This window comes from Asterias amurensis, chromosome 3 (assembly GCF_032118995.1).
Source record: "Asterias amurensis chromosome 3, ASM3211899v1".
Lineage (NCBI taxonomy): Eukaryota > Metazoa > Echinodermata > Asteroidea > Forcipulatida > Asteriidae > Asterias > Asterias amurensis.
In genome coordinates, this window is record NC_092650.1 from 19,370,541 (window position 1) to 19,510,344 (window position 139,804).

Genomic DNA, 139,804 nt, shown 5'->3' on the forward strand with positions numbered 1-139,804 from the left:
GTTAAAACAAAACATTTAATTTGTAATCCAGAACTTTCAAGACTAATATAGTGGGCGTATCAAATTTTGGAGCTGGGTAAATTTGGTTCACTATCTAGTGGTTAATTAACCACAGTTATTCTGACGCATTGTCAATGTACATTCCGCCCAATTACATAGACGGTGGACTTAAACACAATTTGAAAAGAATTTGAACCCTTCGTTGAGACAAAAAGTTGCTTTCTTGTTCCAGAATCTTGAAGGAAGATAGACTGGACGTATCAAATTTTGAGCTGGCTAAATTGGTCAACTATTATTGATTCTGCAATAAAAAGAAAATGTTTAAAGAAAATGTTTAAAGAAAATGTTTGTCTTATCGAAGGGTGTCACCACCTTTTGCTCGCGGCTGACATAACTATAAATGTGGTGACTAATATTCCAAAAATTTGAAAAATGATTTTGCAAACAAGACACAGTTGAATTTTTATAGCACAAGAACTTTTAAATTTTATTGACAACAATTAAAAATAATCAATCATGAGTGTTTCAGATATAGCTCGGTAATTTACTAACTTTAACTGTTCTACAATTTAAAGTCACCTGGAAATAGAAGTGTTTTTCTTTCAAACATAAGAGTATATGCTTACGAACAATAAAACAATTTATTTAGTAATTGATAAGACAAACATTTTCTTTTTATTGCAGAATCAATAATAGTTGACCAATTTAGCCAGCTCAAAATTTGATACGCCCACTATATTAGTCTTGAAAGTTCTGGATTACAAATTAAATGTTTTGTTTTAACGAAGGGTATAAATTCTTTTCAAGTTATGGTTTTGTATTTCACAGTGATGATTTTTTGACATATTAAAAAATGCAAAAAATACAAAATAAAAATTTTTACCTTTTTGTTTGCGGGTAATTTTTTGACGTTTTGTTAATGTTTTTCACTTTTTATAAATTATTTTTTAATCATGTGAAGCTATGAAATTGACATATTATCAATTAAAAATTCTAAATTATGCTAATATTGCAGAATTCGTTCGAGTAAAACAGATCTTCACCTTCAGATTTGAGCAAAATGCAACATTTTGTCACCTCCCTGTACTGTATGTGTTCTATTATCCGAATACGCGGCTGGCTGGCTATTTCGGAAATACGCTGCTCGAGTCTCGTACCCTGACCATCACTATAAACCCTACGCCAATCTCATTGAACCATAGGAACCATACTATACCGTCCAGAGTATAGTCTGGCCCGATCTAAAACATTACGGATACGGGGATCAAGTGGACAGGAAGCCATACTATATCCCACAATTCCGTTTTCGCACATGATTATAAGAACGAACATCGCACATGTATATTAAATTATCGCATATGTATACCGTCACAAAACATCGCATACAAATGATCGCATATAATATACTACAAAATTATCAAACATATATTAAAAATTATCGCATATATATTGCAATTTATCGCACATATATTACAATTTATCGCACATATATTACAATTTATCGCACATATATTACAATTTATCGCACATATATTACAATTTATCGCACATATATTACAATTTATCGCACATATATTACAATTTATCGCACATATATTATAATTTATCGCACATATATTACAATTTATTGCATATATATTACATTTATTGCATATATATTACATTTATTGCATATATATTACATTTATTGCATATATATTACATTTATTGCATACATCAAATGTATAACGCACATATGTGACAATTATCGCATATATATGAGAAACATCGCACATATATTGTACATTATCGAATAATGCAACGTTTGACACGCCATAACCCGCAGAAGGATTTCTAGGAAGTCTGATAACAACGTCGACCAGTGGTTGACACATGGTCACCTGCGAAACATCAATCTACGGTACTTAATCCATTCAATGCAAATTCGGTCAAATTCGTGAGATTGGTTTCGGATTTGTCCTGGCACCCAGCCTCTTCGACCCTTTCGACCCTGCGCGGCAATGAATGAACCAATCCGGAGAACCATGCTTAGTACAACACGAAAGTAACCTGACCAAAAAGGGCGGATCGAATGGCGGGTGGGCGTTCAAGGGGCAATGAATGAACCAATCCGGAGCACCATCTGCGAAACACTGTCCGATGAGTCGCCTGTCAGAAAGATTTCTAGGAAGTCTGGTAACAACATCGACCAGTGGTTGACGTACGGTCGCCGCCCAAACTTCCTCCAATCACATGACTTGTAAGTGCGAGTTTGGATCCGGGTTTTGCAGACTTGCAACCCGACGTCTGAAACCACACAAACGTATTGAATTCCACACAAACAACCGTGTTGGATTCCACAAGGATGCCATACCACTGGACCTTCTAATTTTCAATCCAAGATGGCGCAGGTTACGCTTTTAATAGTATAGATATGCAGATTTGGTCGTGGAAACCAATCAGCAACCGGGCGCTGTGTACAGATTAGAAATCAGTGATAAAATGGCCGGGGTCCTTCAAGATTGAACGACAACACTGCCCTGCGATGACCGTCTCCATTTGACTGCCACTTTTTAAGGGTTTGGCTTTAGATTTTTTAAATACCCATGTCAGGGAATTAGTAGCTGAAAACACTTTTTACTGAATGTTGTAAAATAGATCGAGAAACTTCAAGAGGACATTTCAAGGCAAGTCCGGAACTCTCGCACGAGAGCTCCGGACTTGCCGTGCAAGTTGCATGCAGAACCACGGCGTGTAGCTAAACAATGGAGTCAGCCCGGACAAAAATGCTTACTTTTCGCGACTTCGACACTTTTAAGAGTTCAAAGAGTCTTTTTCATGTATTCTTTTGATCTTTCTGAACATTCATCAAGGATGTCATTTTACTTCTTAAGGGGTGGCAGTCAGAAATGGTTAGGACCTGGGCCCGTTGACAGTCTGATTGACAGTGACACACATTATGATTAATGACAGTTGCCATGGTTGCCGTTGCCGTTTTATCAAGACTGCAGTTTACAGCAGAATGAGGATATGATGACACCATTCTCCATTGTCTCACATCATAATGTATCCTTTATGAAAATTAATTTTAACATACCTGCTTACTATTGATGAAGTTTTTGAAGAAGTATAATTAAACTGTTCTTTTGGTAATCTGAAACAATTATGTAGGGAAGGTTTTGGATTGGATTCCAACCCAAGCAATATTGTGTGGGTTTTATCACCGTGATGTTGATTATTATGATATTCTTTTAGGCGAGGAATGTAACGGTTTCATTTGTTTGTTGATGTATTATTTGTTATGGTCTCTATAATATAAATTATTTAAAACATGTTTTCTCAACACACTTACAACCAAAAAACATGAACTAGTACAGTGTTGATGCTTTAAAGGCCCTCTACTTGAACCTATTTTCATTACAATGAATACATGTTGCCATCTAGAGTAGAAAAGACACCACCAAGTTACTCTTCTCCTTCCCAAAAAATGATTTAAATTCAGTATATCATCAACAAATCAGTTATAACAAAATGTCCCAACTAAGCTACAACCAAAATTATAAATAGCTACAGTTGTTTGGAGAATTGGAACAATGGAATAAACTTCCTTATGAAACAGGAGTGCACAATACAAGTAATTAGAATACTGTTCACAAAAACTACTAGAAGAAAAATAAGCCATGAACAAAACAGGAACTTGGAGGAATTCATTTTTTTATGAAAATTTGTCAACTTCAACATACAAACTTAGAGCACAAGGACGATATTGGTAATTTGTAATTTCCATGACCAGTAAAACTTGTTGTTTTATAAGGCAAATAACTTGATTAAAGTTATTAATTTAAATGTAAATGTTGATCAAGCAACTCACAAGATCAAAACTAGTTGTTATACTAATTTTTCAAAGCTCTTGTAGTTGTACAATGAGGCAAATAACTTGATTAAAGTTATTATCAAACAACTCATAAGATCAAACTATTTGTTTTCACTCATTTTGCAAAATCTAAAAAGCAATCCAAGCAATACTAGTCAAAGGAAAGCTGTTGACCATTACCATATTTACACCATATAAGTCATGTGCAAATCTATAAATATTTGTGGAAGTACACTGTAACATGAAGAAACAAAATTGTTGGGTTGGTTATCATAATGCTGAAAATAACCACACCATGGTAAATCATTTTGGAGGTGTCTGGCTTTTTCATGGGATCTGGTTTTCAATTTGGAAACCCTGCCTAGTGGCTAACTGGTGTCTTTTAAAAATTGTGAAACTACAACAGTTTGCTCACCCTGGTTTGAATTTGTAAGCAGAATTAGACACCAGAATCATGCCTAATGCAAAGCTTAGAGAAGATATACATGTACATAGTTTGCTGTGCACCCTGGATTTAAGCAGAATTGAACTTCAGAAATCCTCTAGTGGAAGTACGTAGCTTGCTGGTTTAAATTTTTAAGCAGAGCCATGAAACTTTGAAGAGTACGTGTATAAACAGTGGTATCGTCATCTTAGAGTGTTTCACTCCACTGCAGGAGGAAAGCCTCTTCAGCAAATCTCCATCTCACTCTATTCTGCGCTGTTGTTGCCAAGCAATGCCCCTGTGTGAACTTAGTTCATCTCTCCATCTTCTGTTTGTCGACCTCTTTTTCTTGTCCACATTCTTGGAGTCCAGTTGGTTGTTTTACATACCCACCTCTTGTCATGCCTCCTTGCTAGGTGGCCTGCCCATCTCCACTTCTTTGATTTGATCGTCTTGATAATATCCTGCACTCTTGATTTCTTTCTTACCTCCTGGTTCGTCACTGTCAAGATATTTCTCAGTTTTACTGATTATAGCGTTGCCTAATACCAAGACATGTGTGTCTTATTAGTATTACACTGTTCTTCTCACAACAACAAAAGAAAATAAACTAGACAATTCAATTCAGTTTCACTGTATTCTTATTTACAATTCTGTGCACATCATTATTTACAATCATTTATATTTACAAACATTCTTGGTATCAAATTCAGTGCAGTCTTCACACAAGTATATACACAATTTCAAGACTACTTTCCAGTGAAGACTTTCATTCGATTCAGTTGATTAATACTTTCAAGTCATCACAAATTTATATACAATCACAATATAATTATTAGTTGAGTACTTCCAACCAGTTCAGTGGCTACAGTAACCATACATACATGTAAGCCATCAAAGTTAATAACGGCAATCTTGATTCACCAAGTTGGGTGCTGGCTCCTAACACTGCCTTTAAGTGTGGGTGAGGGTAGTCAAGGCCGCTCACTTGCCACGCCCTTGGCTTCTTCAATCGGTTTGGCCTTCTCGTCTCTCTCTCTCTTTCAAGCCTTTCTCATGATGAATTTCCAGAACAACACTCAGTAATACTCTTGGCTCAGAACTCTTAGCTCAGAACTCGGAACTTGGAAACTCTTAGCTCAGACCTCAGAACAATGATTTCTACATCATGGTGTATCTTATCTGTACAGCGGCAACACTGGCCCTGACGATTCTCACAAATAGACAATTGCACTCGGCAATGCCTTCAATAAATAGCCCACTACAAAAGTAATGTCTTCAAAAAGTCGCTGCCCAAAAATATGTCTGCTGTAGCTGTAGCTACGCCCGATGACTATATTCTAGAGGCACGATCAAACTCACGTCTTCTCAATCTTGATTCAAAAAATCATCTGCCCACTTTCCAGCTCTAACTCTGACTATACTCCAACTTGATCCACTAGTTCACGACTGTTGTCAATGCCAGACCCTGGCAACTATTGCGAATTGTAAACTTCCCTTTATTATACAAAGTGATTTCTTTCTCAAGCATGACAACTCCCAAAAGCAAATTTGCTGACTAACCATACATTGAAATCTAAAAGTAAAAGCAGCGCAAATCTAAAAGTAACAAAAAGCTGCATGCTGCATACATTGTGATGAACACAATTCTTTAGCTTGAAATAAACAAAATTCTTTAATAATATAAGGGGATTTAATATTTACAGAAATTTACAGAAAATGTAGTACAGTTCGTTATTTTGTAACCTCAAGGGGTATTTTCCTATGCCCTGGTTTGGCTAAATAAACCAATAAATCAATTAAACCAATTTAAATATACAACTTTCTTCTAAGATAACTTAAATGTACTTCTTTCAAGCCTTGGTTGAAACAATATACAAATCACAACTTTTTCTTGTTAATGTTTAACTCAAAGGTTCTGCTTTCGACCTCAAGTACAAGTTATTTACATCGTCCTTAGATTGAACTCAAGGGTTCGTCCACTACTAAGTCAATAATTCAGAGCACATCTTTGGCTAGTTCACATTAAAACGTATAACAAATTAATCTCAAATAAAACCCGTGTTTTCGGTTGCTCTGGACGCCCTGAATCTTGTCTCTTGGCTGCTTGGCGACTTCGACAATCCGTCCTTCAAGTATGGCCTTAGGCCTAGCCCCATGAAGTCGGTCAGTGGTTGACTCAAACTCTTCGTCACTATCAAGGGTTGGGCATCATGCGTCTAATTAAAGCTGGGGTTGGGTGGTCATGATATTGTCGATGTAGGAGGGCACGATTCCAGGCTGTGGGCGCTCGGAGGAAATCAGTCACTGAAGAATTTCCAAAATCACAACATTTCGCCCTGGACTTTCTGTCTCACGGAAACTCTTAATACGGTGGAGTCTGCCCTATAACCTGCGAGGGCTGAACCCACTCGCCGGGTGGTTACAGTCGATCCACTCTCTCACTCTCTTTATCTCTCCTATGAGACCCTGCTCGGTAGGAGTCATCGTCAATACTACTCTATATTCACTATATCCCTACCCAAGGAACCTTTCCACGACTGCCACACCTACATTCCACATACCATGTTCATAATGTGCCCATTCACAATACCCGAACTAAATATCATGACCAAATAAGGAATTCTCTGAACCTCGACCCCCGAACAATAAACAACTACGTGTGACACCTTAAAAAAGACTGGGCTGCTTGACCAACTCTCCAAGAACTGAAAATGGAAACACTTTGACAACGCTTAAAGTTCTTGTCTTTTCTTGCGTATTGTCTTGCTTAGTTCTGTATATTCTACTTGGTGCAGAGCTGAGTCTTGTCTGTGTGGTTTGGATGCTTTCCTCCTTATGGTCATCTACTGGATTTCATCCATACCTGTATCTTTGCTTCTTTTGGTCTGTGCTGAGTCACACTTTCCCAGTTTCTCTGCAGTATTCAGTATGGCCTGAACAACTTGGTTGTAGGTGTCACTAACCACCTGATCATTCACTTGATCAATTTATGGTGAGAACCTATTCTTCAGTTCAATGCTGTACTCTGTCTGATGTTCTGACAGCTTTTTTAAATTCAGTTCAAATCAATTTAAAAAAATTGAATCATCCTTTACAGGCAATTACAACAGTAGATCAGCTCCGTATACAAATATTATAGAGAAACACACAATATACAATAATTTAAAAATATAAAGATTATTTGACACAATGACAAAGCAGATATATACAAATGGTTGAAACCACAGCAATTATTTACAAGTGAATACATGTCAATTTTTAAATGTCAATTCTTCTTTTCTTAGATCTTTTCAACATCTTCAGTCGTTTAAATTTCTTGTCTACCCTTATATTTGCCTTCAATGAGGTTGTGTGTTCTTGCATTTGGGCTCTCCAATGTCCAGTATTTTTTTGTGATTTCTTGAAAAGGGTGTTACCAATAAAGAGGTTCCTGCTTGAAACAAAGTCCAGTAGTCTTTCTCCTCTCTCATTCCGCTCTCCGGTTCCAAATGGGCCGAGCCCTTTCTCTTCCAAATCTTCAGTCCTACTTTTGCATTGAAGTCACCCAAACTGATAATATTTTTTTATTTTTTTTAATAATATTTATTCGGGCAAACACATTTACAAGCACATGCACACATTAAAAATATTTAAGAAAGCAAAGTAAAACAACGGTGGGGTGCCCAGGAGAGAATACAAGTTTAAAAAATAACTATCGCCAAAAGGCGCATGTCTCCTAAATCCCCAAAAATACATTAAGGCAAGAGAGGGCATATAAAAAAGCACAGAAGATAATGCAAATCACTGAACAACTGTAAAAGGCAAACAAGTAAAGACATACACATACACATAAAGGATATGTTTAAAGGCAGTGGACACTAATGGTAATTAAGCAAAATAATTATTAGCATAAAACCTTTCTTGGTGACGAGTAATGGGGAGAGGTTGAAGGTATAAAACATTGTGAGAAACGGTTCCCTCTGAAGTGTTCAAATTAACTTTGGCTCTTTTGTTTTCATTTTCAATAAACTCACAGGATCTAAACCTATTGTTTTGCTCATTTTCCAAAACATAGGATTTCAATCAATACTACTATTTCATGGGAAGTTGTTGACCAATACCATCTTTGTACCGTCATGTGAAAATGTATAATATTTGTGGAAGTTTTAAGAACTAGTTGTTTTAATTGCAAATCTTGATTAAAGTTCTTGAATTTAATCACATGCTACTGTTGATCAAGCAACTCACAGGATCAAAACTAATTTGTTTTGCTCATTTTCAAAAACATACACGATTTCAAGCAATATTATTTCATGGGAAGTTGTTGACTGTTACCTTCTTTGTACCATGTAAGCTAAGTGCATCCCCTTTAACAGGAATAACTTAAGTTTGCATACAGCTATTTCATAATGCATTAGTTAAGGCACATCATCACATCACTACCCGTCAGGTCAGGTGCATCCTGCTAACGTTAACCTGTAGCACGTTACAACCTGTCACAGAGTAGGGGGAAGGGGTTAGTGGGGGGCTTCATCAAAAAATAAGATAGGTAGTGCACGTAAAAGAACCCAGAACACTTCTTATGCTTCCACCTTGCTTGGTGGTCTAGGCAGGAATACAGCCCTGGAAAAATAGTTGCGATAACCTAACCCTCCTCCCTTCGGCCGTCGGGAGGAGGGTTACGTTATCGCAACTATAGAACATAAAGGGAAATGTTGTGGATGTAATTTCTCACCCAAACAATACCAAGTGGATTCTGTCACTGCACATAAAAGAACTGGGAACACCAATCATGGAGGAATAGGTATGAACTCAAAGGGTTTCCATTGCCCCACGTTAGTCAGTTGGACCCAGCACATGTGATGACCGTGGGGTTTCCATTGATCCACTACCCTCTTTATTTTGGCATTGCCTCCTTCCCTTCCAATCGGCTATGGTTGGATCCTGGGATCCTCCTCTAGCAAAATACTCTTCTTTTCAGCATTGGTCCGACCAACCCGGCACATGTGATAGGGTTTCCATTGATCCACTACCCTCTTTATTTTGGCGTTGCCTCCTTCCCTTCCAATCGGCTATGGTTGGATCCGGGGATCCTCCTCTAGCGAAATACTCTTCTTTTCGGCATTGGTCCAACCCACCCGGCACAGGTAATAGTGGGATTTCCATTGATCCACTACCCTCTTTATTTTGGCGTTGCCTCCTTCCCTTCCATTCGGCTAACATGGATCCTGGGATCCTCCTCTAGCGAAATACTCTCTTGTCAGGCGTTGGTCTGACTGACCCGGCACATGTAATAGTGGGGTTTCCATTGATCCGCTACCCTCTTTTTTTGGCATAGCCTCCTTCCCTACCATTCGGCTATGGTTGGATACTGGGATCTTACTCTAGCGAAATACTCTTCTGTCAGGCGTTGGTCTGACTGACCCGGCACAAGTGATAGTAGGGTGTCCATTGATCCACTACCCTCTTTATTTTGGCGTGCCTCCTTCCCTTCCACACGGCTATGGTTGGATCCTGGGATCCTCCTCTAGCAAAATACTCTCTTGTCAGCCATTGGTTCGACCGCCCCGGCACATGTGATCGTGGGTTTCTTTTCTGTTATATTTTAGCTGGTTGTGCAACTCTCGCAGAAAGCGTTCAATCGTTGTTTTATTAAATTATTCTAAATTATAATAAATTCAAATCCCACTTCTGTACACCAATGTTACACTTTTTCTTAGGACCTCATATCATCACATCACAACCTGTCAGGTCAGGTGCATCCTGCTAACGTTAACCTGTAGCACGTTACAACCTGTCACAGAGTAGGGGGAAGGGGTTTGTGGGGGGCTTCATAAAAAAATAAGATAGGTAGCGCACGTAAAAGAACCGAGAACACTTCTCATGCTTCCACCTTGCTTGGTGGTCTTGGCAGGAATACAGCCCTGGTACATTTAGTTGCGATAACCTAACCCACCTCCCTTCGGCCGTCGAGAGGAGGGTTACTATAGAACTATAGAACATAATGGCAGTGAGGGTTTGATTTTCCACCCAAACAATACCATGTTTTGGTATAATGCACGAACAAATTCTTGAAAACTTGGCACTCAGTTCACATTGAAGGAATTGTTTCTTGACACCAATGCATACCAATAATAAGGTTGGTTGTGTTTTTGTGTCTTCAACTTTGATGTATAGCCTACATGTGAATACAGAACATTGGGCAAATAATAACAATTCTGAAACTTTTATTATATTGAAATAATAACTTGGGAGGGGGGCAATACAGCTCCATACATGTACTGGCTATCACCACACCATAGGGATTGAAATTTGTAAAGTTTTACCACGTATAGAAACACAGCATTCTGATTGAGTACATACTGCAGGATGTGTTCAATTAGAATTGTCATTAGTTTAGTTTTATAAAAGCGAAAACATAACAGTGTGAAAAATTATCTTTGGCCGAACAAAAACAAATGTATACAAAATTGTGACACCACCCTTGGTACTTTACAACTCATGGTTACAATTTAATGTTCATGTCACACCCTTTTTCATTGGGGGCATGAAGTCACTAAAGTTGGCCCAAACATTAAGGTCTCAATTTCACCTGCTGACTGGACCAGTGAGATTTATTAGATTCCAATTAGCCTCATATCTGTCAAACTTCTTATAAACAGAGGCAGTTTCCTATATTAGTGCTTGGTGGAGGCAAGGGGTGGTTTTCTAGAGGCCATCCTCTGCAGATACTTAAAATTAAACCATGCATGAATGTAGGCGCTACCATTGTTTGAACGAAATTTACATCAAAGTTAAATTCTAACTTTACATTTGTTACCTACCTTTGATAATGAAAAGGAGCATTGTGTTTAAAAGATAGCATTAAAAAACAAACACTGGAACACTTTTTAACTGGAACAATTTCTAACTATGAACCTGATGAGAGGGTGTGTGTAAACACTACTACCACAATCATGATCATTGGTGGGTAATTGAAAGAACCTAATGTCAGAAACAGAGTGTGGTATTACATGATGAGACACTGACGTGTGATGAGATGTGTGTGTGTGCATTAAAACAAAACCTGTGGCCTTTTTTTGTCTCACAAAAAGTACTGTAGCTTGGAAGGTAGGCTTGGGTGCAATTACAAATAAATGTTGGTAATTCATGGGTTACCATTGCCAATAGAAATTGCCCAAGCCTACCATAAAACATGAGATGGTGCAGGTGAAGGTGGAAGACTTTTGAAGAAACCAGGGGTCCTTGTTGTGCACCATCAGTAGGGTACCCCAGTTGTATATGAGGACAAAGACACCTAGTTATTTCAGGGAGTTTCCGAGAGAGAATATAGTGGTTTTGGCAAGGAGGAGCTTTCTGGTTGGTGGTTTCTTGATGTTTGGACTTTTGACCAAGATCTGAGACCCTGGGCAGGCACTTGCACTTCCTGATGTCCTCCTCAAGCTGTGACCTGTGGTTGTTGGGCATTTCGGCGGTTCCTGTGGGTAATGGCAGGGTGGGAGTTCGCTGGGATGTTTGCTGGGGTATCAGGTCCTGGCTGTATGGTATGCGAATGTTGCACCATTAAGGATAGCAGCTGATGGAATAGGGGTTATTGTGGTTGCCTGTGTTGTCAGACGGGTCTTCGTAAGTGCTTCTTGAATCTGTGTTAATCTGGGTGGGTGGTTGTCGATAGTTCTATGGGGAGGATGTATGTGGCTAATCGTGAATGTAAGGCGCTTCATTACAGGGTGTAGACTTGTAAGGTGCACATGTAGTCCAGACTTGAGGCTGGCATTGAACGGGGTCCATGGCGCCAGCACAAGTTAGTCCGGTGATGACAACTACTGATTTAATCCATCAATGGTACCTAGATGGGTTAAATTAGTACGAGGGAGCTGGGCGAAACTTGTGTGGATCTCGGGAGATGCCAAGCTCAACTCTGTAGGCTCACATCTTGCTCGTTGGAGCCCCGGTAATGAAGTTCATTGCAGTCTTACAGGCATTATTAGTTACATACATTCTTCCCACTGAACCATCGATAAGCACACATTGAGAGGAACACATTTTCTGGAGGCCAGAGAGCCGGCTGCTGCACAGACGATCACCGAAGCTCTTATCCATCAGTTGCCTAACTTGATGCTGCAAGGTTGGCATGGCATGCAGATGGGGCTTGGAATTTCGGCCATTCCAGTGGCTTTTGCTTTGTTCATTATTCACAGGTGCCAAAGGAATGCCTAATGATCACATCTCACAGCTTGCACAGGTAGGCACCAAGAAGGTCAAGACTCTGACTAGGGCCTTGGTGTCTTGATCAGGAGCCCGGGCATTGAGATTTCATCAATTGGGGAGTAAGTCCTTGACATTACCACTTCTCTCTCCCCCCTTAGTGAAATAACTAGTGATGTCAAACCACCTGTCCTCATATATAATGCATTCACCACCAATCCTTATAACACAGTAGTGCATAATCATCTTGCATGCGTGCTGCACACTTAAAACCCTTCGCATTGATACACTTGCAGCTGACCACTTAAAATCACTTATTAGCTAATGAGTGATTAAATAAACACTAAAACATTTCCATTTTGTGTACATTCTCTTCTTGCATCAACAAATACAAATAGGAAAAATGTCATGTGTTTAGGAAACTTAATTCAGCCTGTTCAGCTGTTTGAATACTTGACCCCATTGCTTTTGTTGCAAATCCCCGGGGTCTGCTGTAAAATCATAAGAGAAAAACAAACTCAAGTTGGCTTTGGGAAGAATTTGTTTTTTTAAATAAACAAATTATTCACATATGTTCTTATTGTGTGTGCTAAAAAGAGTGTTTTTAAAAAGAACAATCCTCCATGCTGCAATTCTCCTTGAAAACATTTTTGTTTCTTCTTATTTTGATAAAATTGCATTACCAGTTGCAGACACCAATGTAAATTAGCTGCTTAAAAAAGCCATCAAAACTTGTACACTGAATTGTTTATAAACCAAAGTTTTAATGACAACCTAGCAATATGGGTTTGTCATTAAAAAGTAAAAAGGAGACATTTACAGCAAGTGGTGCAGCATCAGCGTGTAGTGCAGCCATTTATGCTGCTGGACTGTGTTAAGGATTGCTGGTGATGTGGGTACTCTAAAAGGAAGTAGCTATGATGGTGGCTGCCCAGTGACTAGAGTGTGAGCTAGGGTCCCTGCAATGAGGAACGAGCAGGATTTAGAAGCACACTCCAGTCAGTTTTGTCAATTTGTATGATTATTGGTAAACAATCTCAACCACCCCTCCATTTGCAATCAATGCTTTACTCATTATGGAATGGAATAGAACAAGAATGCACATTTCATTGAATACTCATCAGAGTCTAATTGTTTGGAAATATTATTTCATCTGCTCAGGACTATACCATCATTAGTGCAACTTATGGGTTTCATAAAATTACCGTTGCATATTTTGGAGCTCTTGGAGATAACTGCTTAAAAGTGGTCTTCAAGGCTTTTGTTTGGTAAAAAAAAAACATTTATTTTTGATAGATTTTCTGTAAATTGATCATTATGTCATATTTTGGTATATATTTTTTAAGAACCTGGGTTTGTCTACTCGGAAACAATAAATTAACAGAAATGAAGGACAATATGTACAACGTAATGAGTACGAGTTTATGGAGGGAGTGGTGGGATTGTGATGGCATTAAGGTGTCGAATGGTGAGCCAGAAATACTAAGGCAAAATTTATAGGGCATATAGCTACTTCCTATTGCATAAGGCACACCGTTACATCACATTGGTCAGGTCAGGTGCTTATATTAGCTTGCATCTGCTAACGGTAAACCTGTAGCCCGTTACAACCTGCCACAGAGAGGGCCCTCCTCGCCCTGCTACAAAAACATCACCCCATTGTAGCAAAGATGCCACCATCCAAACATCATGGTGGTGAGGACTGGTTTCTTCAAAAGTTAACAGCTGGGTCCAATTTCATGAAGCTGTGAAGCAGATTGGTTTTAATTTCTTTCAAAATAATTTGACGAGCAAGAAAATACTGTGGAACTATTTATAAACAGTCCATCCACTTGACTAAATGGTTCCTGCTTGTGCTTTGCAAATTAGAACTAATTAAAAATCCACTCTGGAAGCAAAAATGTGTATATCAAAACAGTTAACAGAACCCATGAATGCATTTCATTGGTTGTGGCAGTGCTTTATTTGTAGATAAAAGACCCAAGTGTCAGATGCATATGACACTTGGGTCTACTTTTACATGTCTTGTACATACTGGGTACTTACAAAGCAATCATTTCTACAGTTAATTTCAATGGATGATCAGTCTAGAGCTTCAGCTTGAAATTGGGCCCAACAGGCCCGTAGCGACACTACTCCTTAAATTACATCCCAAGAAAATCTACGTTATATCTTATTATTATTGACTCATTTACTTAAGTACTTTCCTGGGGATGAGGCACATACTATCTTTAGCAGTGGATCCAGGTGGTGGCCCTTGGGCCCGGGGGCCACCCCGTCCCCTATATACTCTCTTCAGGAAACTTCTTAATAAATAATGTAAAAAGGGAAGAACAAATTTTTTGCAGAACATTTGTTCTTCTCAATTCTCATCATCAAAAACAAATCGGTCTCTTACAGCAAATTTTCTCATCACACATTGTCAGGTCAGGTGCTTATTTCAGCTTGCATCGCTAACGGTATTCTGTAGCCCGTTACAACCTGTCACAGAGAAGGGGGCGGGGCTTGCTTAGCTTGCTCAAGTTAGACACCAATCACTTTGCAGCACAGTTAATTGAGCAGGCCGTCACCAGTGGCACCATTTTTAGGCCCAGCAGGGAATTTGAACCTTAGTAGCCATTAGTCAGCTCTAACAATAATAGTGTCCCCCAAGCTACGGGCCTGTAGTAACAACCCCTCCCATCTTCCACTTCACCTGCATGTTCCATCTACCAGCTACATTTTTGTCATATTCAAGTAGTATACAGTACTAAAGTGAGACAAAAAGAACGCTCTAATTCAGAAAAATCTAAAGTTTGCACATTTGGCATTGTTTGCCCAAAAAGTATTCTCAAAAAAATTATTTGGATGTCAAGACGCAAGTTTAGTGTTTCACTGAAAAGAGGTTCACAGACAGACAATTTTATTTTACGGGATAAAACAAACTTCTTTTGTGCTCAGAAGAAAGTGTTTTAACAAATTTCATTCTGAAGTATATGGCTACAGGTTTTGAGTTTACAATTTGTAAAAACGTGTGAGAGAGTGTGGACATTTTAAGGAAAATAAATCCCAAATATTTGTAAACATGTTGAATGTCAAACAATATATTGATGAACGTTTGGACTATAGTTGAATGGAATCAGAATTATGCTAGTGCCTTTCTGTTTCTGACAAGTTTCTGTGGGTATTTTACAGAAGTCTTTTTACATCGCATCTTAAAGCGGCAGGGTATACTTTTGGTAATACTGTCCAAGACCAGTATCCTCACTTGTGTATCACAACATAAGCATAAAATAACAAATCTGTACAAATTTGGGCTCAATCATCAGCCAACAAAGTTGCAAGAAAATAATGAAAGAAATAATTGCATAGAACTAAATGCTTTCACATGCCTCAAAGAGGCTTCATGTGTAAAGCCTTTCACAGATTCAAAACTGTTTGTGCAAAAATTACCTCTTTCTCTAAAACTACATTCTTCAAAGTGGGTAATTTCTAGCAGTGTTTATAACTTACAGCTCTTCAGTGCTATTTACCTGATTTCATAAATTTTTATAGTCATTACCTCGGAGTAACGACCAAAAGTACACCCTGCCCTAACACAATGCTCCTCTACCAACTTTTCTATTCATAGGCTCACTGTTCAGTCCAGCAGGATGACTGCAGGATGCAGATATTCATCTATGCATCTTGTATAACCTTATCTGTTTGGGTCGAGATCCCTCTGTGATTTTGTACCTTTTTATCCACATTAGTTCAATTATTTATGGTGTGGTGAAACTCATGGTCTACAATACGTGTAGCTAATGGTTCACTCTAATCTGATTTATTTAAAATAAAGTTAGTCTTCTGGGGAAAAGAACAGAGAATTGTACAGTAAACTCCAGCAAGTCTTGAATGAATTTGGCAAAATGTATGGTATTTCATTTGAATGAAGGCGAAGAATTTGCAAAGCAAAAGACAAGTTCATCTATTAATGCTGTCCAATTTATCCAGGGCTTCCAGCTGGATTTGCTTGTTTTTAAAGCTTTCGTTTGTTTGATTTTTAAAAGGTTTCAGTGCAATCTCCTTTTTATATTGTATATATATCGTTGAAATATTTTAGTGCAATCTCCTTTTTATGTTTGTATATAAATATATTTTTTACATTGTATAATTATATGTATTTTTTTTATATTGTATATATATATATAGATTATATTGTTGGCAGGGGTCTGGTTTTACACATCTTTTTTACATTTTTGATACTTTTGTTTTAAATATTTGAATGCCACACCAAGTATTTTCACAACAGCTCTATTTGTAAACCAGCCTTGTACATGTGCTTCCATTCTGGGTTCAACTTATGAGACGGTTCTGGGTTCAATTTCTGACTTAGTTTCCCATGTTTCCCAGCAACAACTCAGTATATATTTCAATATCATAATGGTTTTGATGTTTCAGCAAAGTAGATGCATATACTTTTGAGCATTTATATGCAATCTTGGTGGTGTAAGGTATGACATCTGCACTACCATGCAGATTGTTGTGGGTTCGAGTCCCACCCAATTTGCCTATATGTGCTTGAAATCATTAAATATGCATAGAGCTAGATTGCTGAAGATCAAAATGTTACAACATCAACAAATATAATTGAAATGCCGTGCCAAACATTTTCACAAAAGCCTTTTTTTACACCAGCAACTTATACACACTATGTACTTCCATTGAATGCACTCTAGATGATTCTGGGTTCAACTTATGCTCCCCATAGAACCAATCAGAGCAGTAACTGATTCTACACTGAACTCCTACCTCTGAACTCCTATACTCCCACTTCTCTCATATCTCTTCAGTCTCCTGACGATGAGCTTTAGTCGAAAGGTTGAGACCAATTAAGAACTCACTTCGTGGTAGTGAAATTAATAACTATCCTATTAGCTTAAGTAGTATTCCCGGCCGATTCTCTACCGTCACCCAGGTAGTAGTTATAAAGCAGGGCAGTTCTTTTCAGAACAGAGGACTTGAGAGAAGTCTCCTGAAAATCTACTCTGTGGTAGTTGAATATACTAACAGCAAGAACAAAACCAAATATATATCCATACCTCACCATGCAATCCCTCAAATCTCATAGAAACAATTTCTTAAACACATTAAAATGATTGAAATTTCATGTCAAAGTATTTTCACAAAAGCCTTATTTGTAAACCAGCAACTTGTATGCAAGTACTTCCATTGATCTCACTTGGATGTTTCTGGGTTGCGACTTATGCTGAAGTTTCCTACTTTTACTTGGTTAAAAAACTTTATATATTTGTAAACCAGCTTTGTACATATGTGCTTCCATTCCTGGTTCAACTTATGAGACGGTTCTGGGTTCAATTTCTGTCTTAGTTTCCCATGTTTACTTGATGGAAAAACTCTGCATATCTACTTGAATATCAGAATGGTCGCTTGGAGTTTTTTTTTGCTTCAGCAAAGTAGATGCATATACCTTTGAGCATTTATATGCAATCTTGTTGGTGTAAGGTATGACATCTGCACTACCATGCAGATTGTTGTGGGTTCGAGTCCCACCCAACTTGCTAATAGGTGATTGAAGGCATTAAATGTACATATAGCTAGATTGCTGAAGTTCAAACATTTTTATATACAGCATCAAGAAATAGTTGAAATTCCATGCCAAGTTCGTCACCAAAGCCTTGTTTGTACACCAGCTACTTATACACATTATGTACTTCCATTGAATGCACTCTAGATGATTCTGGCTTCAACTTATGCTCCTCATAGAACCAATCAGAGCAGTGAATGACTGTACACTGAAACCATTGAACTCCTTTACTCCCACTTCTCTCATATCTCTTCAGTCTCCTGACGAGTGCAAGCTATAGTCGAAAGGTTGAGACTGATTAAGCATTCATTTTGTTTTAGTGAAGTTAATAGCGATCTATTAGCGAAGGTAGTATTCCCGGACGATTTTCTACCTTCCGCCCAGGTAGTAGTTTAAAGGCAGGACAGTTCTTTTCAGAACAGAGAAGTCTCCTGAAAATCTACTCTGTGAAAGTAGATAGCAAGAACAAAATCTACCTTGCAAGTAGACAAAACACATGGTGTAACCACAAACCGAAAAATATAGATACCTCACCATGCCATGCCTCAAATCCCATAGAAAGAATTTCTCTAACACATTAAAAGGATTGAAATGTCATGCCAAAGTATTTTCACAAAAGTCTTTTTTGTACACCATCAACTTGTATGCTATTATGTACTTCCATTGATTTCAATTGGATGGTTCTGGGTTCAACTTATGCTGAAGATTTCTAATTTTACTTGGTATCAAAACTTAATATGTTTTAAAGTTTTTATATTTTGTGCTTCAGCGACTTCCTTATGTGAAGCTACTGCAATACCTTTCAGCATTGATAGGCAATCTTTTTGGTCTAAGGTATGACATCTGCACAACCATGCAGATTGTTGTGGGTTCGAGTCCCACCCAATTCGTCTATTAATGCTCTAATGTAGCATAGCTAGGTTCCTGAAGTACAAAACCTTCCACAAAATTGAATTGATTGAATCCAAGTAAAATAAAAATTCAAAAGCATAATTTGTACCCTAAAGACAAATAAAGTGAACTTCCTTTTCAGACTTTGTTTTCATTATTTAGTTGGTGAGGAACAAGTATCTACTTTGTGTTTGCATATGCAAATGAATGTGCTAAAAATAAATGTTAACGTTGATTGACAATGTTAACAATTGCATGCTAACAAGCCTTTGGGCTGCACCTTTTGAGCAGTGCCGGTTACCATCCAAGCAAATAACTTTTATGTCATTCAAAATATAAGTGACATTTGAGGTAACTATTAGAATTTTTTTAAAGCATTGCAAAGTTGATAATTAAAATCCTTTTGGAAGTTAATTTTCATAAGCATAAAATTCCTCCAGTGTTTCTTAATTTTTTAGAAACCTTTAGTGGCCCAACAACTTTAATTATTTTCTTTGCCCGCAGTAATTAACTGTATCAGCTTTAAAAAAACATTGGGCAAGTGCATAATTCTTTTGACAAAAAGTAAATTTTCATAATTAGTAATTACACCCAAGCAAATTTTACTAGTACAAGTCCAAAGGCTCACTCTCTGTTATAGAACTCATAACCAGTTCCAATTCTCCAAAGAAATACTTCCATCTGATAAACCTATAGTAAAAAAAAAACAGCAAACAAAACAAAGAACAAAAACAAACATAAATGCAAATTATTGTTTGTAAACGGCATGACAAAGGCTTAATGACAACACAACACAACACAACACACATAAACAGTCACTATACCAATCCTTTTTGCTGTGACAAAGTTTCCAACAGCTAAATCTGTTTCACATCATTTACAATCCTAGTCAAAACATTGAACTCAGTTTTTAACAATCACTTTTCAAAATTTCAGTTTTATTCCACCTTATTACAACTGAACTAAGAAAACCTGTTTACTGGTAATGATTCTGGAGTACCAGACACCAACTGTGCTATCATTGGCTTCATGGTGCCTGCTTTTGCTATTAAACCTGTTCTGAAAACAATTCACTATTGTGTATCTGATTTTTATTTCTGTAGAGTTGCTATTGAATTGCCATGCAGTACGCATAATGAACCACACATGGACACGGGGTTGGAAGACCAAAACTCAGCTGGATCTTGGAACTAACTGTAGCGACACAACCACACAACCCAGGAGAAGTAGACGGTTGTTACTACGTCACTGGGCAGTAGCCTTCAGTGACTGATGTTGATGATGAAAGAGGAAAATCACAAGGAGTTTCAAAAGTGTCACTTTGGATGGGTGTTGGATGCAGGTGGGGACTTAGTGGCCACGGTTCCCCTGGACCTGGATCCTGCCACTGGCGGACATTTTCAAGAACAAGACTGAGCAGGACACCTCAAGTGATTGCTGAAGAGTAAAGCACAGTTTCTTCTGTGAAGGTACAGAACAATTTGTTTATAAACATTTTTGTAAACATCTGAGTTATGACCCATTTTTCCCCCATTGCAAGTGTGTAGTTTGTATAATCCAATATGACTTGTTGTGACAGCTGTACTATCATATCAATCTCAATTATTGAGTAATTTCTCATTTAGGCACCGAGGCATTACTCGCATAACTCATTGAGACTTTACTCAATGAGGCATTACTCTAGGGAAACTAAGCTTCATTCCTGAGTATTTAACTTTTGACGTTGCTAAACCAAAAGTTGAAAGTGTATCTTGATTTGGCTGTATTCCCTATACCCACAAATCTTTGTTGTCTTTAAACCACTATTGCATCGGGCAGGAGCAGCTTTGTGTAATGAATGCGCTCGTGCATCGAAACGTGCTACGTTAGTTACATATTGCGCAGCCGGAAAAGTTTCCCATGTTACCATTTGCGTATAGCTCTTCATCAATTTGAGTATGTAATGACTCCTGAGGTCAGGATATCATATAACTATAAGGGCCCTCTTTCACTGCCATTGGTCAAACCATGTCTCCGACCAAAACCACATTTGTTCGAGATTTGCCCTCAATATGGACATCGCGTGCTGGACCAACGGGTCTGGCAAATAGCAGCATTTTACAATGTGTGTAGCAGGCATCATTTTAACAATCGCAAGGCTTTTTTTACATTGTGATTACTTTCAATATTTATTGAACCAAACTAAAGAACGAGGGAAACAATGTGACTGTGTGAATGGCATGTAGCAATAATATACTGGGTACTGGGTGCTGTATCAATACTCTAAAAAAATCATAAATTACTTTAAAATTTGACTCCTTAAAGTCAATGGACACTATGATATGGTTAGTACTTAAATTAATTGTTATATTAAACTTATTTGGTAACGAGCGATGGATAACTTTTAACAGTATTCAACATCAGAAGATTTGTTATTTTGTACAAAATGTTGGGATCACCAAGTGAGAATCTTTGATAATATTACCAAAGGTAATGTGAAACTAATATCAGGGAGCGATTTCATCTAAAAACTATTACTGAAATGGTTCAGCGATTACAGCACATTTATATTTAATAATTAAGTTTGTTATGTTGCAAAGTAATGGAGGGATTGTGAGACATTGGTTTAAGGAAGTGTGTTTTTTGTAACCATAACTTTGCAAACAAAGATGTCATTTGACAGAACTTCAGTTGTCAAACATTGAAATGAACAAAACAGATTTCACAGCGTGTTTCTGCGACAACCAATGATTTAATGAAATGCTTTTAAACAAAGAGCAGCTTAAACAAAAAGCAGCTTAGCAAAAACATTTGTATACCAGAGTAACCAGCCAAAACACTATTCCTCATGTACTGTTTTTGACTGGTTTCCTGCTAATTTGTGCCAAAAGCACACTTTTCTGCTTAAGAATTTTTATGAAATTGAAATCCTGCAGCTCTTTCAAAAAGTTAGCCGGCTGTATAGTGCCTAGACTATAGTGCATGTGGGTCAAGATTCACACCATTTACAATTAACGCTTCTATGAGATTTAAGTTTACCACAGGCTTAACTATGACTATCCATCTTGACACGCATTCTACGATTCAGCCATCATAATTTGAGCTAAGAAAACTTGACCACTACACGATCAATGCTTCTTAGCATCAAAGTACACCACGTGCTTAACTATTACTATGGATTTTCACCCACATTTTCTGGCTCAAGTTCTGATGGCTGAGTCGTAGAATGTGGCTTAAAATCCAATGTTATATAGAAGCAAGTGGTGAACTTGAATTCTTAGAAGCGTTGATAGTAAATTTTCAAATTATCTTCCAGCATGCTTTCGAGCTGGAAGTATAGCTAAATCGTTGGGTGTGCCTCAGATGCGCATGTGTGATGCAGAATCTTACGGGATTACTTTTAACTGATAAAGGTTTACAAAGTACCTCACACTATTGCAAACAAGTTTAAACTATTTCCATTCCAACTGCAGGGAAGTGTACCCTCTTTTAAAACAAATTGAAAGCAGTGAAAACAAGCAAACAAAATTAGCCTGGACACAATGTTGGAATTTCCAACTTTGTAAGTATCTGTACTTTCTAGATATTTTGTTCTTGCATCAAAACTTTTGCTTAACCGGCATCCCACTTGAGAAAAGAAAAATAGTAGTAAATTTTTAATTTTCTAAACATGTTTAAATTTTTAAATGTTTAATTTTTAAACATTTTTAACTTTTTAAATTTTTTAATTTTTAAACGGAAGTTAATTTTTTAACTAAACGTTCAAATTTCATTGATCTGCTTTCACCACGCAAAAGGAATTAAGCACAATGAAGTTATGCTTACCAGTCTGAGGGTACCAGCTAAAACAATCATGTCACATGGACAATGTGACTAAAACACTATCATTTTTGTCTTTCCTTAAAATATGTTAAGCAGTATTTTACTGCTTCGGCAGCTATATGAAATTGGGCAATTAGTGTTTTTGTAGTTTTTATCTGAAATTTTAAAGATTTTTTGATGAGTAATGAAACGTACTTCCTGCTTAAAAGTTTTAATTGTAGATAAGTTGCATTGTAAATGGCTCATCATTCGCTTGGCCCAATTTCTGATGGCAGAGTCATAGAATATGGGTCCAGATCCATGGTGTTAGTTAAGCATGGCAGTTTTTGTGCTTAGCAAACTTAACCCCAGAATGTTCATGTCTTTTAAGCTAAGTGAGGAGATGAGTTAACATCAGAAGTTGAATAGGTTAATATCAATATACAAACAACCTCAATTCTCTTGGGTATTGAATATTTGTTATTTTGATGACAGAATATCAAAAGGCTGGATTCAAATCTTAATCATGTTTATTTCTTTGAGAAATGCATATTACCGTTAGGGAATCTAATACTCTATCTGCTTTTTGTTAAGTCCTTCAGACTTGCCTTTTTCCATGTTAATTTCTTTCTACTGTGCTATGATCTTGATGGAATGGCGCCTGATAAATTTTAATTGTTATGTTATGTTATGTTAACCCCTACTGATCCATCAATGAAGAAACCTGCATATCTTGATACTGCAATATCTTCTGCTGCATTTAACCATCAATAAGACCTTTTTTGTCAGACGAGGCATCTGGACATCTTCTTCAGGATGTTCAGGTAAATGGAAGATATCTCTGCAAGACACGGACTGCTGAAAGTGTGTATAACCTGTGAGAAACATTCAAGGAATTATAACAAAATGGCATGCCAGCTTTTGTCCTCATTGTATGTTACATTAAGAATCTCAGCCAGATGAAGGCAATCAGATTTCAAGCACAGTCCATCATACCCTGGAAACTGTCTCATCTTCGTTGTAATCAAACCTGCTTGAACTACTGAGGCATCAGTATCTACACCTTAACCATAGATAGTCAGAAGATGCTGCCATCAGAGAGGGCATTTGTTTGAAGTTACTTCATATCATGTGAAGACATTCCAGAAGTTTCCTGTTCTCAAAAGTTGTATCTTTGGTATGACAGGATGCTAATCACATTGCATCTAATAAGTGGAGACTCCAGATGGAAGAAGTAGATGCAAGAACTGCACAAAAATTGCCACCAAAATTGGTTGTTTATTTCATGAAGTCCAGTCACAGAGTGGATTGTATGTCATGTTTGATACTGATGGAGGACTGTCATATCATGGAGGAATAAATTACGTAGTTTCAGAACAACGAGGATACCAATTATTGTTGATGGTGACATAGTCAAGGAAAATTATAGATGCAAGAACTGCATATTTGCCACCATTGTCCGTTGTTTATTTCATGAAGTCCAGTCACGGAGTGGTCTGTATGTCATGTTTGATACCGATGGAGGACTGTCATATCTAATGTAGCTCAAGAGCAATACTGAGCAACCAGGATACCAATAAGAGCTAATGGTGAAATAGTCAAGGGAAACATAGTGGAGACTCCAGACTGAAGTATAGATGCAAGGACTGCATAGTTGACACCTACATGGGTTGTTTATTTCATGAAGTCCAGTCACAGAGTGGTCTGTATGTCATGTTTGATACTGATGGAGGACTGTCATAATATCTAATGTTGTTTCTAGAGCAATACTGAGCAACCAGGATACCAATAAGAGCTAATGGTGAAATAGTCAAGGGAAACATAGTGGAGACTCCAGACTGAAGTATAGATGCAAGAACTGCATAGTTGACACCTACATGGGTTGTTTATTTCATGAAGTCCAGTCACAGAGTGGTCTGTATGTCATGTTTGATACTGATGGAGGACTGTCATATCTAATGTTGTTTCTAGAGCATTAATGAGCAACCAGGATACCAATAAGAGCTAATGGTGAAATAGTCAAGGGATAGTGGAGACTCCAGACTGAAGTATAGATGCAAGAACTGCATATAGTTGACACCTACATGGGTTGTTTATTTCATGAAGTCCAGTCACAGAGTGGATTGTATGTCATGTTTGATACTGATGGAGGACTGTCATAATATCTAATGTTGTTTCTAGAGCATTAGTGAGCAACCAGGATACCAATAAGAGCTAATGGTGAAATAGTCAAGGGATAGTGGAGACTCCAGACTGAAGAATAGATGCAAGAACTGCATATAGTTGACACCTACATGGGTTGTTTATTACATGAAGTCCAGTCACAGAGTGGTCTGTATGTCATGTTTGATACTGATGGAGGAGTGTCATATCATGGAGGAATAAATTATGTAGTTTCAGAGCAACAAGGATACCAATTATTGTTGATGGTGACATAGTCAAGGAAAAATAAAGATGCAATAACTGCATATAGCCACCATTGTCAGTTGTTTATTTCATGAAGTCCAGTCACAGAGTGGATTGTATGTCATGTTTAATACTGACGGAAGACTGTCAACCCCATATCTTACTGCATAGTTGACACCTACATGGGTCGTTTATTTCATGTGAAATCCATGCGTCACAGAGTGGTTTCTATGTCATGTTTGATACCGATGGAGGACTGTCAGTTCTAATGTAGTTCAAGAGCAATCATGAGCGACCAATAAGTGTTTAATTTTTTATTTCTAACTTAAAAAAAAACCCATTTTAACTTTTTAAACTGTTTTTAACTGTTTAACTTTTGAAAATGTTCAATCTGGACCTAATGATACAGATCTGCTTTAAGCATATCACAATTTTTTTAAGTGATTAACTTTTAAAAATTGTCCATGAAGCATAACTTGTATATGGTGGTACAACTTGTGCAACACCTAGAGAGAAGGTGGGTCAAGATCCATCGTAAAAATTAAACCTGTGGTAAACTTTAATGCTTAGAAGGATTGATTGTTAACAGTGAAATTTTCTTACCTTAAATTCTGATGGTGGAATTGTAGAATGTTGGTCAAGATCCATAGTCATAGTTAAGCCTGTGGTAAACTTTAATGTTAGTAGAAGCGTTGATTGTAAATGGTCATCTTGGCTCAAGTTCTGATGGCCGAATCTTAGGATGTGGGTCAAGATCCACACCATTTACAATGAACGCTTCTATAACTCAAAGTTCATCACAGGCATGACTATGGCTATGGATCTTGACCTGCATTCTACGATTCAGCCATCAGAATTTGAGGCAAGAAAACTTGACCATTTACAATCATTGCTTCTTGGCATTAACAATCGCCAAAGGCTTAACTATGACTATGGATCTTGACCCTCGTTCTCGGGCTCAATTTCTAATGGCAGAGTCATAGAATGTGGGTCAAAATCCAATGTCATAATCAATAGATGCAACTTGAATGCTTAGAAACGTTGATTGTAAGATGTCAAGTTATCTTCCAGCTTTGGAGCTGGAAGTAGCTAAATCATTTGGTGTCCCTCAGATGCACGTGTGTGACGCAATGTCTTTAATAAGTGAGTACTTTCAAAAAGTTAAAAATAAACAACTGTTCCCATTTCAACTGCAGAGAAGGGTACCACCTTTTAACAAAAATTGAATTTGAAAAAAGTAAAACAAGCAAACAAAATTTTCCCTGAACACACTAGACTAAACACACACTGTGTATTTTGTTCTACGATCAGATTTGCTTAATCAGCATCCTACTGGAGTAGAGAAAAATAATAGTAGATTTTAATTTTTTTTAAATGTTTTTAACATTTTTTACTTTTTAAAATGTTAAAATTTCGTTGATCTGCTTTCAGCAGCAAAAGTACTTAATTGAAATCATGCTCACCAGACTAAGGGTACCAGCAAAAAATTCACATCACATTGACCATCTGTGACGGGTGTATTGCTCAGAGAAAAATATAATAAATGATGTTTAGCAGCATTTTGTTCTCAAGTAGCTAAGCACAATGAATTTGTGCTTACCAGACTATAAGGTTAGTTGCCGTATTATTAGGCATGTCACTTGGACCATGTGACTGGTGTGCTGTCATTTTGCCCTTTCTAAAAATGGGTTAATCAGCATTTTAATGCTTAAGCAGCGTTATGAAATTTGAAAACTGGTGTTCCTGGGGGTTTTTTGTCAGTAATTTGTAAGATTTTGGGATTGGTCATGAGGAGGTTGAAGTGAAACTTCCTGTCTTAAAAGTTTTCATTGTAAATAATCTTCATTGTAAATGGCAAAGTTATCTTGGCTCAAATTCTGATGTTGGGCAGATTCAGATAAAGCCTGTGGTGAACTTTATTGTTATGAAGCGTTGATTGTGAATAGACAAGTTATCTTAGCACACATGTTCTAACGGCAGATTCATAGAATGTGGGTCAAGATCCATAGTCATACATGTAGTTTAGACTGTGCTGAACTTTAATGCTTAGAAGGGTTGATTGTATGGTCAAGTTATCTTGGCTCAAGTTCTGATGGTTGAATGGTAGAACGTTGGTCAATCCATAGTCATAGTTAAGCCTGTGGTAAACTTTTATGTTAAAAGAAGTGTTGATTTAGCTAGGGGGATGGGGGCAAGGGATGAGGACATGTGCCACATAATTTGTTGTGTTTATTTTATGTTCTGAGGTTTATTGGGGGTGGGGAGGGGGGGGGCAGTGGTTAAAGTTTGTGACATGGCATCATCCTCTCATCTTGCCCCCAGGCGCCACGAACCCTATCTGCTTCACTGGATGCATCTATATACACAACTTGGACAAATGTACACAATGACAACATGTTTAAAGTTTACTTGTACACATTTAGTGACAATGCTTTGTTCTTTCAATGTATCGATGGTTGTACATCTGCCTAGTGTACATTTATGGAACTTCTATACTATATTGTCAAAGACAAATGGTATTCTCAGTCATAGTTCAAAACAAAACTTCAGAGAGGACAACATAGATGTACATGTATGAGCTTCTTCATCTAAGGAGACTTGAATGAGGCAATGGTGCTTGTGAATCAATACTCACTGTGTGGGGAAACAGCACTGTCTCTACCAAGCTTCTCCCAGTAGTGGACTGGATTGCTGCTCATAAGATGCTACCTCTTTCTTCAGATGACGCTATCTCTGATGATAAGATGTTGACTCTCTCTCTTCATCATCATGATAATGTTGCTTGTGCAGTGGTGCTTTAGAATCTGTTAAAAGCACTGTTTTGGGATGACAGCCTTTTTGCTGATAAGTTAGTTAAAATAGAACATGGACAAAACATTATTTTATAAGTTTACACAGTTTTCACTTAAAAGCAGGTTGTTTTTAAAGCCCGGAATCCTTCAATATCCTCTAAATAGTTAACTGGGGAGTACTCAAATTAGAAGGGCATCATGGTTTATAATTACTGGTACATACAGTAATTTTAGGCAAGAAATGCTTGTTCATGTCATTGGAAATTTGTATACAGAAACATCAAACTAAGTGCGTTGTTTGGCATGTACTTTCATTTTTTTAATAAATTGTACACTACACATTGCACACAGTGCATGATGCATTATCTGCCTTAAAGTATTTAGACAACTCTTGTGCTCATATTGTTTTAATTGCCTTAATTTTTGGAATGCCCTCAATTGATACAGCAACTCTAAAGGTCTCCTATGTTGTAATGTGATATGCCATTCATAATGTTCAATGTATTTTTTGGGACTTTTATTTTTTTAAAGAAAATTTTGTTTATACCTTTTTTAAATTATCTGTTTGTGAAGATGCCTTTCTACGGTTGTGAAATGCTTAGTTCTCTAGTCCGTGTCCATATTGAGTGGCGTTAATATAGATCGTCGTCGTCGTCGTTATGCTCGGTTTTGCACTAATTCGTAATAGCCAGGGCTGCGTTTAACTTTGTTATCTGTTCACTGTTGTGCTTCAATGCATTTTTTTGCACTTGGTTTATAAAAGTTAAGTTGTTTCTGCTTTGCATCATCTACCAAACAAGGTTTTGCATAATGATATTTATAGCTGTTCAAAATTAGGCAAAGGAATTAGTTTTTAAATCAGTTTAATACAGAAAACCAATTGATCTTCATTGTCATTGTGCATGTTTTCTCAAACTGAGACTATAAAGAACACTGCTCACTGCTTACTGCTCGTAATATTGCTGCTTGAACTTCGTGTGGGTATAGGAACACAAGCCACATTTATATGTTTTCTTCATCAACTGTGATTTTCAGAACTTGATAGATCTGTTGTCACAAGAAGTCATGTTTCAGCTTCGCTTCATAAGCCCCCCCCCCCCCCCTGCCCCCCTTGGTGTTCGATAATGTGCATATTGTAACAACTGTAGTTTTCATTTAGTTTAACATGTATAAGGCCCATCTATGCATACAATTATTATGCATTTATTCATTCATTCATTCATTCATTCATTCATTCATTCATTCATTCATTCATTCATTCATTCATTCATTCATTCATTCATTCATTCTTATTTAAAACCAACTGGCAGCACAAAGCTGAATTATGTGGCATTACACAAGGTACAAATATTTTTAAAAATTAAACATAAAATAGCACCATCACATTATGGTGGTACATACGAGTATAAATTTGACAAACCATTGAAAGGGCATTATAAAAAAGCACAGGGTGTATACTTAATAATCTATACCACTGATCCTCAAACTGTTTGACCATGGTTTGACATGACCCAAAAGTAGGTTGCAAAATAACATTTTGGGGTGTTGCCAAACAGAATCGCTAAAAATCGCTAAAAAAGATTGCCACTCACAATTAATCTGACATTAAAAGGATGTTGTATTTCTTCTTAAATTTATTTGTGAGTTTATTTATTCTCAAATATAAAAAAAACAAACTTTCCTTTATAAACAGTTCACTGTTAAGATTAACCTGTGTACTTGAAGTGAACTCTGCAGCATGGTTAAGCACATTTGGGTTTTGGCTTAGTGCGTGTCATTTCATGGCCTAAAATGTTGAGGATAGCTGGTTTATACATCTTTGATTTTGTTTGCTTTCACGCATTATTGTCATTAATCTGTCAAATGAATGAAACATCAGCAACCAACCATTTTATGATTAGTCTAAGAGAGTGAAGAAATTTTAGACATATTTCTTTCTTAGTGGAATTAGCTTCTCCAATCTGCTTACCAACCAAAAGGTCCCTCGGTATAAATGCAAACAATTCTAATAGCCTGACCTTTCGACCCTGGGGTCGAAACATTGGGAAATTAAATATTTTGTCATTATACTTTTTCTTAAAAGTTGTCTTTGATCTTGAACCCTTTACCAAGAAAGGTCCTAAGAAAGAGATTGTTCTTACAAAGCAAGTGGAATGGTTTCACATATTTAGCTTGCTTTTATCTTTATGTGTACTCTGACTGAAAGGTTTTCTCGTTTGGTGTCTAAATCGCTTAATGTTTTCTACTTTGTAGTTTTCAGCAAGTCTTTTTTTCCAGATGTTAGTAATAAACCTACTTTAAATGAATTAAATTTAAAAAAAAAAGATAAAAAAGACTTGGCAAAAGATAAGATTTAGATAACTTTTTGGCTATCTGTACATTGCACTTAATTGAAAACAAACGGGGGAAACCTGCTAGCATGTAGCATGCTGCTCAACTCGCAACTCTCCGTCCACCAATGGAAGCTTGTCAGGCACATTTCATTTAGCAATGGTGGTCAGTTAACCCCAATATGCAAACTATTCAAAGATCCTTAAACTCTGGTCAATCGAATGCAATGTGTTATTGCAGCTTTTCGAAATAAAAATCAATTAAATTCACTAAAAGACCACAACCTGTGACAGAATTGCAGAGCTGTTCTCTCAAAAGTTATGATTTCTCTCACCTGGCAAGACTGAAGATCTAAAAAATGTTCTTGAAGATGAATGACGTTTCAGATTATTTTATTTCTCAACAAAGTAAAAATAGTTAAGTGTAGGCCTACAAGACGTCGATTTCACAAAACTCTTCCTTTCGACAAGTTAAATTCCTTATCCGAAGACGTTCGGACGCAGTGAACCCATCCTAAGTTAGGATGAGTAACTTGCCTAACTCGAGGTATGATTAATTCCAGCGTTTCTTGAAATTGGCTTTAGAATGGTATTAGAATATTTAATTATGCTCGTTATAACATTAGAGTAGGTTCAGATAGTATTAGGATAGTTTTTCGGTAAATATTAGAAGAAGAAGTAGATAAGTAGCAGTAGACTTGTATTAGAATATTTAATTATGCCAGTATATAACATTATGGTTGTTTAAGATAGTACTAGGATAGTTTTTCAGTAAATATTTGAAGTAGAAGTAGATAAGTAGCAGTAGATAGAAATAATTTATCAGTAAATATATTTAAATATTAGAAGTAGTAGTAGTATAAGTATATAACAGCAGTTCAATACTTTATAGGAATCTTCAAGAAAACATTTTTTTAAATCTCTCTTAACCAGGTGAGAGAAATTAGCTAGAAGAATAAAACAAAAAATGCAACAAAAGATGTTTCAGGATGTTTTCAGATCAGTTTCTTGGAAACTTATGGGGAAAAAACACCAAAGCTGGCCCTTGTTCTTCAGCAATTAACAATTATAAGCTTCCATTATTGAATATCAATAGATGAATCTTAACCTACAAACAACCATGTTAAAAATAAAAGCTGCATTTTAGTTTGATTCCTAATGCATTCACTTATTCTTTAGGGCAATGGTATACAGAGGCAACTTCATAGTTCTGCTTACTCATGACTCTCTGCTTACTCATGGCTCCCTGCTTACTCATGGTGCTCTGCTTACTCATGGCTCTGTGCTTACTCATGGCTCTCTGCTTACTCTAGCTCTCTGTTTACTCATGGCTCTCTGCTTACTGATCATGGCTCTCTGCTTATTCATGGCTCTCTGCTTACTCATGGTTCTCTGCTTACTCATGGCTATCTGCTTATACTCATGGCTCTCTGCTTACTCATGGCTCTCTGCTTACTCATGGCTCTCTGCTTACTCATGGCTCTCTGCTTACTCATGGCTCTCTGCTTACTCATGGCTCTCCTTGCTTACTCATGGTGCTCTGCTTACTCATGGCTCCCTGCTTACTGATCATGGCTCCCTGCTTACTGATCATGGCTCTCTGCTTACTCATGGCTCTCTGCTTACTCATGGTTCTCTGCTTACTCGTGGTTCTCTGCTTACTCGTGGCTCTCTGCTTACTGACCATGGCTCTCTGCTTACTCATGGCTCTCTGCCTACTCATGGTTCTCTGCTTACTCGTGGTTCTCTGCTTACTCGTGGCTCTCTGCTTATACTCATGGCTCTCTGCTTACTCATGGTTCTCTGCTTACTCATGGCTCTCTGCTTACTGACCATGGCTCTCTGCTTACTCATGGCTCTCTGCTTACTCATGGTTCTCTGCTTACTCGTGGCTCTCTGCTTATACTCATGGCTCTCTGCTTACTCATGGCTCTCTGCTTACTCATGGCTCTCTGCTTACTGATCATGGCTCTCTGCTTACTCATGGCTCTCTGCTTACTGATCATGGCTCTCTGCTTACTCATGGCTCTCTGCTTACTCATGGCTCTCTGCTTACTCATGGCTCTCTGCTTACTCATGGCTCTCTGCTTACGCATGGCTCTCCTTGCTTACCCATGGCTCTCTGCTGACTCATGGCTCTACTGACTCATGGCTCTACTGACTCATGGCTCTCTGCTTACTCATGGTTCTGCTTACTTTAATAGGTCTCTCTGCGTACTCATGGCTCTCTGCTTTCTCATGGCTCTCTGCTTACTCATGGTTCTCTGCCTACTCATGGCTCTCTGCTTTCTCATGGTTCTGCTTACTTTAATAGGGCTCTCTGCGTACTCATGGCTCTCTGCTTTCTCATGGCTCTCTGCTTACTCATGGTTCTCTGCTTACTCATGGCTCTCTGCTTACTCATGGCTCTCTGCTTACTCATGGCTGTGCTTACTCATGGCTCTCTGCTTACTCATGGCTCTCTGCTTACTCAAGGCTCTGCTTACTCATGGCTCTCGGCTTGCAGTCCATGGTAATTTTTTCAAGTTTTAAATAGTGTTGTCATTTGTGCATTTTTAATAAGCTTGTTTGAGTATACTTTTGCATTCTAAACTTCTGTTTGTATGCTTGATGTTAAATGATGTCCCTTTGCAGTCTAGTTAGAGCCTGCCTGTTGAAAAGGGGGGGGGGTGTTCAAAATGTCTAAACCCCCCCCCACCACCAAATAAAGTAAATTTTAGACTTGCTTATTACACCCTCAATCTTGACAGTGTAATGCCTGTTGTCACAAACTATTTTACTTTTGCCGTATTGTTGACGACCACCCCCACCCCCCCCCCCCAGGCCTGGTTTTTGTTTATTTGTTTGTTGTTTGAGTTTCTGTGAGTTTGTTTTAGAGTCTGTTTTCAGTCTAGTTACAGTTTGTTTGTTATTGTATCTTTGTGCTTGTATTGTTTTGTAAGTGTTCATTGTCTTCGTTTGTTCTTTTGTTCGTTTGTTTGTTTGTTCGTTTGTTCGTTTGTTCGTTTGTTCGTTTGTTGGTTTGTTGGTTTGTTGGTTTGTTGCTTTGTTGGTTTGTTGGTTTGTTCGTTTGTTTGTTTGTTCGTTTGTTCGTTTATTCGTTTGTTCGTTTGTTCGTTTATTTGTTTACTCGTTTGCTCGTTTGCTCGTTTGTTCGTTTGTTATTTTGTTCCTTTTTCCTTTGTTCCTTTGTTCACTTGTTCACTTGTGCCTTTGTTCCTTTGTTCCTTTGTTCTGTTGTTCCGTTGTTCCTTTGTTCCTCTGTTCCTTTGTTCCTTTGTGCCTTTGTTCCTTTGTTTGTTTTCTAAGTGTTCAGTGTCTGGTTATAGTATTTGTTTGTTTGTTTGTTTGTTGTTGGAGTTTCTCTGAGTTTGCTTGTTTGTTCATGTATCTTTTTGCTTGTTTTGTTTTCGAAGTGTTCTTTGTCTAGTAGTATTTGTTTGTTTGTTTGTTTCTTGTTCGAGTTTCTGAGAGTTGTTTTAGTGGTTTTTTTTATAGGTATGGTATATCTGCTTGTTTGTTTGTTGTCATAGTTTCTGTGAGTTGTGTTTAGTGTCTGTTTTCAGTCTAGTAAGAGTTTGGTGTATGTTTTATTTTCTAAGTGTCATTGTAGAGTATCTGCTTGTTAAGTTGTTGTTTTAGTTATTGTGGGTTTGTTTTAGTGTCTGTTTTCAGTCTAGTTAGAGTTTGTTTGTTCTTGTATCTTGGTGTATGTTTTATTTTCAAAGTGCTTGTTGTCTAGTTTCTGTGGGTTTGTTTTAGTGTCTGCTTTCAGTCTAGTAATTAGAGATTGTTTGTTCTTGTATCTTGGTGTATGTTTTATTTTCTAAGTGTTCATTGTCTAGTTAGAGTATATCTGCTTGTTAAGTTGTTGTTTTAGTTTCTGTGGGTTTGTTTTAGTGTTTTTTTCAGTCTAGTAATTAGAGTTTGTTTGTTCTTGTATCTTGGTGTATGTTTTATTTTCTAAGTGTTCATTGTCAGTGTCGGTTTTTAGTCTAGTTATTAGAGATTGTTTGTTCTTGTATCTCTGTGCTTGTTTTGTAAGTTTTGTTTGTAGTTAGAATATCTCTTTATTTGTCTATTGATGGAGTTTCTGTAAGCTTGTTTTAGTGTGTTTTTAGTCTAGCTGGGGTTTGTTTGTTTGTTTGTTTGTTTGTTTGTTGTTTGTTTCTTTGTTTCTTTGTTTCTTTGTTTCTTTGTTTCTTTGTTTCTTTGTTTCTTTTTTACTATGTTTTTTTTTTAAGGGAATTTCTGTGAGCTTGTTTTAGTCTTTGTTTTTAGTCTAGTTAGAGTTTGTTTGCTGTTGGATCTTCGTTGAAAGTTGTTTAAATTCATCACATTAACTAATTTGTTACTGCTTTAAGACCTTTTTATCCTATGTTTGTTCACTCTAAAATATTGTTGTAAAGTTTGCCTTGATTTTGTATGAAAAATAAAACTCAATGAAGATACAAACTGTTTAATTTGTGAACCTTTGCTTTAATGTTCGAGTCTGGGATGGATGGGAACACACTTTTTGGGGGTGGGGGGGGGGGCACTTCTGGCTAATTAGGTATGTCATGTGACATCTCATGTGACATCTCCTTAATAGGATGGGGGGGAAGCTGGCGATTCTGCAATAGCGGGGCAGGGGGTGCACTTCTCCTTCATAATTAGGTATGTCATGTGACACTTTCTTAATTGTGGGGGGGGGGGGGTGCACTTCTGGCTAATAAGGTATGTCATGTGATATTTTCTTTAATGGGGGCGGGGGCCGGAAGGTGGGGGGGGGCTTGGGGGTTGCACTTTGCTTTGGCCTATAATTAGGTGTCATTTGACATTTCCTTCACAGGGGGGGGGGGGGGGCAGGGGTGCACTTCTTGCTAATTAGGTATGTACTGTCATGTAATTCCTTTCTTTAATAGGGGTAGCGGGGGGCTGGGGTGTGCTTCTGCCTATAATTGGGTCTGTCATGTGACATTTTCTTTATAGAGGGGGGTGCACTTCTGCCTGTGACAATGTCTGTGACATTTCTTTAATAGGGTGTTTTTAAGGGTGTTTTTTCTCGCAACTTCGATGACCGATTGAGCTCAAGTTTTCACATGTTAGTTATTTTATGCAAATGTTGAGATACACCAACTGTGAAGGCTAGTCTTTGACAATTACCAATAGTGTCCACTGCCTTTAAGAGGGGGGCTTGGGGGTGCACTTTTGGCTTAATTAGGTACGCACGGGAAATTCCTTAATAGCGGTGGGAGGGGTCTGCACTAATCTACCTAATTAGGTTGTCACGAGACATTTCTTTTATGGGGGGGGGGGGGGCGTAAAACTGCATACCAGCACAAAACTGCACTGACACTACATGTTTACTATAGTAAGCTAAACTAAGCTGCACTGAAGTACACACTACACTGCTCTAAACTAAAATACGCCACACTATACACCAAACATTAATTTAAATTGAATTAAATTGAATAAAATGATGTCAAATCAAATCAAATTAAAGTTTAATTTCATGCAGTTGTCACATTATTTATAACTCTGTTAAACTACACTACACTAATCTAAACTAAATTAAAATAAATAAATTACACTGCACTGATGATTATCAGCACATAAAATAAACAAATCTAATCTATAATTAAAAAAAAAAAAAAGTTTTTCTTTCATGAATTCTCGCCTCTTGAGGGCGCTGTTTTGCAGCCACTTTCTGGCCACTTTCTGTTTTTCCCACCGTGAACACATTTTTTATAACCAATACAAAGATTTTCCGGAACACCTTTGCTATAACTTGGTGATTTTATATCGACCCTTTATATACAGACCTTGGACACAGGTAGATACATCTTCACTTATTATATTTCCATTTACAGTAACAATTTTGGTGTTTGGATGATCAAAAGAACTTAAGAAGTGTTTTTTTAGTTCTCTAACTTCTCTAAATAGAGTAAAAGAACTAAAAAACTACAAAAGCTACAAAAGTTACTAACGTTAATAATGAAGTGCACATGTTTTTTTGCAGCATCTATTTCGTGATAATTTGTTCATAGAGTTATACATTACTTGACAGAGATAGAGCAACAATAGCAACAATACTGTCAACAATGTGTCAATATTATAGGAACCACAGGGTCAGAAGATGTTAGGGAAGTTTCAACTGAACAAAATTATTAACTCTAGCCCAGTCACATGGGGGTTCCCGTGAAAAAAATATTGATTTTACTACCGTAAGTGTGTATGCATACAAACGCAAGTTAAAATAGAGGCGAAAAAGGACATTTTTAGTTTATACAAATTATGCATATTTCCCCTGCTTACTGGTTTCCACTTTTTGGATATGGTGTTTTGGAGGGTTTGAGAAGACTATTGCAAAAACAATATTTCTGTTGCAGTTTTGTCTAGGTCAAACCACAGATTGGCTAAACTATTGCTAAAACAGATGTTTTACCATAGCTAGCCAAGCACCAGGATAATAAATAGTTGTTTTGGTAATCAAAAGAATTGCAAGGGTCATGGGTTTGATTCCTGCCCAAGTAAGTTTTTGTTCAATATTTTCAAACTTAATTTATCACCATGACCAAATCTGAATACTATGCAACAATAATGTCTTGTATTTCATGATTTTCCAAGTGAGGTCATTCACAAAAACCCCTCCCTTAAAAGGCAGTGGACACTATCGGTAAATACTCAAATAATTATTAGCATAAACCTTACTTTGTAACAGGTAATGGAGAGCTGATGATAGTATAAACCTTTGCAAGAAGCAGCTCCCTTTGAAGCATCATAGTTTTTGAGAAAGAAGTAATTTCTCTCTAAAATATTTGAATTTGATTTTGAGACCTCAGATTTAAATTTTAAGTCTCAAAATCAAGCATCTGAATGCACACAACTTGTACAACTTCAATGACCAATTGAGCTCAAACTTTCACGGGTTGTTATTTTACGGTGAAGACTGAACTTTGACAATTACCAACAGTGTTGTCCATGTGTCTTTAAAAGTTAAAAAAACCCAGAGAGTCTTGTTTTGTTTGAACGTTATTTTAATTAATGTGCAATTGTTTTGTTTTATTTGATTTTCAGGACTCCAGTTTTCATGGCTGCTATATGCCTTCAGAGCCAGAGACTACGATGCAGCAAGTGGCCTTGTGGGGTGCGGGTAAGGAGTGCCGATCCAATGTCATCCAGTGTGCAACCTGCCTCTCATGGTTTCATTGCCGCTGTGAGCAACTGACAACTGAGCAACTATAGATTAACGTGACCCTCGACTACATGTCGCGGGTGCATGATGTCTATTGCATCCATTTCACCATGAACTTTCTCTTCGATGACTTGAAGTATGCAGTTTTAAAGAACTTAATGCTGAGCACTGTTAACCGTGAGACCATCCTTATGCGTGATGCTCTAAACATCACTGGCATGGCCTCAAAGGTGACCATGCAACCTGGCATGACCCGTGATGTCATATCCCTTCGCCTCCTGCAGTCAACTGGCGGCTTAAAAGATCCAACTCCGGTGACTGCATCTGGGAACGGGAACTGCCTATTCAACTCTCTCTCGACAGCACTAGTAGGAGATGAATCGCTGAATATGGAGCTTCGTCCTTATTGGAGTGGTAAAGTAGCAACACACAAGTTCAACGCGTGCGCAGTAAACAATGTCACCTACGTTGCATGCGCACAATGCTACATTAGAAACTGTAAATTTTTAGCTTTTGACTGAATTTTGAAGCAAACAAATCGGCCTTTCCTGTGATGAATTATGACATTTGTTAGGTTTTGCTGATCGGGAAAATTATGAAATATGTGGTATTGATTGTTTATCATGAAAAGAATGTCGGTACCGGTCTCCGGACTTTGAAAAGGAATTGAGATTGTTTGCAATCGCTTTTCCTAGCGGGGATATGCATTTGAACAGTAGACACAATTAGACACAAACTGAAAAAGGGGAATATAAAATGACATTTTTTTCTTTTTTTTTCTTTGATACAATTTCGCTTAGGATATTTTTGGTTAAGAGAGATGTAATTATTCAACTGATTTTGTGTTTGTTTAGTAAGAATACTACAAAGAGGTAATTCCTATTGCAATTTTGTTTGCCAAAATCTTTGAAATGTCGTTATTCATAGCTAACATCATCCTTGCCGTATGCCGGTGGTTGAGAAGGACGCTTGAACGCAATGCAATCTGTGTATTTTTCTGTAGCGTAACTGTGTAGCTAGTTCTTAATACTTCGCCCTCATGAAATGAAATGTCAGTTATTAGTATTAATATTATAAGTTATCACACAAGCGCGAGTGGAATACGGAAAAATATAGCGCTTCTGCGTCCCATATCCAACGAGGCCGAAGGCCGAGTTGGATATGGGACGCAGACGCGCTATATTTTCCGTATTTCCACGAGCGCGCGTGATAACGTATTTATGTTCAAGCAAACTTGGCGCGTGACATAGAACACACAATACGCATGGTAGTGATATTAGCCGTGCAATATAGGTTTTTATCACCACTCCATTCTGCCAATCTGATTGGAGGATTAGCGCGTACTTGAAGATAATATACATGTAGTGGATTGCCTATAACCATATAAATTTATCTTTGGTCTGCAGATTTGATGAGTTCCACTTCGGCAAGTTCATCAATATGTATCTCAAGCAAGTGTTCTTCTTTGACATCCATCCACCACTTGGCAAGTTATTGCTTGCAGGAGCTGGCTACATGGCTGATACCAATGTCACGTTTCCCTTTGAGAGGATCGGGATGGTAAGAGAATCATGTTGTTCAGGGTGCGTTTTAATTACCCAAACCAGAAGCATGTTTGAGCTTTGGTCATTGGTTGAGCGCTTTTTTGTGCGTTTGATTGAACCACGGTAACAGTGACGAGGCTGGTCCGACCGAACAGTAACCGACGTAAAAGTAACTATAAATATAAATATGAATAGTAAACTTGCGGGTACAACCATGAGTAAAATCTCTTTTGAAGGAGTGGTGGCTCTGAAAAGAGCCGGTTTGGTCTTCCTTGGCGTTTCGCACAGTATACTTCTGCTCGTCTTTCTCCTGAAGACGCTCGTCTTTCTCCTGAAGACGAGCAGAGTATACTGTTCAAACTATCAAGACCAAACCAGCTCTTTTCAGAGCCACTACTCCTTCAAAAGAGATTTTACTCAGGGCTATTTATATTTATAGTAACTCTTATTCTCCACACCTTATAAAGCTTCAACAAACACCACACAGTAACCAACTTGTTGGCTCGGTTAGGCTTAGTTTCAAGATGGGTGACTCTAAAAACATTTTCAATTTAATTCCTTAAAAAAAATGGAATACCCTGAATCATAACAAGTAAATAATAATTGAAAAATCACAAAGACTAATTTCCATTAGTTGAATAAAAACAGCGTTGTATATTTTAAGAACATGAACTTTTTAGAGATGTTGCTACAAAACAACCTACATGTTCAGCCAAAGTACAGTACAAGTACATGTATATGAACATGTATGCACTGCAAAATTGCATATCCAAGTTTCCAAATTGTTCACTTGTTATATTTATGACATGAGGCTGTATCTGAATTAGAGGGCTATAGTCCTGGTCATGACTATTTTACACCTTACCTGATGAACTTTTCATTCCACAAAGTTTTCCTGTTAAAGGTACATGTTTCCTTGGATCGGGCGAGTTAGTTGGTCTATGAAAAAGCCTTTGAAACCGTTTGTTATAGAATGCATATTGTGAGAAAGATACCTTTAAAAGTAGAATATAATGACCCACACAAACATGCCTCAAAATTGCATGGTTTTCCTTTTACTTGGCATGCTTGGTTAACTAACATGGCATGCCATTTTGTACAGTAAAATTTTTACTCCACTAAATGGCTGACCATTTTAGTTCAGTAAGTAAAAGACAGATCACAACCAGGCAATGTTGAGGCATACTTGTGTGGATCATTGTATGTTACTTTAAAAACATCTTTTTTTAACAAAATGGTTACAACATTTTTTTCATAGACCAACTCACCAGGGCCCAATTTCATTGCGCTGCTTGACGGTAAGCAAATTTTCGTGCTTACTGTAGCAGAAAAATTGCTAGGGTGCAATTGTGTTTCACAGGTTAGCAGAAGCATTGGATGTCCATTTTGCGCATTTACCATTGATTTATATTGTGACGTCATATATTTTCATGCTGTAAGCACCGGAAGGTTAGCATGCCTTTTTGTGCGCTATGAAATGGAAATGACGCAGTAAGCACAAAATAATTTAAGCAGCGCTATGAAATTGGGCCCTGATTCAGTGCAACAAGTCTCTTTAATAGCCAACTTTCAAATGCGGGCTAAGATGACCCTTTGAATTGTCCCAGAAACTGCCACAAAGGGTATGTTATTGTCAACTTGTCATTGTGAACTACTATCTAAAGACAACAGTATGTCAAGGGAAAGAAACAGTAGTCTACATACTCTATCAACATTTTGTTTTAGAAATGGTTATTTAAAAAAAATTCCAGTTTCATTGAAACTGTCCAACCTTACTTTTCATTTGGGTGTATTAGCCGGCTGGAATAAAAGTCGCAGAGTTTGTTGAAAGCTTTAATGGTCCAAAACAACAGTATTACCATTTTTTATTTCTTTCATTGTCTTTAGAATTGAATTGATGTTGTGCAATTGGACAACATTTAATTAACTATTGTTTGAAGTTTTGCATGATGTGGATAAATTTGAAGATGAACTTAAGGGTACACCCATGTGCAAATCTTGTTAGTGGGAGTGTGGGCTCTGAACAGAGCCGTTGTACTCTGTTCGTCTTCAGGAGATTGCAAGACTACCAGTGGTGATGGAGCTTGTGAGTTGGTTGCTGGCTGGATGTGCAGGTAACCTTATGCCGGTAAGCATAACTTTGCTTGGCTTAGCTATTTTGTTGTGTTTTTAAAAACAGTGCTATGAAATTGGTGCTGGTCCAAAGACAACAGTTAAATGTAGTTTTATAAGACATGAAGGTTTGCATGGTGGAATGATAATTAGAAATATTTTTGCGGTGACATGTAGATAAATCTCTTTTGATTAAAACGCCTTTTGCACATTTTAGAGCGAAATTTGATAAAGATGCATCAACTCTTTCCCTGATGGCGGGAAGAGTATAGAGTCCAACTGTTGAGTCCTCCCATTCCTCTCACAACCACCATCAATCAAAAGTGATTTCTTTAGATCATCGCAAATATGTTTCATAGTTAAATGCATTGATGTTACTATGTTTCATTGTTAATGTTGGTGTTTTCTCCCTGGTTTCTTCAGGCTTATTACGGAGGTGAAGCTCGCTGCGATCAAGAGGTTGGGATACAGGGTGATTATGACCCAACTGAGTTAGTGTGTGGAGCATGCTCAGATGTATCCAGGGCTCAGGTAGGGGGTTTTAGGCAAAAGTTTTATTTCTTGTTTTTATGTATTGTTTAACCCGCCACTGCTTTTTGTAATGGTGCCCAGTGAGACAATGCATTAAGCACAGACCCGAATAAGGGGGCAATTCCTCCCCCCACATACAAATACAAAGACAGCTATATTGAGCCAAAAGCATTATAAAGAACAAAGGATCGAAATAACTGTTGAGATAATTGTGGAATTACTGATTACATAGTTTACCCTTTTATGGATTATTTATTTGAGTAATAATTTGATCATATGGACACATTTATTGTTCATTCATTTGTGAATGTCAACCACCCCAAAACAAGGTCACAATAGCATCCCCAAGGGTCCTCTTTCCCAATCAAAAAACTGTGGGCTTAGGGTCTTTAGTTTTTGTTTTACAACTAGTTTTACGGTCGGCAAATAGAAGAGTTAAAGGATTCGGGTACTTTTCCATAGATTTACTGTAAACTTACAGGGTTTGAAGATAATGATAGTGGAGAGCTTCCCTTCAAATATTACATGTACTTACTGAGGTGCTGTAGTTTTTGAGAAATGAGTAAAACAATGTCGTGAAAATACGTTTGCATGGTGGTCTTCCTGGGTTTTTTTTTTTTCCACAGGGCTCACAAACAATGACATACATCACATACCGGTGCAGGGTTTTAACAAAAATGACATTGTTTGTTTTTCCATCTTGCTTTTTGGTTGGATCAGTCCGTTAAAACTTAGTCCCGGAGATGGGTATTTTTTGTTTTTGTAATGAAAATATCATTTAGCATACCATGTACATGTTCAATGCTATGTATTGTGGTTGGGTTGTTTTGTAGATCGTTTGGTGAAAGCAATTTTTTTAATTGCTCAGTAATATGTTCCGAGGATGCACACATTTCCAATACACCAGTACACAGAATTTAACTATTGACCTGTCAAGTCTGCTTCATTCCACTTGGTTTTCCATGAGAATTTATTGATAAAATTAGTGTCTAAACCATCGATCTAAAACAAGAGTGATAAAACTTTAAAATATTATTAGTGCAAGTAGAAGTATGACGGTAGCACTTCTGCAACCCATATTCTTTAAGGGGTTTATAGATATTGAACACAACTATGCATGATATAGATGTCCAATCTTTGCTTGCAAGTTCTCCTCATTGAATAAGTTAAAGGGGGGGGGCCGAGGACTGTCGTTATAATTATAGCATGTTTGTGGCTGTACATTGAATTGAGAAATCTAGCACAGACTTTTGGGTCATGAGGGTTAGAGGTTGTTAGGGTTAAACATAGAGGACCTGCTATGTATAAAAAATTTGCCTTTGGTATGATTGCAAAAACACTGCAGTTATTTGTCTTACACTGGCTTGCTTTTTCAGTCAATTTTGCCTTTCTTATTATTCCACTGGTGTTGAACGTTAAGGTCAAATGTGCTTGATAAAGTTATGAATAATGTTCATGTCACGATTTAAATCAGTGTTACATATATTTAAATTCTTTTTTTACCAGTTTCAACAAGTTTCCCGCCAGTGCCCATTATGCCCTTAAGACACTTTGGTCAAGTACTTTGCACAGCATTTGAGGCGCAAGCATAAAGTTGCTGATCAACAAAGACGGCTAACCATAATTGCACAGACACGAAAAAGGTAAGTTGATGGCTTGGCAGGAGAACTTTGTGCTTTCCCATTATGATACTGGCCATTGCCTTTAGTTGATGGCTTGGCAGGAGAACTTTGTGCTTTCCCATTATGATACTGTCCATTGCCTTTAGTTGATGGCTTGGCAGGAGTACTTTGTGCTTTCCCATTATGATACTGTCCATTGCCTTTAGTTGATGGCTTGGCAGGAGTACTTTGTGCTTTCCCATTATGATACTGTCCATTGCCTTTAGTTGATGGCTTGGCAGGAGTACTTTGTGCTTTCCCATTATGATACTGTCCATTGCCTTTAGTTGATGGCTTGGCAGGAGTACTTTGTGCTTTCCCATTATGATACTGTCCATTGCCTTTTTGTTATCCTGTGTCACTTTACCTCCGTATCACTTAAAGATAATTTGTTAAAATTTATTCTTTAGGCCTTTAAATGTTTCCTTTTATCTTCAAGCAAACTTTGATTCACGGTTCTGATTGGTCAACCCATAGCAAAAAGATTAGCGATACAAATTAACCTTTATCTTCAAGTACGCACTAATCCTCCAATCAGATTTGCAGAATGGAGTGGTGATAAAAAAAATATTTGCACGGCTAATACCACTACCTGTTTGTTGTTCTGTCAAAAGCTAAGTTTGCTTGAAGATAAATATGTTATCAAACATTTAAGACATACTTAAAACCCAAGTTCTTCAACTTTTTCTTAGTTTCATTGCTTTATGTTGCAAACCAGTTTACTTACAAAATTGTAAATATAAATTTTTTAAACAATCTAAAATACTTTCAGACAACCAATCTCCAAACCACGTGCAGCTGGGAACAAAAAGTGTTACCAAAGGAAAACTGCGGACTGCCCAGTACCAGGTTGTTACGGCAAAGCGTGCAAACGAATCGACACACACTTGGACGAGTTGGATGTGAGTTCAAAACCTGATGAAATTCAAGTTATGTACCTTGCATGTCTGCTGGCACCGAGAATTTCATTATAGTCTCCCATTGTCCACACTGTCACGTGGAGAGGGCTCCGTGGTTGGGAAAGATTCAAATAATTTTTGTCTCATGAGACGAAAATTAATTTCATGACATTGTTTTACTCATTTCCCAAAAACTACAGCACCTCAGCACGTAACATTTTCAGGGAAGCTTATCATTATCTGCAAACTGTGTAAGTTTAGTGTAAATCAACGGACATTGTTTTTTTTTCCTACAAATGTTACATAGACCCTTTAATACAACATTTTGGGCATTTCACCTCACAAGATATGAACAATTTTGATTAAAACATTTTGCAATAATGTTTTTTTTAACAAACCAAATTCCTCCAAACTCCAACGCTCCATCTTTTCTCTAATTTGATTGACCCCAGATGTGTCCAAAGCATGGGACAGATTTCCTGGAGTACAAGTGCCGCTACTACTGTTCAGTTGCTGTGTTCTTCTGCTTTGGTCGAACACATTTATGCAATGCTTGCCACGATGACTTTCAAAGGATCACCAGCATTCTTAAGCCAGATCTTCCTCACTGCCCGACTGGTAAGAGTGTACTGGGGTTGGATAGGGAAGGATAGGGGGTGGAACATGGGTGATAGTTGAAGTGTTGGTCACTCCAACCCTTCAACTATGGATCGATAGAGAATTAAGCCTAGTTCATACTTTCTGTGAATGCAAAGCGTTTTTGACGTCTCATCCCTGTTTTTGCACCCAATGTTTCGCACAAGTTTCGCACAATTCGACTGTTGCGATTTATTTGTTGCGATTTTGTGACGTCAAAATTCGTATCACATTCGCAGGAAATATAAACCAGGCTTCATATTTGAAGGGTTGGAGTGGATGGATTGATAGGGTTTGAGGTGGACTGAAGATGGTTGGGAAAATTCCATGGTTAATAAAATTATATGCACTGCATGTATCTGAAATCTGATTGCCTTGTGATATACCGACATGTCAGCTCAAAGACTTTATCTATCAAAAAAAAAGTTATATGTGAGTATTTCACTTCAAATGTCCTGGATGTTTGCCCTAACCTAAGGTACTTAGGTTTTGCACAGCGCCTCACGCATGCGAGATTTTTGACTAAAAATTCAACTTCACAAAGTTCTCAATAAATCTCAAATTATTTCTCATATACATTTTCCACAGAGATGAAATGTGTTCAGTATTCCGTTCTGCATCATTTGAAAACTTCATCCCTGTGCCACTGATGGGTGACTGAATTTCACTGGGTGCTTCTCAAAAGTTTGTCTGTCTTCATGCCTACCGACTTCCCCTGATCTCATCAGCGAGTCAACCTTTAAGAGACAAACACTCTCTCTGTTTACCTGGAAACATTTTCAGCATTGGAGAATTTGGTCAGCCAACTCTCAATAGCGGGCAACTTTCAGCATTTTTGTTGTTGGAGATTTTGGTAAAGTGTTAGCCCACCCTCTCACCCATCAAAATGGTTCACAACAATAACATTTAGAGTACTCGTGAACCTGTGTGAACTGAAAAGTGAAATTAAATTGGTACAAGAAGTATTGTGTACTAGATACAGGCTTGAAATACTAGCACCGCACACTGGAGTGTTACACTTGAAATGTAATTGTACCAACATTTAAGACAATCTGTATTATCAAAATCTTCACACATTGAACTCATTTTGAGATATCGTAGCTACTTCCTGATTGCATTATTGAAATATACAGGATATAATTCATCCTGTAAAAAAATTATTTGATCTTTCCTAAACAAAATCATTGGTTTTTAAATAAAGCTTGGTCAGAAATCAGGGTAAGAATTTATTCTGAACTGTTTTAATAACACTGTGTTAGGTCATTTTCCCTCCAAACTGCAGGTGAAAGCTCAGACAGGACAGTTGCCACCTCTGCACCCTACTCTTCCCGCCCTGCAATCTTACCTGCACCATTCCAATTGTACTACTTGCTGCTCTCCATATAGTCCAAGAGTTACCGCGCCTCTGATGATGCATACGTGCTGCTCTCCATATAGTCCAAGAGTCACTGCGCCTCTGATGATGATGCATACGTCGTATAGCCTTAAGGTAATCCATGCTTACTGTTAGCTTTCTCTGCTAGTAATCTTGATTATATATGCATATGTACTAACTCTTTTTCCCCATAAAAAGCAGAAGTCTTTGCAAATACTTTTAACAATGGCACTTGGTTGCTTTTGTCTTCCAATATTTAACTGGAACCTACTGTAGAGGAAGTTTAATTGAGAACTTCACAAAAATCCAAATACATCTTGAACTTTTACTCATTAACCCAGTCAGCACAGATAAATTGTGTTCAGTAGTCCTTTCTGTATCATTTGAAACCATAAAATCACCCAAACATTTTTACCCGAAATCTGAAAATTTTGTGATGCCGGCACCACAGATTTTTTAGATTTTGGACCCAAAACCCAAACTTACAAAATTCTGAATAAATCTCAAACTTTTGCTCGGTTACCCATCTTAAACAGATAAAATGTGTTCAGTAGTCCTTTCTGTATCATTTGGAACCATAAAATCACCCAAACATTTTTGACCCGAAAACTGAAAATTTTGTGATGCCGGCATCACAGATTTTTTTAATTTTGGACCAAAAATCCAAACTGACAAAATTCTCAATAAATCTCATACTTTTGCTCGTTTACCCATCCCACACAGATAAAATGTGTTCAGTAGTCCTTTCTGTATCATTTGAAACCATAAAATCACCCAAAATTTGTTGACCCGAAATCTGAAAATTTTGTGATGCCGGCATCACAGATTTTTTAAATTTTGGACCAAAAACCCAAACTTGCAAAATTCTAAATAAATCTCAAACTTTTGCTCGTTTACCCATCCCACACAGATAAAATGTGTTCAGTAGTCCTTTCTGTATCATTTGAAACCATAAAATCACCCAAAATTTGTTGACCCGAAATCTGAAAATTTTGTGATGCCGGCATCACAGATTTTTTATAATTTGGACCAAAAATCCAAACTTACAAAATTCTCCATGAATCTCAAACTTTGGCTCGTTTACCCATCCCACACAGATAAAGATGTTCAGTAGTCCTTTCTGTATCATTTGAAACCATAAAATCACCCATAATTTGTTGACTCGAAATCTGAAAATTTTGTGATGCCGGCATCACAGATTTTTTTAATTTTGGACCAAAAACCCAAACTTGCAAAATTCTAAATAAATCTTAAACTTTTGCTCGTTTACCCATCCCACACAGATAAAATGTGTTCAGTAGTCCTTTCTGTATCATTTGAAACCATAAAATCACCCAAAATTTTTTGACCCGAAATCTGAAAATTATGTGATGCCAGCATCACAGATTTTCTTAATTTTGGACTAAAAATCCAAACTTACAAAATTCTAAATAAATCTTAAACTTTTGCTCGTTTACCCATCCCACACAGATAAAATGTGTTCAGTAGTCCTTTCTGTATCATTTGAAACCATAAAATCACCCAAAATTTGTTGACCCAAAATCTGCAAATTTTGTGATGCCGGCATCACAGATTTTTTCGGACTTTGGACCAAAAACCCAAACTTAGAAAATTCCCAATAAATCTCAAACTTTTGCTCGTTTACCCATCCCACACAGATAAAAGGTGTTCAGCAGTCCTTTTTGTATCATTTGAAACCATAAAATCACCCATAATTTGTTGACCCGAAATCTGAAATTTTTGTGATGCCGGCATCACAGATTTTTTTAATTTTGGACCAAAGCCAAACTTACAAAATTCTCAATAAATCTCAAACTTTTGCTCGTTTACCCATCCCACACAGATAAAATGTGTTCAGTAGTCCTTTCTGTATCATTTGAAACCATAAAATCACCCAAAATTTGTTGACCCGAAATCTGAAAATTTTGTGATGCCGGCATCACAGATTTTTTAAATTTTGGACTAAAAATCCAAACTTACAAAATTCTCCATAAATCTCAAACTGTTGCTCGTTTACCCATCCCACACAGATAAAATGTGTTCAGTAGTCCTTTCTGTATCATTTGAAACAATAAAATCACCCAAAATTTGTTGACCCGAAATCTGAAAATTTTGTGATGCCGGCATCACAGATTTTTTTAACTTTGGACCAAAAATCCAGACTTACAAAACTCTCAATAAATCTCATACTTTTGCTCGTTTACCCATCCCACACAGATAAAATGTGTTCAGTAGTCCTTTCTGTATCATTTGAAACCATAAAATCACCCAAAATTTGTTGACCCGAAATCTGAAAATTTTGTGATGCCGGCATCACAGATTTTTTCGGACTTTGGACCAAAAATCCAAACTTAGAAAATTCTCAATAAATCTCAAACTTTTGCTCGTTTACCCATCCCACACAGATAAAATGTGTTCAGTAGTCCTTTCTGTATCATTTGAAACCATAAAATCCCCCAAAATTTGTTGACCCGAAATCTGAAAATTTTGTGATGCCGGCATCACAGACTTTTTTAACTTTGGACCAAAAATCCAGACTTACAAAACTCTCAATAAATCTCATACTTTTGCTCGTTTACCCATCCCACACAGATAAAATGTGTTCAGTAGTCCTTTCTGTATCATTTGAAACCATAAAATCACCCAAAATTTGTTGACCCGAAATCTGAAAATTTTGTGATGCCGGCATCACAGATTTTTTAAATTTTGGACCAAAAATCCAAACTTAGAAAATTCTAAATAAATCTCAAACATTTGCTCGTTTACCCATCCTACACCGATAAAATGTGTTCAGTTGTCCTTTCTGTATCATTTGAAACCATAAAATCAGCCAAAATTTGTTGACCCGAAATCTGAAAATTTTGTGATGCCGGCATCACAGATTTTTTTAATTTTGGACCAAAAATCCAAACTTACAAAATTCTCCATGAATCTCAAACTTTTGCTTGTTTACCCATCCCACACAGATAAAATGTGTTCAGTAGTCCTTTCTGTATCATTTGAAACCATAAAATCACCCAAAATTTGTTGACCCGAAATCTGAAAATTTTGGGATGCCGGCATCACAGATTTTTTTAACTTTGGACCAAAAATCCAAACTTACAAAATTCTCAATAAATCTCATACTTTTGCTAGTTTACCCATCCCACACTGATAAAATGTGTTCAGTAGTCCTTTCTGTATCATTTGAAACCATAAAATCACCCAAAATTTGTTGACCCGAAATCTGAAAATTTTGTGATGCCGGCATCACATATTTTTTTTATTTTGGACCAAAAATCCAAACTTACAAAATTCTCCATAAATCTCAAACTGTTGCTCGTTTACCCATCCCACACAGATAAAATGTGTTCAGTAGTCCTTTCTGTATCATTTGAAACCATAAATCACCCAAAATTTGTTGACCAATAATCTGCAAATTTTGTGATGCCGGCATCACATATTTTTAAAATTTTGGACCAAAAATCCAAACTTACAAAATTCTCAACAAATCTCAAACTTTTGCTTGTTTACCTATCCCACACGGATAAAATGTGTTCAGTAGTCCTTTCTGTATCATTTGAAACCATAAAATCAGCCAAAATTTGTTGACTCGAAATCTGAAAATTTTTTGATGCCGGCATCACAGACTTTTTTAACTTTGGACCAAAATTCCCAAACTTACAAAACTCTCAATAAATCTCATACTTTTGCTCGTTTACCCATCCCACACAGATAAAATGTGTTCAGTAGTCCTTTCTGTATCATTTGAAACCATAAAATCACCCAAAATTTGTTGACCCGAAATCTGAAATTTTTGTGATGCCGGCATCACAGATTTTTTAAATTTTGGACCAAAAATCCAAACTTACAAAATTCTAAATAAATCTCAAACATTTGCTCGTTTTGCCATCCTACACCGATAAAATGTGTTCAGTTGTCATTTCTGTATCATTTGAAACCATAAAATCAGCCAAAATTTGTTGACCCGAAATCTGAAATTTTTGTGATGCCGGCATCACAGATATTTTTAATTTTGGACCAAAAATCCAAACTTACAAAATTCTCCATGAATCTCAAACTTTTGCTTGTTTACCCATCCCACACAGATAAAATGTGTTCAGTAGTCCTTTCTGTATCATTTGAAACCATAAAATCACCCAAAATTTGTTGACCCGAAATCTGAAAATTTTGGGATGCCGGCATCACAGATTTTTTTAACTTTGGACCAAAAATCCAAACTTACAAAATTCTCAATAAATCTCATACTTTTGCTAGTTTACCCATCCCACACTGATAAAATGTGTTCAGTAGTCCTTTCTGTATCATTTGAAACCATAAAATCACCCAAAATTTGTTGACCCGAAATCTGAAAATTTTGTGATGCCGGCATCACAGATTTTTTAAATTTTGGACCAAAAACCCAAACTTACAAAATTCTAAATAAATCTCAAACTTTTGCTCGTTTACCCATCCCACACAGATAAAATGTGTTCAGTAGTCCTTTCTGTATAATTTGAAACCATAAAATCACCCAAAATTTGTTGACCCGAAATCTGAAAATTTTGTGATGCCGGCATCACAGATTTTTTTAATTTTGGATCAAAAATCCAAACTTACAAAATTCTCAATAAATCTCATACTTTTGCTCGTTAACCCATCCCACACAGATAAAATGTGTTCAGTAGTCCTTTCTGTATCATTTGAAACCATAAAATCACCCAAAATTTGTTGACCCGAAATCTGAAAATTTTGTGATGCCGGCATCACAGATTTTTTAAATTTTGGACTAAAAATCCAAACTTACAAAATTCTCCATAAATCTCAAACTGTTGCTCGTTTACCCATCCCACACAGATAAAATGTGTTCAGTAGTCCTTTCTGTATCATTTGAAACAATAAAATCACCCAAAATTTGTTGACCCGAAATCTGAAAATTTTGTGATGCCGGCATCACAGATTTTTTTAACTTTGGACCAAAAATCCAGACTTACAAAACTCTCAATAAATCTCATACTTTTGCTCGTTTACCCATCCCACACAGATAAAATGTGTTCAGTAGTCCTTTCTGTATCATTTGAAACCATAAAATCACCCAAAGTTTGTTGACCCGAAATCTGAAAATTTTGTGATGCCGGCATCACAGATTTTTTCGGACTTTGGACCAAAAATCCAAACTTAGAAAATTCTCAATAAATCTCAAACTTTTGCTCGTTTACCCATCCCACACAGATAAAATGTGTTCAGTAGTCCTTTCTGTATCATTTGAAACCATAAAATCCCCCAAAATTTGTTGACCCGAAATCTGAAAATTTTGTGATGCCGGCATCACAGACTTTTTTAACTTTGGACCAAAAATCCAGACTTACAAAACTCTCAATAAATCTCATACTTTTGCTCGTTTACCCATCCCACACAGATAAAATGTGTTCAGTAGTCCTTTCTGTATCATTTGAAACCATAAAATCACCCAAAATTTGTTGACCCGAAATCTGAAAATTTTGTGATGCCGGCATCACAGATTTTTTAAATTTTGGACCAAAAATCCAAACTTAGAAAATTCTAAATAAATCTCAAACATTTGCTCGTTTACCCATCCTACACCGATAAAATGTGTTCAGTTGTCCTTTCTGTATCATTTGAAACCATAAAATCAGCCAAAATTTGTTGACCCGAAATCTGAAAATTTTGTGATGCCGGCATCACAGATTTTTTTAATTTTGGACCAAAAATCCAAACTTACAAAATTCTCCATGAATCTCAAACTTTTGCTTGTTTACCCATCCCACACAGATAAAATGTGTTCAGTAGTCCTTTCTGTATCATTTGAAACCATAAAATCACCCAAAATTTGTTGACCCGAAATCTGAAAATTTTGGGATGCCGGCATCACAGATTTTTTTAACTTTGGACCAAAAATCCAAACTTACAAAATTCTCAATAAATCTCATACTTTTGCTAGTTTACCCATCCCACACTGATAAAATGTGTTCAGTAGTCCTTTCTGTATCATTTGAAACCATAAAATCACCCAAAATTTGTTGACCCGAAATCTGAAAATTTTGTGATGCCGGCATCACATATTTTTTTTATTTTGGACCAAAAATCCAAACTTACAAAATTCTCCATAAATCTCAAACTGTTGCTCGTTTACCCATCCCACACAGATAAAATGTGTTCAGTAGTCCTTTCTGTATCATTTGAAACCATAAATCACCCAAAATTTGTTGACCAATAATCTGCAAATTTTGTGATGCCGGCATCACATATTTTTAAAATTTTGGACCAAAAATCCAAACTTACAAAATTCTCAACAAATCTCAAACTTTTGCTTGTTTACCTATCCCACACGGATAAAATGTGTTCAGTAGTCCTTTCTGTATCATTTGAAACCATAAAATCAGCCAAAATTTGTTGACTCGAAATCTGAAAATTTTTTGATGCCGGCATCACAGACTTTTTTAACTTTGGACCAAAATTCCCAAACTTACAAAACTCTCAATAAATCTCATACTTTTGCTCGTTTACCCATCCCACACAGATAAAATGTGTTCAGTAGTCCTTTCTGTATCATTTGAAACCATAAAATCACCCAAAATTTGTTGACCCGAAATCTGAAATTTTTGTGATGCCGGCATCACAGATTTTTTAAATTTTGGACCAAAAATCCAAACTTACAAAATTCTAAATAAATCTCAAACATTTGCTCGTTTTGCCATCCTACACCGATAAAATGTGTTCAGTTGTCATTTCTGTATCATTTGAAACCATAAAATCAGCCAAAATTTGTTGACCCGAAATCTGAAATTTTTGTGATGCCGGCATCACAGATATTTTTAATTTTGGACCAAAAATCCAAACTTACAAAATTCTCCATGAATCTCAAACTTTTGCTTGTTTACCCATCCCACACAGATAAAATGTGTTCAGTAGTCCTTTCTGTATCATTTGAAACCATAAAATCACCCAAAATTTGTTGACCCGAAATCTGAAAATTTTGGGATGCCGGCATCACAGATTTTTTTAACTTTGGACCAAAAATCCAAACTTACAAAATTCTCAATAAATCTCATACTTTTGCTAGTTTACCCATCCCACACTGATAAAATGTGTTCAGTAGTCCTTTCTGTATCATTTGAAACCATAAAATCACCCAAAATTTGTTGACCCGAAATCTGAAAATTTTGTGATGCCGGCATCACAGATTTTTTAAATTTTGGACCAAAAACCCAAACTTACAAAATTCTAAATAAATCTCAAACTTTTGCTCGTTTACCCATCCCACACAGATAAAATGTGTTCAGTAGTCCTTTCTGTATAATTTGAAACCATAAAATCACCCAAAATTTGTTGACCCGAAATCTGAAAATTTTGTGATGCCGGCATCACAGATTTTTTTAATTTTGGATCAAAAATCCAAACTTACAAAATTCTCAATAAATCTCATACTTTTGCTCGTTAACCCATCCCACACAGATAAAATGTGTTCAGTAGTTATTTCTGTATCATTTGAAACCATAAACTCACCCAAAATTTGTTGACCCGAAATCTGAAAATTTTGTGATGCCGGCATCACAGATTTTTTTAATTTTGGACCAAAAATCCAAACTTACAAAATTCTCCATAAATCTCAAAGTGTTGCTCGTTTACCCATCCCACACAGATAAAATGTGTTCAGTAGTCCTTTCTGTATCATTTGAAACCATAAAATCACCCAAAATTTGTTGACCCGAAATCTGCAAATTTTGTGATGCCGGCATCACAGATTTTTTCGGACTTTGGACCAAAAATCCAAACTTAGAAAATTCTCAATAAATCTCAAACTTTTGCTCGTTTACCCATCCAAAACAGATGAAATGTGTTTAGTAGTCCTTTCTGTATCATTTGAAACCATAAAATCACCCAAAATTTGTTGACCCGAAATCTGAAATTTTTGTGATGCCGGCATCACAGATTTTTTTAATTTTGGACCAAAGCCAAACTTACAAAATTCTCAATAAATCTCAAACTGTTGCTCGTTTACCCATCCCACACAGATAAAATGTGTTCAGTAGTCCTTGCTGTATCATTTGAAACCATAAAATCACCCAAAATTTTTTGACCCGAAATCTGAAAATTTTGTGATGCCGGCGTCACAGATTTTTATAATTTTAGACCAAAAATCCAAACTTACAAGATTCTCAATAAATCTCAAACTGTTGCTCGTTTACCCATCCCACACAGATAAAATGTGTTCAGTAGTCCTTTCTGTATCATTTGAAACAATAAAATCACCCAAAATTTGTTGACCCGAAATCTGAAAATTTTGGGATGCCGGCATCACAGATTTTTTAACTTTGGACCAAAAATCCAAACTTACAAAATTCTCAATAAATCTCCTACTTTTACTAGTTTACCCATCCCACACTGATAAAATGTGTTCAGTAGTCCTTTCTGTATCATTTGAAACCATAAAATCACCCAGAATTTGTTGACCCGAAATCTGAAAATTTTATGATGCCGGCGTCACAGATTTTTATAATTTTAGACCAAAAATCCAAACTTACAAAATTCTAAATAAATCTCAAACTGTTGCTCGTTTACCCATCCCACACAGATAAAATGTGTTCAGTAGTCCTTTCTGTATCATTTGAAACAATAAAATCACCCAAAATTTGTTGACCCGAAATCTGAAAATTTTGTGATGCCGGCATCACAGATTTTTTTAACTTTGGACCAAAAATCCAAACTTACAAAATTCTCAATAAATCTCCTACTTTTGCTCGTTTACCCATCCCACACAGATAAAAAGTGTTCAGTAGTCCTTTCTGTATCATTTGAAACCAAAAAATCACCCAAAATTTGTTGACCCGAAATCTGAAAATTTTGTGATGCCGGCATCACAGATTTTTTAAATTTTGGACTAAAAATCCAAACTTACAAAATTCTCCATAAATCTCAAACTGTTGCTCGTTTACCCATCCCACACAGATAAAATGTGTTCAGTAGTCCTTTCTGTATCATTTGAAACAATAAAATCACCCAAAATTTGTTGACCCGAAATCTGAAAATTTTGTGATGCCGGCATCACAGATTTTTTTAACTTTGGACCAAAAATCCAGACTTACAAAACTCTCAATAAATCTCATACTTTTGCTCGTTTACCCATCCCACACAGATAAAATGTGTTCAGTAGTCCTTTCTGTATCATTTGAAACCATAAAATCACCCAAAATTTGTTGACCCGAAATCTGAAAATTTTGTGATGCCGGCATCACAGATTTTTTCGGACTTTGGACCAAAAATCCAAACTTAGAAAATTCTCAATAAATCTCAAACTTTTGCTCGTTTACCCATCCCACACAGATAAAATGTGTTCAGTAGTCCTTTCTGTATCATTTGAAACCATAAAATCCCCCAAAATTTGTTGACCCGAAATCTGAAAATTTTGTGATGCCGGCATCACAGACTTTTTTAACTTTGGACCAAAAATCCAGACTTACAAAACTCTCAATAAATCTCATACTTTTGCTCGTTTACCCATCCCACACAGATAAAATGTGTTCAGTAGTCCTTTCTGTATCATTTGAAACCATAAAATCACCCAAAATTTGTTGACCCGAAATCTGAAAATTTTGTGATGCCGGCATCACAGATTTTTTAAATTTTGGACCAAAAATCCAAACTTACAAAATTCTAAATAAATCTCAAACATTTGCTCGTTTACCCATCCTACACCGATAAAATGTGTTCAGTTGTCCTTTCTGTATCATTTGAAACCATAAAATCAGCCAAAATTTGTTGACCCGAAATCTGAAAATTTTGTGATGCCGGCATCACAGATTTTTTTAATTTTGGACCAAAAATCCAAACTTACAAAATTCTCCATGAATCTCAAACTTTTGCTTGTTTACCCATCCCACACAGATAAAATGTGTTCAGTAGTCCTTTCTGTATCATTTGAAACCATAAAATCACCCAAAATTTGTTGACCCGAAATCTGAAAATTTTGGGATGCCGGCATCACAGATTTTTTTAACTTTGGACCAAAAATCCAAACTTACAAAATTCTCAATAAATCTCATACTTTTGCTAGTTTACCCATCCCACACTGATAAAATGTGTTCAGTTGTCCTTTCTGTATCATTTGAAACCATAAAATCACCCAAAATTTGTTGACCCGAAATCTGAAAATTTTGTGATGCCGGCGTCACAGATTTTTTATAATTTTAGACCAAAAATCCAAACTTACAAAATTCTCAATAAATCTCAAACTTTTGCTCGTTTACCCATCCCACACAGATAAAATGTGTTCAGTAGTCCTTTCTGTATAATTTGAAACCATAAAATCACCCAAAATTTGTTGACCCGAAATCTGAAAATTTTGTGATGCCGGCATCACAGATTTTTTCGGACTTTGGACCAAAAATCCAGACTTAGAAAATTCTCAATAAATCTCAAACTTTTGCTCGTTTACCCATCCCACTCAGATAAAATGTGTTCAGTAGTCCTTTCTGAATCATTTGAAACCATAAAATCACCCAAAATTTTTTGACCCGAAATCTGAAATTTTTGTGATGCCGGCATCACAGATTTTTTTAATTTTGGACCAAAGCCAAACTTACAAAATTCTCAATAAATCTCAAACTGTTGCTCGTTTACCCATCCCACACAGACAAAATTTGTTCAGTAGTCCTTTCTGTATCATTTGAAACCATAAAATCACCCAAAATTTTTTGACCCGAAATCTGAAAATTTTGTGATGCCGGCGTCACAGATTTTTATAATTTTAGACCAAAAATCCAAACTTACAAAATTCTCCATAAATCTCAAACTGTTGCTCGTTTACCCATCCCACACAGATAAAATGTGTTCAGTAGTCCTTTCTGTATCATTTGAAACAATAAAATCACCCAAAATTTGTTGACCCGAAATCTGAAAATTTTGTGATGCCGGCATCACAGATTTTTTTAACTTTGGACCAAAAATCCAAACTTACAAAATTCTCAATAAATCTCAAACTGTTGCTCGTTTACCCATCCCACACAGATAAAATTTGTTCAGTAGTCCTTTCTGTATCATTTGAAACCATAAAATCACCCAAAATTTGTTGACCCGAAATCTGAAATTTTTGTGATGCCGGCGTCACAGATTTTTATAATTTTAGACCAAAAATCCAAACTTACAAAATTCTCAATAAATCTCAAACTGTTGCTCGTTTACCCATCCCACACAGATAAAATGTGTTCAGTAGTCCTTTCTGTATCATTTGAAACAATAAAATCACCCAAAATTTGTTGACCCGAAATCTGAAAATTTTGTGATGCCGGCATCACAGATTTTTTTAACTTTGGACCAAAAATCCAAACTTACAAAATTCTCAATAAATCTCCTACTTTTGCTCGTTTACCCATCCCACACAGATAAAATGTGTTCAGTAGTCCTTTCTGTATCATTTGAAACCATAAAATCAGCCAAAATTTTTTACCCGAAATCTGAAAATTTTGTGATGCCGGCATCACAGATTTTTTAAATTTTGGACCAAAAACCCAAACTTACAAAATTCTAAATAAATCTCAAACTTTTGCTCGTTTACCCATCCCACACAGATAAAATGTGTTCAGTAGTCCTTTCTGTATCATTTGAAACCATAAAATCACCCAAAATTTGTTGACCCGAAATCTGAAAATTTTGTGATGCCGGCATCACAGATTTTTTAAATTTTGGACTAAAAATCCAAACTTACAAAATTCTCCATAAATCTCAAACTGTTGCTCGTTTACCCATCCCACTCCGATAAAATGTGTTCAGTAGTCCTTTCTGTATCATTTGAAACCATAAAATCACCCAAAATTTGTTGACCCGAAATCTGAAAATTTTGTGATGCCGGCATCACAGATTTTTTAAATTTTGGACTAAAAATCCAAACTTACAAAATTCTCCATAAATCTCAAACTGTTGCTCGTTTACCCATCCCACACAGATAAAATGTGTTCAGTAGTCCTTTCTGTATCATTTGAAACCATAAAATCACCCAAAATTTGTTGACCCGAAATCTGAAATTTTTGTGATGCTGGCATCACAGATTTTTTTAATTTTGGACCAAAGCCAAACTTACAAAATTCTCAATAAATCTCAAACTGTTGCTCGTTTACCCATCCCACACAGATAAAATTTGTTCAGTAGTCCTTTCTGTATCATTTGAAACCATAAAATCACCCAAAATTTGTTGACCCGAAATCTGAAAATTTTGTGATGCCGGCGTCACAGATTTTTATAATTTTAGACCAAAAATCCAAACTTACAAAATTCTCAATAAATCTCAAACTGTTGCTCGTTTACCCATCCCACACAGATAAAATGTGTTCAGTAGTCCTTTCTGTATCATTTGAAACAATAAAATCACCCAAAATTTGTTGACCCGAAATCTGAAAATTTTGTGATGCCGGCATCACAGATTTTTTTAACTTTAGACCAAAAATCCAAACTTACAAAATTCTCAATAAATCTCAAACTGTTGCTCGTTTACCCATCCCACACAGATAAAATTTGTTCAGTAGTCCTTTCTGTATCATTTGAAACCATAAAATCACCCAAAATTTTTTGACCCGAAATCTGAAAATTTTGTGATGCCGGCGTCACAGATTTTTATAATTTTAGACCAAAAATCCAAACTTACAAAATTCTCAATAAATCTCAAACTGTTGCTCGTTTACCCATCCCACACAGATAAAATGTGTTCAGTAGTCCTTTCTGTATCATTTGAAACAATAAAATCACCCAAAATTTGTTGACCCGAAATCTGAAAATTTTGTGATGCCGGCATCACAGATTTTTTAAATTTTTCGACTAAAAATCCAAACTTACAAAATTCTCAATAAATCTCAAACTGTTGCTCGTTTACCCATCCCACACAGATAAAATGTGTTCAGTAGTCCTTTCTGTATCATTTGAAACCATAAAATCACCCAAAATTTGTTGACCCGAAATCTGAAATTTTTGTGATGCCGGCATCACAGATTTTTTTAATTTTGGACCAAAGCCAAACTTACAAAATTCTCAATAAATCTCAAACTGTTGCTCGTTTACCCATCCCACACAGATAACATTTGTTCAGTAGTCCTTTCTGTATCATTTGAAACCATAAAATCAGCCAAAATTTGTTGACTCGAAATCTGAAAATTTTTTGATGCCGGCATCACAGACTTTTTTAACTTTGGACCAAAATTCCCAAACTTACAAAACTCTCAATAAATCTCATACTTTTGCTCGTTTACCCATCCCACACAGATAAAATGTGTTCAGTAGTCCTTTCTGTATCATTTGAAACCATAAAATCACCCAAAATTTGTTGACCCGAAATCTGAAATTTTTGTGATGCCGGCATCACAGATTTTTTAAATTTTGGACCAAAAATCCAAACTTACAAAATTCTAAATAAATCTCAAACATTTGCTCGTTTTGCCATCCTACACCGATAAAATGTGTTCAGTTGTCATTTCTGTATCATTTGAAACCATAAAATCAGCCAAAATTTGTTGACCCGAAATCTGAAATTTTTGTGATGCCGGCATCACAGATATTTTTAATTTTGGACCAAAAATCCAAACTTACAAAATTCTCCATGAATCTCAAACTTTTGCTTGTTTACCCATCCCACACAGATAAAATGTGTTCAGTAGTCCTTTCTGTATCATTTGAAACCATAAAATCACCCAAAATTTGTTGACCCGAAATCTGAAAATTTTGGGATGCCGGCATCACAGATTTTTTTAACTTTGGACCAAAAATCCAAACTTACAAAATTCTCAATAAATCTCATACTTTTGCTAGTTTACCCATCCCACACTGATAAAATGTGTTCAGTAGTCCTTTCTGTATCATTTGAAACCATAAAATCACCCAAAATTTGTTGACCCGAAATCTGAAAATTTTGTGATGCCGGCATCACAGATTTTTTAAATTTTGGACCAAAAACCCAAACTTACAAAATTCTAAATAAATCTCAAACTTTTGCTCGTTTACCCATCCCACACAGATAAAATGTGTTCAGTAGTCCTTTCTGTATAATTTGAAACCATAAAATCACCCAAAATTTGTTGACCCGAAATCTGAAAATTTTGTGATGCCGGCATCACAGATTTTTTTAATTTTGGATCAAAAATCCAAACTTACAAAATTCTCAATAAATCTCATACTTTTGCTCGTTAACCCATCCCACACAGATAAAATGTGTTCAGTAGTTATTTCTGTATCATTTGAAACCATAAACTCACCCAAAATTTGTTGACCCGAAATCTGAAAATTTTGTGATGCCGGCATCACAGATTTTTTTAATTTTGGACCAAAAATCCAAACTTACAAAATTCTCCATAAATCTCAAAGTGTTGCTCGTTTACCCATCCCACACAGATAAAATGTGTTCAGTAGTCCTTTCTGTATCATTTGAAACCATAAAATCACCCAAAATTTGTTGACCCGAAATCTGCAAATTTTGTGATGCCGGCATCACAGATTTTTTCGGACTTTGGACCAAAAATCCAAACTTAGAAAATTCTCAATAAATCTCAAACTTTTGCTCGTTTACCCATCCAAAACAGATGAAATGTGTTTAGTAGTCCTTTCTGTATCATTTGAAACCATAAAATCACCCAAAATTTGTTGACCCGAAATCTGAAATTTTTGTGATGCCGGCATCACAGATTTTTTTAATTTTGGACCAAAGCCAAACTTACAAAATTCTCAATAAATCTCAAACTGTTGCTCGTTTACCCATCCCACACAGATAAAATGTGTTCAGTAGTCCTTGCTGTATCATTTGAAACCATAAAATCACCCAAAATTTTTTGACCCGAAATCTGAAAATTTTGTGATGCCGGCGTCACAGATTTTTATAATTTTAGACCAAAAATCCAAACTTACAAGATTCTCAATAAATCTCAAACTGTTGCTCGTTTACCCATCCCACACAGATAAAATGTGTTCAGTAGTCCTTTCTGTATCATTTGAAACAATAAAATCACCCAAAATTTGTTGACCCGAAATCTGAAAATTTTGGGATGCCGGCATCACAGATTTTTTAACTTTGGACCAAAAATCCAAACTTACAAAATTCTCAATAAATCTCCTACTTTTACTAGTTTACCCATCCCACACTGATAAAATGTGTTCAGTAGTCCTTTCTGTATCATTTGAAACCATAAAATCACCCAGAATTTGTTGACCCGAAATCTGAAAATTTTATGATGCCGGCGTCACAGATTTTTATAATTTTAGACCAAAAATCCAAACTTACAAAATTCTAAATAAATCTCAAACTGTTGCTCGTTTACCCATCCCACACAGATAAAATGTGTTCAGTAGTCCTTTCTGTATCATTTGAAACAATAAAATCACCCAAAATTTGTTGACCCGAAATCTGAAAATTTTGTGATGCCGGCATCACAGATTTTTTTAACTTTGGACCAAAAATCCAAACTTACAAAATTCTCAATAAATCTCCTACTTTTGCTCGTTTACCCATCCCACACAGATAAAAAGTGTTCAGTAGTCCTTTCTGTATCATTTGAAACCAAAAAATCACCCAAAATTTGTTGACCCGAAATCTGAAAATTTTGTGATGCCGGCATCACAGATTTTTTAAATTTTGGACTAAAAATCCAAACTTACAAAATTCTCCATAAATCTCAAACTGTTGCTCGTTTACCCATCCCACACAGATAAAATGTGTTCAGTAGTCCTTTCTGTATCATTTGAAACAATAAAATCACCCAAAATTTGTTGACCCGAAATCTGAAAATTTTGTGATGCCGGCATCACAGATTTTTTTAACTTTGGACCAAAAATCCAGACTTACAAAACTCTCAATAAATCTCATACTTTTGCTCGTTTACCCATCCCACACAGATAAAATGTGTTCAGTAGTCCTTTCTGTATCATTTGAAACCATAAAATCACCCAAAATTTGTTGACCCGAAATCTGAAAATTTTGTGATGCCGGCATCACAGATTTTTTCGGACTTTGGACCAAAAATCCAAACTTAGAAAATTCTCAATAAATCTCAAACTTTTGCTCGTTTACCCATCCCACACAGATAAAATGTGTTCAGTAGTCCTTTCTGTATCATTTGAAACCATAAAATCCCCCAAAATTTGTTGACCCGAAATCTGAAAATTTTGTGATGCCGGCATCACAGACTTTTTTAACTTTGGACCAAAAATCCAGACTTACAAAACTCTCAATAAATCTCATACTTTTGCTCGTTTACCCATCCCACACAGATAAAATGTGTTCAGTAGTCCTTTCTGTATCATTTGAAACCATAAAATCACCCAAAATTTGTTGACCCGAAATCTGAAAATTTTGTGATGCCGGCATCACAGATTTTTTAAATTTTGGACCAAAAATCCAAACTTACAAAATTCTAAATAAATCTCAAACATTTGCTCGTTTACCCATCCTACACCGATAAAATGTGTTCAGTTGTCCTTTCTGTATCATTTGAAACCATAAAATCAGCCAAAATTTGTTGACCCGAAATCTGAAAATTTTGTGATGCCGGCATCACAGATTTTTTTAATTTTGGACCAAAAATCCAAACTTACAAAATTCTCCATGAATCTCAAACTTTTGCTTGTTTACCCATCCCACACAGATAAAATGTGTTCAGTAGTCCTTTCTGTATCATTTGAAACAATAAAATCACCCAAAATTTGTTGACCCGAAATCTGAAAATTTTGTGATGCCGGCATCACAGATTTTTTTAACTTTGGACCAAAAATCCAAACTTACAAAATTCTCAATAAATCTCAAACTGTTGCTCGTTTACCCATCCCACACAGATAAAATTTGTTCAGTAGTCCTTTCTGTATCATTTGAAACCATAAAATCACCCAAAATTTGTTGACCCGAAATCTGAAATTTTTGTGATGCCGGCGTCACAGATTTTTATAATTTTAGACCAAAAATCCAAACTTACAAAATTCTCAATAAATCTCAAACTGTTGCTCGTTTACCCATCCCACACAGATAAAATGTGTTCAGTAGTCCTTTCTGTATCATTTGAAACAATAAAATCACCCAAAATTTGTTGACCCGAAATCTGAAAATTTTGTGATGCCGGCATCACAGATTTTTTTAACTTTGGACCAAAATTCCAAACTTACAAAATTCTCAATAAATCTCCTACTTTTGCTCGTTTACCCATCCCACACAGATAAAATGTGTTCAGTAGTCCTTTCTCTATCATTTGAAACCATAAAATCAGCCAAAATTTTTGACCCGAAATCTGAAAATTTTGTGATGCCGGCATCACAGATTTTTTAAATTTTGGACCAAAAACCCAAACTTACAAAATTCTAAATAAATCTCAAACTTTTGCTCGTTTACCCATCCCACACAGATAAAATGTGTTCAGTAGTCCTTTCTGTATCATTTGAAACCATAAAATCACCCAAAATTTGTTGACCCGAAATCTGCAAATTTTGTGATGCCGGCATCACAGATTTTTTCGGACTTTGGACCAAAAATCCAAACTTAGAAAATTCTCCATAAATCTCAAACTGTTGCTCGTTTACCCATCCCACACAGATAAAATGTGTTCAGTAGTCCTTTCTGTATCATTTGAAACCATAAAATCACCCAAAAATTGTTGACCCGAAATCTGAAAATTTTGTGATGCCGGCATCACAGATTTTTTCGGACTTTGGACCAAAAATCCAAACTTAGAAAATTCTCAATAAATCTCAAACTTTTGCTCGTTTACCCATCCCACACAGATAAAATGTGTTCAGTAGTCCTTTCTGTATCATTTGAAACCATAAAATCACCCAAAATTTGTTGACCCGAAATCTGAAAATTTTGTGATGCCGGCATCACAGACTTTTTTAACTTTGGACCAAAAATCCAAACTTACAAAACTCTCAATAAATCTCATACTTTTGCTCGTTTACCCATCCCACACAGATAAAATGTGTTCAGTAGTCCTTTCTGTATCATTTGAAACCATAAAATCACCCAAAATTTGTTGACCCGAAATCTGAAAATTTTGTGATGCCGGCATCACAGATTTTTTAAAATTTGGACCAAAAATCCAAACTTACAAAATTCTAAATAAATCTCAAACATTTGCTCGTTTACCCATCCTACACCGATAAAATGTGTTCAGTTGTCCTTTCTGTATCATTTGAAACCATAAAATCAGCCAAAATTTGTTGATCCGAAATCTGAAAATTTTGTGATGCCGGCATCACAGATTTTTTAAATTTTGGACCAAAAACCCAAACTTGCAAAATTCTAAATAAATCTCAAACATTTGCTCGTTTACCCATCCTACACCGATAAAATGTGTTCAGTAGTCCTTTCTGTATCATTTGAAACCATAAAATCACCCAAAATTTGTTGACCCAAAATCTGAAAATTTTGTGATGCCGGCATCACAGATTTTTTTAATTTTGGACCAAAAATCCAAACTTACAAAATTCTCAATAAATCTCATACTTTTGCTCGTTTACCCATCCCACACAGATGAAATGTGTTCAGTAGTCCTTTCTGTATCATTTGAAACCATAAAATCACCCAAAATTTGTTGACCCGAAATCTGAAAATTTTGTGATGCCGGCATCACAGATTTTTTTTGGACTTTGGACCAAAAATCCAAACTTAGAAAATTCTCAATAAATCTCAAACTTTTGCTCGTTTACCCATCCCACACAGATAAAATGTGTTCAGTAGTCCTTTCTGTATCATTTGAAACCATAAAATCACCCAAAATTTGTTGACCCGAAATCTGAAAATTTTGTGATGCCGGCATCACAGATTTTTTAAATTTTGGACCAAAAATTCAAACTTACAAAATTCTAAATAAATCTCAAACATTTGCTCGTTTACCCATCCTACACCGATAAAATGTGTTCAGTAGTCCTTTCTGTATCATTTGAAACCATAAAATCACCCAAAATTTGTTGACCCAAAATCTGAAAATTTTGTGATGCCGGCATCACAGATTTTTTTAATTTTGGGCCAAAAATCCAAACTTACAAAATTCTCAATAAATCTCATACTTTTGCTCGTTTACCCATCCCACACAGATAAAATGTGTTCAGTAGTCCTTTCTGTATCATTTGAAACCATAAAATCACCCAAAATTTGTTGACCCGAAATCTGAAAATGTTGTGATGCCGGCATCACAGATTTTTTTAATTTTGGATCAAAAATCCAAACTTACAAAATTCTCAATAAATCTCAAACTGTTGCTCGTTTACCCATCCCACACAGATAAAATGTGTTCAGTAGTCCTTTCTGTATCATTTGAAACCATAAAATCACCCAAAATTTGTTGACCCGAAATCTGCAAATTTTGTGATGCCGGCATCACAGATTTTTTAAATTTTGGACTAAAAATCCAAACTTAGAAAATTCTCCATAAATCTCAAACTGTTGCTCGTTTACCCATCCCACACCAATAAAATGTGTTCAGTAGTCCTTTCTGTATCATTTGAAACCATAAAATCACCCAAAATTTGTGGACCCGAAATCTGAAAATTTTGTGATGCCGGCATCACAGATTTTTTTTATTTTGGACCAAAAATCCAAACTTACAAAATTCTCCATAAATCTCAAACTGTTGCTCGTTTACCCATCCCACACAGATAAAATGTGTTCAGTAGTCCTTTCTGTATCATTTGAAACCATAAAATCACCCAAAATTTGTTGACCCAAAATCTGAAAATTTTGTGATGCCGGCATCACAGATTTTTTAAATTTTGGACCAAAAATCCAAACTTACAAAATTCTCAATAAATCTCATACTTTTGCTCGTTTACCCATCCCACACAGATAAAATGTGTTCAGTAGTCCTTTCTGTATCATTTGAAACCATAAAATCACCCAAAATTTGTTGACCCGAAATCTGAAAATTTTGTGATGCCGGCATCACAGATTTTTTTTATTTTGGACCAAAAATCCAAACTTAGAAAATTCTCCATAAATCTCAAACTGTTGCTCGTTTACCCATCCCACACAGATAAAATGTGTTCAGTAGTCCTTTCTGTATCATTGGAAACCATAAAATCACCCAAAATTTGTTGACCCGAAATCTGAAAATTTTGTGATGCCGGCATCACAGACTTTTTTAACTTTGGACCAAAAATCCAAACTTACAAAATTCTCAATAAATCTCATACTTTTGCTCGTTTACCCATCCCACACAGATAAAATGTGTTCAGTAGTCCTTTCTCTATCATTTGAAACCATAAAATCAGCCAAAATTTTTGACCCGAAATCTGAAAATTTTGTGATGCCGGCATCACAGATTTTTTAAATTTTGGACCAAAAACCCAAACTTACAAAATTCTAAATAAATCTCAAACTTTTGCTCGTTTACCCATCCCACACAGATCAAATGTGTTCAGTAGTCCTTTCTGTATCATTTGAAACCATAAAATCACCCAAAATTTGTTGACCCGAAATCTGCAAATTTTGTGATGCCGGCATCACAGATTTTTTAAATTTTGGCCTAAAATCCAAACTTACAAAATTCTCCATAAATCTCAAACTGTTGCTCGTTTACCCATCCCACACAGATAAAATGTGTTCAGTAGTCCTTTCTGTATCATTTGAAACCATAAAATCACCCAAAATTTGTGGACCCGAAATCTGAAAATTTTGTGATGCCGGCATCACAGATTTTTTTTATTTTGGACCAAAAATCCAAACTTACAAAATTCTCCATAAATCTCAAACTATTGCTTGTTTACCCATCCCACACAGATAAAATGTGTTCAGTAGTCCTTTCTGTATCATTTGAAACCATAAAATCACCCAAAATTTGTTGACCCGAAATCTGAAAATTTTGTGATGCCGGCATCACAGATTTTTTTTGGACTTTGGACCAAAAATCCAAACTTAGAAAATTCTCAAAAATCCAAACTTACAAAATTCTCCATAAATCTCAAACTATTGCTTGTTTACCCATCCCACACAGATAAAATGTGTTCAGTAGTCCTTTCTGTATCATTTGAAACCATAAAATCACCCAAAATTTGTTGACCCGAAATCTGAAAATTTTGTCATGCCGGCATCACAGATTTTTTTTGGACTTTGGACCAAAAATCCAAACTTAGAAAATTCTCAATAAATCTCAAACTTTTGCTCGTTTACCCATCCCACACAGATAAAATGTGTTCAGTTGTCCTTTCTGTATCATTTGAAACCATAAAATCACCCAAAATTTGTTGACCCGAAATCTGCAAAATTTTGTGATGCCGGCATCACAGACTTATTTAACTTTGGACCAAAAATCCAAACTTACAAAACTCTCAATAAATCTCATACTATTGCTCGTTTACCCATCCCACACAGATAAAATGTGTTCAGTAGTCCTTTCTGTATCATTTGAAACCATAAAATCACCCAAAATTTGTTGACCCGAAATCTGAAAATTTTGTGATGCCGGCATCACAGATTTTTTAAATTTTGGACCAAAAATCCAAACTTACAAAATTCTAAATAAATCTCAAACATTTGCTCGTTTACCCATCCTACTCCGATAAAATGTGTTCAGTTGTCCTTTCTGTATCATTTGAAACCATAAAATCACCCAAAATTTGTTGACCCGAAATCTGAAAATTTTGTGATGCCGGCATCACAGATTTTTTTAACTTTGGACCAAAAATCTAAACTTACAAAATTCTCAATAAATCTCATACTTTTGCTCGTTTACCCATCCCACACAGATAAAATGTGTTCAGTAGTCCTTTCTCTATCATTTGAAACCATAAAATCAGCCAAAATTTTTGACCCAAAATCTGAAAATTTTGTGATGCCGGCATCACAGATTTTTTTAATTTTGGACCAAAAACCCAAACTTACAAAATTCTCAATAAATCTCAAACTGTTGCTCGTTTACCCATCCCACACAGATAAAATGTGTTCAGTAGTCCTTTCTGTATCATTTGAAACCATAAAATCACCCAAAATTTGTTGACCCGAAATCTGAAAATGTTGTGATGCCGGCATCACAGATTTTTTTAATTTTGGATCAAAAATCCAAACTTACAAAATTCTCAATAAATCTCAAACTGTTGCTCGTTTACCCATCCCACACAGATAAAATGTGTTCAGTAGTCCTTTCTGTATCATTTGAAACCATAAAATCACCCAAAATTTGTTGACCCGAAATCTGAAAATTTTGTGATGCCGGCATCACAGATTTTTTTAACTTTGGACCAAAAATCCAAACTTACAAAATTCTCAATAAATCTCATACTTTTGCTCGTTTACCCATCCCACACGGATAAAATGTGTTCAGTAGTCCTTTCTCTATCATTTGAAACCATAAAATCAGCCAAAATTTTTGACCTGAAATCTGAAAATTTTGTGATGCCGGCATCACAGATTTTTTAAATTTTGGACCAAAAATCCAAACTTACAAAATTCTCCATAAATCTCAAACTATTGCTTGTTTACCCATCCCACACAGATAAAATGTGTTCAGTAGTCCTTTCTGTATCATTTGAAACCATAAAATCACCCAAAATTTGTTGACCCGAAATCTGAAAATTTTGTCATGCCGGCATCACAGATTTTTTTTGGACTTTGGACCAAAAATCCAAACTTAGAAAATTCTCAATAAATCTCATACTTTTGCTCGTTTACCCATCCCACACAGATGAAATGTGTTCAGTAGTCCTTTCTGTATCATTTGAAACCATAAAATCACCCAAAATTTGTTGACCCGAAATCTGAAAATTTTGTGATGCCGGCATCACAGATTTTTTTTGGACTTTGGACCAAAAATCCAAACTTAGAAAATTCTCAATAAATCTCAAACTTTTGCTCGTTTACCCATCCCACACAGATAAAATGTGTTCAGTAGTCCTTTCTGTATCATTTGAAACCATAAAATCACCCAAAATTTGTTGACCCGAAATCTGAAAATTTTGTGATGCCGGCATCACAGATTTTTTAAATTTTGGACCAAAAATTCAAACTTACAAAATTCTAAATAAATCTCAAACATTTGCTCGTTTACCCATCCTACACCGATAAAATGTGTTCAGTAGTCCTTTCTGTATCATTTGAAACCATAAAATCACCCAAAATTTGTTGACCCAAAATCTGAAAATTTTGTGATGCCGGCATCACAGATTTTTTTAATTTTGGGCCAAAAATCCAAACTTACAAAATTCTCAATAAATCTCATACTTTTGCTCGTTTACCCATCCCACACAGATAAAATGTGTTCAGTAGTCCTTTCTGTATCATTTGAAACCATAAAATCACCCAAAATTTGTTGACCCGAAATCTGAAAATGTTGTGATGCCGGCATCACAGATTTTTTTAATTTTGGATCAAAAATCCAAACTTACAAAATTCTCAATAAATCTCAAACTGTTGCTCGTTTACCCATCCCACACAGATAAAATGTGTTCAGTAGTCCTTTCTGTATCATTTGAAACCATAAAATCACCCAAAATTTGTTGACCCGAAATCTGCAAATTTTGTGATGCCGGCATCACAGATTTTTTAAATTTTGGACTAAAAATCCAAACTTAGAAAATTCTCCATAAATCTCAAACTGTTGCTCGTTTACCCATCCCACACCAATAAAATGTGTTCAGTAGTCCTTTCTGTATCATTTGAAACCATAAAATCACCCAAAATTTGTGGACCCGAAATCTGAAAATTTTGTGATGCCGGCATCACAGATTTTTTTTATTTTGGACCAAAAATCCAAACTTACAAAATTCTCCATAAATCTCAAACTGTTGCTCGTTTACCCATCCCACACAGATAAAATGTGTTCAGTAGTCCTTTCTGTATCATTTGAAACCATAAAATCACCCAAAATTTGTTGACCCAAAATCTGAAAATTTTGTGATGCCGGCATCACAGATTTTTTAAATTTTGGACCAAAAATCCAAACTTACAAAATTCTCAATAAATCTCATACTTTTGCTCGTTTACCCATCCCACACAGATAAAATGTGTTCAGTAGTCCTTTCTGTATCATTTGAAACCATAAAATCACCCAAAATTTGTTGACCCGAAATCTGAAAATTTTGTGATGCCGGCATCACAGATTTTTTTTATTTTGGACCAAAAATCCAAACTTAGAAAATTCTCCATAAATCTCAAACTGTTGCTCGTTTACCCATCCCACACAGATAAAATGTGTTCAGTAGTCCTTTCTGTATCATTTGAAACCATAAAATCACCCAAAATTTGTTGACCCGAAATCTGAAAATTTTGTGATGCCGGCATCACAGACTTTTTTAACTTTGGACCAAAAATCCAAACTTACAAAATTCTCAATAAATCTCATACTTTTGCTCGTTTACCCATCCCACACAGATAAAATGTGTTCAGTAGTCCTTTCTCTATCATTTGAAACCATAAAATCAGCCAAAATTTTTGACCCGAAATCTGAAAATTTTGTGATGCCGGCATCACAGATTTTTTAAATTTTGGACCAAAAACCCAAACTTACAAAATTCTAAATAAATCTCAAACTTTTGCTCGTTTACCCATCCCACACAGATCAAATGTGTTCAGTAGTCCTTTCTGTATCATTTGAAACCATAAAATCACCCAAAATTTGTTGACCCGAAATCTGCAAATTTTGTGATGCCGGCATCACAGATTTTTTAAATTTTGGACTAAAAATCCAAACTTACAAAATTCTCCATAAATCTCAAACTGTTGCTCGTTTACCCATCCCACACAGATAAAATGTGTTCAGTAGTCCTTTCTGTATCATTTGAAACCATAAAATCACCCAAAATTTGTGGACCCGAAATCTGAAAATTTTGTGATGCCGGCATCACAGATTTTTTTTATTTTGGACCAAAAATCCAAACTTACAAAATTCTCCATAAATCTCAAACTATTGCTTGTTTACCCATCCCACACAGATAAAATGTGTTCAGTAGTCCTTTCTGTATCATTTGAAACCATAAAATCACCCAAAATTTGTTGACCCGAAATCTGAAAATTTTGTGATGCCGGCATCACAGATTTTTTTTGGACTTTGGACCAAAAATCCAAACTTAGAAAATTCTCAAAAATCCAAACTTACAAAATTCTCCATAAATCTCAAACTATTGCTTGTTTACCCATCCCACACAGATAAAATGTGTTCAGTAGTCCTTTCTGTATCATTTGAAACCATAAAATCACCCAAAATTTGTTGACCCGAAATCTGAAAATTTTGTCATGCCGGCATCACAGATTTTTTTTGGACTTTGGACCAAAAATCCAAACTTAGAAAATTCTCAATAAATCTCAAACTTTTGCTCGTTTACCCATCCCACACAGATAAAATGTGTTCAGTTGTCCTTTCTGTATCATTTGAAACCATAAAATCACCCAAAATTTGTTGACCCGAAATCTGCAAAATTTTGTGATGCCGGCATCACAGACTTATTTAACTTTGGACCAAAAATCCAAACTTACAAAACTCTCAATAAATCTCATACTATTGCTCGTTTACCCATCCCACACAGATAAAATGTGTTCAGTAGTCCTTTCTGTATCATTTGAAACCATAAAATCACCCAAAATTTGTTGACCCGAAATCTGAAAATTTTGTGATGCCGGCATCACAGATTTTTTAAATTTTGGACCAAAAAAAATCCAAACTTACAAAATTCTAAATAAATCTCAAACATTTGCTCGTTTACCCATCCTACTCCGATAAAATGTGTTCAGTTGTCCTTTCTGTATCATTTGAAACCATAAAATCACCCAAAATTTGTTGACCCGAAATCTGAAAATTTTGTGATGCCGGCATCACAGATTTTTTTAACTTTGGACCAAAAATCTAAACTTACAAAATTCTCAATAAATCTCATACTTTTGCTCGTTTACCCATCCCACACAGATAAAATGTGTTCAGTAGTCCTTTCTCTATCATTTGAAACCATAAAATCAGCCAAAATTTTTGACCCAAAATCTGAAAATTTTGTGATGCCGGCATCACAGATTTTTTTAATTTTGGACCAAAAACCCAAACTTACAAAATTCTCAATAAATCTCAAACTGTTGCTCGTTTACCCATCCCACACAGATAAAATGTGTTCAGTAGTCCTTTCTCTATCATTTGAAACCATAAAATCAGCCAAAATTTTTGACCTGAAATCTGAAAATTTTGTGATGCCGGCATCACAGATTTTTTAAATTTTGGACCAAAAATCCAAACTTACAAAATTCTCCATAAATCTCAAACTATTGCTTGTTTACCCATCCCACACAGATAAAATGTGTTCAGTAGTCCTTTCTGTATCATTTGAAACCATAAAATCACCCAAAATTTGTTGACCCGAAATCTGAAAATTTTGTCATGCCGGCATCACAGATTTTTTTTGGACTTTGGACCAAAAATCCAAACTTAGAAAATTCTCAATAAATCTCAAACTTTTGCTCGTTTACCCATCCCACACAGATAAAATGTGTTCAGTTGTCCTTTCTGTATCATTTGAAACCATAAAATCACCCAAAATTTGTTGACCCGAAATCTGCAAAATTTTGTGATGCCGGCATCACAGACTTATTTAACTTTGGACCAAAAATCCAAACTTACAAAACTCTCAATAAATCTCATACTATTGCTCGTTTACCCATCCCACACAGATAAAATGTGTTCAGTAGTCCTTTCTGTATCATTTGAAACCATAAAATCACCCAAAATTTGTTGACCCGAAATCTGAAAATTTTGTGATGCCGGCATCACAGATTTTTTAAATTTTGGACCAAAAATCCAAACTTACAAAATTCTAAATAAATCTCAAACATTTGCTCGTTTACCCATCCTACTCCGATAAAATGTGTTCAGTTGTCCTTTCTGTATCATTTGAAACCATAAAATCACCCAAAATTTGTTGACCCGAAATCTGAAAATTTTGTGATGCCGGCATCACAGATTTTTTTAACTTTGGACCAAAAATCTAAACTTACAAAATTCTCAATAAATCTCATACTTTTGCTCGTTTACCCATCCCACACAGATAAAATGTGTTCAGTAGTCCTTTCTCTATCATTTGAAACCATAAAATCAGCCAAAATTTTTGACCCAAAATCTGAAAATTTTGTGATGCCGGCATCACAGATTTTTTTAATTTTGGACCAAAAACCCAAACTTACAAAATTCTCAATAAATCTCAAACTGTTGCTCGTTTACCCATCCCACACAGATAAAATGTGTTCAGTAGTCCTTTCTGTATCATTTGAAACCATAAAATCACCCAAAATTTGTTGACCCGAAATCTGAAAATTTTGTGATGCCGGCATCACAGATTTTTTTAACTTTGGACCAAAAATCCAAACTTACAAAATTCTCAATAAATCTCATACTTTTGCTCGTTTACCCATCCCACACGGATAAAATGTGTTCAGTAGTCCTTTCTCTATCATTTGAAACCATAAAATCAGCCAAAATTTTTGACCTGAAATCTGAAAATTTTGTGATGCCGGCATCACAGATTTTTTAAATTTTGGACCAAAAACCCAAACTTACAAAATTCTAAATAAATCTCAAACTTTTGCTCGTTTACCCATCCCACACAGATCAAATGTGTTCAGTAGTCCTTTCTGTATCATTTGAAACCATAAAATCACCCAAAATTTGTTGACCCGAAATCTGCAAATTTTGTGATGCCGGCATCACAGATTTTTTAAATTTTGGACTAAAAATCCAAACTTACAAAATTCTCCATAAATCTCAAACTGTTGCTCGTTTACCCATCCCACACCGATAAAATGTGTTCAGTAGTCCTTTCTGTATCATTTGAAACCATAAAATCACCCAAAATTTGTGGACCCGAAATCTGAAAATTTTGTGATGCCGGCATCACAGATTTTTTTTATTTTGGACCAAAAATCCAAACTTACAAAATTCTCCATAAATCTCAAACTATTGCTTGTTTACCCATCCCACACAGATAAAATGTGTTCAGTAGTCCTTTCTGTATCATTTGAAACCATAAAATCACCCAAAATTTGTTGACCCGAAATCTGAAAATTTTGTGATGCCGGCATCACAGATCTTTTTTGGACTTTGGACCAAAAATCCAAACTTAGAAAATTCTCAAAAATCCAAACTTACAAAATTCTCCATAAATCTCAAACTATTGCTTGTTTACCCATCCCACACAGATAAAATGTGTTCAGTAGTCCTTTCTGTATCATTTGAAACCATAAAATCACCCCAAATTTGTTGACCCGAAATCTGAAAATTTTGTGATGCCGGCATCACAGATTTTTTTTGGACTTTGGACCAAAAATCCAAACTTAGAAAATTCTCAATAAATCTCAAACTTTTGCTCGTTTACCCATCCCACACAGATAAAATGTGTTCAGTTGTCCTTTCTGTATCATTTGAAACCATAAAATCACCCAAAATTTGTTGACCCGAAATCTGAAAATTTTGTGATGCCGGCATCACAGACTTATTTAACTTTGGACCAAAAATCCAAACTTACAAAACTCTCAATAAATCTCATACTATTGCTCGTTTACCCATCCCACACAGATAAAATGTGTTCAGTAGTCCTTTCTGTATCATTTGAAACCATAAAATCACCCAAAATTTGTTGACCCGAAACCTGAAAATTTTGTGATGCCGGCATCACAGATTTTTTAAATTTTGGACCAAAAATCCAAACTTACAAAATTCTAAATAAATCTTAAACATTTGCTCGTTTACCCATCCTACTCCGATAAAATGTGTTCAGTTGTCCTTTCTGTATCATTTGAAACCATAAAATCAGCCAAAATTTGTTGATCCGAAATCTGAAAATTTTGTGATGCCGGCATCACAGATTTTTTTAATTTTGGACCAAAAACCCAAACTTGCAAAATTCTAAATAAATCTCAAACTGTTGCTCGTTTACCCATCCCACACAGATAAAATGTGTTCAGTAGTCCTTTCTGTATCATTTGAAACCATAAAATCACCCAAAATTTGTTGACCCAAAATCTGAAAATTTTGTGATGCCGGCATCACAGATTTTTTAAATTTTGGACCAAAAATCCAAACTTACAAAATTCTCAATAAATCTCATACTTTTGCTCGTTTACCCATCCCACACAGATAAAATGTGTTCAGTAGTCCTTTCTGTATCATTTGAAACCATAAAATCACCCAAAATTTGTTGACCCGAAATCTGAAAATTTTGTGATGCCGGCATCACAGATTTTTTTTATTTTGGACCAAAAATCCAAACTTAGAAAATTCTCCATAAATCTCAAACTGTTGCTCGTTTACCCATCCCACACAGATAAAATGTGTTCAGTAGTCCTTTCTGTATCATTTGAAACCATAAAATCACCCAAAATTTGTTGACCCGAAATCTGAAAATTTTGTGATGCCGGCATCACAGACTTTTTTAACTTTGGACCAAAAATCCAAACTTACAAAACTCTCAATAAATCTCATACTTTTGCTCGTTTACCCATCCCACACTGATAAAATGTGTTCAGTAGTCCTTTCTGTATCATTTGAAACCATAAAATCACCCAAAATTTGTTGACCCGAAATCTGAAAATTTTGTGATGCCGGCATCACAGATTTTTTTAATTTTGGATCAAAAATCCAAACTTACAAAATTCTCAATAAATCTCAAACTGTTCCTCGTTTACCCATCCCACACAGATAAAATGTGTTCAGTAGTCCTTTCTGTATCATTTGAAACCATAAAATCACCCAAAATTTGTTGACCCGAAATCTGAAAATTTTGTGATGCCGGCGTCACAGATTTTTTTAATTTTGGACCAAAAATCCAAACTTACAAAATTCTCAATAAATCTCAAACTGTTGCTCGTTTACCCATCCCACACAGATAAAATGTGTTCAGTAGTCCTTTCTGTATCATTTGAAACCATAAAATCACCCAAAATTTGTTGACCCAAAATCTGAAAATTTTGTGATGCCGGCATCACAGATTTTTTTAATTTTGGACCAAAAACCCAAACTTACAAAATTCTCAATAAATCTCAAACTGTTGCTCGTTTACCCATCCCACACAGATAAAATGTGTTCAGTAGTCCTTTCTGTATCATTTGAAACCATAAAATCACCCAAAATTTGTTGACCCGAAATCTGAAAATTTTGTGATGCCGGCATCACAGATTTTTTTAACTTTGGACCAAAAATCCAAACTTACAAAATTCTCAATAAATCTCATACTTTTGCTCGTTTACCCATCCCACACAGATAAAATGTGTTCAGTAGTCCTTTCTCTATCATTTGAAACCATAAAATCACCCAAAATTTTTGACCCAAAATCTGAAAATTTTGTGATGCCGGCATCACAGATTTTTTTAATTTTGGACCAAAAACCCAAACTTACAAAATTCTCAATAAATCTCAAACTGTTGCTCGTTTACCCATCCCACACAGATAAAATGTGTTCAGTAGTCCTTTCTGTATCATTTGAAACCATAAAATCACCCAAAATTTGTTGACCCGAAATCTGAAAATTTTGTGATGCCGGCATCACAGATTTTTTTAACTTTGGACCAAAAATCCAAACTTACAAAATTCTCAATAAATCTCATACTTTTGCTCGTTTACCCATCCCACACAGATAAAATGTGTTCAGTAGTCCTTTCTCTATCATTTGAAACCATAAAATCAGCCAAAACTTTTGACCCGAAATCTGAAAATTTTGTGATGCCGGCATCACAGATTTTTTAAATTTTGGACCAAAAACCCAAACTTACAAAATTCTAAATAAATCTCAAACTTTTGCTCGTTTACCCATCCCACACAGATCAAATGTGTTCAGTAGTCCTTTCTGTATCATTTGAAACCATAAAATCACCCAAAATTTGTTGACCCGAAATCTGCAAATTTTGTGATGCCGGCATCACAGATTTTTTAAATTTTGGACTAAAAATCCAAACTTACAAAATTCTCCATAAATCTCAAACTGTTGCTCGTTTACCCATCCCACACAGATAAAATGTGTTCAGTAGTCCTTTCTGTATCATTTGAAACCATAAAATCACCCAAAATTTGTTGACCCGAAATCTGAAAATTTTGTGATGCCGGCATCACAGATTTTTTAAATTTTGGACCAAAAATCCAAACTTACAAAATTCTAAATAAATCTCAAACATTTGCTCGTTTACCCATCCTACACAGATAAAATGTGTTCAGTAGTCCTTTCTGTATCATTTGAAACCATAAAATCACCCAAAATTTGTTGACCCGAAATCTGAAAATTTTGTGATGCCGGCATCACAGATTTTTTAAATTTTGGACCAAAAATCCAAACTTACAAAATTCTAAATAAATCTCAAACATTTGCTCGTTTACCCATCCTACACCAATAAAATGTGTTCAGTTGTCCTTTCTGTATCATTTGAAACCATAAAATCAGCCAAAATTTGTTGATCCGAAATCTGAAAATTTTGTGATGCCGGCATCACAGATTTTTTAAATTTTGGACCAAAAACCCAAACTTGCAAAATTCTAAATAAATCTCAAACATTTGCTCGTTTACCCATCCTACACCGATAAAATGTGTTCAGTAGTCCTTTCTGTATCATTTGAAACCATAAAATCACCCAAAATTTGTTGACCCAAAATCTGAAAATTTTGTGATGCCGGCATCACAGATTTTTTTAATTTTGGACCAAAAATCCAAACTTACAAAATTCTCAATAAATCTCATACTTTTGCTCGTTTACCCATCCCACACAGATAAAATGTGTTCAGTAGTCCTTTCTGTATCATTTGAAACCATAAAATCACCCAAAATTTGTTGACCCGAAATCTGAAAATTTTGTGATGCCGGCATCACAGATTTTTTTTGGACTTTGGACCAAAAATCCAAACTTAGAAAATTCTCAATAAATCTCAAACTTTTGCTCGTTTACCCATCCCACACAGATAAAATGTGTTCAGTAGTCCTTTCTGTATCATTTGAAACCATAAAATCACCCAAAATTTGTTGACCCGAAATCTGAAAATTTTGTGATGCCGGCATCACAGATTTTTTAAATTTTGGACCAAAAATTCAAACTTACAAAATTCTAAATAAATCTCAAACATTTGCTCGTTTACCCATCCTACACCGATAAAATGTGTTCAGTAGTCCTTTCTGTATCATTTGAAACCATAAAATCACCCAAAATTTGTTGACCCAAAATCTGAAAATTTTGTGATGCCGGCATCACAGATTTTTTTAATTTTGGGCCAAAAATCCAAACTTACAAAATTCTCAATAAATCTCATACTTTTGCTCGTTTACCCATCCCACACAGATAAAATGTGTTCAGTAGTCCTTTCTGTATCATTTGAAACCATAAAATCACCCAAAATTTGTTGACCCGAAATCTGAAAATTTTGTGATGCCGGCATCACAGATTTTTTTAATTTTGGATCAAAAATCCAAACTTACAAAATTCTCAATAAATCTCAAACTGTTGCTCGTTTACCCATCCCACACAGATAAAATGTGTTCAGTAGTCCTTTCTGTATCATTTGAAACCATAAAATCACCCAAAATTTGTTGACCCGAAATCTGAAAATTTTGTGATGCCGGCGTCACAGATTTTTTAAATTTTGGACTAAAAATCCAAACTTACAAAATTCTCCATAAATCTCAAACTGTTGCTCATTTACCCATCCCACACTGATAAAATGTGTTCAGTAGTCCTTTCTGTATCATTTGAAACCATAAAATCACCCAAAATTTGTTGATCCGCAATCTGAAAATTTTGTGATGCCGGCATCACAGATTTTTTTAATTTTGGACCAAAAATCCAAACTTACAAAATTCTCAATAAATCTCAAACTGTTGCTCGTTTACCCATCCCACACAGATAAAATGTGTTCAGTAGTCCTTTCTGTATCATTTGAAACCATAAAATCACCCAAAATTTGTTGACCCAAAATCTGAAAATTTTGTGATGCCGGCATCACAGATTTTTTTAATTTTGGACCAAAAACCCAAACTTACAAAATTCTCAATAAATCTCAAACTGTTGCTCGTTTACCCATCCCACACAGATAAAATGTGTTCAGTAGTCCTTTCTGTATCATTTGAAACCATAAAATCACCCAAAATTTGTTGACCCGAAATCTGAAAATTTTGTGATGCCGGCATCACAGATTTTTTTAACTTTGGACCAAAAATCCAAACTTACAAAATTCTCAATAAATCTCATACTTTTGCTCGTTTACCCATCCCACACAGATAAAATGTGTTCAGTAGTCCTTTCTCTATCATTTGAAACCATAAAATCAGCCAAAATTTTTGACCCAAAATCTGAAAATTTTGTGATGCCGGCATCACAGATTTTTTTAATTTTGGACCAAAAACCCAAACTTACAAAATTCTCAATAAATCTCAAACTGTTGCTCGTTTACCCATCCCACACAGATAAAATGTGTTCAGTAGTCCTTTCTGTATCATTTGAAACCATAAAATCACCCAAAATTTGTTGACCCGAAATCTGAAAATTTTGTGATGCCGGCATCACAGATTTTTTTAACTTTGGACCAAAAATCCAAACTTACAAAATTCTCAATAAATCTCATACTTTTGCTCGTTTACCCATCCCACACAGATAAAATGTGTTCAGTAGTCCTTTCTGTATCATTTGAAACCATAAAATCACCCAAAATTTGTTGATCCGAAATCTGAAAATTTTGTGATGCCGGCATCACAGATTTTTTTAATTTTGGACCAAAAATCCAAACTTACAAAATTCTCAATAAATCTCAAACTGTTGCTCGTTTACCCATCCCACACAGATAAAATGTGTTCAGTAGTCCTTTCTGTATCATTTGAAACCATAAAATCACCCAAAATTTGTTGACCCGAAATCTGAAAATTTTGTGATGCCGGCATCACAGATTTTTTTAACTTTGGACCAAAAATCCAAACTTACAAAATTCTCAATAAATCTCATACTTTTGCTCGTTTACCCATCCCACACAGATAAAATGTGTTCAGTAGTCCTTTCTCTATCATTTGAAACCATAAAATCAGCCAAAATTTTTGACCCAAAATCTGAAAATTTTGTGATGCCGGCATCACAGATTTTTTTAATTTTGGACCAAAAACCCAAACTTACAAAATTCTCAATAAATCTCAAACTGTTGCTCGTTTACCCATCCCACACAGATAAAATGTGTTCAGTAGTCCTTTCTGTATCATTTGAAACCATAAAATCACCCAAAATTTGTTGACCCGAAATCTGAAAATTTTGTGATGCCGGCATCACAGATTTTTTTAACTTTGGACCAAAAATCCAAACTTACAAAATTCTCAATAAATCTCATACTTTTGCTCGTTTACCCATCCCACACGGATAAAATGTGTTCAGTAGTCCTTTCTCTATCATTTGAAACCATAAAATCAGCCAAAATTTTTGACCTGAAATCTGAAAATTTTGTGATGCCGGCATCACAGATTTTTTAAATTTTGGACCAAAAACCCAAACTTACAAAATTCTAAATAAATCTCAAACTTTTGCTCGTTTACCCATCCCACACAGATCAAATGTGTTCAGTAGTCCTTTCTGTATCATTTGAAACCATAAAATCACCCAAAATTTGTTGACCCGAAATCTGCAAATTTTGTGATGCCGGCATCACAGATTTTTTAAATTTTGGACTAAAAATCCAAACTTACAAAATTCTCCATAAATCTCAAACTGTTGCTCGTTTACCCATCCCACACAGATAAAATGTGTTCAGTAGTCCTTTCTGTATCATTTGAAACCATAAAATCACCCAAAATTTGTGGACCCGAAATCTGAAAATTTTGTGATGCCGGCATCACAGATTTTTTTTATTTTGGACCAAAAATCCAAACTTACAAAATTCTCCATAAATCTCAAACTATTGCTTGTTTACCCATCCCACACAGATAAAATGTGTTCAGTAGTCCTTTCTGTATCATTTGAAACCATAAAATCACCCAAAATTTGTTGACCCGAAATCTGAAAATTTTGTGATGCCGGCATCACAGATTTTTTTTGGACTTTGGACCAAAAATCCAAACTTAGAAAATTCTCAAAAATCCAAACTTACAAAATTCTCCATAAATCTCAAACTATTGCTTGTTTACCCATCCCACACAGATAAAATGTGTTCAGTAGTCCTTTCTGTATCATTTGAAACCATAAAATCACCCAAAATTTGTTGACCCGAAATCTGAAAATTTTGTCATGCCGGCATCACAGATTTTTTTTGGACTTTGGACCAAAAATCCAAACTTAGAAAATTCTCAATAAATCTCAAACTTTTGCTCGTTTACCCATCCCACACAGATAAAATGTGTTCAGTTGTCCTTTCTGTATCATTTGAAACCATAAAATCACCCAAAATTTGTTGACCCGAAATCTGCAAAATTTTGTGATGCCGGCATCACAGACTTATTTAACTTTGGACCAAAAATCCAAACTTACAAAACTCTCAATAAATCTCATACTATTGCTCGTTTACCCATCCCACACAGATAAAATGTGTTCAGTAGTCCTTTCTGTATCATTTGAAACCATAAAATCACCCAAAATTTGTTGACCCGAAATCTGAAAATTTTGTGATGCCGGCATCACAGATTTTTTAAATTTTGGACCAAAAATCCAAACTTACAAAATTCTAAATAAATCTCAAACATTTGCTCGTTTACCCATCCTACTCCGATAAAATGTGTTCAGTTGTCCTTTCTGTATCATTTGAAACCATAAAATCAGCCAAAATTTGTTGATCCGAAATCTGAAAATTTTGTGATGCCGGCATCACAGATTTTTTTAATTTTGGACCAAAAACCCAAACTTGCAAAATTTTAAATAAATCTCAAACTGTTGCTCGTTTACCCATCCCACACAGATAAAATGTGTTCAGTAGTCCTTTCTGTATCATTTGAAACCATAAAATCACCCAAAATTTGTTGACCCAAAATCTGAAAATTTTGTGATGCCGGCATCACAGATTTTTTAAATTTTGGACCAAAAATCCAAACTTACAAAATTCTCAATAAATCTCATACTTTTGCTCGTTTACCCATCCCACACAGATAAAATGTGTTCAGTAGTCCTTTCTGTATCATTTGAAACCATAAAATCACCCAAAATTTGTTGACCCGAAATCTGCAAATTTTGTGATGCCGGCATCACAGATTTTTTAAATTTTGGACTAAAAATCCAAATTTACAAAATTCTCCATAAATCTCAAACTGTTGCTCGTTTACCCATCCCACACAGATAAAATGTGTTCAGTAGTCCTTTCTGTATCATTTGAAACCATAAAATCACCCAAAATTTGTGGACCCGAAATCTGAAAATTTTGTGATGCCGGCATCACAGATTTTTTTTATTTTGGACCAAAAATCCAAACTTACAAAATTCTCCATAAATCTCAAACTATTGCTTGTTTACCCATCCCACACAGATAAAATGTGTTCAGTAGTCCTTTCTGTATCATTTGAAACCATAAAATCACCCAAAATTTGTTGACCCGAAATCTGAAAATTTTGTGATGCCGGCATCACAGATTTTTTTTGGACTTTGGACCAAAAATCCAAACTTAGAAAATTCTCAAAAATCCAAACTTACAAAATTCTCCATAAATCTCAAACTATTGCTTGTTTACCCATCCCACACAGATAAAATGTGTTCAGTAGTCCTTTCTGTATCATTTGAAACCATAAAATCACCCAAAATTTGTTGACCCGAAATCTGAAAATTTTGTCATGCCGGCATCACAGATTTTTTTTGGACTTTGGACCAAAAATCCAAACTTAGAAAATTCTCAATAAATCTCAAACTTTTGCTCGTTTACCCATCCCACACAGATAAAATGTGTTCAGTTGTCCTTTCTGTATCATTTGAAACCATAAAATCACCCAAAATTTGTTGACCCGAAATCTGAAAATTTTGTGATGCCGGCATCACAGACTTATTTAACTTTGGACCAAAAATCCAAACTTACAAAACTCTCAATAAATCTCATACTATTGCTCGTTTACCCATCCCACACAGATAAAATGTGTTCAGTAGTCCTTTCTGTATCATTTGAAACCATAAAATCACCCAAAATTTGTTGACCCGAAATCTGAAAATTTTGTCATGCCGGCATCACAGATTTTTTTTGGACTTTGGACCAAAAATCCAAACTTAGAAAATTCTCAATAAATCTCAAACTTTTGCTCGTTTACCCATCCCACACAGATAAAATGTGTTCAGTTGTCCTTTCTGTATCATTTGAAACCATAAAATCACCCAAAATTTGTTGACCCGAAATCTGCAAAATTTTGTGATGCCGGCATCACAGACTTATTTAACTTTGGACCAAAAATCCAAACTTACAAAACTCTCAATAAATCTCATACTATTGCTCGTTTACCCATCCCACACAGATAAAATGTGTTCAGTAGTCCTTTCTGTATCATTTGAAACCATAAAATCACCCAAAATTTGTTGACCCGAAATCTGAAAATTTTGTGATGCCGGCATCACAGATTTTTTAAATTTTGGACCAAAAATCCAAACTTACAAAATTCTAAATAAATCTCAAACATTTGCTCGTTTACCCATCCTACTCCGATAAAATGTGTTCAGTTGTCCTTTCTGTATCATTTGAAACCATAAAATCACCCAAAATTTGTTGACCCGAAATCTGAAAATTTTGTGATGCCGGCATCACAGATTTTTTTAACTTTGGACCAAAAATCTAAACTTACAAAATTCTCAATAAATCTCATACTTTTGCTCGTTTACCCATCCCACACAGATAAAATGTGTTCAGTAGTCCTTTCTCTATCATTTGAAACCATAAAATCAGCCAAAATTTTTGACCCAAAATCTGAAAATTTTGTGATGCCGGCATCACAGATTTTTTTAATTTTGGACCAAAAACCCAAACTTACAAAATTCTCAATAAATCTCAAACTGTTGCTCGTTTACCCATCCCACACAGATAAAATGTGTTCAGTAGTCCTTTCTGTATCATTTGAAACCATAAAATCACCCAAAATTTGTTGACCCGAAATCTGAAAATTTTGTGATGCCGGCATCACAGATTTTTTTAACTTTGGACCAAAAATCCAAACTTACAAAATTCTCAATAAATCTCATACTTTTGCTCGTTTACCCATCCCACACGGATAAAATGTGTTCAGTAGTCCTTTCTCTATCATTTGAAACCATAAAATCAGCCAAAATTTTTGACCTGAAATCTGAAAATTTTGTGATGCCGGCATCACAGATTTTTTAAATTTTGGACCAAAAATCCAAACTTACAAAATTCTCCATAAATCTCAAACTATTGCTTGTTTACCCATCCCACACAGATAAAATGTGTTCAGTAGTCCTTTCTGTATCATTTGAAACCATAAAATCACCCAAAATTTGTTGACCCGAAATCTGAAAATTTTGTGATGCCGGCATCACAGATTTTTTTTGGACTTTGGACCAAAAATCCAAACTTAGAAAATTCTCCATAAATCTCAAACTGTTGCTCGTTTACCCATCCCACACAGATAAAATGTGTTCAGTTGTCCTTTCTGTATCATTTGAAACCATAAAATCACCCAAAATTTGTTGACCCGAAATCTGAAAATTTTGTGATGCCGGCATCACAGACTTATTTAACTTTGGACCAAAAATCCAAACTTACAAAACTCTCAATAAATCTCATACTATTGCTCGTTTACCCATCCCACACAGATAAAATGTGTTCAGTAGTCCTTTCTGTATCATTTGAAACCATAAAATCACCCAAAATTTGTTGACCCGAAATCTGAAAATTTTGTGATGCCGGCATCACAGATTTTTTAAATTTTGGACCAAAAATCCAAACTTACAAAATTCTAAATAAATCTCAAACATTTGCTCGTTTACCCATCCTACTCCGATAAAATGTGTTCAGTTGTCCTTTCTGTATCATTTGAAACCATAAAATCAGCCAAAATTTGTTGATCCGAAATCTGAAAATTTTGTGTTGCCGGCATCACAGATTTTTTTAATTTTGGACCAAAAACCCAAACTTGCAAAATTCTAAATAAATCTCAAACTGTTGCTCGTTTACCCATCCCACACAGATAAAATGTGTTCAGTAGTCCTTTCTCTATCATTTGAAACCATAAAATCACCCAAAATTTTTGACCCAAAATCTGAAAATTTTGTGATGCCGGCATCACAGATTTTTTTAATTTTGGACCAAAAACCCAAACTTACAAAATTCTCAATAAATCTCAAACTGTTGCTCGTTTACCCATCCCACACAGATAAAATGTGTTCAGTAGTCCTTTCTGTATCATTTGAAACCATAAAATCACCCAAAATTTGTTGACCCGAAATCTGAAAATTTTGTGATGCCGGCATCACAGATTTTTTAAATTTTGGACCAAAAATCCAAACTTACAAAATTCTAAATAAATCTCAAACATTTGCTCGTTTACCCATCCTACTCCGATAAAATGTGTTCAGTTGTCCTTTCTGTATCATTTGAAACCATAAAATCAGCCAAAATTTGTTGATCCGAAATCTGAAAATTTTGTGATGCCGGCATCACAGATTTTTTTAATTTTGGACCAAAAACCCAAACTTGCAAAATTTTAAATAAATCTCAAACTGTTGCTCGTTTACCCATCCCACACAGATAAAATGTGTTCAGTAGTCCTTTCTGTATCATTTGAAACCATAAAATCACCCAAAATTTGTTGACCCAAAATCTGAAAATTTTGTGATGCCGGCATCACAGATTTTTTAAATTTTGGACCAAAAATCCAAACTTACAAAATTCTCAATAAATCTCATACTTTTGCTCGTTTACCCATCCCACACAGATAAAATGTGTTCAGTAGTCCTTTCTGTATCATTTGAAACCATAAAATCACCCAAAATTTGTTGACCCGAAATCTGCAAATTTTGTGATGCCGGCATCACAGATTTTTTAAATTTTGGACTAAAAATCCAAATTTACAAAATTCTCCATAAATCTCAAACTGTTGCTCGTTTACCCATCCCACACAGATAAAATGTGTTCAGTAGTCCTTTCTGTATCATTTGAAACCATAAAATCACCCAAAATTTGTGGACCCGAAATCTGAAAATTTTGTGATGCCGGCATCACAGATTTTTTTTATTTTGGACCAAAAATCCAAACTTACAAAATTCTCCATAAATCTCAAACTATTGCTTGTTTACCCATCCCACACAGATAAAATGTGTTCAGTAGTCCTTTCTGTATCATTTGAAACCATAAAATCACCCAAAATTTGTTGACCCGAAATCTGAAAATTTTGTGATGCCGGCATCACAGATTTTTTTTGGACTTTGGACCAAAAATCCAAACTTAGAAAATTCTCAAAAATCCAAACTTACAAAATTCTCCATAAATCTCAAACTATTGCTTGTTTACCCATCCCACACAGATAAAATGTGTTCAGTAGTCCTTTCTGTATCATTTGAAACCATAAAATCACCCAAAATTTGTTGACCCGAAATCTGAAAATTTTGTGATGCCGGCATCACAGATTTTTTAAATTTTGGACCAAAAATCCAAACTTACAAAATTCTAAATAAATCTCAAACATTTGCTCGTTTACCCATCCTACTCCGATAAAATGTGTTCAGTTGTCCTTTCTGTATCATTTGAAACCATAAAATCAGCCAAAATTTGTTGATCCGAAATCTGAAAATTTTGTGATGCCGGCATCACAGATTTTTTTAATTTTGGACCAAAAACCCAAACTTGCAAAATTCTAAATAAATCTCAAACTGTTGCTCGTTTACCCATCCCACACAGATAAAATGTGTTCAGTAGTCCTTTCTCTATCATTTGAAACCATAAAATCACCCAAAATTTTTGACCCAAAATCTGAAAATTTTGTGATGCCGGCATCACAGATTTTTTTAATTTTGGACCAAAAACCCAAACTTACAAAATTCTCAATAAATCTCAAACTGTTGCTCGTTTACCCATCCCACACAGATAAAATGTGTTCAGTAGTCCTTTCTGTATCATTTGAAACCATAAAATCACCCAAAATTTGTTGACCCGAAATCTGAAAATTTTGTGATGCCGGCATCACAGATTTTTTAAATTTTGGACCAAAAATCCAAACTTACAAAATTCTAAATAAATCTCAAACATTTGCTCGTTTACCCATCCTACTCCGATAAAATGTGTTCAGTTGTCCTTTCTGTATCATTTGAAACCATAAAATCAGCCAAAATTTGTTGATCCGAAATCTGAAAATTTTGTGATGCCGGCATCACAGATTTTTTTAATTTTGGACCAAAAACCCAAACTTGCAAAATTTTAAATAAATCTCAAACTGTTGCTCGTTTACCCATCCCACACAGATAAAATGTGTTCAGTAGTCCTTTCTGTATCATTTGAAACCATAAAATCACCCAAAATTTGTTGACCCAAAATCTGAAAATTTTGTGATGCCGGCATCACAGATTTTTTAAATTTTGGACCAAAAATCCAAACTTACAAAATTCTCAATAAATCTCATACTTTTGCTCGTTTACCCATCCCACACAGATAAAATGTGTTCAGTAGTCCTTTCTGTATCATTTGAAACCATAAAATCACCCAAAATTTGTTGACCCGAAATCTGCAAATTTTGTGATGCCGGCATCACAGATTTTTTAAATTTTGGACTAAAAATCCAAATTTACAAAATTCTCCATAAATCTCAAACTGTTGCTCGTTTACCCATCCCACACAGATAAAATGTGTTCAGTAGTCCTTTCTGTATCATTTGAAACCATAAAATCACCCAAAATTTGTGGACCCGAAATCTGAAAATTTTGTGATGCCGGCATCACAGATTTTTTTTATTTTGGACCAAAAATCCAAACTTACAAAATTCTCCATAAATCTCAAACTATTGCTTGTTTACCCATCCCACACAGATAAAATGTGTTCAGTAGTCCTTTCTGTATCATTTGAAACCATAAAATCACCCAAAATTTGTTGACCCGAAATCTGAAAATTTTGTGATGCCGGCATCACAGATTTTTTTTGGACTTTGGACCAAAAATCCAAACTTAGAAAATTCTCAAAAATCCAAACTTACAAAATTCTCCATAAATCTCAAACTATTGCTTGTTTACCCATCCCACACAGATAAAATGTATTCAGTAGTCCTTTCTGTATCATTTGAAACCATAAAATCACCCAAAATTTGTTGACCCGAAATCTGAAAATTTTGTCATGCCGGCATCACAGATTTTTTTTGGACTTTGGACCAAAAATCCAAACTTAGAAAATTCTCAATAAATCTCAAACTTTTGCTCGTTTACCCATCCCACACAGATAAAATGTGTTCAGTTGTCCTTTCTGTATCATTTGAAACCATAAAATCACCCAAAATTTGTTGACCCGAAATCTGAAAATTTTGTGATGCCGGCATCACAGACTTATTTAACTTTGGACCAAAAATCCAAACTTACAAAACTCTCAATAAATCTCATACTATTGCTCGTTTACCCATCCCACACAGATAAAATGTGTTCAGTAGTCCTTTCTGTATCATTTGAAACCATAAAATCACCCAAAATTTGTTGACCCGAAATCTGAAAATTTTGTCATGCCGGCATCACAGATTTTTTTTGGACTTTGGACCAAAAATCCAAACTTAGAAAATTCTCAATAAATCTCAAACTTTTGCTCGTTTACCCATCCCACACAGATAAAATGTGTTCAGTTGTCCTTTCTGTATCATTTGAAACCATAAAATCACCCAAAATTTGTTGACCCGAAATCTGCAAAATTTTGTGATGCCGGCATCACAGACTTATTTAACTTTGGACCAAAAATCCAAACTTACAAAACTCTCAATAAATCTCATACTATTGCTCGTTTACCCATCCCACACAGATAAAATGTGTTCAGTAGTCCTTTCTGTATCATTTGAAACCATAAAATCACCCAAAATTTGTTGACCCGAAATCTGAAAATTTTGTGATGCCGGCATCACAGATTTTTTAAATTTTGGACCAAAAATCCAAACTTACAAAATTCTAAATAAATCTCAAACATTTGCTCGTTTACCCATCCTACTCCGATAAAATGTGTTCAGTTGTCCTTTCTGTATCATTTGAAACCATAAAATCACCCAAAATTTGTTGACCCGAAATCTGAAAATTTTGTGATGCCGGCATCACAGATTTTTTTAACTTTGGACCAAAAATCTAAACTTACAAAATTCTCAATAAATCTCATACTTTTGCTCGTTTACCCATCCCACACAGATAAAATGTGTTCAGTAGTCCTTTCTCTATCATTTGAAACCATAAAATCAGCCAAAATTTTTGACCCAAAATCTGAAAATTTTGTGATGCCGGCATCACAGATTTTTTTAATTTTGGACCAAAAACCCAAACTTACAAAATTCTCAATAAATCTCAAACTGTTGCTCGTTTACCCATCCCACACAGATAAAATGTGTTCAGTAGTCCTTTCTGTATCATTTGAAACCATAAAATCACCCAAAATTTGTTGACCCGAAATCTGAAAATTTTGTGATGCCGGCATCACAGATTTTTTTAACTTTGGACCAAAAATCCAAACTTACAAAATTCTCAATAAATCTCATACTTTTGCTCGTTTACCCATCCCACACGGATAAAATGTGTTCAGTAGTCCTTTCTCTATCATTTGAAACCATAAAATCAGCCAAAATTTTTGACCTGAAATCTGAAAATTTTGTGATGCCGGCATCACAGATTTTTTAAATTTTGGACCAAAAATCCAAACTTACAAAATTCTCCATAAATCTCAAACTATTGCTTGTTTACCCATCCCACACAGATAAAATGTGTTCAGTAGTCCTTTCTGTATCATTTGAAACCATAAAATCACCCAAAATTTGTTGACCCGAAATCTGAAAATTTTGTGATGCCGGCATCACAGATTTTTTTTGGACTTTGGACCAAAAATCCAAACTTAGAAAATTCTCCATAAATCTCAAACTGTTGCTCGTTTACCCATCCCACACAGATAAAATGTGTTCAGTTGTCCTTTCTGTATCATTTGAAACCATAAAATCACCCAAAATTTGTTGACCCGAAATCTGAAAATTTTGTGATGCCGGCATCACAGACTTATTTAACTTTGGACCAAAAATCCAAACTTACAAAACTCTCAATAAATCTCATACTATTGCTCGTTTACCCATCCCACACAGATAAAATGTGTTCAGTAGTCCTTTCTGTATCATTTGAAACCATAAAATCACCCAAAATTTGTTGACCCGAAATCTGAAAATTTTGTGATGCCGGCATCACAGATTTTTTAAATTTTGGACCAAAAATCCAAACTTACAAAATTCTAAATAAATCTCAAACATTTGCTCGTTTACCCATCCTACTCCGATAAAATGTGTTCAGTTGTCCTTTCTGTATCATTTGAAACCATAAAATCAGCCAAAATTTGTTGATCCGAAATCTGAAAATTTTGTGATGCCGGCATCACAGATTTTTTTAATTTTGGACCAAAAATCCAAACTTACAAAATTCTAAATAAATCTCAAACTGTTGCTCGTTTACCCATCCCACACAGATAAAATGTGTTCAGTAGTCCTTTCTGTATCATTTGAAACCATAAAATCACCCAAAATTTGTTGACCCAAAATCTGAAAATTTTGTGATGCCGGCATCACAGATTTTTTAAATTTTGGACCAAAAATCCAAACTTACAAAATTCTCAATAAATCTCATACTTTTGCTCGTTTACCCATCCCACACAGATAAAATGTGTTCAGTAGTCCTTTCTGTATCATTTGAAACCATAAAATCACCCAAAATTTGTTGACCCGAAATCTGAAAATTTTGTGATGCCGGCATCACAGATTTTTTTTATTTTGGACCAAAAATCCAAACTTAGAAAATTCTCCATAAATCTCAAACTGTTGCTCGTTTACCCATCCCACACAGATAAAATGTGTTCAGTAGTCCTTTCTGTATCATTTGAAACCATAAAATCACCCAAAATTTGTTGACCCGAAATCTGAAAATTTTGTGATGCCGGCATCACAGACTTTTTTAACTTTGGACCAAAAATCCAAACTTACAAAACTCTCAATAAATCTCATACTTTTGCTCGTTTACCCATCCCACACTGATAAAATGTGTTCAGTAGTCCTTTCTGTATCATTTGAAACCATAAAATCACCCAAAATTTGTTGACCCGAAATCTGAAAATTTTGTGATGCCGGCATCACAGATTTTTTTAATTTTGGATCAAAAATCCAAACTTACAAAATTCTCAATAAATCTCAAACTGTTCCTCGTTTACCCATCCCACACAGATAAAATGTGTTCAGTAGTCCTTTCTGTATCATTTGAAACCATAAAATCACCCAAAATTTGTTGACCCGAAATCTGAAAATTTTGTGATGCCGGCGTCACAGATTTTTTTAATTTTGGACCAAAAATCCAAACTTACAAAATTCTCAATAAATCTCAAACTGTTGCTCGTTTACCCATCCCACACAGATAAAATGTGTTCAGTAGTCCTTTCTGTATCATTTGAAACCATAAAATCACCCAAAATTTGTTGACCCAAAATCTGAAAATTTTGTGATGCCGGCATCACAGATTTTTTTAATTTTGGACCAAAAACCCAAACTTACAAAATTCTCAATAAATCTCAAACTGTTGCTCGTTTACCCATCCCACACAGATAAAATGTGTTCAGTAGTCCTTTCTGTATCATTTGAAACCATAAAATCACCCAAAATTTGTTGACCCGAAATCTGAAAATTTTGTGATGCCGGCATCACAGATTTTTTTAACTTTGGACCAAAAATCCAAACTTACAAAATTCTCAATAAATCTCATACTTTTGCTCGTTTACCCATCCCACACAGATAAAATGTGTTCAGTAGTCCTTTCTCTATCATTTGAAACCATAAAATCACCCAAAATTTTTGACCCAAAATCTGAAAATTTTGTGATGCCGGCATCACAGATTTTTTTAATTTTGGACCAAAAACCCAAACTTACAAAATTCTCAATAAATCTCAAACTGTTGCTCGTTTACCCATCCCACACAGATAAAATGTGTTCAGTAGTCCTTTCTGTATCATTTGAAACCATAAAATCACCCAAAATTTGTTGACCCGAAATCTGAAAATTTTGTGATGCCGGCATCACAGATTTTTTTAACTTTGGACCAAAAATCCAAACTTACAAAATTCTCAATAAATCTCATACTTTTGCTCGTTTACCCATCCCACACAGATAAAATGTGTTCAGTAGTCCTTTCTCTATCATTTGAAACCATAAAATCAGCCAAAATTTTTGACCCGAAATCTGAAAATTTTGTGATGCCGGCATCACAGATTTTTTAAATTTTGGACCAAAAACCCAAACTTACAAAATTCTAAATAAATCTCAAACTTTTGCTCGTTTACCCATCCCACACAGATCAAATGTGTTCAGTAGTCCTTTCTGTATCATTTGAAACCATAAAATCACCCAAAATTTGTTGACCCGAAATCTGCAAATTTTGTGATGCCGGCATCACAGATTTTTTAAATTTTGGACTAAAAATCCAAACTTACAAAATTCTCCATAAATCTCAAACTGTTGCTCGTTTACCCATCCCACACAGATAAAATGTGTTCAGTAGTCCTTTCTGTATCATTTGAAACCATAAAATCACCCAAAATTTGTTGACCCGAAATCTGAAAATTTTGTCATGCCGGCATCACAGATTTTTTTAATTTTGGACCAAAAATCCAAACTTACAAAATTCTAAATAAATCTCAAACATTTGCTCGTTTACCCATCCTACACAGATAAAATGTGTTCAGTAGTCCTTTCTGTATCATTTGAAACCATAAAATCACCCAAAATTTGTTGACCCGAAATCTGAAAATTTTGTGATGCCGGCATCACAGATTTTTTAAATTTTGGACCAAAAATCCAAACTTACAAAATTCTAAATAAATCTCAAACATTTGCTCGTTTACCCATCCTACACCAATAAAATGTGTTCAGTTGTCCTTTCTGTATCATTTGAAACCATAAAATCAGCCAAAATTTGTTGATCCGAAATCTGAAAATTTTGTGATGCCGGCATCACAGATTTTTTAAATTTTGGACCAAAAACCCAAACTTGCAAAATTCTAAATAAATCTCAAACATTTGCTCGTTTACCCATCCTACACCGATAAAATGTGTTCAGTAGTCCTTTCTGTATCATTTGAAACCATAAAATCACCCAAAATTTGTTGACCCAAAATCTGAAAATTTTGTGATGCCGGCATCACAGATTTTTTTAATTTTGGACCAAAAATCCAAACTTACAAAATTCTCAATAAATCTCATACTTTTGCTCGTTTACCCATCCCACACAGATAAAATGTGTTCAGTAGTCCTTTCTGTATCATTTGAAACCATAAAATCACCCAAAATTTGTTGACCCGAAATCTGAAAATTTTGTGATGCCGGCATCACAGATTTTTTTTGGACTTTGGACCAAAAATCCAAACTTAGAAAATTCTCAATAAATCTCAAACTTTTGCTCGTTTACCCATCCCACACAGATAAAATGTGTTCAGTAGTCCTTTCTGTATCATTTGAAACCATAAAATCACCCAAAATTTGTTGACCCGAAATCTGAAAATTTTGTGATGCCGGCATCACAGATTTTTTAAATTTTGGACCAAAAATTCAAACTTACAAAATTCTAAATAAATCTCAAACATTTGCTCGTTTACCCATCCTACACCGATAAAATGTGTTCAGTAGTCCTTTCTGTATCATTTGAAACCATAAAATCACCCAAAATTTGTTGACCCAAAATCTGAAAATTTTGTGATGCCGGCATCACAGATTTTTTTAATTTTGGGCCAAAAATCCAAACTTACAAAATTCTCAATAAATCTCATACTTTTGCTCGTTTACCCATCCCACACAGATAAAATGTGTTCAGTAGTCCTTTCTGTATCATTTGAAACCATAAAATCACCCAAAATTTGTTGACCCGAAATCTGAAAATTTTGTGATGCCGGCATCACAGATTTTTTTAATTTTGGATCAAAAATCCAAACTTACAAAATTCTCAATAAATCTCAAACTGTTGCTCGTTTACCCATCCCACACAGATAAAATGTGTTCAGTAGTCCTTTCTGTATCATTTGAAACCATAAAATCACCAAAAATTTGTTGACCCGAAATCTGAAAATTTTGTGATGCCGGCGTCACAGATTTTTTAAATTTTGGACTAAAAATCCAAACTTACAAAATTCTCCATAAATCTCAAACTGTTGCTCATTTACCCATCCCACACTGATAAAATGTGTTCAGTAGTCCTTTCTGTATCATTTGAAACCATAAAATCACCCAAAATTTGTTGATCCGCAATCTGAAAATTTTGTGATGCCGGCATCACAGATTTTTTTAATTTTGGACCAAAAATCCAAACTTACAAAATTCTCAATAAATCTCAAACTGTTGCTCGTTTACCCATCCCACACAGATAAAATGTGTTCAGTAGTCCTTTCTGTATCATTTGAAACCATAAAATCACCCAAAATTTGTTGACCCAAAATCTGAAAATTTTGTGATGCCGGCATCACAGATTTTTTTAATTTTGGACCAAAAACCCAAACTTACAAAATTCTCAATAAATCTCAAACTGTTGCTCGTTTACCCATCCCACACAGATAAAATGTGTTCAGTAGTCCTTTCTGTATCATTTGAAACCATAAAATCACCCAAAATTTGTTGACCCGAAATCTGAAAATTTTGTGATGCCGGCATCACAGATTTTTTTAACTTTGGACCAAAAATCCAAACTTACAAAATTCTCAATAAATCTCATACTTTTGCTCGTTTACCCATCCCACACAGATAAAATGTGTTCAGTAGTCCTTTCTCTATCATTTGAAACCATAAAATCAGCCAAAATTTTTGACCCAAAATCTGAAAATTTTGTGATGCCGGCATCACAGATTTTTTTAATTTTGGACCAAAAACCCAAACTTACAAAATTCTCAATAAATCTCAAACTGTTGCTCGTTTACCCATCCCACACAGATAAAATGTGTTCAGTAGTCCTTTCTGTATCATTTGAAACCATAAAATCAGCCAAAATTTGTTGACCCGAAATCTGAAAATTTTGTGATGCCGGCATCACAGATTTTTTTAACTTTGGACCAAAAATCCAAACTTACAAAATTCTCAATAAATCTCATACTTTTGCTCGTTTACCCATCCCACACAGATAAAATGTGTTCAGTAGTCCTTTCTGTATCATTTGAAACCATAAAATCACCCAAAATTTGTTGATCCGAAATCTGAAAATTTTGTGATGCCGGCATCACAGATTTTTTTAATTTTGGACCAAAAATCCAAACTTACAAAATTCTCAATAAATCTCAAACTGTTGCTCGTTTACCCATCCCACACAGATAAAATGTGTTCAGTAGTCCTTTCTGTATCATTTGAAACCATAAAATCACCCAAAATTTGTTGACCCGAAATCTGAAAATTTTGTGATGCCGGCATCACAGATTTTTTTAACTTTGGACCAAAAATCCAAACTTACAAAATTCTCAATAAATCTCATACTTTTGCTCGTTTACCCATCCCACACAGATAAAATGTGTTCAGTAGTCCTTTCTCTATCATTTGAAACCATAAAATCAGCCAAAATTTTTGACCCAAAATCTGAAAATTTTGTGATGCCGGCATCACAGATTTTTTTAATTTTGGACCAAAAACCCAAACTTACAAAATTCTCAATAAATCTCAAACTGTTGCTCGTTTACCCATCCCACACAGATAAAATGTGTTCAGTAGTCCTTTCTGTATCATTTGAAACCATAAAATCACCCAAAATTTGTTGACCCGAAATCTGAAAATTTTGTGATGCCGGCATCACAGATTTTTTTAACTTTGGACCAAAAATCCAAACTTACAAAATTCTCAATAAATCTCATACTTTTGCTCGTTTACCCATCCCACACGGATAAAATGTGTTCAGTAGTCCTTTCTCTATCATTTGAAACCATAAAATCAGCCAACATTTTTGACCTGAAATCTGAAAATTTTGTGATGCCGGCATCACAGATTTTTTAAATTTTGGACCAAAAACCCAAACTTACAAAATTCTAAATAAATCTCAAACTTTTGCTCGTTTACCCATCCCACACAGATCAAATGTGTTCAGTAGTCCTTTCTGTATCATTTGAAACCATAAAATCACCCAAAATTTGTTGACCCGAAATCTGCAAATTTTGTGATGCCGGCATCACAGATTTTTTAAATTTTGGACTAAAAATCCAAACTTACAAAATTCTCCATAAATCTCAAACTGTTGCTCGTTTACCCATCCCACACAGATAAAATGTGTTCAGTAGTCCTTTCTGTATCATTTGAAACCATAAAATCACCCAAAATTTGTGGACCCGAAATCTGAAAATTTTGTGATGCCGGCATCACAGATTTTTTTTATTTTGGACCAAAAATCCAAACTTACAAAATTCTCCATAAATCTCAAACTATTGCTTGTTTACCCATCCCACACAGATAAAATGTGTTCAGTAGTCCTTTCTGTATCATTTGAAACCATAAAATCACCCAAAATTTGTTGACCCGAAATCTGAAAATTTTGTGATGCCGGCATCACAGATTTTTTTTGGACTTTGGACCAAAAATCCAAACTTAGAAAATTCTCAAAAATCCAAACTTACAAAATTCTCCATAAATCTCAAACTATTGCTTGTTTACCCATCCCACACAGATAAAATGTGTTCAGTAGTCCTTTCTGTATCATTTGAAACCATAAAATCACCCAAAATTTGTTGACCCGAAATCTGAAAATTTTGTCATGCCGGCATCACAGATTTTTTTTGGACTTTGGACCAAAAATCCAAACTTAGAAAATTCTCAATAAATCTCAAACTTTTGCTCGTTTACCCATCCCACACAGATAAAATGTGTTCAGTTGTCCTTTCTGTATCATTTGAAACCATAAAATCACCCAAAATTTGTTGACCCGAAATCTGCAAAATTTTGTGATGCCGGCATCACAGACTTATTTAACTTTGGACCAAAAATCCAAACTTACAAAACTCTCAATAAATCTCATACTATTGCTCGTTTACCCATCCCACACAGATAAAATGTGTTCAGTAGTCCTTTCTGTATCATTTGAAACCATAAAATCACCCAAAATTTGTTGACCCGAAATCTGAAAATTTTGTGATGCCGGCATCACAGATTTTTTAAATTTTGGACCAAAAATCCAAACTTACAAAATTCTAAATAAATCTCAAACATTTGCTCGTTTACCCATCCTACTCCGATAAAATGTGTTCAGTTGTCCTTTCTGTATCATTTGAAACCATAAAATCAGCCAAAATTTGTTGATCCGAAATCTGAAAATTTTGTGATGCCGGCATCACAGATTTTTTTAATTTTGGACCAAAAACCCAAACTTGCAAAATTTTAAATAAATCTCAAACTGTTGCTCGTTTACCCATCCCACACAGATAAAATGTGTTCAGTAGTCCTTTCTGTATCATTTGAAACCATAAAATCACCCAAAATTTGTTGACCCAAAATCTGAAAATTTTGTGATGCCGGCATCACAGATTTTTTAAATTTTGGACCAAAAATCCAAACTTACAAAATTCTCAATAAATCTCATACTTTTGCTCGTTTACCCATCCCACACAGATAAAATGTGTTCAGTAGTCCTTTCTGTATCATTTGAAACCATAAAATCACCCAAAATTTGTTGACCCGAAATCTGCAAATTTTGTGATGCCGGCATCACAGATTTTTTAAATTTTGGACTAAAAATCCAAATTTACAAAATTCTCCATAAATCTCAAACTGTTGCTCGTTTACCCATCCCACACAGATAAAATGTGTTCAGTAGTCCTTTCTGTATCATTTGAAACCATAAAATCACCCAAAATTTGTGGACCCGAAATCTGAAAATTTTGTGATGCCGGCATCACAGATTTTTTTTATTTTGGACCAAAAATCCAAACTTACAAAATTCTCCATAAATCTCAAACTATTGCTTGTTTACCCATCCCACACAGATAAAATGTGTTCAGTAGTCCTTTCTGTATCATTTGAAACCATAAAATCACCCAAAATTTGTTGACCCGAAATCTGAAAATTTTGTGATGCCGGCATCACAGATTTTTTTTGGACTTTGGACCAAAAATCCAAACTTAGAAAATTCTCAAAAATCCAAACTTACAAAATTCTCCATAAATCTCAAACTATTGCTTGTTTACCCATCCCACACAGATAAAATGTGTTCAGTAGTCCTTTCTGTATCATTTGAAACCATAAAATCACCCAAAATTTGTTGACCCGAAATCTGAAAATTTTGTCATGCCGGCATCACAGATTTTTTTTGGACTTTGGACCAAAAATCCAAACTTAGAAAATTCTCAATAAATCTCAAACTTTTGCTCGTTTACCCATCCCACACAGATAAAATGTGTTCAGTTGTCCTTTCTGTATCATTTGAAACCATAAAATCACCCAAAATTTGTTGACCCGAAATCTGAAAATTTTGTGATGCCGGCATCACAGACTTATTTAACTTTGGACCAAAAATCCAAACTTACAAAACTCTCAATAAATCTCATACTATTGCTCGTTTACCCATCCCACACAGATAAAATGTGTTCAGTAGTCCTTTCTGTATCATTTGAAACCATAAAATCACCCAAAATTTGTTGACCCGAAATCTGAAAATTTTGTGATGCCGGCATCACAGATTTTTTAAATTTTGGACCAAAAATCCAAACTTACAAAATTCTAAATAAATCTCAAACATTTGCTCGTTTACCCATCCTACTCCGATAAAATGTGTTCAGTTGTCCTTTCTGTATCATTTGAAACCATAAAATCAGCCAAAATTTGTTGATCCGAAATCTGAAAATTTTGTGATGCCGGCATCACAGATTTTTTTAATTTTGGACCAAAAACCCAAACTTGCAAAATTTTAAATAAATCTCAAACTGTTGCTCGTTTACCCATCCCACACAGATAAAATGTGTTCAGTAGTCCTTTCTGTATCATTTGAAACCATAAAATCACCCAAAATTTGTTGACCCAAAATCTGAAAATTTTGTGATGCCGGCATCACAGATTTTTTAAATTTTGGACCAAAAATCCAAACTTACAAAATTCTCAATAAATCTCATACTTTTGCTCGTTTACCCATCCCACACAGATAAAATGTGTTCAGTAGTCCTTTCTGTATCATTTGAAACCATAAAATCACCCAAAATTTGTTGACCCGAAATCTGAAAATTTTGTGATGCCGGCATCACAGATTTTTTTTATTTTGGACCAAAAATCCAAACTTAGAAAATTCTCCATAAATCTCAAACTGTTGCTCGTTTACCCATCCCACACAGATAAAATGTGTTCAGTAGTCCTTTCTGTATCATTTGAAACCATAAAATCACCCAAAATTTGTTGACCCGAAATCTGAAAATTTTGTGATGCCGGCATCACAGACTTTTTTAACTTTGGACCAAAAATCCAAATTTACAAAACTCTCAATAAATCTCATACTTTTGCTCGTTTACCCATCCCACACTGATAAAATGTGTTCAGTAGTCCTTTCTGTATCATTTGAAACCATAAAATCACCCAAAATTTGTTGACCCGAAATCTGAAAATTTTGTGATGCCGGCATCACAGATTTTTTTAATTTTGGATCAAAAATCCAAACTTACAAAATTCTCATTAAATCTCAAACTGTTCCTCGTTTACCCATCCCACACAGATAAAATGTGTTCAGTAGTCCTTTCTGTATCATTTGAAACCATAAAATCACCCAAAATTTGTTGACCCGAAATCTGAAAATTTTGTGATGCCGGCGTCACAGATTTTTTTAATTTTGGACCAAAAATCCAAACTTACAAAATTCTAACAAAATCTCAAAATTTTGCTTGTTTACCCATCCCACACAGATAAAATGTGTTCAGTAGTCCTTTCTGTATCATTTGAAACCATAAAATCACCCAAAATTTGTTGACCCGAAATCTGAAAATTTTGTGATGCCGGCATCACAGATTTTTTTGGAATCCAAACTTAGAAAATTCTCAATAAATCTCATACTTTTGCTCGTTTACCCATCCCACACAGATAAAATGTGTTCAGTAGTCCTTTCTGTATCATTTGAAACCATAAAATCACCCAAAATTTGTTGACCCGAAATCTGAAAATTTTGTGATGCCGTCATCACAGATTTTTTAAATTTTGGACCAAAAATCCAAACTTAGAAAATTCTCAATAAATCTCAAACATTTGCTCGTTTACCCATCCTACACCGATAAAATGTGTTCAGTTGTCCTTTCTGTATCATTTGAAACCATAAAATCAGCCAAAATTTGTTGATCCGAAATCTGAAAATTTTGTGATGCCGGCATCACAGATTTTTTTAATTTTGGACCAAAAACCCAAACTTGCAAAATTCTAAATAAATCTCAAACTGTTGCTCGTTTACCCATCCCACACAGATAAAATGTGTTCAGTAGTCTTTTCTGTATCATTTGAAACCATAAAATCACCCAAAGTTTGTTGACCCAAAATCTGAAAATTTTGTGATGCCGGCATCACAGATTTTTTTAATTTTGGACCAAAAATCCAAACTTACAAAATTCTCAATAAATCTCATACTTTTGCTCGTTTACCCATCCCACACAGATAAATTGTGTTCAGTAGTCCTTTCTGTATCATTTGAAACCATAAAATCACCCAAAATTTGTTGACCCGAAATCTGAAAATTTTGTGATGCCGGCATCACAGATTTTTTTAATTTTGGACCAAAAATCCAAACTTACAAAATTCTCAATAAATCTCAAACTGTTGCTCGTTTACCCATCCCACACAGATAAAATGTGTTCAGTAGTCCTTTCTGTATCATTTGAAACCATAAAATCACCCAAAATTTGTTGACCCGAAATCTGAAAATTTTGTGATGCCGGCATCACAGATTTTTTAAATTTTGGACTAAAAATCCAAACTTACAAAATTCTCCATAAATCTCAAACTGTTGCTCGTTTACCCATCCCACACTGATAAAATGTGTTCAGTAGTCCTTTCTGTATCATTTGAAACCATAAAATCACCCAAAATTTGTTGACCCGAAATCTGCAAATTTTGTGATGCCGGCATCACAGATTTTTTTAATTTTGGATCAAAAATCCAAACTTACAAAATTCTCAATAAATTTCAAAATTTTGCTTGTTTACCCATCCCACACAGATAAAATGTGTTCAGTAGTCCTTTCTGTATCATTTGAAACCATAAAATCACTCAAAATTTGTTGACCCGAAATCTGAAAATTTTGTGATGCCGGCATCACAGATTTTTTCGGACTTTGGACCAAAAATCCAAACTTAGAAAATTCTCAATAAATCTCAAACTTTTGCTCGTTTACCCATCCCACACAGATAAAATGTGTTCAGTAGTCCTTTCTGTATCATTTGAAACCATAAAATCAGCCAAAATTTGTTGACCCGAAATCTGAAAATTTTGTGATGCCGGCATCACAGACTTTTTTAACTTTGGACCAAAAATCCAAACTTACAAAACTCTCAATAAATCTCAAACTTTTGCTCGTTTACCCATCCCACACAGATAAAATGTGTTCAGTAGTCCTTTCTGTATCATTTGAAACCATAAAATCACCCAAAATTTGTTGACCCGAAATCTGTAAATTTTGTGATGCCGGCATCACAGATTTTTTAAATTTTGGACCAAAAATCCAAACTTACAAAATTCTCAATAAATCTCAAACATTTGCTCGTTTACCCATCCTACACCGATAAAATGTGTTCAGTTGTCCTTTCTGTATCATTTGAAACCATAAAATCAGCCAAAATTTGTTGATCCGAAATCTGAAAATTTTGTGATGCCGGCATCACAGATTTTTTTAATTTTGGACCAAAAACCCAAACTTACAAAATTCTAACAAAATCTCAAACTTTTGCTCGTTTACCCATCCCACACAGATAAAATGTGTTCAGTAGTCCTTTCTGTATCATTTGAAACCATAAACTCACCCAAAATTTGTTGACCCGAAATCTGAAAATTTTGTGATGCCGGCATCACAGATTTTTTAAATTTTGAACCAAAAACTCAAACTTCCAAAATTCTAAGAAAATCTCAAACTTTTGCTCGTTTACCCATCCCACACAGATAAAATGTGTTCAGTAGTCCTTTCTGTATCATTTGAATCCATAAAATCACCCAAAATTTGTTGACCCGAAATCTGAAAATTTTGTGATGCCGGCATCACAGATTTTTTAAATTCTGGCCCCAAAACACAAAATTCTCAATAAATTTCAAACTGTTGCTCGTTTACCCATCCCACAAAGATTTAAATGTGTTCAGTAGTCCTTTCTGTATCATTTGAAACCATAAAATCACCCAAATCTTGTTGACCCGAAATCTGAAAATTTGATGATGCCGGCATCACAGATTTTTTAAAATTTTGGGCCAAAAATCCAAACTTACAAAACTCTAAATAAATCTCAAACTTTTGCTCGTTTACCCATCCCACACAGATAAAATGTGTTCAGTAGTCCTTTCTGTATCACTTGAAACAGTAAAATCACCCAATATTTGTTGTCCCGAAATCTGCAAATTTTGTGATGCCGGCATCACAGATTTTTTTCATTTTGGACCAAAAATCCAAACTTACAAAATTCTCAATAAATCTCAAACGATTGCTCGTTTACCCATCCCACACAGATAAATTGTGTTCAGTAGTCCTTTCTGTATCATTTGAAACCATAAAATCACACAAAATCTGAAAAATTTGTGATGCCGGCATCACAGATTTTTTTGATTTTGGACCAAAAACCCAAACTTACAAAATTCTCAATAAATCTCAAACTTTTGCTTGTTTACCCATCCCACACTGATAAATTGTGTTCAGTAGTCCTTTCTGTATCATTTGAGACAATAAATCTTGACTGATAAAATGTCTTCAGTAGTCTGTTCTGTATCATTGGGAACCATGAAATCACCGGAAATTTGTTGACCCCAAATCTGATATTTTGACCATACCGGTGCCAGATGCAATTGTATTCGCCATGCAATACTGTCTGCTTCTGATACATGCAATTGCACATGCAATCGTGTACGGGGCTATGCAAAAACCTTCTGGCGGACATGTACGTTTATGCAGCATGAGTATTTCCCATGTCATTCATCACATGCTCTTACATACAGCTTGTAAAAAAAATGGCGAATTTTTTTCATTTCTGACCAAAATCAAAACTCCCAAATTCCTCAATAAATTTAAATCGTTTTGGTTGTATACCCAGTCTCGACTGATAAATGTCTTCAGTAGTCTGTTCTGTATCATTGGGAACCTAAAATCATCTGAAACTTGTTGACCTGAAATCATGGACGATTTTTTTTCATGGTATATTTATTTTTTATTTCGGACCAAAAATCCATACAAACAAAATTCACAATAAATCTGAATATTTTGGTTGTATACCTAGTCTCGACTGATAAGTCTTTAGTAGTCTGTCCTGTATCATTGGGAATCATTAAATAATCGGAAATTTGTTGACCCCAAACATTTCGGACCAAAAATCCAAACTCACAAATTTCTCAATAAATCTGAATATTTTGGTTGTATACCCAGTCTCGACTGATAAATGTCTTTAGTAGTCTGGTCTGTATCTTTTGGAACCATGAAATCATCGGTAACTTGTTGACCCGAAATCTGAATATTTGACTATACCGTCATGGTCGAATTATTTCATTTTGGACTAAAAATCCAAACTCACAAATTTCTCAATAAATCTGAATATTTTGGTTTTATGCCCAGTCTCGACTGATAACATGTCTTCAGTAGTCCGTTCTGTATCAATTGGAATCTTAAAATCATATGAAATTTGTTGACCCCAAATCTGAACATTTGACCATACCGGTGACAGATGCAATTGTGTTCGCCGTGCAATACTGTCCGCTCAAGATACTTTTGTACATGCAATCTTTTCCGGGGCTATGCAAAAACCTTCCGGCGGATATGTACATGACTGTACTATGTATGTGCGCCCGTAAGCGAGCGTGCATGCACTGAACCTACGTATATGCAGCATGAATATTCACGTATTTTAAAAATGCCTCTTTTTTCAAGAGGCGCTGCGTTCTTAAAAAGTAGCCCTGTCCAGCTTTGATCCCTGTTTGCAGTGTGAAACGGTCGCACAATATCCGGATTGGAAGTCACACAAGTAACCAAAAAGCTGATTTCCTATAGAGCTAGTGTAAAAGCTAGTGTATATCCGAAGGTCGATAGTGTGAAAAGGCCTAATGTCTAATTATGTTATAAACATATTGTTACTTAATTACAAATATAACTTTCCTGTAGGTTATTTTTAGTGTAGGCCTATATTCTAATTATGTTGTGATAATAATAATAATACTTTTGAACTTCTAGGACACTATGGATCATTTTTGTGTTATCAAAATGATTAAAGGTAAACTAGATTTAACTTTTTGTTTCTTCTCATGACAGACGCTTTACAGCAACTTATTGGGTGAGGAACGTACTTTTGTGTATGGAACATCATTGTACCTAACAGCCTCTGCAAGTGCTGAGTTCTTTGCTGACATTGCACTGTCAATGATAGAAGCAGTCAAGGTGCGCATTCAAACAATGCCAGGATTCGCAAATACATTAAGGGAGGGTGCACCAAAGCTTTGGGCCATGGAAGGTATTATAGGGTAGGTCATTTACAATTTTATAATAGTTATTTTAATATTGGACCAGGGCCAAATCTCATAAAGCTTTTTAGCAGCAAATACTGCTTAAAGGAACACGTTGCCTTGGATCGGTCGAGTTGGTATTTGAAAAATGTTTGTAACTGTTTGTTATAAAATGCATATGATTGGAAAGATGTTTTAAAAGTAGAATACAATGATCCACACAAATAAGCCTCGAAACTGCGTGGTTTTCCTTTTACCTCGTCGACTAACACGGGCGGCCATTTATGGGAGGCAAATAAATGGCCGACCGTGTTAGTTCGCAAAGCAAAAGGAAAACCACGCAATTTCAAGGCATATTTGTGTGGATCATTGTATTCTACTTTTAAAACATCTTTCCAACCATATGCATTTAATAACAAACGGTAACAAACGCTTTTTATAGACCAACTCGTCCGATCCAAGGCAACGTGTTCCTTTAACCAGTTTCTTTGCTAAGCAATAGATATGGGTGGCACCAAACCTGAACATCATGAAATGTTGGCTGGTAACCTGTTTTTGCTTAGCATTTTTTTCTTGTGCTTAGCTGGTTTTTGTGCTTCATGAAATTGGGCAATGGTCATAACATTCCAGGCCCATAGGCAAGAAGACTTGATTTATGTTGTTTAGTTCTGTGCATTGTTTACTACCTCGGTTGTTTTGACTATTTGGTGTATATGATTTATTTTAAAACTCATATGCGAGTTTATAGAACATTTCTGAACCTTTCTCCCATAGATTGTACTGAGGTCTTCCTCCACTCTGGTTGAGGCAAATCCCATACACAATGATGAAGTGTGCTTGCTTTGAGAGATCTGTAGAGTTCTTGTACAAAAATGTTGTCCGAAGCCATGCTCCGAACGCACCAAATCAGAACAGCTTGTGGTCACCTTCTTCGTCGCTTACATTGGTTTTCTTTTTTCGTTATAATGAAATTTTCATTGACACATGTTGTACTAGCTGACAACTCTAAACTTATTACTTTCATAACTTATATAAAATTGTGCAGAGAAGAGTCATTATGCAAATGGGGTTGGACAAATCAACCAAAAGTTTGAGTCGCCTGCATGTTTTTATTTCACCAGCTATTGGCTGTGTATTGCACAGAGTCCGCAATCCTGCACCACACTTTGTTCTTACTTGCCTCAGGAACATGTACCGTGTCAGAGTCTAAGGAGGGGAGGGAAGGGTGGCGCAAGATGCATTTTACTCTCAGTATCAGGTACTTTCTACAAAGTATGGCATGGTTGTGGACCTTGGTTTTTACTGCATGAATGTACCTCACACACTTCCTTAGATCCGCTCTTGGGATGGTATTACAGTTTAGTTATCATGTAATGGGTGACTTTCTGTTGAGCCATTCAGAAACACTGTTAATGTTGTGTTCCATGGGGAGTGCTTGAGTCATTGGTGTGTAAGAGTAGAATACCTCCGCTATGAGTAAAATAGTACATATTGTGATGACCTTTTTATGGCTCGACGTTCGCCACCCATCTGCATCAACATGTTCTTTGTTGATGTTAGATTCAAGTGAAAGTGTCAAGGCATTTGGTCAACTTTGTACACATGGTGTCATGCTTGTGATGGGGACATTTTTTTTTTTCATTTTGTGTTTTACATATACATTTTGTGGCAGGAAGTAATTATTCTGTCATTTTGTTTCATGGTTGCAAAACCAGACCGGATAAATCACAGGTAGCAAGGCGTGTCATAAGCCATTTTGAGTTATGGTGGACACACTACTATAAGCACTGTATGGTTTGTGTAAATCTGTCTGTATACAACCAAACCACACAGTACACTCCTATAGTGGCCACCATATCTCAAAAAGGCTAATTGTGGCACTGGGCTTTTTACTTTTCATTCATGATGGGATTCATTTGAAAATCCTCACATGTATTGTCTCGGTTAGTATCCAAACTTGTATTAATAATCCAGATGTTAATAATTCAATTAATCCAGTCTCTACTTGATCTCTGTTCTTGTCCTTTTAGGTTTGTGGAAGGATCTGGTCCCACGTATTGTCATGATTGGTACCCTGACTGCTGTACAATGGTTCATCTATGACTCGGTTAAGGTGTACTTCCGTCTCTGCCCCGTCCACCACCACCAGAGATGCCAGAGAGCCTCAAGCAGAAGTTGGCTGCCATATAGGTCAATTAAGAAATGCGCATAAACCCAATTACATAATAATAAATCATATTGATTACAGAAATATTTAACTGGAAAATAAAAACAAAGACAACAATTTCCACCGTTCTTGATATTTTGTCCTGGTTTGTGGGTTTTTAATACTGAACTTCTCATGAATACATCATTTAAAATGAAAACCTAAGACTTGAAGACTGGTTGTTTAAAAAAATGTTTTGGTATTTGGTTATCCCACGCGTGATGAAAACAAATTAACAATTGAGGTCAATAAAGACAGCTTTTTTATTCTGTTATTAGTTCAGACATACATTTGAAAAAATGATTTGTCATTGATCAGATGCACGGGACCCTTAAGTCCAACGGGAATATTCTTTTCACTGTTGATCCTTTGAGTGAGTTTGAACTGTCATCTGGTGAGAAAAAAACAAATCTTTTCCTGTATTTTTCCAACTGTGATGCTGTGTTGTCTTAATGAGATGCAGTCAATTCTTAGAGTATGTTTGTTTTGGAAGGAAGTTGTGTTCTTCTAAACCTTTGAATTTAATTATTAATGTTATAACAGATCAACATACCTTTGGTATTGAATTCATTCTAACAAACACCATTTTGAAGGTATGATTTTGAAACATTTGAAACACAGGTTGGGACACTCAGCAACCTTCTACTCCACTGAATTAGATACATCATGTGCTTAAGGGTTAGGAGAAGTGGATAAGGAATTTACCAAAAATGTCAATTAATGTCATTGAAGAGAAGAGCAATATCACTTTCATTAGCTCTTATGTAGAAACCAAAACTTTGAGTTAAATACTGGAAATAAACGGATTTGCAACATCGATTTGCAGTCGGAGGGTGATCCGTTAATCACAATAGAAGTTAACATGAACATGGATTTAGTAAAGCAGTGATGACAAAATGGAAATTGTCTGTGAAATGGACGGGATGTTAATTGCAGTGTTGTCATTTATTGAGATTTTAATGTAATATTTATGATAGACATTAAATTGCACAATATGACTGTGTGAAGGTTCTAGCCATTCATTCAACATATATTTCATATAAGAAGTGTGAATCAATGAATTGACATTTTCATGTGTTTTGTAGCAGAGAAAAATAATAAATGAAACTTATAACAACGGTTATCAAAATAAGGTGTTGCTTGTCAGGATTTGAGTTTGTATTAACGTGGTTTTACTTCCAATGACCCTGTTCTGGCCTGTTGTAATTCAGTGCCTAAAGGCACTGGACGCAGGTAATTACTAAATTAAAAATTAATTGTTAACATAAAATCTTACTTGGCTGTTGTATAAATCATTGTGACAGCTCTTTCTGAAGTAGCAAGGTTTTTGAGAAAGGCAATTTCTGAAGCCTTTTATACTATATTAAGGCATCTGAAAGCACACAAATTTTTGCACACGTTTTTTTTTCTTCCTTTTATTCTCTTGCAACTTCGATGATGAATTGAGTCCCAATTTTCACAGGTTCGTTATTTTATGCATATCTATTCTTGTGAATCACCGAGTAAGAATAATGGACTTTGACAATAACCAAAGATGTCCATCTTTAACCCTTGAATATACGGTATATACTTAAGCATTTATACCGAGAACAAGCCACCATGGTGGTGGGTTTACCTTCCTATGACAGTAACAAGTATTGTTTTCTACAACCGTACCATTAAATTATTTAATTGATATGAAATGAATATTATTCTCAGTCGCAACTTGGTGCTGTTCATTGGCTGTTGTACACCATATACATGTAAATATCCCTCCTTGCCCGTGTCAGATGCAATTGTGTCCGCCATGCAATACTGCCATGCATATGCAATAATGTCCTCCGGATAGTATTGCATAGAGGACATAATTGCATGTGACACCGGTCTCCCTTTGTCACTGGACACAAACAACGGGCATGCAACTGTTACACAATTTCAAAATTTCAATGATTTTGTATAATATGTTTGGTAACACTGCGACTGTGAAAAAGTTGCATGCCTGTGTTAATCAAAATAATGGTTACAAGCAATGATGCGCTGTTTGAGCATTATAATGCAGAAACAATATGGATATTACAAAGCTATAATTGAGTTGTTTTTATAGGTACAAGATAGCAAAAACAGATAAACCATAGCTTGAACTAGGCATTGAATTCCAACATCTGAGAGGGGGGGGGGGGGCACATCACCCCTTAGACTCCCTAGATTGCACCAGAGAGCATCTGCGGGGTAAAGCGGGCCCGAATGCTTGGTCACATAAGACTAGTTCTTACCCCCCCCCCCCCCGCCCCCCCCCCCCCCCCTCCCCCCAAAAAGTTAACCCCTCCCCGATCAATAACTTGATTGGCACACACCTGGCAAGTGAGGGCGCTCAAGTAGTGGAATTAAAGTCAATGAAATTTGGCTAATTTCTGATGGTGAATCTGTTATTTTATTCGAACGAATACTGAAATTTAAGCCATAACCTATACATTTTTATTTGGTAATATGAACAATTTATAGCTTTAAATGATTGGAAAGTAAACAAACACTGGATAATTAATTAAGAAATTATTTGAAAATGAGCCGCAAACACCAAGGCAAAGTGCGAGGTACACGTTTTGCATCGTGTCAGCAAATACACTGTTGAAAACAAAACCATAATTTTGAACAATATTTGTACCCTTCGTTTTGAGAAAACAAAAGTTTGTTTTTTAGTTCAAAATCGGAAAGACTGTTTTACTGGGCACATCAAATGTTGGCACTGACGAATTTGGTTCACTAATTTCTACCTCCCCGCTAATTTGAATAACTCGCCCCAGGGATTACTTCCCCATTGAAAAGCACTACGACAGCGACAATTTTAATGTACAGAAAACAAAACCCCTCCGTAATGTGTAGAATTGTTTGCGTTCATATCTTAAAAAAAAATTTTTTTTAAATGAATAAAAGCATAATAATTAAACAATATGGATTGTGGAAATTACGGGACGTTCTCTTTTCAGGGACCATTCAACTTCTAGTCTCATCTCCTGGTCCCAATAAAAAAAATAAAAACCATTGAGTTTCATTTTGAAGTTGCGGCAAACCACAGATAATAACTTTTACATTTCTACCTCCATGGTAAGGCCGTCCTATCATGGAGAAATAATTTATTCCTCCATGGTCCTGTATAACTCGGACATGGGCATACAATTTCAATCCGGGGTCCACCCAAAAACACAAAAGCCATTCACAATTGATATGCAGATTCGGTCTTGGAAACCAATCAGCAACCGGGCGCTGTGTACAGATTAGAAATCAGCGACAAAATGGCCGGGGTCCTTCAAGATTGAACGACTACACTGCCCTGCGATGACCATCTCCACTGCCTATGACTGCCACTTTTTAAGGGTTTGACTTTAGATTTTTGTAACCCATGTCGGGGAATTATAGCTCAAAATCTCTTTACTGAATGTTGTAAAATAGATCGAGAAACCTTAAGAGGACATTTCAAGGCAAGTCCGGAACTCTCTCGGTAGAGTTCCAGACTTGCCGTGCAAGTTGCATACAGTAACTATGGCGTTTAGCTAAACAATGGAGTCAGCCTGGACAAGAGCACCGTAGAGCAAAAATGTTTACTTTTCACGACTTCGACACTTTTTACTAGTTCAAAGAGTCCTTTTCATACATTCTTTTAATCTTTCTGAACATTCAAGGATGTAATTTTACTTATTAAAGAGTGGCAGTCGGAAATAGTAAGGACCTGGGCCAAGTCTGATTGACACCAGTATGAATAATGACAGTTGCCATGGTTGCCGTTGCCGTTTTATCAAGACTGCAGTTTACAGCAGAATGAGGATATGACACCATTCTCCATTGTCTCACATCATAATGTATCCTTTTTTAAAATGAATGTTGACATACCGGCGTACTATTGATGAAGTTTTTGAAGATGTATAATTAAACTGTTCTTTTGGTAATCTGAAACAGTTATTTTTTTATTTTATATAAAAGCAAACACTATTTTAAGGTTTGGGATTTGATTCCAACCCAAGCAGTATCACGTGGATTTTATCACCATGATGTTCATCATTATGATGTCTTTAGGCGAGGAGTGTGACCATTTCATTTGTTTGTTGATGTATTTTTTTGTTATGGTCCTTATGATATAAGTTATTTAAAACATGTTTTCTCAACACACATTACAACCAAAATACATGAACTAGTACAGTGTTGATGACAGTGTTGATGCTTTACTTGAAGGCCCTCTACTTGAACCTTTTTTTCATAACAATGAATACATCTTGCCATCTAGAGTAGAAAAGACACCACCCAGTTACTCTTTTTCTTCCCTGGCAAAAATTTATTTAAATCAGTTTATCATCAATGAATCAACTAAGCTCCAACCAAAATTATAAATACAGTTGTTTGGAGAATTGGAACATGGAATAAATTTCCTCATGAAACAGTAGTGCACAATCCAAGGTATTGAAATACTGTTCACGAAAATTAATAGAAGAAAATAAAAGCAAAGAAAGAAACAGGAACTTGGAGGAATTCATTCTGTTATGAAAATTTGTCCACTTCAACATACAGACTTAGAGTCCAAGGGGAATGTTGGTAATGTCCAAAAACTAGTTGTTTTATAAGGCAAATAACTTGATTAAAGTTATTAATTTTAATGTTATTGTTGATCAAGCAACTCACAAGATCAACACTGATTGTTATATTAATTTTTCAAAACTCTTGTAGTTGTATAATGAGGCAAATAACTTGATTAAAGTTATTATCAAACAACTCATAAAATCAAAACTATTTTTTTTTTACTCAATGGGCAGTTGCAAATCTATAAATATTTGTGGAAGTACACTGTAAAATATAGAAACAAAATTGTTGGGTTGGTATTAATGCTGAAAATAACCACACCATGGTAAGCCTTGCTGGAGGTGTGTGGCTCTTTCAAACAGCTGGGATCCAGTTTTCAATGTGGAAACTCTGCCTAGTGGCTTACTTGTGTCTTTTAAAAATTGTGAATGTACAATAGTTTGCTTACCCTGGTTTGAATTTGTAATTAGAATTAGACACCAGAATCATTCCTAATGCATGTCTGTCATTTAAAGCTTGGAGAAGTTATACATGTACATAGTTTGCTGTGCACCCTGGATCAAAACAGAATTGAACTTCAGAAACCCTATACCTAGTGGAAGTACACAGCTTGCTGGTTTAAATTTTTAAGCAGAGTCATGAAACTTTGAAGTATACATGTATAATCAGTGGTATCGTTGTCGTCGTCTAGCCTGTTTCACTCCACTGCAGGAGATGGGCCCAGGCCTTTCTCTTCCAAATCTCTCCTCAGTCCCACTTTTGCATTGAAGTCACTAAAAATGATTGTGTAAGTTGTATTGTCGGCTCAAAGTGCTTGGTCTGCTTCGTCATAGATCGATTCTGTTTCTTCATCGTTATGGCTTGTGGTTGGAGCATAGACCCGAATTATTTTCATTGTAGCTTTCTTGTTGATGTGGAGCTTACACATTGCTATTCTGTCTGAGTATCCTTTAAACTTCACGACCTTGCATTCTATCGCGTTCTATTGTGTTCTATTGCGTTCTACTCCATTTCAGCTTCTTTTGGTGGCTGCTGAAGTAAACTCTCAAAGTGGTTTAATGATTAAAGTTATTATCATCAACTCATTAGATCAAAACTATTTGTTTAACTCAACTTTCAAAACTAATATATAGTATTCGAGGGAAGTTGTTGACCATTACCATATTTACACCATTTAAGTCACCCTGGTTTGAATTTGTAAGCAGAATTAGACACCAGAACCATTCGTAGCGCATATCTGTCATTTAAAGCTTGGGGAAGTTATACAGGTACAGAGTTTGCTGAGCACCCTGGATTCAATTTTTAAGCAGAATTGAAGTTCAGAAACCCTGCCTAGTGGAAGTACATAGCTTGCTGGTTTGAATTTGTAAGCAGAGTCACCTGGGATCCAGTTTTAAATTTGCCATGTGACTCTCCTTGAGTCACCCTTTACCATGTGACTCTCCTTGAGTCACCCTTTGCCGTACGACTCGCCTTGAGTCACCCTTTGCCATACGACTCTCTTTGAGTCACCCTTTGCCAACTGACTCTCCTTGAGTCACTTGTCTCCGACATGTATTTCACAGTATTTTTAAAGCATGGGGAAATTGCCGCTTGTGGCAGGTGTGAACCAACACAAATTCTCGGGGATTAATGGAGGGTTTATTTTACCTTGACAAGGACTACGGTCCGCAGTACCCATTTTGTAGACATCTTGCCCTTGTCGGCCCTTGATTGATCGTCTTAGGCGCTTCCTGGCCTCTATCTCTTTTATTGCCGCTTCTTCCCCTACCAATGCCCTTTCGTTAAGCTCTTGGGATTGCCTTGGCGACCGTCCAAGCTATTTCACAGCTATTTCTTTTGCATTGAATATTAAGGCACATCACATCACATCACAACCTGTCAGGTCAGGTGCCTCTGCTAACGGTAACCTGTAGCCCGTTACAACCTGTCACAGAGTAGGGGGAAGGGGTTGGTTGGGGGCTTCATCAAAACATGGGATAGGTATAGTGCATGTAAAACCTTGCTTGGTGGTCTAAGCAGAAAGACAATATGTAGTAGCGATAACCTAACCCTCCTCCCTTCGGCCGTCAGGAGGAGGGTTACGCTATCGCAACTATAGAACATAAAGGCAAATGTTGTGGGTGTGATTTCTCACCCAAACAATACCTTTTGGATTTTGTCACTGCACATAAAAGAACTCGGAACACCGAATATGGAAAAATAGGTATGAACACGAAAGGTTTCCATTGTCCCACACCCTCTTTATTTTGGCGTTCCTCCTCTAGCGAAATACTCTTCTGTCCGGCGTTGGTTCGACTGACCCGGCACATGTTATAGTGGGGTTTCCATTGCCCAAATACCCTCTTTATTTTGGCGTTGCCTCCTTCCCTTCCATTCAGCTATGTTTGGATCCTGGGATCCTCCTCTACTTAAAATACTCTTCTGTCCAGTGTGGTCCGTCCGACCCGGCACAGGTGAAGTGGTGTTTCCATTGCCTAACTACCCTCTTTATTTTGGCGTTGCCTCCTTCCCTTCCATTCGGCTATGGTTGGATCCTGGGATCCTCCTCTAGCGAAATACTCTTCTGTCCAGTGTGGTCCGTCCGACCCGGCACAGGTAAAGTGGTGTTTCCATTGCCTAACTACCCTCTTTATTTTGGCATTGCCTCCTTCCCTTCCATTCAGCTATGGTTGGATCCTGGGATCCTCCTTTAGCGAAATACTCTTCTGTCCAGTGTGGTCCGTCTGACCCGGCACATGTTATAGTGGGGTTTCCATTGCCTAACTACCCTCTTTATTTTGGCATTGCCTCCTTCCCTTCCATTCAGCTATGGTTGGATCCTGGGATCCTCCTCTAGCGAAATACTCTTCTGTCCAGTGTGGTCCGTCCCACCCGACACATGTTATAGTGGGGTTTCCATTGCCCAAATACCCTCTTTATTTTGGCGTTGCCTCCTTCCCTTCCATTCAGCTATGGTTGGATCCTGGGATCCTCCTCTAGCGAAATACTCTTCTGTCCAGTGTGGTCCGTCCGACCCGACACAGGTGAAGTGGTGTTTCCATTGCCTAACTACCCTCTTTATTTTGGCGTTGCCTCCTTCCCTTCCATTCGGCTATGGTTGGATCCTGGGATCCTCCTCTAGCAAAATACTCTTCTGTCCAGTGTGGTCCGTCCGACCCGGCACAGGTGAAGTGGGATTTTCATTGCCTGACTACCCTCTTTATTTTGGCGTTGCCTCCTTCCCTTCCATTCGACTATGGTTGGATCCTGGGATCCTCCTTTAGCGAAATACTCTTCTGTCCAGTGTGGTCCGTCTGACCCGGCACATGTTATAGTGGGGTTTCCATTGCCTAACTACCCTCTTTATATGGCGTTGCCTCCTTCCCTTCCATTCGACTATGGTTGGATCCTGGGATCCTCCTTTAGCGAAATACTCTTCTGTCCAGTGTGGTCAGTCCGACCCGGCACATGTTATAGTTGGGTTTCCATTGCCTAACTACCCTCTTTATTACGGCATTGCCTCCTTCCCTTCCATTCGGCTATGGTTGGATCCTGGGATCCTCCTCTAGCGAAATACTCTTCTGTCTGACGTTGGTCCGACCGACCCGACACACAGGTGATAGTGGGATTTCCTCTGTCTTACTACCTGTTCCATTCCAAGTGTCATCTATCGGCATTACCTGATAATGTACACCAGGGTCCTCTACATCAATCCAATCTGTGATGGTTGAGGGAGGTTGTTGAGGGGGGATCACCCTTGGGTGGGATGTCCTCCGCTATGGTTTGTCTCTTTATTTATTTATTTCTCTTCCGTTTGGTTTGATATATAAAAAATAGCCAAAGTTGTTTCATTTCTTTTCTGTTATTTTGTATCTGGTTGTGCAACTCTTGTAGAAAGCGTTCCATCTTTGTTTAATTAAATTATTCTCAATTATAATAAATCCAAATCCCACTTCTGTACACCAACGTGACACTTTTTCTTATGACCTCATATCATCAACCTGTCAGGTCAGGTGCATCCTGCTAACGTTAATCTGTAGCACGTTACAACCTGTCACAGAGTAGGGGGAAGGGGTTGGTGGGGGGCTTCATCAAAAAATAAGATAGGTATAGTGCATGTAAAAGAACCCAGAACACTTCTTATGCTTCCACCTTGCTTGGTGGTCTAGGCAGAAAGACAGCCCTTAAACATATAGTTGCGATTACCTAACCCTCCTGCCTTTGCATGCCGTCGGGATTTCTTACCCAAACAATACCATGTCGATTTTGTCACTGCACATAAAAGTATCTGGAACACCAATCATGGATGAATAGGTATAAACACAAAGGGTCGGCTTTTGCTGGTGTTACATTAGTAGACAAACAGCTATTTCTTTTGCATGACTTAAGGTACATCATCACATCACAACCTGTCAGGTCAGGTGCATCCTGCTAACGGTAACCTGTAGCCCGTTACAACCTGTCACAGAGTAGGGGAAAGGGGGGGGGGTTGGTTGGGGGCATCATCAAAAACATGGATAGGTAGTGCACGTAAAAGAACCCAGAACATGCTTCCACGTTGCTTGGTGGTCTTGGCAGGAAGACAGCCCTAACACAGAGTTACGATAACCTAACCCTCCTCCCTTCGGCCGTCGAGAGGAGGGTTACGCTATCGCAACTATAGAACAATGGCAAAGGTTGAGGGTTTGATTTCCCACCCAAGCAATACCATGTTTTGGTATAATGCACGAACAAATTCTTGAAAACTTGGCACTCATTTCACATTGAAGGAATTGTTTCTTGACACCAATGCATACCAATAATAAGGTTGGGCTTTGATGTATAGCCTACATGTAAATACAGTACATTGGGAAAATAATGACAATTCAGAAACTGTTATTATATTGAAATACTAACTTGGGAGGGGGTGGGGGCAATACAGCTCCATACATGTACATGGCTATCACCACACCATAGGGATTGAAATTAGAAACACAGTATTCTGATTGAGTACATACTGCAGGATGTGTTCAATAAGAATTGTCATTAGTTTTAGTTTTATGAAAGGGAAACATAACAGTGTGAAAAATTATCTTTGGCTGAAGAAAAAAATGTATACATTAAAATTGTGCCACCACCAGCTACTGTAAAATTTAAACATACAAAATAACCCTTGGTACTTTACAACTCATGGTTACAATTTTATGACCGAATCTCAGTCAATGTCCACCATTTTTCATTGGGGGCATGAAGTCACTAAAGTTGGCCCAAACATTAAGGTCTCAACTTCAACTGCTGACTGGACCAGTGAGAGTAGATTCCAATTATCCTCATCTCTGTAAAACTTCTCATAAACTTCAATGGTGACACTTTGTAGAGGTAGTTTCCTGCACTAGTGCATGGTGGAGGCAAGGGGTGGTTTTCTAGAGGCCATCCTCTGCAGATACTTAAAATTAAACCATGCATAAATGTAGGCGCTACCATTGTTTGAAAGAAATGTACTTAAATTTACTTAAAGTTAAATTCTAATCGTACATTTGTTACCTACATTTGATAACTAAAAGGAGCATTGTGTTTAAAAGATAGCTGTAAAAAAAAATGTACAATAATTTCTAACCATGAACCTGATGAGGGTGTGTGTAAACACTACAACCACAATCATGATCATTGGTGGGTAATCAACGGAACCTAATGTCAGAAACAGAGTGTGGTATTACTTGATGAGAGACTGACATGTTAGGAGATGTGTGTGTGTGCATTAACCTAAAACCTGTAGCCTTTTTTTGTCTCACAAAAAGTACTGTGGCTTGGAAGGTAGGCTTGGGTGCAATTACAATTAAATGTTCTGATAAATCCAAGGCCAATAGAAATTGCCCAAGCCTACCATAAAACATGAGATGGTGCAGGTGAAGGTGGAAGACTTTTGAAGAAACCAGGGGTCCTTGTTGTGCACCATCAGTAGGGTACCCCAATTGTATATGAGGATATAGACACCTAGTTATTTCAGGGAGTTTCCGAGAGAGAACATAGCGGTTTTGGCAAGGAGGAGCTTTCTGGTTGGTGGTATCTTGGTGTTTGGACTTTTGATCAAGATCTGAGACCCTGGGCAGACACTTGCACTTCCTGATGTCCTCCTCAAGCTGTGACCTGTGGTTGTTGGGCATTTCGGCGGTTCCTGTGGGTAATGGCAGGGTGGGAGTTCGCTGGGATGTTTGCTGGGGTATCAGGTCCTGGCTGTATGGTATGCCAATGTTGCACCGTTAAGGATAGCAGCTGATGGAATAGGGGTTATTGTGGTTGCCTCTGTTGTCAGACGGGTCTTCGTAAGTGCTTCTTGAATCTGTGTTAATCTGGGTGGGTGGTTGTCGATGGTTCTATGGGGAGGATGTATGTGGCTAATAGTGAATGTAAGGCGCTTCATTACAGGGTGTAGACTTGTAAGGTGCACATGTAGTCCAGACTTGAGGCTGGCATTGAACGGGGTCCATGGCGCCAGCACAAGTTAGTCCGGTGATGACAACTACTGATTTAATCCATCAATGGTACCTAGATGGGTTAAATTAGTACGAGGGAGCTGGGCGAAGCTTGTGTGGATCTCGGGAGATGTCAAGCTCAATTCTGTAGGCTCACATCTTGCTCGTTGGAGCCCCGGTAATGAAGTTCATTGCAGTCTTACAGGCATTGTTAGTTACATACATTCTTCCCACTGAACCATCGATAAGCACACATTCAGAGGAACACATTTTCTGGAGGCCAGAGAGCCGGCTGCTGCACAGACGATCACCGTAGCTCTTATCCATTAGTTGACTAACTTGATGCTGCAAGGTTGGCATGGCATGCAGACGGGGCTTGGAACTTCGGCCATTCCAGTGGCTTTTGCTCTGTTCATTATTCACAGGTGGCAATGAAATGCCTGATCACACCTCACAGCTTGCACAGGTGGGCACCAAGAAGGTCAAGTCTCTGACTAGGGCCTTGGTGTCTTGATCAGGAGCCCAGGCATCACGATTCCATCAATTGGGGAGTAAGTCCTTGACATTGCCACTTCTCTCTCCCCCCTTAGTGAAATAACTAGTGATGTCAAACCACCTGTCCTCCTATATAATGCATTATCACCACCAATCCTTATAACACAGTAGTGCAATATCATCTTGCATGCGTGCTGCACACTTAAAACCCTGCGTATCGACACACTTGCAGCTGACCACTTATGTCATGTGTCTAAGAAACTTGATTCAGCCTGTTCAGCTGTGTGAATACTTGACCACAATGCTTTTGTTGCAAATCCCTTGGGGTCTACTGTAAAATTAAAAGAGAGAAAAACAAACACAAGCTGGCTTTGGGGAGGAAATAAATTTAAAAAATCAAAAATTATTCACACATCTTCTATTTTGTGTGCTAAAAAGAGTATTTTTGAAATGAACAATCCTCCATGCTGCATATTTTAACAAAGTGGCTGCAATTCTCCTTGAAAACATTTTTGTTTCTTCTTATTTTGATAAAATTTCATTACCAGTTGCAGGGGATGTAGATTAGCTGCACTAAAAAAAATCAAAACTGTTGTTTATAAACCAACGTTTAAATGACAACCTAGCAACATGGACTTGTCATTAAAGAGTGCGGACAAGTATTAGTTTTAGGACAGTGGTATTGACCAAAAATGTTTTGGATCATTTAAGGGTAATTAAGCATCTTGAAGAAAGCACTGGACAAGTTTCTTAATACATTGACATTATCATACGCCATCAGTTGAGCCCAAAACCTGCCAATCTGAATACTACAAATTGAAATTTGTACCTCTTTCGAATGAGCAAAACAAAGAACAACAACCACCTTCATGGCATGACTGATGTCTTTGTGCATGTTTAAACAGAGACATTTACAGCATGTGATGCAGCAGCGTGTAGTGCAGCCATTTATGCTCCTAGTCCGTGTTAAGGATTGCTGGTGATGTGGGTACTCTAATAGGAAGTAGCTATGATGATGGTTGCCCTGTGGCTTCAGTCAGTTTTGTCTATTTGTGTGTTTATTTGTAAACAATCTCAACCACCCCTTCATTTGCAATCAATGCTTTACTCATTATGGAATGGAATAGAACAAGAATGCACATTTCATTGAATACTCATCAGAGTCTAATTGTTTGGAAATATTATTTCATCTGCTCAGGACTATACGATCATTAGTGCAACTTATGGGTTTCATAAAATTACTGTTGCATATTTTGGAGCTCTTGGAGATAACTGGTTAAAAGTGGTCTTCAAGGCTTTTGTTTGGTAAAAAAGAACCTTTTCTTTTTGAAAGATTTTTTTGGTATATTGATACATACTTTTCAAATGACTTTTGATCATTATGTCATATTTTTATTTATATTTTTGAATGACATGGGTATGTCTACTCGGAAACAATAAATTAACAGAAATGAAGGACAATAAGTACAACGTAATGAGTACGAGTTTATGGAGGGAGTGGTGGGATTGTGATGGCATTAAGGTGTCGAATGGTGAGCCAGAAATACTAAGGCAAAATTTATAGGGCATATAGCTACTTCCTATTGCATAAGGCACACCGTTACATCACATTGGTCAGGTCAGATGCTTATATTAGCTTGCATCTGCTAACGGTAAACCTATAGCCCGTTACAACCTGCCACAGAGAGGGCCCTCCTCGCCCTGCTACAAAAACATCACCCCATTGTAGCAAAGATGCCACCATCCAAACATCATGGTGGCGAGGACTGGTTTCTTCAAAAGCTAACAGCAGGGCCCAATTTGTATAAAGCTTTGAAGCAGATTGGTTTAAATTTCTTTCAAAATAATTTGCAGAGCAAGAAAACACAGTGGAACTATTTATAAACAGTCCATCCACTTGACTAAATGGTTCCTGCTTGTGCTTTGCAAATTAGAACTAATTAAAAATCCACACTTGAAGCAAAAATGTGTATATCAAAACAGTTAACAGAACCTATGAATGCATTTCATTGGTTGTGGCAGTGCTTTATTTGTAGATAAAAGACCCAAGTGTCAGATGCATATGACACTTGGGTCTACCTTTACATGTCTTGTACATACTGGGTACTTACAAAGCAATCATTTCTACAGTTAATTTCAATGATTGATCAGTCTCAAGCTTCAGCTTGAAATTGGGCCCAACAGGCCCGTAGCGACACTACTCCTTAAATTCCATTCCAAAGAATTACTTGGTTCACATTTCCATTCACATTATATCTTATATTTGACTCATTTACATAAGTACTTTCCTGGGGATGAGGTACATACTATCTTTAGCGGTTGATCCAGGTGGTGGCCCTTGGGCCCGGGGGCCACCCTTTGTCCCCTACTCTCTTCAGGAATTTTTTTAATAAATAATAACAAAAAAGGAAGAACAATTGTTTTTTGCAAAATATTTGTTCTTCTCAATTCTCTCCATCAAAAACAAAACGCTTAAAGCACATTTTCTCATCACACTTTGTCAGGTCAGGTGCTTATATCAGCTTGCATCGCTAACGGTAATCTGTAGCCCGTTACAACCTGTCCCAGAGAAGGGGGGGGGGGCTTGCCATAGCCTGCTCAAATTAAGACACCAATCACTTTGCAGCACAATAGAGCGGGCTGTCACCAGTGGCACCATTTTTAGGCCCAGCAGGGATTTCAAAACTTACTAGCCATTAGCCAGCCCTAAGAATAAGAGTACCCACCCCCCTCCCAAAGCTACGGGCCTGTAGTGACAACTACTCCCATCTTCCACTTCACCTGCATGTTCCATCTACCAGCTACATTTTTGTTTTATTCAAGTAGTATACAGTACTAAAGTGAGACAAAAAGAATCCTCTAATTTAGACAAATCTAAAGTTAGCACATTTGGCATTGTTTGCCCAAAAAGTATTCTCAAAAAAATTATTTTGATGTCAAGACAAAAGTTTAGTGTTTCACTGAAAAGAGGTTCACAGACGGACAATTTTATTTTATCGGATAAAACAAACTTCTTTTGTGCTCAGAAGAAAGTGTTTTAACAAATTTCATTCTAAAGTATATGGCTACAGGTTTTGAGTTTACAATTTTTTTTAATGTGTGAGACGTGATAAATTGGATGGGTGAATGTCAAGTGTGAGAGAGTGTGGACATTTTAAGGAAAATAAATCCCAAATATTTGTACACATATGCATGTTGAATGTCAAACAATATATTGATGTACGTTTGGACTAAAGTTGAATGGAATCAGAATTATGTGAGTGCCACTCTGTTTCTGACAAGTTTCTGAGGGTATTTTACAGAAGTCTTTTTACATCGCATCTGAAAGCGGCAGGGTATGCTTTTGGTAATACTGTCCAAGACCAGTATCCTCACTTGGTGTATCCCAACAAGCAAACAAAATAACATACCTGTACAAACTGGGGCTCAATCAGCAATCAAAGTTGCAAGAAATTAATGAAACAAATAATTACTTGTTTTGCATAAAATTAAATGCTTTCAGAAACATCAGAAAGGCTTTATGTGTAAAGCCTTTCACAGATTCAAAACTGGTTGTGAAAAATTACCTCTTTCTCTAAAACTACATTCTTCAAAGGGTGTCATTTCTAGCAATGTTTATAACTTCAACAGCTCTCCAGTGTTCTTCACCTACATGTCATAGTTGTATAGTCATTACCTCGCAGTAACTACCAAAAGTACACCCTGCCCTAACACAATGCTCCTCTACCAACTTTTCTATTCATAGGCTCACTGTTCAGTCCAGCAGGATGACAGCATGATGCAGATATTCATCTACGCATCTTGTATTACCTTATCTGTTTGGGTCGAGATCCCTCTGTGAATTTGTACCTTTTTATCCGCATATAGTTCAATTATTTATGGTGTGGTGAAACTCATGGTCTACAATACACCCCCCTCTTCCCACACACACACACAAGCATAACTGAGCGAAACAATTTCTCAACCAACCCCTGGAATCTGGGTTTATATTTAAGACTGAATTGTTTTAAATATCTACATCCATGTTGGAAAATTTCATCAGAAAAATTCAAATAAAATTCATCTTGTGGGAAAAAGAACAGAGAAATGTTCATTGACCTCCAGCAATTCTTAAATGATTTTGGCAAGATGTATGGTATTTACTTTAAATGAAGGCGAAAAAAAAATTGAGCGTATTGTTCTGGGTTCAACTCCTCTCATAGTTTCCAAATTTGAATTGAAGGGAAAAACTCTCAAAATCTTTTAAAATGTTTTTGTGCATCAGCAACCTACATATGAAGCTCTTTTCATTTAACTATTGACAGACAATCTTGGTAAACTTACGTAAGACATCTGCACTACCATTCAGATTGTAGTGGGTTCAAGTCCCATTCCAATCTCATTCCGAGGTATGATCAATCTAGCCGTACCTTTTGAAGGCATATCGCTAGGTTGAGTGAGTACAAAATCATCAAAGCATTGACAAACAATTGAACACCGCACCAAGTATTTTCACAACACCTCTTTTTGTTAACCAGCCTTGTACATGTACTTCCATTCTGGGTTCAACTCTTCTCATAGTTTCATAAGTTGAATTGAAGGGAAAAACTCTCGATACCTTTTAAAATCATAACTGCTTTTTATTTCTTGTTTTGTGTGCATCAGCAACCTACATATAAAGCTCTTTTCATTAAATCATTGACAGACAATCTTGGTAAGGTGTTAGACATCTGCACTACCATTCAGATTGTAGTGGGTTCAAGTCCCACCCCAATCTCCTTCCCAGGTCTGATCAATCTAGCCGCACTTTTTCCCAAGCATGCCTTGTTCGTTCGTAACCCTTGGAAATAGTCATTAAAATGTGCCATGTAATGGCTCTAAGGCATAGCCCTTGGTTGAGTGAGAACAAAATCATCAAGGAATTTAAACATTATTTGAACGCCACACCAGATGTTTCCACAACAGCTCTATTTGTAAACCAGCCTTGTACATGTGCTTCCATTCTGGGTTCAACTTATAAGACAGTTCTGGGTTCAATTTCTGCCTTAGTTTCCCTTGCTATTATATTTTAATATCCTAGTGGTTATGAAGTTGGTATGTTTTTTTTTGCTTCAGCAAAGTAGATGCATCTTTGAGCATTTATATGCAATCTTGTTGGTGTAAGGTTTTACATCTGCACTACCAACCTCGCTACCAGGGATGATTAATTTGTTTTCTCCCAGCATTCCTTGTTCGCTCTTAATGGCTCTAAGGCATAGCCTTAGGGTGAGTGAAATCATCAAAGAATTTAAAAATATTTGAACTCCACACCAAGTATTTTCACAACAGCTCTATTTGTAAACCAGCCTTGTACATGTGCTTCCATTCTGGGTTCAACTTATAAGACGGTTCTGGGTTCAATTTCTGTCTTAGTTTCCCTTGCTAAGGAAAAACTCTTTATATTTTAATATCCTAGTGGTTTTAAAGTTGGTATGGTTTTTTTTGGCTTCAGCAAAGTAGATGCATCTTTGAGCATTTATATGCAATCTTGTTGGTGTAAGGTATGACATCTGCACTACCATGCAGATTGTTGTGGGTTCGAGTCCCACCCAATTTGCCTATAGGTGCTTGAAGGCATTAAATATGCATAGAGCTAGATTGCTGAAGTTCAAAATTTACAACATAAAAAAAAAATATAATTGAAATGCCATGCCAAGTATTTTCACAAAAGCCTTAGTTTGTTCACCAGCAACTTATATACAGTATGTACTTCCATTGAATGCACTCTAGATGATTCTGGGTTCAACTTATGCTCCCCATAGAACCAATCAGAGCAGTGACTAACTGAAACCTCTGAACCGGTCTTAATTGGCCAACTTCTCTCATATCTCTTCAGTCTCCTGACGATTGCTATAGCAAGCTATAGTCGAAAGATTGAGACCAGTTAAGAACTCCCTTCATGGTAGTGAAGTTAATAACGATCCTATAAGCTAAAGTAGTAGTCCCAGCCGATTTTCGACCCTCAGCCCAGTTAGAAAGCAAGACAGTTCTTTTCAAACAGAAGTCTCCTGAAAATCTACTCCGTGGCAGTAGAATAAAGAGCAAGATCAAAATCTACCTGGCAAGTAGACACACACATATGGTGTTACCACAAACCAAATATATATCGACTGAACCTTGCCATGCCTCAAATGCCAATGCCTCAAATCACATAGACAAAATTTCTTAAACACATTAAAATGATTGAAATGTCATGCCAAAGTATTTTAACAAAAGCAAGATTTGTAAACCAGCAACTTGTTTGCATTGTGTACTTCCAGTGATCACACTCAGATGGTTCTGGGTTCAACTGATGCCAAAGTTTCCTATATACTTTGACTTGGTCAAAAAACCATTATTGTTTTTCTGTTGTTTATATTTTGTGCTTCAGCGACTTCCCTATGTAACGCTACTGTAATACCTTTCAGCATTGATAGGCAATCTTGGTGGTCTAAGGTATGACATCTGCACAACCATGCAGACTGTTGTGGGTTCGAGTCCCACCCAATTTGTCTATAAATGTTCTAAGGTATTAAATATGCATAGCTAGGTTCCTGAAGTACAAAGCTTTCAACAACATTCAATTTATTGAATCCAAATCAAAAAGTTGTACAAAGGCATAAAGACAAACATAGTGTACTTCCATTTCAGACTTTTGTTAACAAAACTTATGCAAACAAGTTAGACAAAATAGCTAGGTTATTGAAGGACAAAGTTTTCAGAGTTGTGGATGTATCATTTCATTTCTGCTCTGGAATAAAAAAATACATGTTTGCATGTTCAAAAAAAACATTGCAAATTTGATGATTAAAATCCTTGTGGAAGTTAATATTCATAATCATGAAATTCCTCCAATGTTGCTCAATTTATAAGAAACCTATAGTGGCCCAACAACTGTATTTATTTTCTTTTATCAGCTAAAAAAATCATTGTGAAAGTTTATCATTCTTTTGACAAAAAAGCCATTTGCATAATTAGTAATTATCCCAAACAAGTAGTATAAGTCCAAAGGCTCGCCTTTCTGTTCCAGTTCTAGTTCTCCAAAGAAATATTTCAAAGGCTTAATGACAACACAACACAACACATATATACAACAGAAGCAGTCACTATACCAATCCCTTTAGCTGTGAGAAAGTTTCCAAAAGCTAAATCTTTTTTCGCATTTTACAATCACTTTTCTTAATTTCAGTGACATTTCACCTTTTTACAACTGAATGAAGAAAACATGCTACTGTATATCTACTGTTAACGTTGCTGGAGTAACAGAAACCAACTGTGCTGTCATTTTCTTCATGGTGCCTGCTTTTGCTATAAACCTGTTTTGAAAACAATTCACTAATTGTGTATCTGATTTTTAAAGCTTTTTATTTCTATAGACTTGCTGTTGAGTTGCCATGCAGTACACCAGGGTGGTCTTGCAGCAGCAGTGCTTAATGGAACCCCACATGGACAACTTCATGGGTTGGAAGACAAAAACTCAGCTAGATCACTGAACTAACTGTGGCGACCCCACTGGAGCACAAAATCACCCCTGCACTCACACAACCCAGGAGAAGTAGACGGTTGTTACTATGTCAATAGGCAGTAGCCTTCGTTGACTGATGTTGATGATGAAGGAAGGAAATCAGAAGGAGTTTTGAAAGTGTCACTTTGGATGGATGTTGGATGCTGGTGGGGGCTTGGTGACCACAGCTCCCCTGGACCTGGATCCTGCCACTGTCGGACATTTTCAAGAACAAGACTGAGCAGGACACCTCAAGTGATTGCTGAAGAGTAAAGCACAGTTTCTTCTGTGAAGGTACAGAACAATTTGTTTATTAATACTTTTGGAAAAATCTGAGTTATGACCCATTTTTTTTTTTTCCCCATTGCAAATGTGTAATTTGTATACCCGAATATGACTTCTTGTGACGGCTGTACTATCATATAAAACTCAGTTAGTAATTACTCAATTAGGCATCGAGGCATTACTCGCATAACTCATTGAGACTTTACTCCATGAGGCATTACTCTTAGAAAATTAAGCTTCAGTCCTGAGTAAACAATTGTAGTGGTTTTTAACTTTTGACTTTGCTAAACAAATGTTAACAGTGTACCTTGATTTGGCTGTGTTCCCTATACCCACACTTGAAAATCTTTGTTGTCTTTAAACCACTTTTGCATCGGGCAGCAGCAGCTTCGCGTTATGAATGCGCTCATGAATCGAAACATGCTACGGTTACAATTGCGCTGCCGGAAACGTTTCCCATGTAACCCTTTGCGTATAGGTCGGCATTAGTCAAGTATATGTAATGACTCCTGGGGTCAGGATATCATATTATTATAAGGACCCACTTTCACTGCCATTTGTCAGACCATGTCTCCGACCAAAACCAGCGAGAATTGGTTTGAGATTTGCCCTCAAGATGGACAACGCGTGCTGGACCAACGGGTCTGGCAAATAACAGCATTTTACCATGTGTGTAGCAGGCATCATTTTAACAATCGCAATGCTTTTTTTACATTGTGATTACTTTCAATATTTATTGGACTAAACCAAAGAAAGAGGAAAACAATGTGACTGTGTGAATGGCATGTAGCAAATGTTGACTTTGTTTATTTGGAGAACTGAATACTTTGTACATAATATACTGGGTGCTGTATCAATATTCTCAAAAAAATCATAAATTATCAGACTTTAAAATACGAACTCCTGAAAGTCATTGGACACTATTGGTTATTGCTTAAATTAATTGTTTATATCAAAACTTACTTGGTAACGAGCTATGGATAACTGGTTACAGTATTAAACATCAGAAACAACTGTTCACAGATTTTTTATTTTATGCGAAATGATGGGATCACCAAGTTAGAATCTTTGACAATATTACCAAAGGTAATGTGAAACTAATATCAGGGAGCGATTTCATCTAAAAACTATTATCAAGTATCAAATGATGATTTTTGATGAGTAGCGACTGGTACTTTTTGTGTAGCATTTGGTGAAATTGTTCAGCGATTACAGCACATTTTAATTTAATTATTGTGTTTGTTACGTTGCAAAGTAATGGAGGGAATGTAAGACATTGGTTTATGGAAATGTGTTTTTTGTAACCATAATTTTGCAAACAAACATGTCATTTGACAGAACAACAGTTGTCAAATATTGAAATAAACAAAACAGATTTCACAGCGTGTTTCTGCCACAACCAATGGTTTAATGAAATGCTTTTAAACAAAGAGCTGCTTAAACAAAAAGCAGCTTAGCAAAAACCATTTATATACCAGAGTAACCAGCCAAAACACCATTCCTCATGTACTGTTTTTGACTGGTTTCCTGCTAATTTGTGCCAAAAGCACACTTTTCTGCTTAAGAATTTTTATGAAATTGAAATCCTGCAGCTCTTTCAAAAAGTTAGCCGGCTATATAGTGCCTAGACTATAGTGCATGTGGGTCAAGATCCATAGTCATAGTTTGGCCTGTGGTGAACTTTAATGTTAATAGAAGCATTGATTGTAAATGGTCATGTTGGCTCAAGTTCTGATGGCCGAATCTTAGAATGTGCGTCAAGATTCACACCATTTACAATGAACGCTTCTATTATGAATTAAGTTCAACACAGGCTTGTATCTTGACCTGTGTTCTACGATTCAACCATCAGAACCTGGGCCAAGAAAACTTTACCTTTTACAATCACTGCTTCTAAGCATTAGTGTTCACCCAATGCTTAACTATGACTATGGATCTTGACCCACATTCTCTGGCTCAAGCTCTGGCGGCTGACATAGAATGTGGGTCAAAATCCAATGTTATAGTCAATAGGTGAACTAAAATGCTTAGAAGCATTGATTGTAAGTTTTCAAATTATCTTCCAGCTTTAGAGCTGGAAGTATAGCTAAATCGTTGGGTGTGCCTCAGATGCGCGTGTGTGACGCAATGTCTTACGGGATTACTTTTAACGGAGAAAGGTTTGCAAAGGACCTCACCTTATTACAAACAAGTTTAAACTATTTCCATTTCAACTGCGGGGAAGGGTTAGGGTTAGAACACTGGAGAATAGAAGTAGTAGTAAAAATTTTAATTTTTAAACGTTTTTAACTTTTTAAAATTTTTAAACGTTTTTAACTTTTTTGACTATTAAATTTTAAACGCATGTTAATTTTTTTTTTTTTTATTAATATTTTTTAAACGTTTTTCCAACTTTCTGCTTTTAGAACGCAAAAGTACTTCAGCCGCTGCAATTATGCTTACCAGTATAAGGGTACCAGCAAAAACGATCATGTTAGTGGACCATGTGACTAAAACACTGTAATTTTTGACCTACCTAAAATTGTGTTTAGCAGTATTTTAATGCTTCAGCAGCTTTGTGAAATTGGCAATTGGTGTTTTTGTAGTTTTTATCAGAAATTTTAAAGATTGTTAGATGAGTAATGCAACTTTCTGTCTTAAAAGTTTTAATTGTAAATAATTTTCATTGTAAATGGCTAATAAATACCTTGGCCCAATTTCTGATGGCAGAGTCATAGAACATTGGTCCAGACCCATGGTGCTAGTTTAGCATGACAGTTTTCATGCTTAGCAAAGTTAACCCCAGAATTCTCAAATCTTTTCAGCCAAGGGAGGAGATGGGCTAACATCAGAAGTTGAATAGGTTATTATCAATATACAAACAACCTCAATTCTCTTGGGTATTGAATATTTGTTACTGTCACGTTATACTCCTCCACGATTTCTTCGGTCCACACTTGACATCACTCACTTGAATGTTCCCCAAGCAAACAAAGTTCTTGGTCAAAAGGCTTTTCAGTGTGGCTGGGCCCATGATTAGGAACAATCTCCCAACTTCTTAGAGAATCTAATACTCTATCTGCTTTTTGTTAAGTCCTTCAGACTCACCTTTTTCCATGTTAATTTCTTTCTATTGCGCTACGATCTTGATGGAATGGCGCCTTATACATTTTAATTGTTATGATATGTTAACCCCTACTGATCCATCAATGAAAATGGCCTGCTATAAGAAATCTGCATATCTTGATACTGCAATATCTTCTGCTGCATTTAACCATCAATAAGATCATTTTTGTCAGACGAGGCATCTGGACATCTTCTCCATCTTCTTCAAGATGTTCAGGTAAATGGAAGATATCTCTGCAAGACACGGACTGCTGAAAGTGTGTATAACTTGTGAGAAACGTTCAAGGAAATGTAACAAAATGGCATGCCAGCTTTTGTCCTCATCGTATGTTACATCAAGAATCTCAGCCAGATGAAGGTAATCAGATTTCAAGCACAGTCTATTATGCTCTGAGAACTGTCTCATCTTCATTGAAATCAAACCTGCTTGAACTACTGAGGCATCAGTTTCTACACCTTAACCATAGATAGTCAGAAGATGATGCAATCATCAGTAGAGGCATTTGTTAGAAGTTACTTCATATCATGTGAAGACATTCCAGAAAGTTCTGTTTTCAAAAGTTGTATCTTTGATATGACAGGATGCTAATCACAATGCATCTATTTAGTGGAGACTCCAGATGGAAGTTGAGGCAAGAACTGCTCAAAATTGCCACCAACATCGGTTGTTTATTTCATGAAGTCCAATTACAGAGTGGATTGTATGTCATGTTTGATACTGATGGAGGACTGTCATATCTAATAAGAACAGCAAGGAGCAACCAGGATACCAGTTAATGTTGATGGTGAAATAACCATTGGAAACACAAGTAATTTGAGACTTCAGACTCAAGTATAGACGCAAGAACTTCATAATTGCCACCAACATCGGTTGTTTATTTCATGAAGTCCAGTCACAGAGTGGTCTGTATGTCATGTTTCATACTGATGGAGGACTGTCATATCTACTGTAGTTTCAGAGCAACAAGAAGTCCAGTCACAGAGTGGTCTGTATGTCATGTTTGATATTGATGGAGGACTGTCATATCTAATGTAGCTCAAGAGCAATACTGAGCAACCAGGATACCAATAAGAGCTAATGGTGAAATAGTCAAGGGAAACATAGTGGAGACTCCAGACTGAAGTATAGATGCAAGAACTGCATAGTTGACACCTACATGGGTTGTTTATTTCATGAAGTCCAGTCACAGAGTGGTCTGTATGTCATGTTTGATACTGATGGAGGACTGTCATATCTAATGTAGTTCAAGAGCAATACTGACCAACCAGGATGCCAATAAGAGTTGATAGTGAAATAGTCAAGGGACTCCAGACTGAAGTATAGATGCAAGAACTGCATAGTTATGACACCTACATGGGTTGTTTATTTCATGAAGTCCAGTCACAGAGTGGTCTGTATGTCATGTTTGATACTGATGGAGGATACTAATGTAGCTCAAGAGCAATACTGAGCAACCAAGATCCAAATAAGTGTTAAATTTTCAGTATTTAACTTGTGAAAATGTTCAATCTGGGCCCTATTTTACAGATCTGCTTTAAGCATGTCACAATTTGTTTACGGTGGTACAACTTGTGCAACACCTAGAGAGAATGTGGGTCAAGATCAATAGTGAAAATTAAACATGTGGTAATTAACTTGACTAATGCTTAGAACCTTTGGTTGTTAACGTTGAAGTTTTCTTGCCTCAAATTCTGATAGCGGAATCGTAGAACGTTGGTCAAGACCCATAGTCATAGTTATGCCTGTGGTGAACTTTAATGTTAATAGAAGCGTTGATTGTAAATGGTCATCTTGGCTCAAGTTCTGATGGCCGAATCTTAGGATGTGGGTCAAGATCCGCACCATTTACAAGTAATGCTTCTATATTAACATTTCAGTTCATCACAGGCACGACTATGACTATAGATCTTGACCTGCATTCTACGATTCAGCCATCAGAATTTGAGGCAAAATAACTTGACCATTCACAATCAAGCTCACAAAATGCTTAACTATGACTACGCATCTTGAAAATAGTAAAACAAGCAAACAAAATTTAGTGTGAAAACACACTGTTTATTTTTTTCTAGCATCAGATATTTTGCATTGTAGAAAACAATAATAGTAGATTTTAACTTGTTAAACGTTTTTAACCTTATAAAAATTAATACTGTTTAGTGACATTTCGTTCTCAAGTAGCTTAGCACAATTAAATGATGCTTACCAGACTAAGGTTAGTAGCCGTAATAGGCATGCCACTTGGACCATGTCACTGGTACCGTACCAGTGGTACGCTGTCATTTTTGCCCTTCCTACAAATGTGTTAATCAGTACTTCAATGCTTAAGCAGCTTTATGAAATAGGACAAGTGGTGTGACTGTAGTTTTTATCAATAACTTTTTAAAGACTTTGAGATGGATAATGAGGAGGTTGGAGTGAAACTTCCTGTCTTAAAAGTTTAAATTGTAGATAATCTTCATTGTCTATGTTATCTTGGCTCAAGTTCTGATTGCAGATTCAGATATAGAAAGGCTATGCCTGTGGTGAACTTAAATGCTTAGAAGTGTTGATTGGAGACAGTTTGTCTTAGTTCACAGGTTCTCATGGCAGAATGTAAGCTTTAATGCTTAGAAGGGTCGATTGTAAATGGTCAAGTTATCTTGGCTCAAGTTCTGATGGTGGAATCGTAGAACGTTGGTCAATCCATAGTCATAGTTAAGCCTGTGGTAAACTTTAATGTTAGTAGAAGCGTTGATTGTAAATGGTCATCTTGGCTCAAGTTCTGATGGCCGAATCTTAGGATGTGGGTCAAGATCCACACAATTTACAATTAACGCTTCTATTAAGATTAAAGTTCACCACAGGCATGACTATGACTATGGATCTCGACCCGCATTCTACAATTTAGCCATCAGAATTTGAGCCAAGAAAACCTGACCGTTTAAAATTTACTCTTTGAAGCATTAAAATTCGCCACATGCTTAACTATTACTATGGATCTTGACCCACATTTTCTGACTCAAGTTCTGACGACTGAGTCAATGATTGTAAATTGTCACAAGTTATCTTCCAGCTTTGGAGCTGGAAGTAGCTAAATCATTGGGTGTGCCTCAGATGCATGTGTGTGACGCAATGTCTTATACAGGATTACTATTAACGGAAAAAGGATTGTAAAGGAGCTCACACTATTACAAATAAGTTTCAACTATTTCAATTTCAACTGTAGGGAAGAGTACCCGCTTTAAAAAAAATTGAAAATAAAAACAAGCAAACAAAATTAGCTTGAACACACTTTGGAATTCTAACCGGTTTAACTACTTTTGCTAGATATTTTGTTCTAGCATCCGATATTTTGCTTAATCAGCATCCTACTGGAGAAAAGAAAAGTAATAAGAGATTTTAAATTTTTAAAGTGTTTTAACCTTTTTTACTTTTCAAATTGTTCAAATTTCATTGATCTGCTTTCAGCATGCAAGAGTACTTTTAAAGCACAATGAAATTATGCTTACCAAACTAAAGGTACTAGCAAAAATCATGTCACATGAACCATGTGACTGGACATTGTCATATTTGCCTTTCCTTAATATGTGTTACATGCAGACATTGATGTAGCTAGGGGGGTGGGGGCAAGGGGTGAGGAAATGTGCCACATAATTGGTTGTGTTTATTTTTTGTTCTAAGGTTTATTGGGGGTCGAAGGTTTGTGACATGGCACCACCCTCTCATCTTGCTCCCAGGCGCCACAAACCCTATCTATTGCAATGGATGCAAAGATATACATAACTTAGACAAATGTACACAATGACAACATGTTTAAAGTTTACTTGTACACATTAAGTGACAATGCTTTGTACTTTCAAGGTATTGATGGTTGTACATCTGCCTAGTGTGCATGTATGGAACTTCTTTATAAAATTTGCTTGCTACCTTGGACTTCATGTATGTACAGCCCCTGGTCGTAGTTAAAGACTGGTTTATTGGTGGGCAAGGATATTTATCCAACACTGATGATCGTCAACATCCTCTTTGACTACTCACTGTGCCTCAGCGATCAACTATTTTTTGTTTATGAACATCTGCCAAGTCACCTTGTCCGACTACAAATTGGCCGTACAGGTCAGATTCAAAACACTGATTCCCGGATGTTGTTGACCACATGGTTTGCGTGGAAGTTCTCCGTTTCTATTGTCAAAGACGAATGGTATCCTCATCAGTCAAAGTTCCTAACAAAACTTCAGAGAGGACAACATTGATGTACATGTATGAGCTTCTTCATCTAAGGAGACTTGAATGAGGCAATGGTGCTTGTGAATCAATACTCACTGTGTGGGGAAACAGCACTGTCTCTACCAAGCTTCTCCCAGTAGTTGACTGGATTGCTGCTCATAAGATGCTACCTCTTTCTTCAGATGACGCTATCTCTGATAATAAGATGCTGACTCTCTCTCTTCATCATCCTGATCATGTTGCTTACGCAGTGGTGCTTTTGAATCTGTTAAAAGCACTGTTTTGGGATGACAGCCTTTTTGCTGATAAGTTAGTTATAATAGAACATGACGAACATTCTTTTATAAGTTTACACAGTTTTCACTTAAAAGCAGGTTGTTTTTAAAATCCCGGAATCCTTCAATATCCTCTAAATAGTTAACTGGGGAGTACTCAAATTAGAAGGGCATCATGGTTTATAATTATTGGTACATACAGTAATTTTAGGCAAGAAATGCTTGTTCATGTCGTTGGGAATTTGTATACAGATACATTAAATTATGTGCGTTGTTTGGCATAGGCCTATTCTTTCATTTGTTTTATAAATTGTACACTACACATTGCACACAGTGCATGATGCATTTCCTGCCTTAAAGTATTTAGACAACTCTTGTGCTCGTTTTAATTGCCTTAAATTTTGGAATACCCTCAATTCTCAAAAATCCTCCACTAAAAGCTACATGGTAATTGGAAGATTTGGGGCTGAGAGTATTCGAATTGATACAGCAACTCTAAAGGTCTCTTACGTTGTAATGTGATATGCCATTCATAATGTTCAATGTAGGCCTATTTCTTGGGAATTTTCTTTTTTGAAAGAAAATTTTGTTTATAACTTTTAAAATTATCTGTTTGTGAAGATGCCTTTATGCGGTTGTGAAATGCTTAGTTCTCTAGTCCGTGTCCATATTGAGTGGCGTTAATACAGATCGTCGTCGTTGTCGTTATGCTCGGGTGGCGTTAAAATAGATCGTCGTCTTTGCCGTTAAGCTCGGTTTCGCACTTACTCGTAATAGCCGGGGCTGCATTTAACTTTGTTATCTATTCACTGTTAAGTTGTTTCTGCTTTGCATCATCTACCAAACAAGGGTTTGCAAAATGATGTTTATAGCTATTCAAAATTAGGCAAAGGAATTAGTTTTTAAATCAGTTTAATACAGAAAAGCAATTGATCTTCATTTTTATTGTGCATGTATTCTCAAAGTGAGGCTATAAAGAACACTGCTCACTGCTTACTGCTCGTCATATTGCTGCTTGAACTTTGTGTGGGTATAGGAACACAAGCCACATTTATATGTTTTCTTCATCAACTCTGATTTTCAGAACATGATAGAACTGTTGTCACAAGAAGTCATGTTTCAGCTTTGCTTCATAACCCCCCCCCTTTGTGTTCGATAATGTGCATATTGTAACAACTGTAGTTTTTCATTTAGTATAACATGTATGAGGTGCATCTATGCATACAATTATTATGCATTCATTCATTCATTCATTAATTCATTCTTTTATTTAAAACCAAATGGCAGCACAAAGCTGAAGTATGTGGCATTATACGAGGTAAACATATTTTTTAAAATTAAAGGCAGTGGACACTTTGGTATTATTACTCAAAATAATTATGATCATAAAACTTTTCTTGGTGAAGAGTAATGTGGAGAGGTTGATGGTATAAAACATTGTGAGAAACGGCTCCCTCTGAAGTGCCATAGTTTTCGAGAAAGAAGTAATTTTCCACAAATTTGATTTCGGGACCTCAGATTTAGAACTTGAGGTCTCAAAATCAACCATCTAAACGCACACAACTTCGTGTGGTGGGTGTTTTTTCTTTCATTATTATCTTGCAAGTTTGATGACTGATTGAGCTCAAATTTTCACAGGTGTCCACTGCCTTTAAACAGAAACAGAAAAAGACACAATAGCACCATAAAATAGTAGTATAAATTTGATAAATCATTGAAAGGGCATTATAAAAAACCACAGGGTGTATACTTAATAGTCTATACCACTGATCCGCAAACTGTTTGACCATGGTTTGACATGACCCAAAACAAAAGTAGGTTGCAAAATAACATTTTGGGGTGTTGCCAAACAGAATCGCTAAAATAAATTCAAGATTGCCACTCTATTAATCTGACACTAAAAGATGTTGTATTTTCTTTTAAACTTATTTGTGAGTTTATTTGTGATTACTCTCAAATATAATTTTAATGTGTTATTGCAGCTTTTCGAAATAAAAATCAATTAAATTCACTAAAAGACCACAACCTGTGACAAAATTGCAGAGCTGTTCTCTCAAAACTTTCTCTCACCTGGCAAGACGGAAGATCTAAAAAAATGTTTTGTGAAGATGACATTTCAGATTATTTTATTTCTCAACAAAGTAGAAATAGTTAAGTATAGGCCTACAAGCCGTCAATTTCACAAAACTCTTCCTTACTTAAGACTTACGACAAGTTAAATTCCGTATCCGAAGACGTTCGGACGCAGTGAACCCATCTTAAGTTAGGATGAGTGACTTGTCCTAACTCGAGGTATGATTAGTTCCAGTGTTTCGTGAAATTGGCTTTAGAATGGTTTTAGAATATTTAATTATGCCAGTTTATAACATTAGAGTAGTTTAAGATAGTACTAGGATAGTTTTCAGTAAATATTAGAAGTAGAAGTAGATAAGTAGCAGTAGAATGGTATTAGAATATTTAATTATGCCAGTATATAACATTAGAGTAGTTTAAGATAGTACTAGGATAGTTTAGTAGATAAGTAGCAGTAGATAGAAATAATTTATCAGTAAATATATTTAAATATTAGAAGTAGTAGTATAAGTATATAACAGCAGTTCAATACTTTATAGGAATCTTCAAGAGAACTTTTTTTTTAAAATCTCTCTTAACCAGGTGAGAGAAATTAGCTAGAAGAATAAAACAAAAAATGCAACATAAGATGTTTCAGGATGTTTTCAGATGGGGAAAAAACACCAAAGCTGGCCCTTGTTCTTCAGTAATCAACAATTATGAGCTTCTATTATTGAATGTAATGTTTCAACACTTTTTACTGGTCATAGACAAAGGTTTATACACACCAACGTGACGCGCTCTCCACCAATAGGAATAGTGAAACTGTCTGAGGTATTTATGAATGAATCTTAATCTACAAACAACCGTAATGTTAAAACTAAAAGCTGCATGTTAGTTTGATTCCTAATGCATTCACTTATTGTTATAGTAGGGCAATGGTATACAGAGCCAACTTCATAGTTCTGCTTACTCTTGGCTCTGTTTACTCATGGCTCTCTGCTTACTCATGGCTCTGCTTACTCATGGCTCTCTGCTTACTCATGGCTCTCTGCTTACTCATGGCTCTCTGCTTACTCATGGCTCTCTGCTTACTCATGGCTCTCTGCTTACACATGGCTCTGTGCTTACTCATGGCTCTCTGCAATGGTATACAGAGCCAACTTCATAGTTCTGCTTACTCTTGGCTCTGTTTACTCATGGCTCTCTGCTTACTCATGGCTCTGCTTACTCATGGCTCTCTGCTTACTCATGGCTCTCTGCTTACTCATGGCTCTCTGCTTACTCATGGCTCTCTGCTTACTCATGGCTCTCTGCTTACTCATGGCTCTCTGCTTACACATGTCTCTGTGCTTACTCATGGCTCTCTGCTTACCCATGGGTCTCTGCTCACTCATGGCTCTCTGGTTACTCATGGCTCTCTGCTTACTCATGGCTCTCTGCTTACACATGGCTCTGCTTACTCATGGCTCTCTGCTTACACATGGCTCTGTGCTTACTCATGGCTCTCTGCTTACCCATGGCTCTCTGCTCACTCATGGCTCTGCTTACTCATGGCTCTCTGCTTACTCATGGCTCTCTGCTTACTCTTTGCTCTGCTTACTCATGGCTCTCTGCTTACTCATTGCTCTGCTCGTGGCTCTCTGCTTACTCATGAGTCTCTGCTTACTCATGACTCTGCTTACTCATGGCTCTCTGTTTACTCATGGCTCTCTGTTTACTCATGGCTCTCTGCTTACTCATGGCTCTCTGCTTACTCATGGCTCTCTGCTTACTCATGGTTCTCTGCTTACTGATCATGGCTCTCTGCTTACTGATCATGGCTCTATGCTTAGTCATGGCTCTATGCTTAGTCATGGCTCTTCTTACTTGTGGCTCTCTACTGCTTACTCATGGCTCTCTGCTTACTCATGGCTCTCTGCTTACTCATGGCTCTCTGCTTATACTCATGCTCTGCTTACTCATGGCTCTCTGCTTATACTCATGTTCTGCTTACTCATGGCTCTGCTTACCCATGGATCTGCTTACTGATTATGGCTCTGCTTACTGATGGTTCTCTGCTTACTCATAGCTCTCTGCTTACGCATGGCTCTCTGCTTACTCATGGCTCTCTGTTTACTCATGGCTGTCCTTCTCATGGCTGTGCTTACTCACGGCTCTCTGCTTACTCATGGATGTGCTTACTCATGGCTGTGCTTATACTCATGGCTCTGTTTACTCATGGCTCTCTGCTTACTCAAGGCTCTGCTTACCCATGGATCTGCTTACTGATCATGGCTCTGCTTACTGATGGTTCTCTGCTTACTCATGGCTCTCTGCTTACTCATGGCTCTCTGCTTTCAATCCAGTGTAATTTGTTCAAGTTTTTAAAGGAACACGTTGCCTTGGATCGGACAAGTTGGTGCATTTTTAATAAGCTTGTTATTTCTAGTATACTTTTGCAGTCTAAACTTCTGTTTGTATGCTTTATGTTGGATAATGTCTCTTTGCAGTTTAGTTATAGCCTGCCTGTTAAAGAGGGGGGGGGGGTGTTCAAAATGTCTAGAACCCCCCCCCCCATAACATCACATAATTTCTTTCTGTAAATTTTAAACTTGCTTATTACATCCTCAATCTTGAGAGTGTATGCCTGTTGTCACAAACTACTATACTTTTGCCGCGTTGTTGTTGACACCCCCCCCCCCTCGGTTTTTGTTTGTATATTTGTTGTTGTAGTTTCTGTGTATTTTATTTTAGAGTCTGTTTTCAGTAGCTAGAGTGTGTTTGTTCTTGTATCTTTGTGCTTTTAATGTATTGTTTTCTAAGTGTTCTTTCTCTACTTAGAGTAATTGTTTGTTTGTTTGTTTGTTGTTGGAGTTTCTATGAGTTGTTTTAGTGTCTGTCTTCAGTCTAGTTTGTTTACTCTAAAATATTGTTTTAAGTTTGCCTTTATTTTGTATGAAAAATAAAACTCAATGAAGATACAAACTGTTTAATTTGTGAACCTTTGTTTTATTGCCTGAGTCTAGGACGGATGGGAACAATCATGCATCCGTTTGTTTATGGAATATGATGCTAATTTAAAACAAACTTCTTCCTTGGGGGTGGGGGGGGGGGGTAACGAATCAACATAAGGATACAAACTTTTGGATAGGTGGTCCCCGGTTCGAGTCCTGGATGGGTTGATACTATTAACTACCATTAAATGTACCCAGTGCGTGATACATGGGGGGAGGGGGCCTAATTAGGTATGTCATGTGACATTTCCTTATGAGGGGGGGGGGTTGCACTTCTGGCTAATTGGGTATGTCGTGTGACATTTCGTTAATAGCGGGGGGGATGCACTTCTGCCTAATTAGGTATGTCCTTTAATAGTGGGGCTAGGGGCGTTGCTTGGGGTGCACTTTTGCCTAATTAGGTATGTCATATGTGGCGTAGATTTCCTTAAAAGCGGGGGAAGGGTGCACTTCTGCCTAATTAGGTATGTCATATGACATTTCTTTATAAGGGGGCGGGGGGTGCGGCTAGGGGTGCACTTTTGCCTAACTAGGTATATGGTGGGGGGGGGGAGGGGGGTTGCACTTCTGCCTATACTATAGTTAATTCATTAACTATAGTGGGGGGGGTGCATGCACTTTTGGCCAATTAGGTATGTCATGTGAGATTTACCTTAATAGCAGGGGGTACACCTCTGGCTAAATGGGTATGTCATGTGACATTACGTTAATATCGGGGGGGGGGGGGGAGGCACTTCTGCCTAATTAGGTTTGTCATTTGACTTTTCTCTAACTAGTGAGTGGGGGGGGGTCGGGGTGCACTTCTGCACTATTAGGTATGTCATATGTCATTTCTTAAATAAGGGGGCGGGGGGTTGCGGCTGGGGGTGT

The 139,804-nt window shown here is 36.3% G+C and overlaps 1 non-coding gene and 1 pseudogene across 1 annotated transcript; both read left to right on the forward strand.

Moving 5' to 3' along the window:
- The first annotated feature begins 38,820 nt into the window (after positions 1-38,820).
- On the forward strand, positions 38,821-107,929 carry LOC139935146 (uncharacterized; annotated as a pseudogene).
- LOC139935499 (small nucleolar RNA SNORA53) lies at positions 106,152-106,337 on the forward strand. Its single transcript, XR_011785835.1, has one exon. It is a non-coding gene; the product is annotated as a small nucleolar RNA SNORA53 (small nucleolar RNA).
- Positions 107,930-139,804: the final 31,875 nt, after the last annotated feature.